Consider the following 120,202-nt stretch of genomic DNA (forward strand, 5'->3'; position numbering starts at 1 on the left):
CCTTTTTCATACAATAAAAGCATGATAAAACATTTGTGTTCCTATAAGTTGTTCCTTTTTCTACCCAAGTTCTACGGGTTCTATGATTATGTTTATTTTTAATTCTAGGAACATACTTATTTTTAACAACCTTATTTTCATTAGTTTTACTACATTCTCCTGAGGTTGTTTCATCTAGTAGTTTCTTATGATTAACATAAGATGCACATTTATCACTATTAGTAAATTTACCTTTTTCATAAATTAAAACTTTATTTTTCAAAATTTTATTTTCTTCAAAAGTATTTTCAAAATTTAATTTTAAATTCTTATTTTCTTCAAGAATATTTTCAAAATCTGATTTCAAATTTTTATTTTCTTCAGAAATATTTTCAAAATTTATTTTTATATTTTTGAAATCCTTTTTCAATTTCTTATGAGCAAGATCTAGTTTTTCAGATTCTACTATTAAAGCAGCATAAATTTCATGCAATTCATCTTCACTAATTTGACTAGAATTATCAGAATCGCTAGATGTACTTAATTGGCTTCCAGCGTCGTCGTTCACCACTAAACAGATGTTTGCTTCTTCATCTGAGTGGCTTGAATCTGAAATGGTCTCATTGTCGTCTTCCCATGCAATGTATGCCTTCTTTTTCTTGAAGAATTTCTTTTCTTCACCCTTCTTTTGATTTAGGCAATCTGCTTTTAAATGTCCCTTTTCTCCGCAACCGTAGCATCGGTAATTTGAGGAAGATACTGGATTATCTTTCTTTTCGTATCTAAATTTTCCTTTACCTTTAGACTTCATGAACCTGTTGAGCCTTTTTATCATGAGTCTCAATTCTTCTTCTTCGTCTGAGTCTTCATCTTCCGATTTACCTTTGCTTCTTTCAACCTCAGATTTCAAGGCTAGACTCTTTTTCTTAGTTTTTGCTTTTGCTTCTTCTTCATCTAGTCTTCCGAGGTCAAGTTCATGTTCCCTCAACTTTCCAAAAAGTGCCGCCATAGTCATGGTGTTCAGATTTTGTGACTCAGAAATTGCAGTCACTTTTGGTTGCCAAGACCTGTCTAAAGATTTCAGAATTTTTATATTAAGCTCATCAGTATCGAAAGATTTACCTAGTCCAATGAGATGATTGACAATGTTGGTGAAGCGTTTTTGAACATCTACTATTGTTTCCCCTTGCTTCATCCTGAACATTTCGTATTCCTGGATTAAGGTATTCTTTCTAGCTCTCTTAACATCATCTGTACCTTCATGGGTTACTTTAAGTACTTCCCACATTTCTTGTGCAGTTTTACAAATAGAAATCCTGTAAAACTCATCAACAGTTAAAGCAGATGAAATAATATTACGAGCTTTTACATCATTACCAAATTTTTTCTTATCTTGAGCAGTCCATTGGTCACGGGGCTTTGGTTCCTGCATATTGTTAATTGGAACAAAAGGACCAGATGCAACAGCATCCCAAATATCTATATCAATAGATTCCATAAAAATTTGCATTCTTACCTTCCAGAATGCGTAATTTTCACCTGTGAATAGTGGTGGTCTATTGATAGAAGCACCCTCTGCAAAGGTTTGATGCGATCCTGCCATTTGAATGACTATCAAAGCAAGCTCTGATACCAATTGTCAGGAGCGGCTGCAGCGGAATGGTTAGCGTGGAATAACAAACCAAGAGGGTTTTTAATTCAAACGTGTTCCTTTTAATTTCTACTCAATTAAACTTACTTAGCAATTAATATTGACAAATAAAGAGAGTAAGGTTGAGAGAAATTTGCACAGATGATTTTATCCTGGTTCGGATCTTACCAATCCTACGTCCAGTCGCTTATCTCAAAACAAGATAAACAGTTTCACTAACACAAAACAATTACAAACTACAATCACAAAGAAACAATTTGTAAGAGTTTAGAAACCACCTCTCTTGATACCACAAGAGATGAAACTACACCTCCTTTGAGTCTTCACAAAGGATGAACACCTCCTCCGAATACTTCACGAAGGATGAACACCTCCTCCGAATACTTCACGAAGGATGAACACCTCCTCCGAATACTTCACGAAGGATGATTCTCTTCCGAACACCTCCTTAGACACACCAAGGATGAACCGGCTATTTCCTCTGTCACCGTAGCAGCACTTCACCAGCTCCACAGACAAGAGTTTCACAAGCCGAACAAGAACACACAAGTCTCAAGAATTTCTGAGTATTTTGAGCACAAGGGAAGAGTTTCTGTGTCTCTAGTTGGTTGCTCCTTTGAGAGAAAATGAGAGTCTATTTATAGACTCATCCAAAGGCTCCTCCATTTTTCGTTTTCAACTTTTCTGACAGTGTTAATCGATTAGCTACAGTGGTTAATCGATTAACAACCCAACGGATACTTCAACGGCTCTAAAAACGGCTAGTTTTTCAAACGGTCACTGTGTTAATCGATTAGTCTGATCTGCTAATCGATTAACGCTAATCGATTAACACCCTCTGTTAATCGATTAGCACTGCACTGCTGAATTTTTCCATTTTTCTCTGGAACAATCATTTAACAGCCCCTGTTAATCGATTAGCTACAGTAATGTGCTACAGTATTTTGCTACAGTAATTTTACAAAACACTTTTCTTTTTCTAATCTAAGTCTTATACATATTTCTAAGAGTATTACAAAAGCTTTCCATCACAATACAGATCTTCAAATCATTTTGATTCTTGATTGGTCTTGACTTGATTTGGACATCATCAAAACTTCATCTTCATCATTTTGCTAACAAGAGCGTTCTATAATGCATGCATGTGTTGCGTTCTAAGCAATCTGTCTAGAAATCATACCTGAGACCTTTATTTATACTGATCGTAATGGGCTTTTACCTTTTGGGGGCCTAGAAACGGCCCAATAATACCTTAATCTTCATTAAGGACTTTAATGTGTCATTTAGCTTTAAACAATGTTATTAACTGAGTGCGGATCATTTAGGAAGGCGTTCAGTCTATGGATGATTGGACGCTCGGTCCTAATTGATGGGCGGACGTCCAATCTTGGGTGGATGTCCGGCTCCCGAATGGGTGGGCGCTCGTTAGACACCTTGGGCGGACGTCCTTGGACGGATGTCCGGTTCCTGAGGACGCTCGGTCTAGATTATTGGGCGGACGTTCTGTCTTGGTTGGCTGGACGCTCGCCATCTTGGACGGACGTCCCTTCTTGAATGGTTGGACGCTCGTCCTAACCTTGGGCGGACGTCCACTTCTTAAATGATTGGCCGCTCGTTCGGTCCAGATTCTTGGGCGGACATGCAACCTTGGGTGGACGTCCAAATGGCTGGACGTTCGTCCTGATTGCCATCTTTGGGCGGACGTCCCATCTTTGGGAGGACGTTCTGTCTTGGTTGGCTGGACGCTCGCCATCTTGGACGGACGTCCCTTCTTGAATGGTTGGACGCTCGTCCTATGCCGGGAGGACCTCGTAGTACACTTTGTATTCTTCATTTTTGTTAAATAATCTATCTTGTGATATTTCTTGTTATATCATCTCTATGAGAGTTATCTCTGTCATCTGAGAATTGACAACAAAAATAATACTAGAGTTCTTAGTCTTAAGGAAAGATTGTGAAGGGATAACTAAAAGTAGTTTGTGCACTTGATTTGTAATCAAATATTTTATTATTGTATTTCTCAAAGGAGATGATGAACTAATATAAATTGTTGTGTTATTGTTGTTAGCTAAATGATCTATTTGTTTAAGTAAAAAGTCTTAAGCTCTATAAAACCTCCCTTTTATAGCCAACAAGTTCCTTCATCTCACACCTTTGTACATAACTTTGGTCATATTTAAAATTTGGAAAATCATTGGAAAATGTGATTCTTCTAATTTGTTGAAGAGTTTTTATCTTGAAATAGAGACTCAAATGATTATATAATTATCAAAATAGTTTTTATCTTGTTGGAGAGTTTTTATCTACAAAATAGTTTTTATCTCACATTTACTTATCAAAATGATAACTGTAACATCCCAAAATTTATACAGTCATCAACTATATAATAGAATATTAACATATATTAATATGACAAAACAGTTTTACAAATAAAAGGAAATCGGGTTCATAATTTGGCCGAACAGCCTTACATAGGTACAGATAAACGTACGCGCGTTCAGTATAATTAAGAACGAACGGTTTACAAAACTAGATACCGAACGTTCAACTACACAACTATAGCAAAAGGGCGCTCGTTCTAAAACGGCCCGCTAATCCAACTAAGCTAACAGCTCACCGAACGTCCTTCTGTTCGGCATTCACTTCAACCTCTACAAGATTCTCCTCAGCAATGAATTCTTCTTCAAGTGTTTCCTCCAAAGAAGCATCTCCCTCTGCTCACATCCACACGGATGATCATTGCAAGGACAAGACGAACGTACAGATACAAACAACACAAAGGAAACGCAAGGGTAAGCTTATTGAATTTAATCCAAGCAATATCAAGCATTTCATACATATCAAGCACGTCAAATAATTACAACACATACATTCAACTCATTCATTAACTCAATCAAATTCCTGATACTAGACTGACAGTCCAGACTGTATGAATTCTGTGTAGCTACGACGTCCGTGCACCCAGGTGGGATAGCTGGAATACTCGTCAGCAGCCACCTGAGGTTAGTCCGTTCTGTCCAAGTTACAGTTATGGACTAAGACCTCCTGCCATTCCCACACATGACATACTCCTCTCTACTTGAGAACGAGCACTCACGGAATATCAGGATGACCCGCCAGCTAAGCTTACCACATTCATACTTTACAAATCTCAATTTCCATTCAAGAGTCGTTCCACCCTGGAACGCTCGTTCAAAATCCAGAATCATAGTTTCATCTCTTATACCGTTCGCACATTATAATCTTTCCTCTAAATCACATTTTCATTCTTTGTTCCACTTCCATAAAAGGACGAGCGTTCAATCCTCTTCATAATGAGGACGAACGTCAAGAGCGAGACCGAAAGATCTTCTTTTCCAAAGGGATAAAGCTGACACTTTTTACTTGACGAACGTTATTACAGTTTGAATCAGTTAAGTGAACTGACTCTAGAACAATTCGACTTATACTTAGAAAAATTCAATGATCAAGATTTAGAGTCAATCTAACTGAATGAAAATACAAAAGACGAGTGCTAAATGTACTAAGTACAATTTAGTTAGAATAAACCGACTGCCAGTAAATGACCGAACGCGGTACGCGAATTCACTGAAGTTTAGGACGAACGCTATTTACTTTTTGGACGAACGCTATGAAAGTTTTAGGACGAACGTTTATTTATACTCATTTAGTAATTATGGAAAGAGCGAGCGTTCGGTATAAGACCGAGCGCTACTTATCACTTATGCTTTGGGACGAGCGTTCGGTATAATACCGAGTGCCACTTAGGACGTACGTTTTGGGTCGATACCCATCGCTGATTCAAAATCTTAGAAATAGGATTTCATATAAGTTGTAATGATGAAGTTACGTTTATAACAATATGACTAAGTGTCTGAAGGTGTATTCTCAAGCTTCTCAATTTCTCACACAACACTCATGATGTCTACGTTTGGCCGAACGCTCAAACGTAAAGTTATGTATAAGGGGGCGTTCGTCCTTAAATAGAATCCTTTCCAAATGAAAGGGTTCGACTATTTCAAAGAATTTACTGAGAATACCGAACGGTCAAAGACCGTTTCGATAACGAACGTTCATTATCATAGATTTCATATTCAAATTCAACTTACAGTAACACATTTTTCAGTATAAACTTTCATAAATTAAATTACTCATATCATAGTACAATCCATACTTCTCATACATTAACTCATCATCAAAATCATATGCTAAAATCTGATACCATAGATAATAATTAACAAAATTCATAGAACATACATCCAACACAGTACAACTTCACAGAACAATCATGCAACACAATATAACTCAAGAATTAAATTTAATAAGCTTCCCTTACCCGGATTCAGTAGTAATCGTTCTAAGAAGATCTTGACTCGTCCAAATGTGGCTTTCTATTCTCAACTTTTCTCTTAAACTCTTCAACTAGAACTAACCAAAAGAAAACGTAGAGACTTAGTTTTCACCCTTGCATGCAGTTGAATTTGGGTTTGCAGGGAAACCAGAAACTAGCGTCTAGGTTGAGAAACTTACTGGTTACAGAGATGGAAGTTGTTCGGTCCAAAATGAAACTCCCGGTGCAGGGAACGTTCCTACGGTGCTGAAACGTGAACGGAGAAAATGGTGGTAAGTTGCAGAAGAGAGAAGGAGGAGAAATGGAGATTCTGAGTTTGGAAAGGGAGAAGGTGCGCGTGAGAGAGAGTGGGAGATTTTTCCAGAAAATTCACTTTTGTTCAAATCCCACTGTCAGACGGACGAGCGTCCCTCTCGTCGACACCTGCACCCCACCACTGACTTCAGAAGTTTCCAATTTGACAAGTGGCGCGCATGCATGGATCGGTGGTGGATTTTTAATGCACTGAACGCGTGGCACGGAGCATTAATGCAAGCAGAGAGGTGATTCCACACAGTAATAAATGAGGCGTGACAATCTCCCTAACTACAAAAATTTTCGTCCTCGAAATTTAAGCCTTACCAGGGAATAGATGAGGGTATAAGTCCTTCATGGCATCTTCCACTTCCCAGGTAGAGTCGCCCGTCTTTTCGTCCCATACAACTTTCACCAACCGAACGTCCTTTCCCTTGTATAACTTGGTGCGAACGTCTTCCACACGAACCAGCTTCATTTCCAACGTTCGGTCTTGGCGAAGACGAACGTCCTCTAGTTCCAATACGTGCGAGGGATCTGCTATGTATTTCCGGAGTTGAGACACGTGAAACACCGGATGAAGGTTGGACAATTGAGGAGGCAAGGCTAGCTCGTATGCTACTGGTCCAATCTTTCTTATGATCTGATACGGCCCCACGAACTTGGGAGATAATTTCTTTGATCGTAACGCTCGGCCTACTCCAGTAGTTGGATTCAGCCGAAGGAAAATGTGATCGCCAGCTTTGAACTCTAATGGCCTTCTTCTTTTATCTGCATATGACTTCTGCCTGCTTCTAGACATCTTCAGCCTCTCCTGAATTAACTTCACCTTTTCAGTCGTTTGTTGAATAAGCTCCGGTCCCGTTAATACGTTCTCTCCTTCTTGAAACCAACAAAGTGGTGTGCGAAATTTACGTCCGTACAGAGCTTCGAAGGGAGCCATTCCAATGCTGGACTGGAAGCTGTTGTTGTAGGTGAACTCCACCAAAGGCAAGACTTCATCCCACACGCCCATGTGATCAAGCACGCACGTCCTTAATAAATCTTCGAGCGTCTGGATTGTTCTCTCAGATTGACCGTCCGTCTGAGGATGGTACGCTGAACTCATTTGAAGTTTGCTGCCCAGTTCACTTTGCAACGACTGCCAAAACCGAGAGGTAAATCTTGTGTCTCGGTCAGAGATGATGCTGGATGGCACTCCATGTAGACGAACGATCTCCTTGATGTAAAGCTTTGCCAAATTAGTCAATGACATCTTCAAGTTAACCGCTAGGAAGTGAGCACTCTTCGTTAGACGATCCACTATCACCCAAATGGAATCGTGATTCTTGACCGTGCGAGGCAAGTGAGTCACGAAGTCCATAGAAATGTTGTCCCACTTCCATTCGGGAATCTCCAGAGGTTGCAGTAGGCCGCCCGGTCTTTGGTACTCCGCCTTCGCACGTTGACATGTTAGACATGATGTCACAAAACGAGCGACATCACTCTTCATTCCCGGCCACCAAAAGGATTTCCGGAGGTCTTGATACATCTTAGTCATGCCAGGGTGCATGCTAAGACGGCTGTGATGACCTTCCTCCAGAATAATTCTCTTCAGCTCGCCATCATTCGGAACGCACGTCCTATCCATGTAGCGTAAAATACTGTCTGTCCCGGTGTTGAAATGCTTAGCTTTATCTGTACCGAGCGCGTTTAAGATCAACATCAAATCTTCTTCCTCCCTTTGCTTCATCCTGATCCGGTCGAACACTTCACTTGCTATTCTGAGGTTGCAGCATTTAATACTGTTCAGCTCCAACTCGAACTGCAACCTTAGGTCTCTAAAATTCTCCACCAAGCTCAATTCTCTAACCATCATGGACGAGACATGCACCACCTTCCTGCTCAACGCATCTGCTACCACGTTCGCTTTGCCAAGATGATAAAGTAGCTTGGAGTCATAGTCCTTCAAAAATTCAAGCCATCTCCGCTGCCTCATATTCAACTCCTTCTGATCAAAGAGGTACTTGAGACTCTTATGATCGCTGAAGACTTGGAAAACTGATCCATACAAATAGTGCCTCCAAATCTTCAGAGCAAAGACGACCGCTGCCAACTCCAGGTCGTGCGTTGGATAATTCCTCTCATGTATTTTTAGCTGACGTGAAGCGTACGCCACCGCTCGTTTGTCTTGCATCAATACACAGCCCAAACCTTGTAGAGACGCATCACAGTAGACTTCAAAAGGTTTGGCCGTGTCCGGAATCACCTAAACTGGGGCGCTCGTCAACTTCTGCTTCAATTCTTGGAAGCTAGATTCACATTGATCGGTCCAAGCGAACGGATGATCTTTCCTGGTCAACTGAGTCAACGGTGCCACTATCTTTGAAAATCCTTCTATGAAACGCCTGTAGTATCCCGCCAATCCCACAAAACTTCTCACTTCCGTGACCGAGCGCGGACTCTCCCAATCCAATACCGCTCGTACCTTAGCCGGATCAACTGAAATCCCACCAGCGGTTACAACGTGACCCAAGAACTGCACTTCTTTCGTCCAAAACTCGCACTTAGACAATTTAGCGTACAGTTCTTTTTCTCTCAAAACTCCAAGTACCAATCTCAAGTGCTCTTCATGCTCTTCACAACTCTTGGAGTAGATGAGAATATCGTCAATGAATACCACCACGAACTTGTCCAAATACGGCCTGAAGATTCTGTTCATGTAGTCCATGAAAACTGCTGGAGCGTTCGTAACACCGAACGGCATCACCACGTACTCATAATGTCCATAACGTGAACGGAAGGCCGTCTTCTGAATATCTCCCTCCTTAACCCGAATTTGGTGATAGCCCGATCTTAAGTCTATCTTAGAGAACACGCTCGCTCCATGCAACTGGTCCAACAAGTCGTCAATCCGAGGCAGTGGGTATTTGTTCTTGATGGTCAGCTTATTCAATTGACGGTAATCAATACAAAGCCGAGAGCTGCCATCCTTCTTTTTCACTAACAGTACGGGCGCTCCCCAAGGTGAGACGCTCGGTCTAATAAATCTTTTGTCCATCAAATCTTCAATTTGTTGCTTAAGTTCAGCCAACTCATCTGGTGCCATTCGGTAAGGTTGAACGGAAATAGGCGTTGCTGTAGTCACCAAATCAATCGTGAATTCCACTTCACGAACGGGAGGCAATCCTGGCACTTCATCCGGAAAGACGTCCGAGAATTCGTCCACAACCGATCGTCCTCCACTGTGCTTGCTGTTGGACGATCGCTCAAAATTTATGTCTTCAACCCCCCTGTCTTCGTGTGTCATTATCAAAAAGCAGCTAGCTCCCTCCATGATATCTTCCTTAAATTGACCGAGTGTCACACCCAAGTCTTCTTCATCTTCTTCCGGAAAAATTAACTCCTTAGCTCCACAATCTATAAGAATGCGATTGGTATTCAACCAATCCATTCCCAGAATTACTTCTAAGTCTTTGAGAGGCAAACATATGAGGTTTACCTTATATCTACGCCCTTCTACCTCAATAGGACATCTAACGCACATAGTAGACGTCCTAACCTCGCCAGCCGCTGGGGTTGAAACCACCAAATCGAACTGCATTTCACTCTCAGATATACCCAGTTTATCAACGCACGCCTTCGAGATGAAGGAGTGTGTCGCCCCCGAATCAAACAACACACAACATTTCATTCCATATAACAAGCACGTACTGGTGATGAGGGTACCTGAACTTGCTGCCTCCGCTCCAGTAATGGCATACACACGCCCAACAGCTTGGGCTCGACCACCTCTCCCTTGCTGGGTCCTTCCAGCGTTTGGCGGCCTCATAACAGCGCGTCCGCCCATGTTGCATTCGCTCCCCAGGTGGCCATTTCTTCTACACCGATTACAATACTTTACTCCTATCAATTGAGGACAAACTGACTTGTAGTGGGGTCCTCCACTTTGAAAACATCTCACGGCCCCCTGTTGTCCCGACTGCCCAGCAACTACCATTGCTTGTGATCCACTCGACTGTACTGGACGAGCGTATGGAGTACTATTCCGAGTCAGATTTGGTCTTGATAAAATCGGTCCCCTGGAGGCCTGTTGCTTCTTACGTTGTTCGACTTCAGCCATGTTCTTCTCCAACACTTTTGCCCTCTCAACCATTGCAGGAAATGAACGGATACACAGGCTGGAGATTAACACCTTTAGATCGCTCCTCAGCCCATTCTCAAATTTTCTACACTGCCACTCCGCATTGGTTGCCATGGTATTAAAACGAACCAAGTGCTTAAACTTGTTCGTATACTCAGAAACGGTCATCCCCCCTTGTGTCAACTGTAGGAACTCCACCTCTTTGGCGAAGCGAACGCTATCTGGAAAATATTCTTCATAGAATTTGCTTCTGAAAACTTCCCAAGTAATAGGACTGTGAGCGTCCGTCAATATGGCCCTCACGCTCGCCCACCAGTGGCTCGCTTCTCCAGTCAGAAGATATTCTGTGAATGCTAAGCGGTTCTCATCTGGGCACATCTTAGCGTTATAAATCCTTTCCATGTCACGCAGCCGTTGGTCTGCCTCATCAGGAAGGCACGTCCCACTGAACTTGGCTGGGCGGTGTTGAAGGAAGCTTTCCAAACTCCACTCAGCATGTGGTGTAGCATTAGAAAAGGACGCCCCCAGCATGCCCCTGGTTGCAGCAAGAATTTCCATTAACTGCCGCTGTGTAGTCTCAGAGTTGGCGCGAGCGGCCTCCAAGGTCTGTAAAGCGTTCTGGTTCTGTTGCATCAAAGTAGCATTCTGCTCCATCAGAGTGACATTCTGTTGTTGCAATCTATCAATTATCGTTTCCAACAACCTAGTGTTATTGGACGCATCAGGCTCGTTAGGCTGTGGGGGAGGAGGAAGTCTAGGAGCCATTTGTTCTCTGGAAACAGAGAAAACGAGCGTTAGTTACGTTCAAAGAGTTTGAAAAAAATAACTCATTAAACACATATCAAGCACACAGCAAAACACAGTGCACTCATAACCTACAGTGTCCTTTAAGAGAACAAAACTGCTCTGATACCAATAATGTAACATCCCAAAATTTATACAGTCATCAACTATATAATAGAATATTAACATATATTAATATGACAAAACAGTTTTACAAATAAAAGGAAATCGGGTTCACAATTTGGCCGAGCGGCCTTACATAGGTACAGATAAACATACGCGCGTTCAGTATAATTAAGAACGAACGGTTTACAAAACTAGATACCGAACATTCAACTACACAACTATAGCAATAGGGCGCTCGTTCTAAAACGGCCCGCTAATCCAACTAAGCTAACAGCTCACCGAACGTCCTTCTGTTCGGCCTTCACTTCAACCTCTACAAGATTCTCCTCAGCAATGAATTCTTCTTCAAGTGTTTCCTCCAAAGAAGCATCTCCCTCTGCTCATATCCACACGGATGATCATTGCAAGGACAAGACGAACGTACAGATACAGACAACACAAAGGAAACGCAAGGGTAAGCTTATTGAATTTAATCCAAGCAATATCAAGCATTTCATACATATCAAGCACGTCAAATAATTACAACACATACATTCAACTCATTCATTAACTCAATCAAATTCCTGATACTAGACTGACTGTCCGGACTGTATGAATTCTGTGTAGCTACGACATCCGTGCACCCAGGTGGGATAGCTGGAATACTCGTCAGCAGCCACCTGAGGTTAGTCCGTTCTGTCCAAGTTACAGTTATGGACTAAGACCTCCTGCCATTCCCACACATGACATACTCCTCTCTACTTGAGAACGAGCACTCACGGAATATCAGGATGACCCGCCAGCTAAGCTTACCACATTCATACTTTACAAATCTCAATTTCCATTCAAGAGTCGTTCCTCCCTGGAACGCTCGTTCAAAATCCACAATCATAGTTTCATCTCTTATACCGTTCGCACATTATAATTTTTCCTCTAAATCACATTTTCATTCTTTGTTCCACTTCCATAAAAGGACGAGCGTTCAATCCTCTTCATAATGAGGACGAACGTCAAGAGCGAGACCGAAAGATCTTCTTTTCCAAAGGGATAAAGCTGACACTTTTTACTTGACGAACGTTATTACAGTTTGAATCAGTTAAGTGAACTGACTCTAGAACAATTCGACTTATACTTAGAAAAATTCAATGATCAAGATTTAGAGTCAATCTAACTGAATGAAAATACAAAAGACGAGTGCTAAATGTACTAAGTACAATTTAGTTAGAATAAACCGACTGCCAGTAAATGACCGAACGCGGTACGCGAATTCACTGAAGTTTAGGACGAACGCTATTTACTTTTTGGACGAACGCTATGAAAGTTTTAGGACGAACGTTTATTTATACTCATTTAGTAATTATGGAAAGAGCGAGCGTTCGGTATAAGACCGAGCGCTACTTATCACTTACGCTTTGGGACGAGCGTTCGGTATAATACCGAGTGCCACTTAGGACGTACGTTTTGGGTCGATACCCATCGCTGATTCAAAATCTTAGAAATAGGATTTCATATAAGTTGTAATGATGAAGTTACGTTTATAACAATATGACTAAGTGTCTGAAGGTGTATTCTCAAGCTTCTCAATTTCTCACACAACACTCATGATGTCTACGTTTGGCCGAACGCTCAAACGTAAAGTTATGTATAAGGGGGCGTTCGTCCTCAAATAGAATCCTTTCCAAATGAAAGGGTTCGACTATTTCAAAGAATTTACTGAGAATACCGAACGGTCAAAGACCGTTTCGATAACGAACGTTCATTATCATAGATTTCATATTCAAATTCAACTTACAGTAACACATTTTTCAGTATAAACTTTCATAAATTAAATTACTCATATCATAGTACAATCCATACTTCTCATACATTAACTCATCATCAAAATCATATGCTAAAATCTGATACCATAGATAATAATTAACAAAATTCATAGAACATACATCCAACACAGTACAACTTCACAGAACAATCATGCAACACAGTATAAATCAAGAATTAAATTTAATAAGCTTCCCTTACCCGGATTCAGTAGTGATCGTTCTAAGAAGATCTTGACTCGTCCAAATGTGGCTTTCTATTCTCAACTTTTCTCTTAAACTCTTCAACTAGAACTAACCAAAAGAAAACGTAGAGACTTAGTTTTCACCCTTGCATGCAGCTGAATTTGGGTTTGCAGGGAAACCAGAAACTAGCGTCTAGGTTGAGAAGCTTACTGGTTACAGAGCTGGAAGTTGTTCGGTCCAAAATGAAACTCCCGGTGCAGGGAACGTTCCTACGGTGCTGAAACGTGAACGGAGAAAAGGGTGGTAAGTTGCAGAAGAGAGAAGGAGAAGGGTTCTAGAGAGAAGGAGGAGAAATGGAGATTCTGAGTTTGGAAGGGGAAAAGGTGCGCGTGAGAGAGAGTGGGAGATTTTTCCAGAAAATTCACTTTTGTTCAAATCCCACTATCAGACGGACGAGCGTCCCTCTCGTCGACACCTGCACCCCACCACTGACTTCAGAAGTTTCCAATTTGACAAGTGGCGCGCATGCATGGATCGGTGGTGGATTTTTAATGCACTGAACGCGTGGCACGGAGCATTAATGCAAGCAGAGAGGTGATTCAGCACAGTAATAAATGAGGCGTGACAATAACTATGAAGGTCTGATACTACTTTGAGATCATATTTCGTGCTTCAGACACATCATCAACACATACATATAGTGAATGAATGAACAACGTTTTGTCGGATAAACTATTTTTAGCCAGACATGACCTTCTTGAATAAGTCAAAGATGACACAATCCATTCTCTAAACATGTGTTTCAAAAGCACTACACATATGTCTATTTTAATTAAAAGAAACAAAAATAAATAAAGAAACAAGAAACAACCAATCTACTTATTTCTTACTTGTGATATAAATGATCGTTGCGTATCCCATTTTAGAAGAAATGAGGAAGCATATACATTCTACAACATGAGAATTACAAAAGAGAGAGAAAAAAAAGAAAGAAGAAAAAAAAATTAGTAAAAGAAACATGTTGTGTTGTGTTGCAATTTTAGAACAAACAAAAAAAGAAAAGAAGAAAGAAAAAGAGAGGAACACTCTAAACAAAATGAGAAGAGACATGTGAAGTCTTTAACAAATATTTTAATTAATTTATTTAAACACTTTTATTAAAACTCAAGGTGATGAATATTTATGTTATTATATTGATAATCTATTATTGCACTGCATTCTCGTTACATTCTATTAGTGCAAACACATGTACTACATGTATTTTTTATTATTATTACAAGTAATTAAATTTAAACAAATATTAATTTAAAAAGAATAAATGATAACATAATTGTTAACACCTAAATTTGTCCGCATAAACTTTTTTTTGAACACCCAAAAATTTGTAATAAATAGAAAAGGGTGAAATAAGAATTTCTTAAAAACTTTAGAAAAATATAACAAAAAAAATTGTTAATTAAAAATTTTAGATTAAAATTTAATTAAAATAGAAAATATGATTTTTTTGCTAAAGAATTATGAATAAAAAAAGAAAGAGAAGAATAAGAGAAAACAAATAAAAATAAGAAGATAAAAAAAATAGAAACAAAAGGACCAGGTCCATTTTGTTTGCCCAACTTTTCTTAAAAAGAAAAAGAAAGTCCAATCTTTTCAATACACCCACCCATTTTTCTTTTTAAGTATTCTTCTAGGCTAGTGGAAAACCAACTATAAGGCAAGCGCCAATCACACGTAACAAGTGATAAATATCGTTTTTTCCCAAGAGATTTATGTAACACTTGACAACTCTTGCACTAAATAACTTCATTAGACCACAAAGTTCACAAACACAAATTAAACTATTTTTGTATTTTTATCAAATAGTTTGTGTGCAACAAGAAATTTAACATAGATCATTTACAAATTATTGAGACTAGAGTTCAACCATTTCATTCTCATGTATTGACAAACATCTCAATTCCATATTAATGTCAAAATCAACTCAAAAGCATACTCAAATAATATCACTAGTGACTTTGAACCTATGATAACTTATTAAGTTTCAATCCCTTGAATCCTCAACAAGCAACTATGCATTAAGTTTAAGAGTCTAAAATTATTAATGAATAAAGTTTAGGTTATTCTATTCGTATAAAAATGAGCAATGCCCAAAATCTTCACGAAAACATGATTAAATACACACTTTCGCATAATAGGTCTTACATACTCGTCCAACAACTTCATTCTCTTCCAAAGAGGCCTAAAAATCATTGCTCTCTAGCTTGTAACTCGTTGGGCGAGCCACTTTTTCATCGAGCGACTCAAAAACTGCAAGTTTAGGCATTTTCGCCCAGTGAGAGACCAGCTCACCCAACGAGTTAGCCTAGCCCCCAATGGTGATATTTTAGTCTTTCAGGAGTGGACTATGGCCATATAACCCTATAGGTGAGTCTTTTCTTCATTTGAGACATATTACATAAATAAAATAATCATAAAATAATAGATTTTTGTATTTTTTAAAAAAAGAAAAGAATAAAAAGTATAAAAAATATATGTGTGCAAAGTATTATTTATCTTTTTATCAACATAAGTGACTTTCCATATTACTACGTCTCATTTTTATTGGCCTAAGATGTAGCGGGATATCAGAAGTTATGTGAGAAATTGTACCATTTTCCAGCAGGCTAAGGTGGATCAAGTGCTACCATAGTTATTCAAATATCATGGTGATAGCACTAGTGCAGAAAGGGCTTTAGACGTATGTTATTTTGGCCTTTTAACGTCGGATCCACATCCGACGTCTTTGTGGGTGTCGTTAATCAGACATCGAAGTGGATATACCAAACGTCTATATAGACGTCGGAGGTGGATATAACTGACGTCTATATAGACATCGAATGTTGGATATAACAGACGTGTATGTAGACGTCGGATGTAGGCATATCCGACGTCTATAGGCCTTGAAACGTTTTGTTCACTGTAACTCATTGGACGTCGGTTTATATATATATATATATATATATATATATATATATATATATATATATATATATATATATATATATATATATATATATATATATATATATATATATATATATACGCGTTTCATATAAAGAAAGTTCTACTTAATGTAAAAAACAATCCAATACCAAAACTATCAAAATATAAACTTAAACTAAACCAAAGTAATGTTCAACAAGAAATATAAGTGATCCTAGCTCCATCTTTGCAGAAGATAAGCTATCCACTCTTGAAGCGCTGCAAAATGAAGAAAGATTCATTATGGTTTCATATATGGTTAAAGATGAATTTGATTTGTAATGTATTCAAGGTATGCATCATTACCTCATTCTAGTCATCTGGAATGACAACTCAAATGATGGTCTTAATCCAACACATGACATAGAAGCCACATTCCCATGAATCTAGCTGCTGGTTACACTAAAATGACAAACTAAATAGTCAAGAATTTAGATCATTCAATAACATAGAAAATGAATTAGAAGTATAAATGACTTACAACCTTTGGATACAAAATTTGAACTAGTTGACCTCGAGATCTACCAATAACTCTATTTAGATTGAAAACACAAAGTAAAATTAATATAACTATATTTATCATAAAAGTTTAAGGTGAACATCAAATTCAAAGTCAATTTTGGAGAAACACTTACCCTTGAAGCATTGTTCTCAAGTCAGTTTTCAACTTCCTGTGCAACGAACAAAACCATATAATTTTACATTGTTTGGGAATGATGACCATCAGCTGCCAGTGCGACCTATCACGAATGACAAATAGTTATTTAACTAATTAAGTAAACTTTAATAATGAACTTTTACATATAACAACACCTACCCATCAATGTATGGCACAAGGTATACGTCTCTTTTTGACTCATCCATCCATGTTTGCAAATAATGTTGTTTTCTTTCAAGTGTGTTACCAGAAGGTTGAATGGTCTGAGGTTCAACAAATCCGTACATGGAAGACCGACCTTAGTCTACAACGATTGTGTCCATGTACCTAAAACAACAAAGTTAAGTTGTTAGAAACTAGGAATCTAAATAAAACTAATATGGAAGACAAAATTAACTATCTTATATGCACCATAGTTGAATGATGGAAATATTCAACATCTTGTCTCCCCCAATCACCTCCAATGCAGCAGTCAATGTGATATATAGTGGCACATGGGGGGGAGACAAAATACTCTCAAATCCCAGTATAGTTCTAATGGTGCTCTCTTCAACCTGGGTAATCTTGTCATTAGCTTTGATAGAGGATCATCCCCCGCTTCAGCCATGTCATAATCTTCTGAGGACGTGAGAACTGAAGATAAGAATTTAAAAGTTATCAACAAATATTTTTAAATTTAACATAGAAATAGTAATAACAAAGACATTATACCTGTGGAGTAGCGATGTGTGACATGATCAATGCTCTAGGCCTGGCTATAAATGATCCTATGGCCTTCCCCTCAAAATGAATTTCTGGAGTGGGTACAGGCACCTGAGCCTGGGGATCCCGAACTTCGTCAATCGTTACACGCACGTGGTGGAGTAATATGGGAACACCATGAATAGTCTACCCTACCTCAAGCACTCGTTCGACAACCACAATGCGTGGGGGATCCCCATCAACCAACAACTCATATTGACCGCTATACTGAGTATGTTCTACAGCAGAGCATGATCCTTTAGTGTTGACACAAGGTGGTGTGGGAGTTTCAACGGGCCCCATGGTGCCCTGCGTCATGGAATGCAACTTCTCTTTAAGCGCTCTTTGTATTTCTTTTTGTTCTTGTAGCTGCTCCATGAATCGTTGCTCCATTGATCTCATGCTTTGGTTGAGTCTTTCCTCCCACTGAAGATCCATCTGCCTCAGTTCCTCCTGACTCATTGATTGAGTGTTTTTCTGTGTAGGGCCAAAGTAGTCACGAAGACCAATCGCCCTAAGAACTCCACATACACGTCCTGGGTGCTCAGGCTTTCCAATGGCCATTGTTAGAATGTTGTCCCTACCTTGGACAACAAATGTTCCCTGAGTCTGCTGCTCAACCAACTCATCCTGCACATAAAAAAAACTAAGTTACTTAGAAGAACATGTTATGATAAATACACAATCAAACAATGTTTAGAATTTGAACTTAAAATTGTTTGTGAGATCAAGGCAGCTGAAGAAGATGTCATGTTCCCATCAGATTTAGTCCGAGCAGCCTTCCACAGCTCGTACCTAGCAGGTGCAGGTGCTAGGTCTGGGGACTCAAGCCCCAAAGCATCCGCTCTACACTTTCTAATTTTTTTTTTCAGTTTTGCATAACCACCTCGTGATAACAAGTGTGGTGCATCGTTTAGCCTTTGCCTTTCTTGGGCGACTAACCTTTTGCCCTGTGAAACCATGTATATTCATAAGTGTAAAATCATAAGAACTCAATGAAAGACTTTGTACATGTTAAGAAACATACCTTCCATTCCTCAGACTCTCTAGATGCACAAAACTATATCCACTCCTCCTTTGTGAAGGTATAATGCTGACATGGATTTTCATGTTGTCTCTCTCCAAAGACATATAGTCGTGTCAGCCTTCTCTTGAAATCCCTCCATCTTATCGCTATATGCAATAATACTTTCTTTCTAATCTGTATTTTGTTTGGAATATCATAATGTTGCTGTTTAAAACAAAAAACATGTTAATGACATAATAAGATGAAAGAAATAAGTATATCAAAATTCTTTTAAGTAAACATACCTGAATATCTTGCCATAAGAGGTTCTTGTCGACCTCTAGGACGTCATCCCTCATGAAGGATAGAGACATGATTTTTTTCTAACTTACCCAGATAACTCCTAAACGTATCAGCATTTGGCTCTGATGCCGAACCTGATCTGGAGTCAATGTCAACATGTCTCCTCTGCCCATCAACGCGTCCAAATGTCACATCTGGCAATCGTGTGACACCTCGACCACGTCTGGTCTGTCCTGATCCTGAGTCTGAGGCCAACATACCTGAAAAATATATACAAGGTTAGTAATAGATCAAATATGATGAAACTACATATAAAGTCAATACAAAAAATATCACAACCTATTAAGATATTGTTTTCTCTCAGATCCCTTCATTGTGATCACTACGAATTGCCTGGATGTCATTAGCAACGTCATCAAATGAGTCTTCAATGGGTCTTGATGCAACAGATGTTGTCTCAAGTATATCAAGAGAATCTTCATCATCAAATCCTTGTATGTTTTTGCCTTCTAAAATCACTAACCATTTTTTATTCGCTAGATCATTTACGTAGAATATTTGTCTTGCTTGACTAGCCATGATAAATGGTTCATCAGTGTAATTCATCTTGTTCAAGTCTACCAATGTGAAACCAAAGTCATCTGTCATGACACCAGAATTTATATCAACATATTGCAAGAACTTCGAAACACCCTTCTCATATTCTTCACTGATGCGACGTTCATTCATTCAGCTTCGATCCATACTATGTTCGTAAAATCATTCATCAGTTTCAGTTTTTTAACTCTCACAAGGTTAGGCCCTACCCATTCAGAAAAATTATTTTTCATAAATTGCTAAGACACATGCAAAGAAGAGTACATCATAAATTTGATAAGATCTCGCATTGGTCTCCGAAATACACGAAATGAGAGTAGTCAAGGATGACCACAATCAAATATGCATTCGGAGAACAACACACATACTGAATCGAAATTTTATCAATCTATCCATAAACTCCAACGTACATGTTATAGCAAATTATGAAAAATAATTTTTCCAAACTGTCCAATCGGACAATTCAAAATTTAATACAAACGATTAAAAGATTAATCGTTTGTGTTAAATTTCAAACAGAAACTAAGTTTCACTCAATGATTTGATACTTATAATCTAACATGCCAATTATAATAACACAACTATCACATGCATATTCAAAACCCAATAACACATGCATACCTAAAAGTAAAAAACATGCATACGCAAAAGCCATTAACATGTATACACAAAAGTCAATAACATGCATACAAAAAAGTTATCAACAAAGAAGCTAACCTTTTTAGCAGATTAAAAAAGTAATGCAGGGAAATGGAGTAATGCAGGCCCAAAAACGTAGGCCAAAAAGAGTTAAAAGCGCCGCCCAACCACAAGCCAGAAACTGCACCACAACATAACGAAAACGAATTTTAATCGGTTCAAATGGAAGATATTTCATCAAAGAGTAATTTAATCGGAGTAAAAGTAAATTTAAACGGTCCAAAAGGGAGGAAACACACCTGGAAATGCAATGTCTAAGAGAGAAAACGCGGGGAAGATGATGAACAGTGAGCGTAACTCCTCGCGGGTTCGCGTTTTCAGTATAAATGGCTATAGACGTCGGGTTCTGCGGGGGGCCGACGTCTATAATAGTATAGACGTCGGGGCCCTAACTAATATGGCGTCTTTCTGATTTAAATATTCATATTCGCGGGACTTATAGGCGTCGGTTTAGAGGAGCCCCGACGTCTAAGTGAACGTTTTACCTACGCTATCAGCCACCTAGACGTCCGTTAGGAGGGGCCCCGACATCTATACTATTATAGACGTCAGTGCCCCTCCTAACGGACGTCTAAAAGGCTAAAAAAATAACTCCTCACCTACCCTGTCAGCCATTTAGACGTCCATTAGGAGGGGCACCGACGTCTATAATAGTATAGACGTCGGGGCCCCTCCTAACGGACGTCTCTATGCCCACTTATTTACGAAAATGCCATTGGTCAATAATTTATGTTGGTTGTTTGGTGGACCGACGTCTATGGGGTAACGTTAAAGGCCAATTCTGCACTAGTGCAGTGGATAAGTTGTCCAAATTTGCTCATTTTATTCTTGTTCGTAGTGAGTTCAATAGCAAAGTGGTAGCAAACACCTTCATCAGGTGAAAATTCATGATTCTCCTAAGACCATCGTTTCATATAGAGATACGACGTTTATGAGTTCTTTTTGGCAATAACTCCACTAGTACAGTAAGAGGAAAAGACACTGGTTGTTTTTGCTTATAGGCACCGGTTCTGCAACCGAAGCATATACAGACGAGGTAAAAAAGGGTAAGCTTTTTGCCTTAGGTATGGACTGAATCAGAAAAGGGTAGGATTATGCCTCGATTTTTTGGTAACCGAGGTAGTAACTTGCTTTTTTTTTCATATTTTAGGCTTTTAGGCCTGTACTGAACCATGCTGTAATTTTGGATTTTTTGTTGTTTAGAAATTTTGAATATATAATGGTAGAAGGAAATTTAACAGTAGAGGAGTTTTTCATAACAATTCAACAGAGGACTTTAAGCAATTCTGCATCATCAACAAATGCTACATAGCCATCAACAGTAATTCCCCAATTCATCCAGAAGACTTAGTCGGAGATCCTGGGTCCTCTTCTCCATAGCACACAAACAAGAAGAACCAAAAATTAAAACCATATACTTATTGAAAGCAAAAAGAAACTTAAGTTCTATACCACCTTTTACCAAGGTGTTCCCAAGATGAGGATTCCCAACACATCCAAAGTAGTGTTCACATGCCTGAGAGTATGAAAAGACATGAATCACAAACCCATATTATTTTTCAACTACTCTGTTAAACCAGCAATGAACATTAGGATTACGTACAACACCCTAAAAGGCCAACAAATTTCAATGACAGGCCATTGCTGTTAAGAGATACAAACGAAATCATGCCACCGTTGTCAGGTACGGATGAAATGCAGTACCACAAGCTATCCACTGTCGTTTTCTCCCACGCGGCAGTACCACACACCCAAAATCAAAACAATAGCACAAAATCCCAACCCAAGATCAAAACAGAGACCCAAGATTTCCCAAATGTGTGTCTCCTCACAACAAAACTTGTTCGAAAAAGAAGATTGCCGGTCTAGGGCGGCGGCGACATTCCATTAAGGGGTGAGATGGTAGCTACGACTCGCGGTGAAGATTTGACGACAAGCACCGCGACGACGACGACGGAGGGCTCGCCGATCTGGTGCGACTTGGCGATTTGGGCTTGGCGATCTGGAGCGGTGGATGAAGATGAAGATACTCTCTTTGATTTTAGGGGGAGGAGGCAAAAACCCTAACAGATTTGGCCATTTGGGCTTGGTAGTGGCGGAGGCAGCAGCGACGGAGGCAGCGGCGGCGGAGGCTACAACAACGACATAAGCAGTGTCGTTAGAGGAAGCATGGCAGGCACCAGCGGCGGGGCACCAATGGCGCGACGACACAGGCAGGAGGCACGACGCCAAGAACGACAACGAGCAGGAGGCAGGCGAGACCACTAGCAGCACAAGGAGAGGAAGAATGGGAGAGCACTGGCAAGGAGTGGCAGTGGTGGACGAAACCGCAGAGGGGAAGAAAGAAGAAGCTGTTAGGTTGTGCAAATGAAGCGTGTGTAGGTTAAGATCGGAGAAGTGGAGTGAATAGCACAATATGGCACCGGTTAAGAGCCAAACCCGATGTATAAAGTGCTGAAATGTCAGGTGCCTAGCAAGTGCAGCAGGTATATAGGCGAAAAGCCTGACTTGCACAGGAGTATACGCAGCGGTTGCCTAGCAACCCGAGGCAATAGGGCCTTTTCAAAAAGTTGTCAGACAAAAAGTAGAGGTATAGGTCTCGGGTCTTCTTCTAATTGAGGCAATATCACCATTCTGCCTCAGGTCAAGATGTAACCGAGGTATATAACCTTTTACGCTTCGGGTTTTGCGTAACCGAAGCCTATATAGCGCGTTAGAATCTACTTTTTTTTACTAGTACTCTTTAAAGCCATGAGTTCTATACTATTTAGGTTTAGAATAAGTTATGGTATAATGCATATATCTATAATAGACCTAAAACTTTAAGTACTCAATTAAATTAGGAAATATAAAATGCAATAATAGTTGTAAATAAATTTTAAGTTTCTTATATACTTTTATTTTTATTTTTAATATTTACTAAATTATTTTGTGAATAAAATACCCAATAAATTATAAACTTTTGTTTGAACTCTTTTAACTTATTCTTTTTAAATTTGTTTTTTAGTCCTTTAACTTAGTTTTATCGTAATAATGGAGATGTTTTCTTTTTCATATCATAACTAAATACGCCTAATAGTGACTTAATGAATCTGATTTCTCTGTCATCTAGATTAAGCAATGGATGTTTCAACTAAACTTATACATGGATAGTAAAATTGATACAGAACACAATAAATTCAAATAAAAATGTTTTAATTATTAAGTAACCAATTTTAAAACAATATTACATATTTTTATATTACTACAAATGTTCTTTTTATACTACTACAAAGACGGATTTATAACCATGTTCTTTTTATACTACTACAAAGACGGATTAAATATTTATGCCAATAGGATAAAGGTCCACCATTCTCCTAAACATAGAGAAACCAGTTGTCACAATTTATGTTGAGATATTGAAGAAAGCCAGTATTTCACATAAAAGCAGATGAAAATGCTAAAACCGGATTTCCCAACACTGGAACCTCTTGGGAGCCTTTCTAAGCAATTTTTTTGCGATCCTCTGCATACTTAATATGAAATGTTAACCTTTGTCCGTTAAGCATCGCTCTGCCATGGATGATTAGTGTTAGTTTTGCCAAGATTATTGCTAGAACTGGTTGAACCACTCCATGATGCTTGGTTTGAGTCGTCTCCGCGATCATGTTCAATTGTTTCATGGGGATAATAAACAGGCTTAGGAGGCATTTCAAGACTTTCAACTCTTTCTTCCAACATATCCACAACTCTCTTCATTGAAGGACGGTCATTTGGATTCAATTGTATACACCAAAGCGCAACTACATACATTCTTTTCACCAAAATCTTATCCTCTTCTGAGGCATCTTCTATTTGAGTATCTTTTTCATCTTTAATTTGATCATAGATCCAAAAGGGGAAGTACTGTTGGTTTGAATGTTCTGCATGAGGATTTGAGTTCCTTCTCCTACTTCCCATTTCCATCAAAAGCATCCCAAAACTATATACATCAGCCTTATTTGATACTCCACCAATATTATTGTAGAATAATTCTGGAGCCATGTAACCTAAAGTTCCTCTAGCTTTAGTTAAAGCAATAGACGTATCTTTGACACGATACAACTTTGCAAGTCCGAAATCTGAAACCTTTGGAATAAAGTTATTATCTAGAAGAATATTATGAGGCTTAATATCAAAATGTAGAATTTGCACATCACAACCTTGATGAAGATAAGCAATCCCACGAGCTATGCCAAGAGATATTTCATATGTTTTCTCATAACTTAAAGGGACACTTTCCTCTTTGGAGAAGATGTGTTTATCCAACGAACCATTTGTCATGTATTCATAAACCAGAGCACGCTTTTCTCCTTCAGCACAATAGCCAATAAGATGTACCACATTTACATGATGTATTCTTCCAATACTAGCCACTTCATTAATGAACTCTTCTCCATCAGCTTTCGATTTTTTCAACATCTTTATGGCTATTTCTGGCCCACTTTGAAGTTTTCCTTTGTATACAGATCCAAAACCTCCTTCACCCAATTTAACTTTGAAATCTCTGCTCATTTTCTTAATTTCTCTATATCCGTACCTAATAGGATTTAGATTATTGTGTAGCAAAAACGTTTCAATGTTTTCATACATTGAGCAATGCCTACGTCGCCACGTATGGATAAATAGTGCAAGCAAAAGTGCGAATCCAAACAGAAACCTGGCTGCCACAAATATTGGAATAGGGGCAATTAAGATGAAATCTCCTTCCTCTTGCCATTCCGAAAAGTAATGTAAACGTGTTATTTTATAGATTAGTCCTGTGCAGACAAATTTCATGGAATGAGTAAGGAAAGAAACCATGGTTAGTCTAATCAGTAAGTTTATTCAAATATGAAATCAGTTGACAAGGCATTACCCTTTATGGCGAATTCAAAATAACCTGCAAAATAACGCAATATAATAGCATCAAAACAAAAGAACACTCAGTATTTTAAGGATACTTTGGATACATATTATAAATAAACATACGTTTTTTCAGAGAACGTTCATTCTAAGGATCCTATGCATTTCTAGCGTCATGAAATGCATTCAAATAACTTCTTGGTTTGTGATTCGTATGATGTTTTGAGGGATCCAGTTCCTGGTCCTTTCCCAAAACACCATTTTCAAACAGATACATCTTGGTTAATGTTGAAATAAATTTGGAGAATATCGTGAACGTATCATGGAAATCCCATTGAGCATCCCTTTAAGGCTTTTTGTTTAGAAACTCCTGTCAACTACTTGTTGAGTTAGAGTACAGAACGATATGCGTTTCAAAATTTATCAACTTTGATGCACAACTTGCAGGTTATCAGAATGAATCGTACAGAAATTGTACAGCTTACTAATGAGTCAAAATATAGATTAACTTTAAGTAGTCAGTACAGTAGTAATTGAAAGGACAAAGATATGGGAGAAAGCTCTTACGTGCTATATAGGCAAGAATTCCAACTAGGTGTCCAAAAATCTGGAGCAGAATGCCTAGAACAGAAAAAGAAAACATTAACATATATTGTAAAGATTAAAGCTATTTGTTTGTACAACACGTTTCAATAAAAGGGACAGAAAAATTGCGGTAGAAGAATTTTTTCTCACCGCACTTTCCTTTTCCAAAGTTAACCCACATAATTTCGCAATAGTTATCATCACATCGGATTTGATTTGTAGTTTCATTGACGAAGCATCCCACACCCTTTCCACATTGATCTATACATTTAAATAGTGCCCAAGACAACCAAAACCCATTATGCAGCCTCTCGTGGATATCAACATACGAAACGTTGGTGCCATTGTTCCAGCCATTGTTCCAGTTTCCAAAGGTAGCAACTATTAAATGGCACCCAACCTTGATGTCCCTCATTCCGAAACTATATATGGAACCAATAACAGCATAGACATGGCCTCTAGAATCACAAAGCATGCCATTCACTTCCACGTATCGAGGATCATCGGTTACTGGATCAGTACAGTTTAGAAACGCTACAAACGGAGGAATATAAGCATACCCAGTCGCATACCCTTTCGCATTCCAGATAGTTAGCGGATCAGTCGCGTAAGCGCTAGGGTTACCAACGGAAGTGAAGTTCTTTGAAAACATGAAATAGCGAGGAATGGAGCAAGCAGTGTCCTCCACAAGACCTGCATCAGTCAATTGGATCTTGAATGTCTCGTAATCGATATTCTGCACATGGTATTTCCCTGAAAACAAGGTGCACACTGTCACATTCTTTACGCAATCTAATTCGTACCTTGGGAGGCCGCAACCAGGTGAATCGCCTTTGAGTCGGAAAGGGTAAGTTATGTTGCGAATTTTTCCACACGAAGAAGGAGCACATAATGGACGATCCTGGGCACCGTGAGTTTGCTGGAATAGCACAATAATGATAGCCACACTGGCCATCACCGATTGTGCAGAACACCAAAAGGAAGATAAGACCACCATTGTTGACCTCTTCTGGTCGTGTAAATGGGACATATCATAGTTAAATAATTCACCAAAATCAACTAATAACGTACGACCACTCGTTGAACTTTCAAAGTGATTATGGGATGCTTCTACTTGTACCTCTCTACTTGCTTCCTGCACCTCCATATTTCAAATAAAAAGACCAACAAACCCTTGGAATTGAGAAGAATATTTATTTACGAGATTTTGAGGAATGAGGTGGCATGATATTGGTATGAACAACCCTCTCTGATTTTCTTCCTATGTTTTAGGTGTGACAGGAAGGACATGATTTGGTCTGGAGATTCCGTTTTTTTTCTTCGGTGCTGGAGAACAATTTTTACAGCTTCAGTTATTTACAGTATAGAATTGCAGACTATGTGTTTGTTGAAAGAACATTGAGTTTATTTGGAGAAAGAATATAACAGATTATATATACACTGTTTCATTGGCGTTTTCATTGACGTCAAACGGCTGAAAATAGCATTCTATAGGACTTGCAAAATCAATTTATGAATCGAGGGGAAGAACTTACGCGATTGATGATTCTGCTAGAACTATGCGATCAAGCAGAACATGACCGCGATATTGCCCAACAACAACTTGTGACTCAGTTGCAGAAGCCCACGACTGACCGTTTGGACTAGATGTAGAAAGCAAGTTATGATGATTTGTTGTGGATATTGCAGCTATTCATTTTGAGAAAGATGTGGTCCCATGGTTTCAAATGTTGCAAAGGCTTAATGCGATTTGCTCTTGGACTGAGCTTACTACAACACTTGAATCTCAGTTGGGTCTGTCTTTATTTGATTGCCCAACATAGGAGTTGTTTAAACTACAACAGTTTGGTAGTGTTTCTGAGTATTATCTCCGATTTATGGCATTGGCTAATAGATCTAAGGGACTTTCGGCTGAGGCTTTGTTACAATGCTTTATAAGTGGCTTGAATAAGGATATTCGTAGAGATGTGATTGTGCAATGTCCTATGACTTTATTATATGAGGAAAAATATACACCAGTGGGGTACCCAAGGAGTTCAAATTATACTCAGAAGTATTCTTCTATAGCTTCGAGTAGCAGTACTGTTGTTCCGGTGAAGAAAAATTCCTCTAACGATTCCTTACCTCCATTGTTGCCTACCCCTCTTGCTAAGCCTCTTCGAGCCCTTCCTATAAAGAAAATATCTCCAGCTAAAATGCAATTGAGAAGGGAAAAAGGCTTCTGCTACTTTTGTGATGGTAAGTTTACTTTTAATCACAAATGCCCCAACAGGCAAATGCTGATGTTGCATGGTGAGGAGAATGAGTTGGACAATGAATTGTTGGTGAATAAGGAGCATACTGAGTCCATTTAGGATTTATATGAAGGTACTGAGATTGATCATCATTTATCCTTGAATGCGTTAAAAGGTGGGTTAGGAGTTGGTACTATCCGTTTTGAGGCACTAGTTAACAATTTACCCATTAGTGGATGGAGGAGTTCTGATAATTTTATCAAACCAAGAATAGCCAAGTTTTAAAAGTTGAATGTTGAACCTGCTCATGCATTTCGAGTCAAGGTGGGTAATGGGAATTATATGGCTGCAGAGGGTTTGATTAAAGATGTACTTATTCACGTGCATGGAAGTACTTTCCACCTGCCAGTTTATGTGCTTCCCATATCTGGTGCTGATTTAATTTTGGGGGCAAGCTGGTTGAAGACTATTGGTCCACACAGCAAATTATGAATCTTTGCAATTAAAGTTTCTCCATCAGGGCCAGTTTATTACTTTTCTGGGTGACGTTAGCCATATTCCTTTACATGCCCATCTTCATCATATTAGAAGAATGTTTCGTATTGATTCTATAGCAGAAATTTTTAGTATGCAACTGATGGAATCTAAGAGTACTAATAGCTTGACACGCCTACGTGTCACTTACACTCATTTGATACAGTCCAAGTCATCTTTTTTAAAAGAAGATTGCATACTGATTGAGAGTAAAAGTGGAAAAATGTAAATTGAGGTTTCTTTCTTGTTTCGGTTGTCAATCGAAATCTCCATTTAGGTTTTGTTTTAAAAAATGTTCTCCATCGTTCTTCATTGGCGTAGTTCCTTCCCATTTTTGTGTTTGAGACGGTTCAGTCGTTGGTTGTGGAGGTTTTTGGTGGCTATGAAGGTGAGGGTTGTGGAGGTTTCCAGTTGGTGTTTGGATTTTTCTCACGTCTATCGTGTGTGGCTTTGAGGTACGGGGTTTTGAATTTTTTTCTCTCTCGTAGTTTTTGTCGTTATGTGTAGACAGCTTGTATGTGATATTTTAGCATTCCAGTTTATTCTCAGGCTCTTATTTTTGTGTTGACAGGAGCTGGGGTGACTTTGCTGATGATGTCTTCTCTCTTAGGGCTTTATGTGTGGTGTGACAGGAAGCACAGGAGAAAAAAGCTTGAGACTTTTCAGTTTGATTTCGACCTTGAGGAAGAAAGGTGTAGGCGTAGATTGAGGCCTAATATAAGGTCGATTTGGTTAAAAATTGGGGAGCTTGAGAAAGTCACTGATAATTTATCATCTAAGAACTTGATTGGTCGTGGTGGGTTTGGGTTGGTTTATGAGGGAACCTTGTCTAATGGGACTGTGGTGGCGGTTAAAAGGATCTTGGAATCTGATTTTTAAGGAGATGTGGAGTTGTGTTTGCATTAAATCATTGTATTTAGCGAACTGTTCTAATCAAGATTGACTAGTGAACTCGGAGTGGTTAACAATATTCGGTGTGTACTAAGAGTGGTTATAATACTAACAACCAAGAGTGAATAAACTTAGACTAATCAAGTTGACTAGGAAAACCAGAAGTGGTTTAGAATACTCAACTAGTCAGGTTGATTAGGGAACAAGAGTGATTTAGAATACTCAACTAGTTAGGTTGGGGAACCAAGAGTGGTTTAGAATACTCAATTAATCAGGTTGACTAAAAAAACCAAGAGTGCTTTGATAATCCTTACAACTAAGAGTGAGTTAAACATAGTTGTAATCTTGAATAAAATTAGTAAAACCCTTTAATAGTTCTTAAAAGAGAGACTAGACATAACTCAAGTTAAACAAATCATAATAAAATGCTTGTGTCACTGTTTATTTTATTTTAAATGTTTTTCTAAATGTTCAATTATATTTGCATTAGTCTAACGGTTGTTATAGATTATCTAACAACAACAATTGTTGATATGCTTTTATTTGCGAAAGTTTTTTAAAACATTATTCAAACTTTTTTTTTCTTGTGCTTCAATAAATAAATATATATATATATATATATATATATATATATATATATATATATATATATATATATATATATATATATTTATGAAAGAGACAAATTTATTTCTTATTCTTTTAAATTTATTCAGGTTAAGATAGGGTAGAAATTATTTAACGATTTCATTTATATTACTTTAACAAAGAATTCAAGAGTAAGCAAAAGACGACGAAAAAATATTAAGAAAAAAGCAAAGAAAGTGACGAAGCTGAAATGAGAGGAAAGTATGGAGGAAGCAAGAAAGAAATAGAGAAGGCTGGGAAATCAAGAGAAAACTGAAATAATTATTTTTAGAAGGCTTTGTTTTCTCATTTTTATTTATAAAATAAGAAAACGCTTAACTTTTCAGGACTTTTAGAATTTAGAAATTTTGTTTAGCTGAACTTCTCTGACTCAAAGCAAAAATAATATAAAAAAAAGAATGGGAGAAACATTACCTAATCATCATGTAACGATATTATTTTCTACTTTAATTATTTAAAATAATATAAAAATATTATTAAAAAGGGAATTATGATAAGTTTTTAAATATATTTTTAGTTTGTGGACATGATTTTTTTGCAGAAATTAGTTAAAAGAAAACGATAACGATCGTTTTCATTCACTTAATAGTATTGAAAAAAAGGCATGCCACTGACTATTAACGCCAAGACAAAATATTTCTCATCAGTATTGAAAAATTAGAAAAATAAGTCTAATTGACATTCAATATATCCAAAAGAAAAGTAACACTATCTTTAAGACTAATTTTAACTTATTTTAGGATTAAAAGTTTCTTTTTTTAATTTAATTTAGGAATGATAATCATACTTGTTGTTGAGACATTATTCGAATTCGTCTTAATTGTAATGAGAAATTATCATATTAACTAAGTGTAGATATAGTATGAATAACATTTGACTTTTTTGTTTTTTAAATTGAGTATAGAATATGAATATATTTACTCCTGTCCTTTTTTGATGTTATATTTGTCTTACTTATTCATTCCATTTTAAATTATTAAAACACTCAAACAACTTTTCTCTTTTTAATCTTTAATTAGTTTTGTTTCATTTCCAAAATCTTTTGCTTCTATATATAACTTTTCATTCTTTTAAGAGTGTATGAGATAGTTGAATGTTTACAAAATTCACTTAAATCCTTAATAAATTTATCTTCTCATTATAATCTTAATTGTATGCTGTTTCTCTTTGTGTGGTTTTATTAATGGTTTACTACATCTTAAAAAAAACCTCAATTTAATTAATCAAATTATTTACAAAGCACATCTTCTATTATTTCTAAGCTTAATGTTATTATTTTTTATTTTTTTAATATTTGATTCTTGATTTTAAATGTTCACATAAACATTTTGTTACTTTGTTTTAATATTTGTTTGTGTAATCATTATTTTTTTCTTGATATATGATATTTAAGAAAAGAAAATGTTTCATTTTGATACTAAATCCTTAATAATAACATGTTTCCGTTAATGTTTTTTTTTGTAATAAATTAGTTAATAATTAACATTTAGAATAATATAGAGTGGGCATGACACAAGTAATAATGATGAATTTGAAACAAATTTTATATTCTTCGGGGGATGTGGATGAATTTTTAATTTAAGGATAAAGATAATCAAACATATGAAGATATATTAATACACAAAAATAGAAGGTCGAATTGTGTTTAAAACTTTTTTAAAATATTTTTGTAAATTTTTTTCATATAGATGCTAACATATAGATATATTAAGTAGTTTTCTTCAAAATAAAATATGATCGAAGATCGTCAAATGTATCTATAAGTTTGATATGCATTCTATGCTTTTCAAAACTTGTTTTTTTTTTTTAAATTGTTCTTAAGCTAGATGAAGATTAATAACATTGAATCTAAAAAAAAGGGAAATAAAGAGATTTACACAAGTTATTTAATCCAAATTTGTGTCTAAATAGTAAGTGACATATAGTTCTCAATTAACTAAATAAGTTTAACTAAGCATGCTATTATTGCAAAGATATAAGTGAATGATGTTTAGACCTCAAGCATTCTTGACTAAATAACCTAAGTATTATTTGGAAACACATTCACTTTTGACTAAAAGCTTGAGTCACTAGTATAAATTTAGCATATTAACTTGTAATATGTTTCGGTTTTGAAAAAACTAAAGCATACAACGATGCAGTGATATTTTTGAAAATTTTACAAACTTATATGTCTCGATTGTAAAAGAACTGAAATCATAAATACCTTTTAGCATCAGTTAGTAAAGAATCAAAGTCGAAGCCAAAATTTTTAAATTTTTTGAAAGATTCCGCTATTTTTAGTTATTTTTTTCTGAACAGGACTTATGACTTTGGTTATTTGAACAACCTTGATCATATCTACTTTCTACAACGGTTCCTTCTACAACTGAAACCAAAAGGTTGATGAAAATTTTAAAATTTCCATAACAAAAAAAAAAGGGTCCATGACAACGATTTTTCTCACAACCATTGTCATATACCCTTAAAATTAAATAATTATATAAAATTAGATAAAGTCTATTGTCTTGGTTGTTTGTGAAACCGAAACAAAAAATGGTCCATGACAATGGTTATTATGGAAGCGGCTATGAGAAAAACGACTGTCATAAATCTCAAAATTACATAATTATATTAAATTAGATAAAATTTATTGCCTCATTTATTTGTGGAACCGAAACAGAAAAGGGTCAATGACAGAAGTTCTTTTCAAAACATTGCCATACACCCAAATTTTTTTATTTTTTATTTTTAATTTAGTGCTTTGGTTTTTTATAACCGAAGCAAAATGTAAATATTTTTGTTTCAGTTTATAATTGAGGCCAAAAACTCTCCTTTTTTATCTCGTCTTAGTATGTCGAAAACAATTGTTGTCATATCACTTGTGAATATTGTTTAAACATCAGTTAAACAATTGAGAGTAAACTCAATCACTTTTAACTAATAACATGGAGTATTGTTTGGAATAAAAACTACTCCTAACTAATATTGAGTATTTTTTGTAATGTAATCCATTCTTAGCTAAACTTCTTGAGTTTAGTTTGGAACCACAACGATTTTAGACTAAGATTGAATATTCTTTAAAACATAATTAGTTAAGGAAGTGGTACGGAATGATCTAAAAGTAATAAAGTTCTTTGCGCACTAAAAAGAGACAATCACTAGTACAACCAAGGGATATTGCCTTGGTTGTTTTGGATTTATGACCGCAGTTACAGAACCGAGGTATATTCAAGCGAGGTAAAAAGTTTGAACTTTTGGCCTCGGTTCAAAAAACCCGAAGTAGTAAAGCAAAAATAAAAATAAAAATAAATAGGTCTATTGCCTCGGTTCTAGTTTGAACCGAGTTCGTAAATTCTTAAAAATAATTGACCAGGCAATAAGATTTTGCCCCTATTTTCTTTTTGAAGGACTTTTCGCCTTGGTTCTCTTTTGAACCGAGACAGTATCTTAAAAAATTTAATAAAAAAAAATTAACCAATAAAATAAATTTAATAATCAAATATCAAATCAAACTATTATTTATTATACCTAATGATTCCCTGATGTAATACTGACAACTTTCCAATTCCAATAAATGCTAATAACTAAGGAGTGAGATAATAAAAGATAAGATTTGACCATTGAAGGGACAAGAAAAAATTACAGGCCCATAATAAATTAAAGGATTCTACTGAAAATAAAATTCAACCTAGTAAATAGAAAAAACATATCACTAATTTGCTAACCAAGACATCAGTAAGAAGTCGTGTTTGTATTCTAATTTTTAAATAAGAAAGAAATTTTCTTTTGATCCTTCAATGATATATATGACTAACACTCTACTATACCAAGAGTAACATGTTTTAAATTAAAGGGTACCTACCAGGCTTCAGATCTCTACGTATGATTCCATTGGCATGTAACCAATCCATGGCCAGAGCAATATCAAGGGGAAACTTTATAGCCCCATAAAGCACTAATTGTTTAGGGCATATAAATATCTTCGCAGTGACAAACCAAGCATAAAGATCAAAAGATACAAAGCATAAAGAAATAGGCATCTATTAGTCCTACAGTAGCATAAAGATCAAAAGACCATAATATACACTTTACACTATCCATAGATAAGTCTTCAGTGAAACAAACGATACAAAGCACATACAGTTATAACATTTAAAGATATATGATATATCATTCTCGAGAAAAACGATTCTCCCATGAAACTCTTTCTTCTAAAGTACTCCCACGATGCAGAATTTTGATAGCAACAATCCGTTCTCTATACCTGGAAAATTATTACCTACACCTACAAAAACCAGCACTCCAGCTGCCAACAAACCACTTGAAGTATACACATAATTGTACAGTTGAATCAACCATACCATAACAACATTATCTTTTTCTAATGCATCCACAATTAATAACATTAGAATAAAAGTCAAATTAAGAGTTGAAATGGGGGTGTAGGTGTGCTTTGAGGAGAAGAACCCATGCGAGACCTTCCATCAACCAATTTGGGTTCTCTATCTTCACCACCACAAGGGTTCCCCTGTGGGTGTCCTTCACCCCCAATTGAACAACGGTGGTGTCATTTTCTTCTCTGATCTCACCAATCGAAATGGGGGTGTAGTAGTGGTAAACTCCTACGAGTTTGATCTCGCGACGCTGTGGACACCGAGGATGCTGAATGTCATACCACACTCCTCTTTGTAGCCGGACTTGGCTTGGAACTATACGCGAAGCTGCTGGCGGAAGCCGATGCGAACCTAGACCACTGCGACCGCAGCGGCGTTCTCGTTACGCTGCACATGGCGGCGAGGTACGTGCGGCCTGGTGTTGCGAAGGTGATGCTGGATCTGGGCGCGAATCGTGAGATGGCGGATGAGCGTGGAAGAACGGCGTTGGATCTAACGCATGAGATTCTGAAGGCGAAGCCGAAGGGAAATCCGTTTTAGTTCGGGCGCAAGATTCAGCTTGAGGGAGTGGTTAGGGTTTTGGAAGGGGTTGTGTTCTAGTACGTGGAGGTGGAGGAGATTCTTGAACGGAGAGAGAAGGAAGAGAATTTGGAGTCACAAAGGTGAAGGAGATTCGTGAACGGAGATGGAAGGGAGAGAATTTGGAGTCGCAGAGGTGGAGGAGATTCATGAACGAAGAGGGAAGGGAGAGAATTTGGAGTAATTGTATAGTGGAAGGACGATGGTGCGAATGAGTGGGTGACTCAGCAGCGTTTTCTTAGAACCGAGGCATATAGCAACGTTTTCTACCTCAGTCTCCTGAGTAACCGAGGTATATAGCAACGTTTTCTACTTCGGTCTCCTGAGTAACCGAGTCATTATACTCCTTGAAAAGCGGTTGTGTTAAAACCAAGGCATACAACAGCGTTTTCTACTACAGTCTCTTGAGTAACTAAGGCAGTATACTTCTTGTATAGCGGTTGTCTTAAAACCGAGGCATATGGTGTCTTAAATATTACAACATTGTCACCGTATTTTAATACGCTTCGGTTTTTCGAAAACCGAAACGTAATGGACAATTTAAAATACCGATTTTGCATTAGTGAATGTCTCACAATTAATGTAAGATTTAAAGAATACTAGTGTGTTATTCAAACACAATGTTTGAGCTACGAATTTGACAGTATTTTTGTTCTTGATCACTTTATTCTGATCTTCAACTGGAAAGATTTTTTAAATATAGAGTTGAGAAAAAGAGCTCTTGCAAACAATTTTGTACTCGTTGAGGGACTTCACTTCAAATTTTTGTCTTTTAAGACTTCATATGTTCACGTATGAATGTAGAAATATATTAAATACACTCCACATGAAATTAAATACTTATCTATTCTTTAAATAACATTATGATAGCTAACAGTAAGCCTCGATTAGAGAACTTTCAACTAAAGTAAAGTAAAACATAGATTATACAAGACAAATAATCTTTCTAAATTACATGAATTATGTCATAATATATATTGGCGTGAAACACCTTATAGAGTGTCTTTAAAAAAAAATATATTGACTTCTATTCATGAGATCTTCTTAGTAAATGTAAAAAAATTCTCTGCAATAAGAAATAAACTCATAAGATTTTAATTACGCAGAACTTTGACTTAAATTATTATGTGCATGTAATGAAGCAAATAGAAATATTTATATTTATATTTATATTTTAAGGACCAAAAATAAAGGTTATCTAGAATAGTGATTCAACTCTCACAATAATATTCAAATGTTGGGTAGCTGTCATCAATCAATATTCAACGGATAACTGAAAATATACAGATCTTATTCAATAGTTTCCGCAAAACAACAGGTCACACATGGCGGCGCGGTTTGTAAAGTGGCGTAACAGACAAAGTAGCAGAGTCAACACCGAACAGTTATTGTAGCACATTATCATTCTATTCTTTACAATTTCGCAGTGTGCAGAGAAATGGCCATTGCTCTTATCTGCAACCTTTTATTACTCTTTTCTCAGATTTGCAGTGCAGCTGTGACCATCACCCAGCTCGAGCCACTCTCCGACAACGGCACCACCTTGGTTTCCAAGGAGGGAACCTTCGAGTTGGGTTTCTTCAGTCCAGGGAGTTCCAATAACCGCTACATCGGAATCTGGTACAAAAACATCGCTGTCAGAACAGTGGTTTGGGTGGCCAACCGCGACAATCCACTCACACACAACAACATCAACAATTCAAGAACAAACAAGTTGGTCGTAAGCCAAGAAGGAAACCTCGTACTTTTCAGCCAGAACGAGACTCTTGTTTGGTCTGCAAATGCAACGAAGAAGGTTCCGAATCCAATTCTGCAGCTTTTGGATTCTGGAAACTTGGTTCTAACAGATGCAAATGAAGAGACTGTTTTTCTGTGGCAGAGCTTTGACTTTCCTTGTGACAAGCTGTTACCAGGTAGGAGGATGAAATGAAATAACAACATACATAATTAATCTGTTATTATTGTATGGGAAAAATTTAAACCAAATTTATTTTAACTTTTTTCACTTAAATGGATTTAAAACAGAGTAATGGAGTAGATTTGAAAATAAATTTTTTTGTTATTTATTTAAATAAAGTTGAAAGTAAGTGAGAATGAATTTGAAAACAAGTTTATGATAATTAGTATAGGATTTGATAAATTTACTTTCAAATTTATTCTCTATTACTTCTAAATTCACTCAAATAAATAACAACAAAATTTATCTTTAAATCTTCTCAAATTGATTCAATCATCCTCTTTCAAATCAATTCAAGTAAACAAAGCCTAGATTTTTCAAAATCTTTATTATTTCTTAATATATCTCCTTAGATTAAATCAATTATACTTTATTAGCATAAACTGAATCATTAACGTGTCCGTATTTTTATCATATTATTTTATTTCATTAATTTAAAACAACTGTTGTAATGATATACACTAATTTTAAATTTAATATATTTTTCAACATATATCCATTTTTTTCATCTCGTTTTATTTTAAGATTGAAATATTATTTAACAAATTTGAATTTAAAGTTAATTAAAATGAGGACAAATGAGATGTCAAAAAAACAGATAAAACATTACAAGTTTGAGAGAATATTAGGTTTTAATAACAGTTATTTAATAGAAAATAAATAAACCATTTTTTTATATAGTGCTAGGAAAACACAATTCTTAAGTTGTAAATAACATAATAAGATGAAAATTATATTTTAAAATGATTCCTGGTGCTACATAAGTTGAAAGAAGTGTAGAAATTGTAGTGTAGTTTCGTTTGTTAAACTCCTTCAAAACAAATTTTATGAATTAAATTCTTTAATGCATCTTTTGAGTCAAGATCATTTACAGAATTTTGTGTGTTATTCCTTTATTGTATTGATAGTATATTTTAAAGACTTTTAGTGTATTGGTAGTATGTTTTGAAAAAATAACAATATCAAAAATTCAAATTTTCAAACTTTAATATCAAAGTTATATAAAAAACCAAAAATTTAATGAAAAAAATCAAATTTCAAAACTTTGATGTAAGTTAAATAAAAGACCAAAAACTTAATAAAGAATTAAATTTCAAACCTTAAATATAAGTATATATGTGACCAAAAATTTAATAGAGAATTCAAATTTCAATCTTTAATATAAGATGTATATAAGATGAAAATTATGCTTTAAAATGATTTGCAAAGATAGTTCAGTTGAAAATTATGATCAGATTAAGTTGAGTTAAACTCTTTTAAATTATTAAAAATCTTAATTGATTAGATATAAAATTAATATATAAATAAATACAAATATCATTTTATCAGGTGAGTTGAGTTAAGTTTAAAATATCTTTCTAAAAAAAATCAAAATTTACAAATGTAATTTAATTTTTCTTATGAATTTTTGATATTGTCTTTCTTTAATATCAGTTTTTCTTATGAAAAAAATATATAAAAATGGATAACATAAAAGAAAACACAATCTAAATTTGGAATTTTGGCAGTACGATGATTTTAGGTTTGTTGTGATAATATGAACAGGGATGAAGCTGGGGTGGGACTTAAAAAGTGGTCTTAACAGGAAACTAACAGCTTGGAAAGCATGGGATGATCCATCTTCTGGGGATTTCACATGGGGAGTGGAGTTAGGAAGCAACCCTGACATCGTGATGAGGAAGGGTGAAACGGAGTACTTTAGGACAGGACCCTACACTGGGAACATGTTCAGTGGGGTATACGGTCCCAGGAACAACCCACTCTACGATTACGTTTTCGTCAACAACAAAGACCAAGTGTATTTCAGATACACCCTCAAAAACGCTTCCGTCATCTCCATAATCGTCATGAACCAAACCCTTTATCTTCGCCACCGTGTTACGTGGATTCCGGAGGCCAAAGCTTGGACCATTTACCAGTCCCTCCCGATAGACAGTTGCGACGTCTACAACACTTGTGGATCCAACGGAAAGTGTGCCATTGCAGGATCACCCATTTGCCAGTGCTTGGATGGCTTCGTCCCGAAATCGTCTCAGCAGTGGAATGCCATGGATTGGAGAGAAGGGTGTGTGCGGAGTGCAGAGTGGAAGTGTGGGGTGAAAGACAGAGATGGGTTTCGCAGATTTGCGACTATGAAATTGCCCAACAGCACAGGTTCTTGGGTGAATGGAAGTATGACGCTTGAGGAATGTAGGAATAGGTGTTTGGCGAATTGTTCTTGCACTGCTTATTCGAATTTGGACACCAGAGGAGGAGGTTCTGGCTGCTCTATTTGGTTTGCGGATCTTTTTGATCTCAGACTTATAGAAAGTGGACAAGATTTGTATGTTCGAATTGCCACTTCCGATACAGGTACATGTACCTCTGTCTTTTCAACTTTATATTCTTCTTAATTTCATTATTTTTAATTAAATTTATAACAGGGTTAAACTTGTTCTTTGTAAAAATTGAAATTAATCTTTTGTTTTTTAAATTTTTACTTAATTTAATTTTTTAAATTTAGAAATATGTGAATTTTTTTTTAACTAAATTTTATTAAATTTATTTAATATAAAGTTTTGAAGAAGAATAAATTCCAAAAGTAAAAATTAAGGGTAAAAATATATTTAATCTTTTTAGTAATTAAAATTTTTATATTATAATAGTTTATCTTTTACTTTTTTTTATCATTATAATAAAAATTCTAAGTAGGAACTAAATCAAGTACTTAATTAAAGATAATTATTTTAAATAGTTAAAATTTTGATAATTAATATTAATAACTAACTTAAGTATCAATTTATAATAAAAATTATTTTAATTATTAATAATTTTTAATTATAAATTAATATTTAAATTTATCATTATAGATTAATTATTATTTGAGAATTTCATTGTAATATATGTTCATTTTTATCCTAAATAGGGTTAATATAAAATTGCATTGACATTAAAATAAAATAATAAATAATTTTTATTAGTTTTATTGAAAATAAGTTGGATGATTAAATTATAATATTTTTCAATTATTTTCACGTTATTGTGAGCTAATTGAAATCACTATTAATATAGGTGATTGTGCCATTCTGGTGTTACTCAACACATTTTCAGTTAAAATAGATTAAAATGATATGTTGTTTTATGTTATCAGTAATAACTTTTTTATTTTTAACAGTAAAATTTCGTATATCTTAACACACAGACACATGCAATTACTAAATAAAACTCAATTGAAAAACTTTAAATACTTAGTAAAGTAACCGATAAAAATTTAATTGAAAATATTTCAATCTAAAATGGATATTAATTTAAATTAATATTGTATTGAATTTATTTTAACTTTGGTTAAACGTATCAATAACCTTTTATGTTTAGTACGATATTAATTTGGTGGGCTTTATATTATTGTGGAATCACATTGTTTTTGCTAACAATTGTTGAATCATTTGGTGCTTAGTTTCTTCGTGAACCTGTTTTATATGCAGACGGTAAACACGGGCGGAGGAAAAAGGTAATCGCGGTGGCTTCAGCCGTCGCATCGTTGGTGTTTCTGATGCTATTAACATTCTGCATTTACATGACCAAACGAAGATATAAAGGTAAATTTCTTGATATTACTCACATATACCTTTCTTTATTATACTTTTCTTATGGATATTGAAACTAATACTAATTGTAGATAAATTAGAATTTATTACATATGGTAAATTGAGCCCCGCGCACATCACAAAATGTTTAAGTAAATAATTAGGATATGGGATGGTGGTAAGTTTTTTGTTTTGAAATGCATGCATTTTCTTTTTCAAAATAATGGAGGTAAATAGTTTTTTTTTTCAACTAAATTTTAATTTTTTATATTAACCCAAAATTAAATAATTAATTGAAAATTTAGCTTTTAGTGTTAAGAAAATCAGTCATCTTTTCCTTTCTCTTCACCATTGTCGTTATAATTATAATTATTATCACCAAATCATTGCTACTATTATTATCACTTGTCACCACAAGATCATTATTATATTACTAGAATCATTACTATTGTCATTACTCCACTCCACCCATCACAAAATACTTACTACACTTACTATTATCAATATCTTTATTGTATTACTATCAATATACATGGACACTACTCATTACAATTATTAATCAACATTAGAAACCTACCTTTAAAATTAATTTTATCATGAAATGAAGTTTTGAACTAATTTATTTGGAAACTAAAACTAGAAAATAGAAATTAGTTTTTAAAACAAAAATTACCTTAAACTAACTAGTAGTTTAAGAACTAAAAACTAGTTGTAAATTTTAAGAATTTTGAGACTTGCATTTAAAAACCAGGAGAGTTGAAGCCTAAATGTTGGTGCATGGATTTAAATGAGTTCTTCATGTGATTATAACTTTTAATAAAAGTTTTGATTTTATTTTGACATAAGGATTGATCTCGTTTAATAAATTCAAGGGAAAATGAAAACAAAAATGGCAACGGTGGATAAAAATGAAGGAAAACAAGAAGATTTGGAGCTTCCTTTCTTTGATCTTGCTACATTGGTTAAAGCCACTAATAACTTTTCAATTGAGAATAAGCTTGGTGAGGGTGGTTTTGGACCTGTATACAAGGTAATTTTTGAAGCTTTCTATTATTAATATATAGTTAAATAAAACTCATGAATCTCATTGTCAAATTTCTTTTAATTATAAAATTTAGGGTACATTAGTAGATGGACAAGAAATTGCAATCAAAAGACTTTCACGAAGTTCAGGACAAGGATTGAAAGAATTTAGAAATGAAGTCATATTGTGTGCCAAACTTCAACATAGAAATCTTGTTAAGGTTATTGGTTATTGTATTGAACAAGAAGAGAAGATGCTTCTTTATGAATACATGCCCAACAAAAGTCTTGACTTAATTATTTTTGGTAAGAATTCTAATTCTTATTATTTTATTTTATTTTATGGCAATAAAGATTTATTTGTTTTAAGGGTTACTTTGAAAAGAAAACACTAACGAATTTCTTGAACAATCTTGACAGATACATATCAAAGTAAGTTTTTAGATTGGCAAATGCGCTTTAGCATTTTGAATGCAATTGCTCGGGGACTTCTTTATCTTCATCAGGATTCTAGATTAAGAATCATACACAGAGATCTCAAATTATCTAATATTTTATTAGATAATGATATGAATCCTAAAATTTCTGATTTTGGTCTTGCGAGAATATGTGGAAGTGATCAAGTTGAAGGAAGTACAAGCATCATAGTTGGAACCCAGTAAGTTTTTTAATATTAATGTTAAATGATTAATTGTATATGAAATTAATTTTGTATTGGTCTTTTTAGTGGTTACATGGCACCTGAGTATGCCATTGATGGCTTGTTCTCTACGAAATCGGATGTGTTCAGCTTTGGAGTATTATTACTAGAAATTCTTAGTGGGAAGAAAAATAGAGCATTTACCTTACAAGACAACAATCATAACCTTATTGACCATGTAAGTATCATAAATATAAAATAAACCTGGTTGAGAATTTAAGTGAGTCTAAATGATAAAGTTGAACACATACAAGGATGAAGACCCATAAATCCATTACTCTAAGATTTTGGGTTGGAAGTGGTGTCAATTTCTTATGTGGGTTTATTCGTTTCTCATTAGTTTTGTATCTCTCCAATTATTCTCTCTCAAAAGATTCATCAACTATGTTATTTAATCTCATTTAATAATTGTATTCATTTATTGTAGGCATGGAGTTTGTGGAAAGAGGGTACTCCAGAGCAATTAATCGATGCTTGTTTGGAAAACTCATATGATGTGTTTGAAGTTGTACGATGTATTCAAATTGGCCTTTTATGTTTACAACATCATCCAAATGATAGGCCAAACATGACATTGGTTGTTGTTATGTTGACCAGCAAGAATGTTTTACCTGAACCTAAGGAGCCTGGTTTCTTAATTAGAAGAATCTCAAAAGAAGAAGATTCTTCTAATAGACAAACATCTTCTTCCGTCAATGAAGCATCTATCTCACTTTTAAATGCTAGATAAAAAATAATAATTTGTTTATAATTATTAGACAAAGTTATGTAACAAATACTTGAATATTCATTGTCATATAAGGTGAAATATGAATATATTTTTTCAGTTTTGAAAAATAAATACAGTGACCAATTTAGTTGAGATTACATACTTATATACAAAGCATATCATATTAATCCAAAAACACTAAGGACAAACAAGTTCTTATAATATCTCAATTGAACATGAGATTAATCAAGTTATTATTCAAGTATTGAAGGTTTGATTCTACAAAGAAACAAAGAAGAAAGAAACTATATTTTATATATTTTTAACAAAGAGATTATAAGAAATATTAAGAGATATAATTTTAGCCAACATCACTAGGAGGTCGGTCAGCATCAAGAACCCCCAAAATGACTCTAAAAGCGTCTAAATTCAAGTTCCAGAACCTCGAAGCCGAGGTCTCAAAAAGCTCGAATAAATAACTCAACCAAACCATAAAAAGCCCAACCAACACCTCAAATAGTTAAGTCAACATCACTAGGAGATCAACCAGCATCAACCCCCCTCCCCATCCCCCCCCCAAATAACCCTCAAACGTCCAAATCTGAGCCTTAGAATCGCAAAACCAAGGTCTGGAACCTCTCAATCCTGAACAACCTGACAAGCTCGGCCAAACACCATAGAAAACTTTGCCACAACTCGTCCAACCTTGAAATATTCACCCTAAACATTGAGGACATTCCGTAAAATATTAAATCATCACAACATGTCATTTGCACGTCAATCCAGTCATAAAATATCATTATAGGAATATAGGATGCATGGGAATCAACTATAGTAAGACATATAATTCAACCATCCCCTAAACACCATAGCCTCATGTAAATCAATCCTAAAGAACTCAACATAATCTATTAACAATATAGTCTAGGCATATATCAACATGACATTACACATACACAACCCGACAACTCCATAGCACATGTTATACTAACCCTTAAACCTTAAAACCTTTCATAATAATTTACTAATACAAGGATGAATATAACTCAACAGAAACACATGCAACATAATGACATTTGGTTAATGTTGTATAAAAGCTGACATAATCACGAACAATATTTCCTGAGGCGTGTAGATTCATTGTCCTTGATGACTTATTTGCGGTGTATTGCGCAAGTCCCCCAGGATACAACAGGAACTTCCCAGAATATTTCTGAGGATCTCAAAACTAGCAAGGATCTCTAAAAAGAGTATAAAATAAACCCAGAATATTTTAGAAGAGGAAAAGAAGATGAAAGTAAGAAGAGAGGAGAATGAGAAAACTGATTTTTGGTGTGTCTTGGAATGGAGGAAGAGCTCTCTATTTATAAAGCTAGGGGAGAATAAAATCATTAAAAAAAATAAAGGCAATAAATATTTTAACGTTGGAACACTTAAAACATTTTGATTGTTGCTCTTAAAAAGTTTGAACGTTGCACCTCTTAAAACAATTAACGTTGCCAACTAATAAAAATTATTAATGTTCTAAAACTTCCAAAGCCAACCTTCATAATTTACTTTTGCAATATAATATTAATATATTACAACAATCCCCCACATATTGCAAAATTTGCAAAGAACAAAATGTCTTTAATTCAAACATTAAAAGAAAGATAATAAACTTTTATCCTGGGTCTCATAGGATGTAATGCATCAGAGCTGGTATAGCAAGCTATATGAACCAGTCTTAGATTGAGATACTTAACACACAGTGTAGTTGGTATAACAAGCTATATTAATCAAAGACACTTGACGTGTGTTAGAGGTTTATCAATCACAATACACCCCCACAATCCTTGCCCGGTATTCATGAGTACTCTAGAGGTCATGCTAAGATCTCATGTAAGCGGCCCCACTCGACACTCATATAGGTGATTTCATCAAGTGTATGCTACAAATCATACACCACCCATAAGGGATATGAAAATCATTAAAAAATTTGTTTAAATTAAAATTCTTTCACCACATAGAATTTTAATAACAAAGTTTAGCATCTCAATAATGTAGTCTCTAGCACTTACACACACACACACACCATAGGAATGGACATAATTGATTAAAATCAATTTAGTGCTATCAGAACTAACAAGTAACTTGTTATTACCTATATGAGCCTTATTCATGGGATCTCCAATCACAAAGGTTGGGTTACCATTACTTGTTTGTTTGCAAGTGGCTTAAGTCTCATTCCCCTCGATGTTTCTAATATCATTTGTCTTCCTAGGGGTTTTGTCAGAGGATCTGCTAGATTCCGTTCTGACTTCACATAGTCAATGGAAATAGTTCTTTAGCAGCTGCTTCACCAAATTGTGTCTCTTTTCTTTCCATTATAATTCTTGTTTTTAGCTATAGCTATTACCGATTGACAATCATAGTGTATTGACACCGATGGGGTTGGTTTCATTTCTAGTGGAATGTTTGCTAAGAAGTTTTTCAACCACTCAGCCTCACTACCAGCCATCTCAAGAGCAACAAACTCAGATTCCATTGTTGATCTTGCAATAATTGTTTGTCTGGCTGATCTCCATGTAATTGCACCACACCAAGTGTGAATACATAATCACTAATGGATTTTGTCTCATCTGAATCAGAGATCCAGTTAGCATCATTGTACCCTTCTTGTATAGCGGGAAATCCACTATATTCAATGGCATAATCCATTGAACCTTTTAAATATCTCATAAGCGTAGCAAGTGCATCCCAATGTTCTTGATTTGGACATTGAGTGTACCTACTCAATCTACCTACTACATAAGCAATATCGGGTCTAGAAAAAACTCATCAAGTGTAGTAAGCTCCCAATTATCTGGGCATACTAAGACTGTGATAATGATTCTCCTATATTTTTTCATTAATTTGGAATTAGCATCATAAGGGGTACTCACTGGTGAGATCATAAAACCTAAACTTCTTAAGAAGTTTCTCAATATATTGTTCTTGGGATAGTAATATACTATCTCCCTTCCTTATGATTCTAATACCTAAAAACACATTGGCTTCACTCATGTCAAAGTTTGACCCTAGAAACAATTTAGTTCTAGTGACAATCTCATTGCGTGTACCAATATAAAAGCTGACATAATCACGAACAATATTTCCTGAGGCGTGTAGATTCATTGTCCTTAAGGACTTATCCGTGGTGTATTGTGCAAGTCACCCAAGATACAACAGGAACTTCCCAGAATATTTCTGAGGATCTCAGAACTAGCAAGGATCTCTAAAAAGAGTATAAAATAAACCCAAAATATTTTAGAAGAGAAAAAGAAGATGAAAGTAAGAAGAGAGGAGAATGAGAAAACTGATTTTTTGTGTGTCTTGGAATGGAGGAAGAGCTCTCTATTTATAGAGCTAGGGGAGAATAAAATCATTAAAGGCAATAAATATTTTAACGTTGGAACACTTAAACATTTTGATTGTTGCTCTTAAAAAGTTTGAACGTTGCACCTCTTTAAAACAATTAACGTTGCTAACTAATAAATATTATTAATGTTCTAAAATTTCCAAAGCCAACGTTAAGAATTTACTTTTGCAATATAATATTAATATATTACAACAGTTAAAACAATTAACATGACTCACATGATGCATACAATCACCTTCATGACACACACACCAAAAAAATGAGACATGCACTCACATATAGTTTCTCAAACATAGGCATTGAAGATTATCTCCCCTTACCTCTACTCAAAGTTGTTAGATATATTATCTTTATTTTATATTTATCTTTTATATTTTATATGAACTCAACTACCCTAGCCCAAGCCATGGACCAAACAAGCCTAGCAACGCAGAAAATGGGAATTAACAGGGTTTGAATAAGGGGTCTTCACGCATGAAGTCTTGGACCAGCGCTCCCACCACTAGGTGTAAGACGCGAGAAAAATGTAGTAATTAGGGAATAAAGCGGTTTTGAGACTTGAGTATTATTGTTTTGTAATTGGTGTTTCATGTCTAGATGTTTCTTAGAATTGTAATTGTTATGTTAATTATTTTTGTGTGTGATATTACCAATATGATGTGTTGGTTTGTTGGTAGGAATGTTGTTTAGGATGAAATGAATGTGAGTTCAATGCCTAAGGAAGAATGTTTAGGAGAAACTTATATGTTAATTGTAATTTTTGGCCTAGGGGAAAAATAGTCTTTTTACCTTCATTAAGTGGTGCAGAAATCAAGTTAGGGGATGTAGAAGTAAAGGTATACAAAATAAAATAAATCTAAAAATGAAAAAGGGGATTTACGTGGAGGGTTATAATATTTAGTAGTTATTGATATTTTAAAAAGTGGTTGAGAGAAAATAAGAGAGGAAATCTTGGTGGTTTTCTAGATTAAGTGAGAGATCTTATTTTAACAAAAAAGATAGAGATAGAGTGGAAGAAGATAAAAAGGAGTAGAGTAAAAAGGGTCTGCACATTTGATGGAAACCCATTTTGGGAATTTCATTCAAAGGAGTACCAACTTAAGTTAAGGCTAAGAAAGGGAAGCTGAAGAATACTTTTAAAAGCTCTTTCTTGATTTTCTTTCTAAGTCATAGAAGGATTGTCTTTAATATGTTTATATGTTATTTTGTAGGATTTAATAAAGGTAAGAAGTCATGGAACAACCAGCAAAGGAGCTTAATTAGCCAAGGAAAGCAAATGAGGCAAAGTTAGGAAGAAATAGGTTGAATTCCGGATTGTGAGCTTACCTTCCGAATTAGAATTTTGAAGAAAAATGGCTTCCAAATTAGAAATTTTCCTAGCTGAAACCCTCTTAAGCCTGTCGAGCCGCACGAGTGGCATTTTACATGTGAAGAAGTGATTGTCCATGTGAGTAGGCCTAGTTCATGTGCAACGACAACTAACCTCTCCAATTGGTTTCTTTTGAATTTTTAGAGGGAAAAATGATAAGAATTTGAGGCTTCCTCCAAGTTATAAATATATGTGCTTGGTCATTGTAATTTCTCACTTTTTGGATGTAATGAATTGCTACAAAATTGTTTGCTTAGCTTCTTATATCCCTAAGTCACCTCTGAATTTCGAATTCAGCTACTACCCTCTAGCTTGCTTCCTTAGTAGGAAGGCTTTCTAAGCTTGAACGCTCCAAACACCACCATTTCCTTCATTCACACTTTCATCAAATACCTTCCATGCACCAACTGCCATTGCTTAAATTTCTATTCCGCTGCACTCTATGGTTGGAGGAAGTTGTTCTCGCATGTTGCCTGAACGTGCTTCCATCAACATTGTTACCCTAATTCTAAACAAGAAAAAGAAAGAGATAAGGGAGAGAAGAGACATGTTCTAGGAGAAAAGAGGAAAAGCTACGAAAAACCTTGGTGCAAGGGAGGATTCGTGGTGTTTTTAGAGTATAGATAAAGCCCTAGTATTGGCCAAGGTATGGAGAAGCGTACCTTTATTTTCTTGTTTTTGCATGTTATATGTTCTTGATTATCTTGATTAATAATCCTTGTTTTGATGCATGTGTACATGATTTTGGTTATAGTCATCTGTAGTTATTGTTGGGTAAGGGTTTGTGTATGCATGGAGATACAGTTTATGTAATATTTGTGTTGGATTTTCCCTATGAAAGTATGTATAGTTTTGTCGGGTTTTCCCATAATAGGTATTGATGCTAAGAGGTAACAAAGCTATAATGCTTGAGAGTTTAATCATACAATTATATATGTTATAAAGATGGTATGATAATCATATGTAGAATATTGGGTTTTTTTGGGTTATAATCTGCATAATGATGGGTTTTGTATGATTCAAGTGATGTAATGAATGTATTAGGGTTTGTTCATAAGGGTATCTGAGGTCTGAATACATGCATGATGTGTTGGGTATGTTTTTTCGTGATCTATGGTTGATGTATGTGTCTTTTGAACACTTGAATTCTATCCATGATTTTTTTTGATTCGGTAATAATCGATTATCATTAGTCATAATCTATTATTTGCGCATTGGTTTTGAGTATGGTTTCGGGAATAATCAATTATCTGGGATGATAATCAATTATCCCTTCATATGTGAGGAATATGAAAATTTGTTGTTAGAACCATTGAGATAATCCATTATCTTAATTGATAATCGATTATCACAGGGTATTTTTGAGTAATTATGAACGTTTCAAGAATAATCGATTATCACTTATGATAATCGATTATCCTAATGTATTTTTACTGGAAAAGTACATTTTGATGAAGAATGGACGTCGATGAAGCTTAAGGAGTTGTAGAACGTGTATAATCAGAGAATGAGATTAGTGGTTATGATTAGGGTCAGTTTGAACCTATGGTTGAGATTGAAGCATGAGTAAGTGTTGGGGTGTACCTAAGTATGTGGTTGATAAACATGAGAGTGGAGGATAAGTCTATTAGCTATACCTAGTAAATCTTAGTTCTATTTATAGATAGGTGTTTCCTTTTGCCTTGTATGCATGGAAAGGGTTGTTCGGGTATTGAACTTCCTTGTGTGGGGGTGATGGTGTTTTCCTTGTCCTTGTGTGACAGGAAGGCATGTTCCTTAGCTGGATTGTGGGACTACTCGAACATATCTATATGAAAGGCTATAGAATGGGTTGCGGGACCGGCTACAGTCGGTGAGGTAGGGTACAAGAGTGGGACTGATTCTTTCCACCAAGCTATTATGGTATTTGAGGAGGCTAATAATAGGGTTAATCATGATGAAGGTACACATGTTGCTGATTATCGTGATGAGGGCATATCAGGGGAGTACTATGATGGTAGTAATGGTATCAAGTGGTATAGTTAGCATAGGTGTTACTAAGAGGATAGACTGTTAGTCTAGGTGTGTGATGTTCATGATGATCGATGATGGAATGGAGGATCCATCGCCCACAAATCCTCCTGTGATGGTGATAATATGTCTACGTAGCAGTCATTCTCCACTTCGACTTCGACTTTGACTTCGACTTCGGCTTCGGCTTCTCCTTCTCTCTTGTCACGGTCGGTCGTCCCCTCCATAGTGAAGGTGTCCCCGATATTCTCTCTTGCCTGGACTCCTCTATCGCAGAATTCCCTCATGTCTTTCGTGTTTGACATATTTCTTGAGTTGTCCCGCCCGGATCAATTCTTTGATTTTATCTCTAAGGGTAACACACTCTTCAGTGGTGTGGCCCATATTTTTGTGATAGAGGCAATGCTTATTAATTACCATTCGCCCCCGAAGGGGTCAACCGCCTCTTTGGCATCGACATCAGCTAGACATTCAAAGCCTCTTGTAGTATCTTCGCCCGGGCGAGCATTTAAGGGAGTATATTGTTGGAAACGCGGCTCCTAGGATAATTCCTTTGGCTGCGATCCTCCCGATTTCTCGACGGGATAGCCAAATTTCTTCCCCTCCTTCTTCTCCCTTATTGTCTCTTGACTCTGCTTTTTCCTGTACTCCTACATCTCCTCCACCTGTATGTCCTCAATCGCCCGCTCCCTTAACTCCTGCATCATCTTCGGTGGCCTACGACACAGACTGCTAGCGAAAGGCCCATGCTTAAGGGCGATCACCACGTGCTGAAGGGAAAACTTAGGGTTGAGACCCTTGATCTGCCATATGATTTTCTAATAATGGTCCATGAAAGTCTTCAAGGACTCTTCCTTCTCTTGTTTTAGGCTCATTAACACCAAGGAAGTTAGGTCATGCGCTCGACTTCCCACAAATTGTTGTTCGAACATACGCCTGTTGCTGGAGAAATTCTCCACCAAGTTAGGTGGAAGGGAGTTAAACTACTCCAAAGTTTCTCCTTCCAAGGACAAGGAGAAGGCACGACACCAAATGACGTCATTAGCGGTGTGAAACGCCATCCAATTGACAAACATCTTCAAGTGTTCCTCTAGGTTGGTCGTGCCGTCATACATTTTGAAATTACAGAGAACGAACCGCTCTCATATATGGGCCTCCATGATAGCGGGGACGAACGACAATATGTCGGTCGTGTGCTCTGTCTTCACTGTGTAATGCTTCTTGCTAGCTGTAGTACTTTCCTCCTGAATGGTTCTCGTTCCACTTTCCCTGACTTTAATGGAGGTAACCTGATTCATCCTTCCCGGTCCAGAATGTTGCACTGTCTACTCTGCCCGAACAGTTATGTCTTCATCAATGGCCTTTGGCAGCCTTGGTTTCATTTTCAGCCCTCAAGGCAGTCAGTTCTCCCTCGTATCGTTGTTTCATTTCCAACATTTGTTGTTGTAGTGTGTTGATCATCTCAGTCAGGTTCTCTAAACTCTTGTTTCTCGTGGTCACCATTGGATCTTCTTTTGAATCACTCGATCTCACGGTGGGTACTAAAATGTTTCGGATGTAGTTTACAATGCAGTCGATTAATAAACCATATTTGTCTTGGTTGGATAGTGCGTAGTGTTGTTGATTGTGATATACTGATACCGATCATAGATGGTCTCATCCGATCATTCTCAAAACCATACAATACAATATATATTTGTGCACTTTTTTCAATTTTTTATTTATTAGCGTTTTTCTTTTTTCGTGTTTTTCCACTTACTTTTAGGGGTGGGCAAATAGAACTGAACTGCACTGTACTACTAAAATCTGTACTGAACTAAAAACTAATTTGTCTAAACTGAACTGAGCTGTAAAACAGTTCAGACAAACTGAACTGAATTGTTTTTTGTTTTATCAAACTGGACTGGACTGAACTGAACTATACTAAATTGTACTAAACTACAATATATACTAAATTGAACTACTAACTATACTAATTTTAAATTGAATTGTACTAGTTTTTAAACTAAATTGTACTAGTTTTTAAACTGAATAGTATAACAATACATGTTCTTTTTAATTGAAATTTATTTTAATATTTATTTTATTTTATTCATAAGTGTCATACAAATTAACTTTTTAATTATTTGATATTATTATTTTCTATTTTATTTATATTTCTTTTATTATTATATGTGTATGGAAATTATTTTATTATTTATTTATTTATTTTATTTTTTATTTTATTTTTTTATTTATATTTATTTTGTCATGAATATTATTTTACTTTTATATTTATTTTTTTAATTTTTTATTTATATTTTTTAGTTTTATATGTGTATATAATTTATTTTATCTTTTTATCTACTTATTTTATTTTAAATTTTTTATTTATATTTATTTTGTTGCCTCATAAAATTGTTTTATTAATCAATTATTTATTATTTATATTTTATTATGTAAAAATTAAACAAATATTTATTAATTATTATAATATAATAAAAGATGATACTAGAGAAAAGTTACGCTTAATAAACGTTTGTTAATTTTTTTGTTGTTTGATATTTCTATAATATTAATTATTTTTGCTATATTACTATTTTTTTATGATATTTCATTATATAGTCATTTAATAAAATTTAACGTTAAAAAATATATTTTAGTTTTAGTATGTAAAATACTGTCATTTAAAAATAGTAATATTGATATTTATTTTAAAGTAAGTTGATTTTTAAAATAAATAGTTATTTTAGTGTGTGAGCTTACACACATTTTAATATCATTAAAAGTTTTTTTAACATATTTTTACATATTTAATAATATGTTAAAGAATATAATATATTTAAAGTATTATTTCTTTTATATAGTCTTTTTTTTCTTTTATAATTTCTATTACTTGATCATTTAATAAAATTAAATTTTAAAAAAAAATTACTTTTATTACTTAAAATAATATTATTTAAAAAGTAATATATGTTTATTGATAAAAAAAAATATAAAAATTTGTGATAAAAAAATTTTTTCTTAAAAAATTCATTATAAAAAATTCATTATTAATTTTTTATGTGAACGGTTTCTTTTATTAATATTTTATTATTAAATAACGTTTTCTTGGCAAGACGAAGCAGTTGAACGGAAACTAGAGAAGAGAAAAGAATAAATAACGTTTTCTTGGCAAGACGAAGCAGTTGAACGAAAACTAGAGAAGAGAAAAGAGTAGATACAGTTCTCACATTTAACTTAACCGAAACTGTTATAAGTTCAGTTTTTAAAAACTAAACCATAAAATAATATACTGAACTTTTAGTGAAAGTGGATTAATTTTTTTTAAGTATAATATAGTATAGTTAACTATAGTACATTATAGATCAGTTATTTTTGTTCAACCCTTTACTTTCACCTTGATCTAAAGAACGTGTCAAAATGTCAGCTAAGGCTTGGCTTGATAGAATGAAATGTCCAAGTTAATTTTTTAATGGTTCTTTTTTTAACTGTTTATGAATTTTTAAATATTTATTGATAGATTTAATTAAAGCACTTACCTAATAATTTTTATTTAATAAATTCATAATAAAAAACCGTTTCAACTTATAATTAAAACATGGTTATAATATTTAATAATTACTTATATATTATTTTAACAATTTCAAAACTATTTAAAAGAGAAAATAATACTTTGATGATAAAATTGGAAATTTATCATCTAATTATTTCTTTCACCAAAAAAATTTCAAAGATAACAAAGATTAGTCCAATACTTTGTGTGGCTAATTTATTTGCAATGATGACTAAAACAAAAACATTATAAAACCTTGACAAGCTTTTGCCATGCATATATATATATATATATATATATATATATATATATATATATATATATATATATATATATATAAAAGCTTTAAAAAGTCAATATTTGTTATTTTGAATCTTATTATTCTCCTCAATGGAAGCTTCTCTCTCCTTAGAGGAACTCCCGTGTATACAAATGGCACACAAACATGGTGCGAAAATGCCAATGACAATTTCAAATGGCATTCTATTTCCGGTTGTGTGCTCTGGTTTTTGCTGTTCTATTGTCAGTGGCATCTCCACTATACCTTGTTCAAGCCAATGCTTGTGATTTTTCTCTCGGAAATTGGGTTGTTGATGACTCCCACTACCCTCTCTATGATGCCTCAAGAGATTGCCCCTTCATCGTTCGGGGATTCAATTGCCTCAGAAATGGTAGACCTGATCAAGATTACCTCAAGTATAGATGGAAACCCTCTGGGTGTGATCTTCCCCGGTAAAGTTTTCACTTTTACATTTCACTTTTTATACATTTGTTGCATGTTTTCGTTCCAAGCTTCACATGTAATTTTTCGGCTCTTCGATATACTTTTCAGAAGTTAATGATTATAACTTTCATATACATACATATGTATGTATATGTCTATGTAAAGGTGTACCTGAAATATATTTTTCCATCTTGAGCATGTCTTCAAACACACTTATAGATTTCATTTTCAATATCTTTGTTCATTCACTAGTGCACGTACAATCTCTGAGATTTTGTTCTTTAATTGACTCAAATGAGTATCCATGTATTATTAACTTGAGGTAATGATTAAGGTTTTGTTATTGTTGACAAGTGGTGTTGTGTTGTTAGCAGATTTGATGGGGTGAATTTCTTGGAGAGATACAAAGGTAAGAAGATAATGTTTGTTGGGGACTCCATAAGCAACAACATGTGGCAATCATTAACTTGTTTGCTTCACAATGCTGTCCCAGAATCAAGTTATGCCTTATCAACACCCACAAAGTATCTCTCTGTATTCACAATTCCGGTAGTTTTCATCATTTCAATTTTGATCAAAGGGAAATTTTGAGCTGTGTGAGATTACTAGTATTAACTTTGTGTACTTGTCTTGGATCATATGATAGGAATTTGATGTTTCAATTGTGTGGTTGAAAAATGGGTTCCTAGTGGATGTGGTTCATGACAAAGAAAAGGGCAGGATTGTGAAACTGGACTCCATTAAATCTGGGTACATGTGGAAAGGAGATGTATTGATTTTCAATACCTATCATTGGTGGACCCACTTGAATGAGTCTGAAACGTAATGAAGTTTTTGAACTATGTTTTCTGCATAATTTGGTTGAAGGATATGTTAATCAGTGATGTTAAATGGCTAATAATGATGCATTCATGTTATGTTTAAACAGGGTTCAATTTCAAGTAGGCAATGAAACAATAAAGAACATGGATCCCATGGAAGCTTACAAGATTGGGTTAACAACTTGGTCTAAATGGATCGATGCTAACATTGATCCCTCGATGACAAAAGTTTTGTTCCAAGGAATTGCTGCATCCCATTTTGAGTAAGTCTAATTGTTCATTCCATTTAAGCTAAAATTCACATAAGAACTCTAGATAACAAATTAAATAACAAGGGCGAGTTGAAAGTATAGGAACATCATTTGTCCAAAGAAGCTAAAATGAAGACATGTTTTGAATAATGAGGACATCATTTGTCCAAAGTTGTAGTGGAAGATTCATGTTTTGTTGTGAATTGTGAAGGGGAAAGGGGTGTCTGAAAGAAAGTGAGCCAGCAGAAGGAGCACAGCCACCTTATCCTGGTGTAGAAATTGTGAGGAATGTTTTGAGCAGTATGTCATATCCTGTGTATTTGCTTGACATTACATTTCTGACACAGCTGAGAATAGATGGCCATCCTTCTATATATACAGGCAAAGGCACCTCTTATGTGGACTGTAGTCACTGGTGTCTAGCTGGTGCACCTGATGCTTGGAATGAAATTTTGTATGCTGTTCTGCTTGGACTTTAACATTTTTCATGACTTTTCTCTCTGCTTTTTCATCTTTTCTTAGCAAATAGGACTGAACTTGGATAAAACTTCCACTTTGCCTTTATATGTGTTTGTTATTTTAGAACAAAAAGTTTAGTCTTGTTTTTGCTTTATTTTGAAGATTAATATAGCATTCATAGTTGCACTATATAATTAGCTTTGTTTTTATTCATTTGTATATATATATTTATATATATATAGAGAGAGAGAGGAGAAAACTTATATTGGATGTTGACTAATTGGACTACAATGAATATCTGGGTTATAATATAATTACAAGATAATTTAGATCTCAACTTTCTGAAAAAAAAAATAGTTTGAAACATGTCTTTCGCAAAGGTAAATTGAAGTTCAACTTGAGAAAGCATACATGTCTTAGCTCTTTAATGATTAGACTTAAAAAAGGATGGATATTAATCATTTAAGGTTTATAAATAAATTTACACTATCAAAACAAGAAGATCGAGTAAATGATATAAGTTTCTTAGACCTTTTTGCCATGGAATTAAGCTATGAACCTTTCAAATAAAGGAAAGATACCTATATGAAACTTTGGCTTCCCAAGTATAATATTGTTAGGATTGATATTGTCCTCCAATCATATTTAGACTCTTACCTTAAATATATACTATACACTTAATAATATATTATAATATCACTTTTTATCTTTATTTTCATCTAATTTGTTTAATGAGGTGTTTTTTGTAATGTTCATTTTTGTGTTAATTTTCGTAATTTATGTTCAATTGAGTCATTTTTCATAATGTCGTCAAAATCGTTAAGCAGATGAACTGTTTGCATCACATGTCAGTGACTTTTTTTAATTTTTAAAATTTTTTATTAGTTTAAAAAAAAAATCTTAGTTTAAAAAAGATGTTCACGTGACAAGTAGTGTCAATGTTAGATGTTAAGTCACTATTACGTGTCAATATCTTATATTTAATTTAGTCTCAATTTTCGTTAATTTTATTCAATTTAGTCTTATTTTTTTGTTAATTTTACTCAATTGAATTTCAATTTTGTCTTTCTCTAAATTGATATTAAATTTAATTTTTATTAAAATTCACATTTTTTAAATTTTTTTTTATTTTTAAACTAACTCTAACTATATTATTATTGGAATATAATTATTAGATTTATGTTTGATTTTTTTCTACATGTAAAAATTAGGGTTAGAATTTCTTTAAATATAATGAAGAATTCTTCTAATTTTAAAAATAATAAAGAACTTTCATTCCAATTTTAAAAATAAATTAGAATTTTTCTTTTAATTTTAGAAATAAATTGGATTTTTTTTAATTTTAAAAATAATGAAGAATTTTCCTTCTAATTTTAAAAATAATGAAGAATTATCCTTCTAATTTTAAAAATAATGAAAACAAATTCTTTTAATTTTAAAAAAAAATGAAAACAAATTCTTTTAATTTTAAAAATAATGAAGAAATTTTTATATAATTTTAAAAATAATGCAAAATTTTCCTTTTTAAAGTTTAAAATTAGGATTGAATTGAACAAAATTAACATAACTTTAAACCAACTTGAAAAAAAAACAATGAAAATTGGGATTAAATTAAATATAAGACACGTGACACTAACCGATTAAACACATGATACTGACATTATCACATGACATACTATTGATTTGACATGTGGATAACTTTTTTTAAAATTAAGAAAATTTTTAAAACAATTAAAAAAAGACATGTGACGTACACGTTTCATCTCCCGTTAATAGTGTAGAAATAGATTGGCCTTGTTTCCCGACCAAGAGGGAGATGAATTGGTTTTGTATTATAAAAATTGATCTTTTAAAAACCTTTTGAAAATCTCTGAGTCTTCCTTGAAATACAAGCAAATAAAGAATGTAATAAATGAAAGAGATAAAGAATAGAAAGAACCACACTAAGGTTTATACTGGTTCCGCTTCAATGCCTACATCTAGTCTCTTTCAATCAACCTGGGATTGAAAGCACATGCACTATATAGATTGAGTTTTACAAGAAGCAATACAAAGACACTCTCTCAATGTATCCTTCTCTCTAAGTCCAAATCTACTGTAGTCAAACACATATATGAAATGCATGACAAAGCAATATCATACAGTACTAGAGCTAGTAGAAAGTGGCATAACCTCCACTTCGATCTTCTTTTCTTCGATTCATTTTTTTCTTTCCATTTTGGGGTCTAAACAATTAAAGAAAAAAATAAAAGGCATGGACGTTTCCTTCAAATAATAAAGCTGACAATAAACTCAAGCATATTAAAAAATATGACATGACTAAGATTCAAATCTACAACAAAAATATTATGAAGATTCAACAAAGGACCTTAAACACAAACAAAATAATACAATAATCAGTTACCTCTACAGACAATATAAACATTAATGGAAGACATCAGCAAGGTGGAAGCCAAAGCAGGAAACTCGATGTTCTGCAAAATGGATAGAGTTACGATTGTCATATATCATTCCATTTTCTCGACGGCAACTGTGACCTATTTCTGGAGTTGTATTCTCTTATCCCTTATTGGCAAGTCAATGGGCTTTTGTGCCGCATGTGGATGATCGGGGCCCTTGTAAACCTTCAGGTGGGTGAATAGTCTCCTGCCAAGCTAAATAAAACAAGCAACCCTTGATTATAGTCGATTCAACGAAAAACTGAGCATTATTTTCACAGAAATAAATAAATCAAAGAGCATATAGCACATGAAGTTAACCATCCTTAGAAGATAAAATTACCAACGCAAGAGTTTTCCAGTCCTGAAATATAGGAACACCAGAAAAATGACTCTTGCGTTGAACAGCGCAAAAAGAAAATCATGTCCCAAAGCATGATCATGAGTATAGTCTGTCCTTCAAAATATCCACGCATTCCTTTCAACACAAAAATCTTCGGCTAATTTACAATCCTGGGATTCACTTCATTCTTCACCACTAAATTCTTCCATCAATTATGGGGCTGAATCTTACATGTGGAATGTCATGAAAACTAATCACCCAATTTAGAATTGTTACTATCTCTACAATTACCATACAACAACAAGTCGGTTTAACATTTCTACTTCCGATATGGGCATGTCTTAGAAAAATATTCAACCACACTTGAACTTACCCTCCCTTTTGGAAGCATGCCCCGAACAGCATGTTCAATAATTCTTTCAGGAATTCTGTTTTGCAGCTGAGCAAATGTCTCCACCGTCATACCACCAGGTCTTCCAGAGTGTCTTCTATAAAGCTTTTGAGTCCTCTTTTTCCCAGATACAGCAATCTTTTCAGCATTTACCTTTCGAGCCCCAAGTTAAATAATAAACAGATTCAGACTTGGTATGGCATCACAAAACTTTATATGTAAGTAGCACATGTCCTTCACTCATCAATAGGAAAAGAAGAAAATATAATCAGATACATTCTTATTACTTAAACCTTCTCCATAAGGTTCAGGCTGCCTAACACAGACAATCGTGTGAAAAGTGAGAAACCAAGCAGTAATGTTATCATTAATATAGAATATTTTCATAAAGGAGATCGTGTTTCCTTAATATACCTTTTCATTTTTCTTCTAGAAAAACTGTTTATCAACGAAATTTGAAAACTGTTCTTGGATCATAAGTTGTCCTCAAGATTATATAATTGAAATCAAACATCAACTGCAATATTGCATAAAAACTGTGTTGAATATAGTGAAAACAAAGTATGAGATTAATCTCTCTTGGGTTCAATATACACATAGAGTTTCCTATTTATAATAAAAGAAATATGGACTAAGTCCAAAATATAGATAAGAAATAATAACCAACTAACTAAGATAAAAGATAAAGATAATATATCTAACAAACTATTTACAATATAGGGATATTGGAAAATTTAAATGCAGAAGAATCCCTATCTTCATATTTACATAATGGAATGATAATTAACTGATTATATAAAAGAATAATGCTTTTGCAGCAATTTAAACAATCCAAAAATCATGTACTCAAACATAAAATGATTAAGTGCAGCTTAATCAAGATTTTTCCAAATATGATGCAAAAAACAATACATTGATTACAGCTAAAGTTGAGAACCAATATACAAAAAATATATAATTTAATTGAAGGTGCTGTCAAATAGAAGATTATTACAGAAATAGAGCTAAAAATGATAACGTTAACTTAATAAAACATGATATCAGTTGCATGTAATTCATTTTTGTTGTTCCCTACTATTGCGAAAAACCCAAGTCTTGTATCAGTTTTATGCCATAATATAGTGTATAAGTGGAAATTAATGTTATCTTACAAGTTAGTTTTGTGTAACTATGCTAGGTTCAAATTTGGAGATAAAAGGATGATTTAGTGATAAAGTTGGAAACAAATACTAACTAACATTGCCGATAAAAAAAAAATGTTAGGTTCAAATTCAAATCATAAGGCCTACCATTTAAAAGAAAGATAAAAATGTAATAAACTCCTGGCAACTATTGGTCAATTCCAAAAACCCCAATGGATGTTTCTCTTTCTCCTTCTGAAATACCAAGTATCCAAGAGACTATACTTACTCCTTCGCAAAATTCCTATTCCAAATCTACAACTTCCCCTCCTAATCTTTCTATACATACCCTGTTCTAGCTAATTAACAAAGGGTTTATACAATTGAAGTAGTACTTCCATTGCCACTCACAAACAGACAGGTAGAATGCATAAATATAATCATAACTACATGAGAAATAACCTATGCAGAGCTACATACCACAATTACAAATGCACCCATGTCCACACTGGGTGTGTAGGTTGCTAAGTTTTTCCCTCGGATGTGAATAGCAATTGTAGAAGCTAATCTTCCAAGAACTTTATCTGTAGCGTCAACAACATACCATGTTTTCTCTGTATTTACATGATCTGCAGCTTTTGGATACCAGCTCTTGTTCCAAATGTCCTGCAATTTATTTTTTGGTTGGGGAGTTCAAATTCACCCAACAAAATAAAAAACATCAATAAAGTTAAAAATCTTTAAAGACAACAACACGTACAAAAATTGCATTCAGACACTTAAATTTAACATCAGTATTCTTTTGAAATTCATAACAAACACTAGAATCCACCTTCAAACTAACTTCAATAGAAAAACTGACGTAAAGATTAAAAACCACTTAAAGAATTAAAAAAGAAAATAAAATGAAAACAAAAAGAATAAATGGTCAATTTAGTTCCTAAAATTGTAATTGACAGTCACATTAATCCTTACTATTAACCAAATCAAAAAATCTCCCCAACTATAACCCACCACTCATTTTAGGTGACTTTAGTGATAATATTAAAATCTGCTCAGGGACCGAAATGACGATGAGTAATTAATTTAGAGACTTAAATAAAAAAAAAGTTACAATTTAATTAAAACTAAGCACTAAATCAACAGAGAAAAATATATAAGAATTTAGTTAAACTTAGCGACTACCTATTAAAGGTATGTTTGGATGAGCTATTCTACCAAAGTTCCTCCAAATAAAATGAAATTGACTTCTTCATAAGTTTAAAAAAAAAAAAACAACGGTTGCATTGTACCGGGCCTTTGAATCGGGGTTCGGGCTCGACGCAGGCGAAACGCGGGTCTTCGACTGGGGCAGGTGTGGTAGATTCCTGTTGACAACGGATACGGGAATTTGAGGGTAAAAGGGTTCGAACAGAAGAAGTTAATGTAAGCTTTGGAAGTGACAATTGGAAGCCTCCAAAGGAAGATTTTGTAGAGGCTGCGACCACGTTCTTGTGGGAAAGTAACGGAGTTACAGAAGTTGAACCACACAGCAGCGCCATTGTCTCGCTTTATCGCTCTATCTCTTTCGCTATATGGCTTCCTTCAGTGTTTCTTTTGTTTGGATAACGTTTAGCGATTGAGCGATATGGGACTAGGAGATATAAGTTATTTCTAGGTTAAAATATGTATAGTCAGTTTTTAGTGTAATATACTTTTGGCTTTCATTATTATTACAATTATTCTAGTTACAAAATTCGGAGTGAATTACCTTAAACTAAAAATATATTTAAACTTCAAAATTTAATAATAAGATCTTAATTTTAAAATTTAAAAATACGTTTATTTTTTTATATTGACTATTTCGAAAGTAAAAATGACTTTGAAAAATTATTTTAATTCATCAAATTTAGAATTTAGGAACTGAAAGATTTTTTTAAAAAATTAAGAGACTGAACCTTCCTTTTTAGTTGGAGAGAAAAAAAACTAATTTAACCTCAAATATTTAAGACAAAGTAACAATTAAACGTATGCTTTTTCATTTGTTTCTTCTTAAAAGTTTGTATTAAGTTTTGTAGTTTGAAATTTGAAATTTTTGTTCTCAATCGAACTTCAACCACTACGAGAATCGTTTATCCTCTTAAATGGGTAAGTTGAATTTGTTTTATGTTTTATAGTGTTACTAAATTGAAGTCCAACTCTTAGTTGGTTTGGGGGAGAAGATTAAAGCACAAAGATTTATTATACTTTTCTATTTATTATAAATAATTGGATGTGATATGATTAATTAAAAAGTCATCCCCTGAATATTTTTTACAAGAAAGTTTGTAAATATTTATTAATTTTGATTAAGTGTTGTTAAACAAGGTAAATACAACTATTTTTCATTTGCAAGATGATAGATTTTAATTATATAAAAAAATGGACAATTAGCACATTGTGATTTCTTTAAATTTGTTTGGAAGTAAAGTTGTGGAGATCATTCTTTGTAAATATTATGTAAAAAGTTATAGTAACTCAAGTGCTCTACTTTATATTAATATACATATTCTTGATTGATAAAAAAAAATTATACGTTGTGTTCTCTTAGGTAATTTGAAAAGTAATGTCTTAGTCAAAGGTACACTTAGTTTTTTAATCTCATGTTGTACTTAATGAAATTCTTTATGAAATTATTTTTGTTTTGTAGGAAATGTTTTTGTCTTCACATCTACCAAAAAGATTTTATAAAACTTATGTCAACATTAAATATCTTTTAAAGATACATGAAAGGTGTTTCATGCCAATGTATATCTTGACACTTTACAATGTTATTTGTCACGTATGATCCTATGCTTTATTCTAGATTAGGGGAAATTTCTCTCAGCTAAGTTTGACAAGTCATGTCAATTACCATAATGTTATTTTTTAAAAAATATATAAACATTTAATGTTATGTGATCTGTATGTAATATGCATCTTTACATGCTACCTAGATAAAGGAATACTTGAAGATAAAGATTTAAAGTGTGAAGCTTCTCAAGGGAAAAAAAAGGATTTACAAGGGCCAATTTTCATAACTTCCTATATAAAGTAGTCTTTCAAAAAGAATAAAAACAAGTGATCAACAGTGTCAAAACGCCATTAATTTTGTTGCTCAAAGCTTCTCTTCCCTTAATTTTTACAAGATCATTATTTGTATTCATTTAACTAATTAGAAGAATGTTTTAACATCGAATGTGTGAAAAGCCTTTTCTCTATCTAATAAGCAAAACCTTCTTGTGATCTATATTATATAGATCACCATTTTTTTCTTTAAAATCATTTATCCAAGAGTGACTTCGTTATAGACAATAATCTAGTCTTAGCTAGAAATGATTGTGATTTAAACAATATTCAGGTTATTTAAAAAAGAGTGACAAATTGTTTGTGATATTAAAAAAAATCATTTATCATCATCCCATAAGACAAAACATTGCAAAAATTTGGAGAATTGCGATACACAATTTAGCCATCACTTTTTGTGGATCCAATTTGTTTTTCACAAAGATCCTTGAAAATATTTTGATGATAAAAGATAATCAATTGTATTTCATGTTATAAATTTATTGTTTGAATGTGTGTTAGTCATACATGGAGGAAAATATTTTATCCAAGTTTAAGCAACATAAGTTTTCACAACTTTAACAAAGTAACAAATGTTTTTTTAACACATATTAGTTGTTTATTTCTTATAGTAACCGATTACATTTCATCATATAGTTATTGTTAGGTAAGAGTTTGTGTAAGAATGGATAGTGTAAGAATGGGTATAGAGTTTATATAATATTTATGATGAATTTTCCATATGAATGTATTGTATATGTTTTGTTGGGTTATCCCAACAAAGAGTTTAATGTTAAGAGAGAAAAAAGTTATGATGCTTAGGGTTTTTCATGCGAATATATGTTGTAAGTGTTGGGTTATTAAGCTCACTTCTTATGTGGAGAATAGGCCAAATAATGTAGACTATTATGTCTCACTTTGTTTTAGTGGAGATGAATCAGATTATTAGGGCACATTAGAGTAATTTAAAGAGAGAGAAAAGCCAAGTGAGAGAGAAAGGAAGAGAAGAAGTCATTCCTGCATAACATAAAATTTGCATTGATATTTTCACTAGTACAAAAATTGCGTACAACGTTGAATATTTTGGGCTTTTAATGGCGAATTCGTGAACAACGTCATATCCGGAAATGTTAAATTTACGTCGAATTTAAAAAATTTGACGTTAAATTAATGTCAAATTTTATTAATATACGACGTTAACTTAACGTCGAATTATGGTAATATTCGACGTTAATCAATTTTTTTTATATTTCTTTTAATTAATTGTGATCCTTTTTTACAACTCTACGAAACCTGAAAAGCAAAAACACAACAAATTTCAACTTTTGGTATTTTATAAAGCATGAACTATAATAACCAGCAACAAACAAGTTCAATCAAACAACAACAACAAACAAGTTCAACTAAACAACAACAACAGACAAGTTCAACAAAAAAAATAACAAACAAGTTCAACAAATAAGTTCTTCAAAACGAAAACAAAAATGAAAACAAACCTTCAAAAGGTGGGTTCGTCGGAATAAAGTTTCATCACAGTGAAAGAGAAAGCAAAATGCGCCTATGAAGGACAAAAGCACGAAAATAATCGATTAAAACAAACAAAAATCATACATAAAGTAATTAATTAACATGCATTTGTATCAAATGAAAGAAAGATTAAATGTGATGCTCGTCAAACTTCGTTCGGGAAAAGTTTGAGAAGAGAAGAGGGAATCACGCGCTAAGATAAAGTGAATGAATTTTCAATCTCGCACTCAAATTTTTATTGAATTCACTAACCTTTTAACGTCGAATTTAAAAGTCATTCGACGTTTTATATCCTTTTACGTAGAATTACAATTCTAAACGACATTTAATAATTGCATTTATTTACAAAAATGTCACCGCTCATTTTTAACGTTCGTTATTTAGTGGTTGGACGTTGAACGCGTGACGTTATACGCTATTTTTGTACTAGTGTTTCATTGTTGTAAAGTGTTCACCATTGGATTGGGCTGATTTTTGGACAATAGGTACCAAACGTACGGGTCTTCATTTTGAATATTCGGATCGTCAATTAGAGGTATAGTTTGAGAGAAAACAGCCTCACATTAGTAGCTCTGTTTTGTAGAATTTCATAAAATCTGCATCGATATTTTCGTCGTTATGAAATCATTCACCGTTAGATTAGACTGATTTTTGGAAAGTGGGTTCCATACATATGGTTCTTCATTCTAACTGTTCAGATCGTTAACCCACTAGTAAAAAAAACACATTTTTGACGCGTCATATACGCTTCAGTTTCGACGAAACCGAAACATTTAAAAAGGCGGTGGTAGTTTTGTAAATAGGATGAAGTTATATGCCTCGGTTCTATTCAGAACCGATGCCTAAGAGCCATACGACATCGGTTGTGTAGGTAACCGAAGTGTAATATCCTGTCCCCCACCCTCCAAGTCATCATACACGCTTTCTAAAACACTGATACTGCTTCGGGTGGTGTAGAATCGAAGTATGAAACCACTACTGCCTCGGTTAATAGCAAAACCGAGGCATAATGTCCTGAACCCTTTTAGACTTTCCATCTGACATAGAGATACTACCTCGGTTTTCACGTGAACCAAGTCTGATTGTTTGAGGCAAAATTTCTAATTTTCCATTTTCGGAAGGGAATAGCCAACGGGTGGGCACTTAACCGATGTGGTCTCGTGCTACTACCTCGGGTTTTGTAGTTAACCGAGGTAATATCATTTTTTTTACTGCCAGAAACATAGTAGGTCTCATTTACGCGAACATTTCACTTCTCTCCCTCTCGCAAAGCTACTGTTCCCCTTCTCCCTCTCGCGGCTGAGGCTCCTCCCTTCTCCATTTCGCTGCCTCCGGCATCGTCGTGCAGTGCCGCCATCGTCTCCGCCTATCGTCGCCATGGCCGCTACCGGTTGTTCTCCCTGCCACCGTTTCTGTTGCCAAGAGCGCCGTCGTCCACCGTTGTTGTCGTCTCCGCCAGTCGCCGACATCGCCAGAAGTGGCTGTTCTCACTGCCACCGGTTTTTCTTTACTTTTTTTTCACCAAAAAGGCAAGAGGAGTTAACCTTAACTTTATGTTTATTTCTGATATACTCTGTGGTGGTTGTTTAGTTCTTTTATGAAAAAAAGTTTTGGAATCCAAATTGCTTTGAATGGTTTAATGTGGAAGTCAATTTAACTGTGAAATTCGAAAGTGTTTTATTGTGTATGGTGTTGGTGATGCATGAGTGAATTTAACTGTGAAATAAATAAAGTGATTATTTATTTTTTTTTTTACAAAAAGGTTAGCAAATAAACACTTTATGTGCTTGAACTCTGAAAATGTTAATGTTATATAAATGGAATGATGAGTATTAATCTAAGTAGTGGAAGTAAAATATAAGTTTGTGTGGTTGAATTTTGAAAATGTTAATGTCATATAAATGGAATAATGGGATTATAATTATATATAATATAAGTTTGAAAGTATTAATCTAAGTGTTGGAAGTAAAATATCCTTTGTACTCAACATGAAGTTTAGGAATTTACTCGCTCCATTCTATAAGGTCTTATATGGTTGAATGCCTCCCTAAGGTCCTTCATGTGCTGGCTAATCAATAGATCTGACCACTGTGTCGTTACTTCTATGCAAACCGAATGATAGTAATTAATGTCTTGTTTATTTTTTTTAGATATTGTATAGTTGACCGACTTTCATTGTTGATCGGCTTTCACGCTCCCAGGTTCCTATTCTTAATTGTTTCCATTTAATATGAACATGTTATTATTTGTTTGAGTGAATATATTGTTTGCTTCAATATATTGTTTGCTTAAATATATTGTATGTTGCGTATGTAATTATTTGTTTGTTTGAATATATATTGTTGGTGTGCATTAGCCTTAGTTTCCCGTTTGAGATTCAATACAAAAATTACTTACTATCTCTACATTTTTTTGAACAAATGTACTTTTAAAAATGAAGGGAGAGGAGATAGTAATAATAATTTACAAGTATTGAATCTTAAATTGTCCGGTTGGACAGTTTAAGAAGAGTAATAAATTTTTCATAATTTATTAATACATATAAATTTTAATATACATGTCTTAAATTTCATGAAAATTTGCAGTTGTGTTTTGTATTGATCTTTAGGTGCATATTTGATTGTGATTTATAATCACTTTCATTTCGTGTAACCTGAAGACCAATGTGAAATGCTGGCAAAATTTCGTGAAATTTTTTATATGTTGTTTAAAATTGATATGTTTAATAAAATAAAATAAAGTTAATCTTCTTGAATGAGATAAGGTCACACATTGAATACAAACACTATCGAAGTGATCATTCAAGATTATTGAAATTGTGTAAACAATTTCAGTAAACATGCGTACGGATCGAGGGTGGATTAATTTACCACGCATCATCACTGAGTATGAGAGAGGGGTAGACGAATTTATAGAGTTTGCGCAACGTAATGCGAGTACAAGTGGTGATGATGAAGTCAAGTTCAGATGTCCTTGTGTGAACTGTTTGAATGGGAGGAAGTTGAACGCAACTGATATTAGGGAACATCTTATCTGTGATGGTTTCATACAAAGTTATACAACATGGATATGGCACGGTGAATTATCAGGCTTTCCAACTGTCTCTCCAACTGAAAATGTATATGATTCCACAATGGATATGTAAGATCGACCAGAAGAAGACAACTTAGAGGACATGATCCGCGATGTTGGCGCAGAAGCTTTTGCCCAAGCACATGTGTATGAAACGATGTCCACTGATGCGGAGACTCCTTTGTATGCTGGTTCAACTAAGTTCACACGGTTGTCAGCGATGTTAAGGCTCATGAATTTAAAGGCGACCAATGGATGGACTGATAAGAGTTTTACAGAATTGTTGTCGTTGTTGAATGAAATGCTGCCAGATGGAAATACGTTACCCACTCGTAATTATGATGCAAAAAAAAATTCTTTGTCCGATGGGTATGGAGTATAAACGAATACATGCATGTCCGAATGATTGCATATTATATAGGAATGAGAATGAAGTTTTGATAAAGTGTCCAAAATATGGGTTATCACGATACAAGTCAAAAAACAACGGTGAAGATAGTGGTCACATAGAAAAGAATGGTTCTGCTTTGAAAGTAGTTTGGTACCTTCCATTCGTGGCCAAACTTAAGCGTTTGTTCGCGAATCTCAAAGACGCTAAAAACCTAAGATGGCATGCAGATGAGAGAACAATTGATGGGCTGCTTCGTCATCCAGCTGATTCAAAGCAATGGAAAAATATTGACCAAGAATTCCCCCAATTTTTTGAAGAATGTAGAAATCTTAGGTTTGGCTTAACTATTGATGGAATGAACCCATTTGGTAATTTAAGTACCAATCACAGTTGTTGGCCCGTTATATTGATAATTTAACACTTATCTCCTAGATTGTGCATGAAAAGAAAGTACAGGATGTTGTCAATGTTGATATCTGGTCTAAAGCAGCATGGAAATGACATTGATGTTTATCTCAGGCCATTAGTTGAAGACTTGAAGTTGTTGTGGGTTGATGGGGTTGAAATATTTGATTCCTTTGCTTCAGAAACTTTCATGATGCATCCATGCTATTTTGCACCATTAATGACTTTCCCAGCTTACGGTAATTTGTCGAGGTACAGTGTGAAGAGTCATAAAGCATGTCTTATATGTGAAGAAAACACTACAACTCATCAATTTAAACACGGAAGGAAGACAATGTATATGCGCATCAACGATTTTTACAATCTAATCATCCATATCGAAGGTTAAAGAATGCATTCAATGGAGAACAAGAGAAAGACAATGCACCATTTCCAATTACTGGACTTGAAGTTCTTGAAAAAGTTAATAGAGTATATCATGTATTTGGGAAAACGTCAAAGAAGTCTTCTGTAACGACCCCTTGGAAGAAGAAATCAATATTTTTTGATCTTCCATATTGGTCAAAGTTAGATGTTAGACATTGCATAGATGTCATGCATGTAGAGAAAAATGTTTGTGATAGCTTGATTGGTACACTACTAAACATCCAAGGAAAAACAAAAGATGGAGTGAATGCGCATTTGGATTTGGTTGACATGAAGATCCGAGAAGAGTTGGCACCAAGAGAGATTGGTAAACGTACTTATTTGCCCCCTGCATGTTACACAATGTCCAGACAAGAGAAAATAAGTTTTTGTCTTTGTTTAAAGAGTATCAAGGTACCACAAGGATATTCTTCAAATATGAAGAGCTTAGTGTCAATGCAGGACTTAAAACTTGTTGGACTGAAGTCTCACGATTGTCACGTCTTAATGCAACAATTGTTACCGGTGGCAATTCGTGGAATTTTGCCCAAAAAAGTTAGGCAGACCATAACTCGATTGTGCTCATTTTGCTCGTCAATTTGTAGTAAACTCGTCGATCCTACAAAGTTAGATGAACTTCAAAGCGAAATTATCACCATCTTGTGTCAACTAGAAATGTTTTTACCTCCATCCTTTTTTGACATCATGGTGCATTTACTTGTTCATTTGGTCAGAAAAATAAAATTGTGTAGACCAGTATACTTAAGATGAATATACCCTATTGAGCGTTATATGAAGATTTTGAAAGGGTACGTAAAAAATCAATATCGTCCAGAAGGTTCAATGATTGAAAGATATATTGCTGAAGAAAGTATTGAGTTTTGATTTGATTATATGACTAAAGCAAATCTGATAGGAGTCCCTTAGACATCATGGTTGAATAGATATTCTACAAGTAAAAGCATCCGAGGTGTGAATGTGGTGACGAAAAGTCATGAAGAATTGATGCAAGCACATCTGTACATATTAAACAACACAGATGAAGTGATCCCATTTTTTGAAGCACACAAAGTCGTTGTAAAGGACAAGTATCCAAGACAATTAGAGAAATGACAGTTGATGGAGCATAACAGAACATTCTTGTCCTAGCTCAAATCTGAAGTTTTGAAAGAATCACAGTCCTCTGAGACTTTGTTGTGACTAGCAAATGGTTTGAAGTTTGATGTTGTATGTTGTACAGGCTACGAAATTAATAATTGCACATTTTATACAAAGACTTTGGATGATAAAAGCACAATACAAAATAGTGGCGTCAGTCTAGAAGCTGAGTCGCTACAATTTTCCACATCCAAAGATCAAAATCCTGTAATTAGATCCATGAGATATTATGGTAGAATTGAAGAGATATGGGAGGTTGATTACACTAAGTTTTGTGTTGCACTCTTCAAATGTAAGTGGGTCGACAATAAGAGTGGTGTCAAAATAGATGAATCTGGTATGACGCTTGTTGATTTTTGAAAGGTTGGTTATGGAGACGAATCGTTTATCATGGCATATCAAGCAAGTCAGGTTTTTTATATCAAAGATCCTGCGTTTGACCATTGGTATGTTGCTCTTCAAGGAAAAAGACAAATTGAAGATAAAGAAGAGAATCTAAGTAATCTTCATATTTCTGACAACCATCCATTTAAAACGTCAATAAATTTGGATGACGACCCTCTAATTGATGATATACAAGCAATTCGAGAATATCACAATGAGGGAATATACATATGACTAATCCATATGATTATGTATGAATTTCATGTTTGTGTAAATATTTATGGCTTTTGTTAAATAATATATGTTATTTTATAAGTGTTTTATTAATCTTTCATCTTACTTATTGTGACAAATATATGGCTGAGTCACCTCATTCGTCAGGGGATGAAGTCCTCACCACTTCTAGACGTATGAGAGGAGCGACGAGGTTACAACAGCTTATACTTAGAAGAAATGCAGGTGAGAGGACACCTGTCATTATTGATGTGGTCACTGGAGTTGCATTTGGCCCAAATGCAGATGTATTTAGGTCTTACCTTGGAGTACTAGCACATGATCGTATCTCTATACTTACTACATCCTTTGACCATGTATCTGAGCACGATCGAAATCTCATTTGGCAAGATCTATTGGTAAGTTAAACAATATTGCTCTAAATTCTAGATTCAGTATATTGATAAATTTGTATTGATATAAGGTTATTACTTTCTTTGTTGTAGATGACATTTGATATGCCAAATGTAGAGAGCTTAAGGAATAAGTGTTTATCTACAATTGTAGAAAGATTTCGAGGGTTTAAGACAAAATTGTCGTCTAGATATATATTTGGACCAAAAAGTAATGAAACTCCATGTTCCAAATATTCAGCAATTGGCGAAGAAACATGGCGTCAGTTTGTAGAGCTTCGTTCATCCGAGACGTGGCAGGTAAGTGTAGGTAAAAACATTCAATTCATCATTCATAATTCTTTTTTATAAAAATTGTTTCATTTTTTCACAGGGAAAAAGGTCAAAAGCACAGGGAATAAGTGCTCAGAATAAAAATCCACACCTACTGTCTCGTGGTGGATATAGGAAGCTCGAGGAAAAAATAATGAAGCAGAAGTCAGATAGTAGACTTCCACTTTCTGAGGGTGGTGACCCTCCTGCTCTGCCTTCACCACCATCTCGGCATGAGAAGTGGAAGTTAGCCCGTATAAGACCATTGGGCTCCTACACTTCTGACTCTGCTAGAGAGATAGTTGAAAGAATTGTAAGATGTCATTTCTCATATTTTTACAACATTTTTGGTATATATATTACATAGATCTTTCAAATGATTTTGAAGTTTTATTATGTGACAGGACTCATTGGTTGAGCAAAGCTCCCAAGGTCAATTCACACAAGAAGGTCATCAGGATATACTTGTCGCAGTTATTGGACGACTTGAGCACCCAGGACGGGTGCGTGGTGTTGGGAGTGGCATAGGCATACGACAGTTCTTTGGGTCTTCCTCGCGTCCATATTCATACGAAAAGATGAAGGGGGACATAAGAAAAGAGATGACGCAGGAGATCACAAAGAAGGTTCGGGCAGAGTTGTATGATGAAGTTGCTGAAATGGTTGCCCGCCAGTTCCAACAACGTTATGAGGATTATGACAATCGTCCTCCGCCATCTCCTATAGTAGAACATATGCCCCTTACAGGTAAACTTAATGTTTTTTGTTTATTAATTTACTTTTTGTATAACCTAACATTTAATTTGACATGTAGAAGCGGTAAAGGAAGTTGCTCAGTTACCGGTGCCCCAGGGGACGACATGGATGACACTCGTCCATGTCAGTTATATATTCTCTTTGATACTGGGACCATGTTAGTGGCTCATGGTACAGTTTATGAGATAGCCACCGTAGTGCATGGTGTACAACTTGCAGAAGATGAGGTCAAAGTCACGATGGATGAAGTTGTCATACCAGATGTCGTTCTTCCTGTGCCTACAGATGAGTTCTTCACTGTGGAAGAGGCATTTAAGTCCTTTGTTGTTTGGCCTAGACATTTGGTTGGTGATGTATCTGATCCCCCGGTAAACACTTGTACTATATACTTCTCAATTTTAATATTTACTTCTAATTGACGTTATAACATAACCATTTTTTCATGTAACAGCAAATAGGTCAACAGGGAAGTCCTACACCGAAGAAGACTCATTTATCTGAGGACGGCCCTCTTGGTGCATTAAACGAGCTTGCTAAAATCATTTCAGATGCGCCGATGAATGTACATTGGGATTCTACTACATTTGGAAGAGAAGCTCAGATCCCATTGTACTTGCATCATCAAAATGTTAGGGAGCTTGTGTCGGGGAGAGAAGAAATTAATATTACACTCATTCAGCTGTGGATGATGTAAGTTTATGAGAACTTTTTTATATAATTATATTTTATCAAGTTATTTATATAAGATTATTTCTTCATTTTAGGTATATGTTTGATGTTAGTAACAAGAAGGGGTTCAACGATGTATATGGGTTCATTGACCCCTCTATGACTCATGAAAGAAATAAATTTGATGATATCCAAACATACATCACCACCTGCTTTGGAATGGGGAAGGAGATATATTTTCTCCCTTATATATGTGGATAAGTGAAGTTTGTTAACTTTAAAGTTTCATTTATTAATTTTGATATATGACAATGAAGTTATTACCAATTCCAGGTGTCATTGGCAGCTACTTGTGATCTCCATATCAGAGAACATTGTTGTCTGGTTTTGTTCATTGCACAAGTCTCCTCCCAACCCTCTTAGACATGTAGTAGATTGGTAAGAACCTCAATGTTTCAACTCCATTTGTTATATAAATGTATGCTAAAATAAATTTTTTTAGTAGTTTCCTTGCAACACATATGATGTTATCTGGGAGATCTACTGCTACAACTAAAAAACTTGCATGGGTTGCCCTTAAGGTTTGATATTTTTGCCCATACTTTGTTACATTTGGTTCCATTCAAATGATGTTACTTAAAATTTTATAATTATGATGATATATTGTAGTGTAATAGACAAACGGGGTCATATGAAGTGGTTACTACATCATGTTTTGGATGATGACCATTATTCGTGCACATTACACCAGTGGATGGGAAACGATAATATTTAGGTTTGAATTTTATTTTCTCTATACTTTAGATTTCATATACACTGATTGAAATCATTGTGTTTTATGCAGAGATTCAATAGGACTGCTCCAATTCCAGAGAAGTCACTTCAACTTGTGAGGAAAGCACTGGCTAAATATGTAATTCATTTATATAATAGTATGTAGTAGATATTAGGATATAGTAAGTTCTAAGTTTATGTTTCTAAGTTGTTTTATGCTTTTCTACATTATTATTAGTTTAACTTTGTACATTACATTGATTTATGCTTCAAACTTCATTTGTGATTACATTGGATTGATTTATGCTTCTAAGAAGTTGATTTATGATTCAATTGAATGTATTTATGTTTTAATATAATTTTCATTCAAAATATACGTTTTTGGATTATTCCGGACTATTCTAGCTGTAAATATATATGCAGGTCTATTTTTGTAGTTGGGAATGTAGTAGAAACAAACCTCATTTTAAAAAAAAACAAGGGAATATGCCTCGGTTGAGGTCATAACCGAGGTAGAATAGCCTCCTATGGCCTCGGTTAAGGTCACACCTGATGCAGAAAGGCTGACAGACTGAAAAAAAAACAAAAGTGGGCTCTACTGCCTCGGTTAGTGTTACAACTGAGGCAATAGAAGGGAACTTTATGCCTCGGTTCAAAAGGAATCGAGGCAGTATGTCCTACGAAAAAAAAAATTAAAAAAAATCAAAAACATCTACTGCTTCTATTATGGAAGAACCGAGACAGTATCTCACCCTTTTATGCCTCGGTTCACACCCGAGGCAAAAAGTAGTTGACTTATTGCCTCGCCTGGATATGCCTCGGTTCGGGAACCGCTGCCCATGGGAAAAAATAACTGTTGTCGTTTGCCCTGACTGCACTAGTGATCGGGGGTCTAGTTTTGGAGCAAACAGCCTCACATCAACAACTCTTTTTGGAGAATTTTTAACTTTTTCGTTCTCTTTGTAAGCATTATGCTTAGTTAATGTGGCTAATTGAAAACCCTATTTGGTGTTTTTATCGGAGACTCTTTTGCACTCTATTGTTGGGGGTATAACATGCCAATGATCGGATCTGGATGATTCAAAATGCATTATATGTGTTTGAGTATGTTTGCATGGGTATATGATGCTTGGATGCATGTATGATGTGTTAACTATGTTTTCACGTGATCTAAGGTTCATGTATGTATGTTTGAATGCTTGAATCATGTCCAGAATGTGTTTTGATTCAACAATAATCGCTTATCATTAGTTATAATTGATAATCTATGCGTTGGTTTTGAGTGTGATTTCGGGAATAATCAATTATCATGATAATCAATTATTTCTTCCTGCGTGATGTTTCTAGGTAAATTTTGCTGAGATAATCGATTATTAGAGTGCATTTTGGTGAAAAATGACGAATTTGATGAAAAATGAACGTGAACCAAGCTTGAGGAGTTATGGAATATGATGATAATTAGAGATTGAGGTTAGTGGTTTTGTTTAGGGTTAGTTTTACTTGTGGTTGAGAGTGAAACATGAGTGAGTGTTGGGATGTACCTAAGTATGTTGATGAGCATGAGAGTGAAGGATAAGTCTACTTGTTGTGCCTCGTAAATCCTAGTTCTATCTACGAATAAGTGCTTCCATTTGCCTTGTGTGCATTGGAAGGAGATGATTTGTAGGGGAGGCTACAAGTGTCTTGTAAGGGAGGCTACATGTGGGCTGTAGGAGCAACTATAGTCGGTGAGGTAGGGTACAGGAGTGAGATGGAATCTTTTTCACTATGTTATTATGGTATGGTGATGCTCATGGTGTTGTTCATGACTGGATAGCCATGATGATGGTGTATTTATGATGATCATCATGGTACTTGAGATGTTTCAGGTTATGTTATGTTGATAGTGGTGTTACTATAATGATTTTAATGATTCTAATGATGATCATTATCAATTCTAATGATTTTAATGGTTTTGTCAAACTAAGTTTTATTTTTTATAATAAAACTCTGAGTACTTTTAGGAAAGGGCAATTTGTGTTGTTTGGCATAATGACATATATCACAAGCATCATTAGAAGCAGTTTGAACATATGGAATATTCTTGCATATTTTTTCAACAATTTTGTGTCCAGGATGGCCTAGCCTATAATTCCACAAGTTTATATTTACATGTTCATAAGAGAAAACAAATTTAGGTGTAAATTCTTGATCAAAAACAGAGAAATATTACAAATAGTAAAGGCCCTTATAGACATTAGCACATCCAATCATCCTCAATGTAGAGTTGTCCTGTATTTGACACATCTTAGAAGAAAAGGTTAGTGTGTAGTGTATGTTTCTAGTTAGACTTTGGACAAATATTAGGTTGAAAATTCAGGGATGTATAAAACATTAAAGATAATAAAATCTCTTGAAAACTGTATGGTTCCAGCATAATCGGCAATGACAATGGAATTATTTGGTAGCCTAATATATATAGGTTTGATCTTATGACAGGTGACAAAGTTATTTTTGTCATGGGTCACATGATCAGTGGCCCCTATATCTACAATCCAGGAAAACATACCTTGTTTGTCCTCTATTGTGTCTCTTTGCATTTGACTGATGTTGTGGGAAGGGTTATCAACCTTTTCTATCATCTGTAACAATTTCTGCATCTGTTCTAGAGTGAAAGGATTGAAAGTAGAATTGGTGTTGGTCTAGGCAGAATTGGAATGTGTTTCTGCAGAGGCAGAGTAAGCATTAACAGAGTTCCATTCATTCTGCCCCTCCTAATCTTGATTGTCGTTGTCACGCTTCTTGTACCATGATGGATAACCATGCTTAGAGTAACATTCATCCACTGTGTGGTTCATCTTATGACAGTAGGAACATTTTTCCCATAATTTGGATTTCTTCCTATCCCTCTTCCTTGACTGTGAGGCCCAGAACCACGTCCACGAGGCTTCCAATTTTGATCATTTCTCCACTAATTTTGTTTATCAGTTGTGTTGGTGATGAATGCATATTTATGTCCACATTTATGGTTTAAAATTCAAATTTTTTATGAGATTCTTGTGCTTAAATGATTGATTTAAAATAAGATTTGTGATGATTGGCTTTATCAGGTTTGGGAATTAAAGATGCTTAAAATGTGATTTTAGTTGCATAAATTATTTTGGATAGTCTAATGTTTGTTGATGCAGCTGAAATTAAAGTTTGAATTGCAATTCTGAAAAGAAGGAAAAGGCTAAAGTGCAATTAGAGTAAATTTCTAGACTTCTGTGCAATTTTGAATAAAATAAAAAGGGTTGAAATATATAAGATAAAAGATCTTATCAACAAAAGATTCAGAGTTCAAGTCCAATCAAGCCTATATAAAGAGACTAGGGGAGGCACAACTCATTCATTCTCAGACTCCTCTACTTGGAAACATTCATCCACCACTCCTCTCACTTTTATTTCATCATGTATTCTACTCCATTCATGGAGGGCCAAGCTCCTAGGGCTATTCCACTATAATTTCATTATGGATTCTAAGGTTAAGTTGAATTAATGCAATTGTTTCTTTTGATTATTGATTTGAGTTATTTTTCTTTCTATGTCTTTCATCTCTCAATCATATTAAAGGTACTGATTTTTGCATCATAAGGTGTTTGAACCTACATGCATATTAATTATATGAGTTCAAGGGTTTCTAGGTTTGATTGAGAATCTACTTTGATTAAATTTAGGAACTTTCATATGATTAAACGAGTTTTTTCTATCAATTGATAATGTACTTTGATTGGTGGTAATAATTTTAAGTATAATTAATTGAGAATTTACTTTAATTAATTAGCTTTTAATTTGGTTAGGAGATTTAAGAATAGACATGATTAAACACAATAGAATTTGATTGAGAATGTATTTTGGTTGAATTCATTATGAATAATCTAGAAAGGTCTTGCATTTGGTTGAAAATCTACTTTGGTTAACTATATGATCGCCCTCAAATTAATTAAGAATGTACTTCAATTAATGTGAAACTTGAACAATGATCTGTGGATAACCGATGATGAATCTATCTTTGGAAAACAGTGAAATTAGCCTATCTCATCATAATTGTTTATAAGTTTCCTCTTTGTTTTTCAAACATTAATTCTATTAGCATAGTTTCTCACTTTTATTCTTGAGCATTGCATTGCATAAGATTCAAATATTTAAAAGCAATTATGTATTCATTGGGAGACTACTCAGGGTTACTTTAACCCTATCTAATTTCTTGAATATTACTTAGCAATACTGAAGTTGCCTTCAAAAGTAGTATTAATTTGATAGCTTCAACGACAATGTATCAAATTTTGGCCAGAACTTTAATTTCTGCATTCTGGTTGTTGAGCCCAGAATCATTTTTTTCTTGCCTTTCTTGCCTTTCTTATTGCGTGATGAGGGAAAAGACATCGTTAATACTAGGGAGGGGTTCCATCAATAAAATTTGTGTTCTCACAGTATTGTAGCAATCATTCAGACCTTTTAAGAAGCAAACAAGGAAAGAACCATCATGTTACACCTCTCCCAAGAATCAAAAAGAGGGTAATCTCTTTGGGGTTTCTTGATCCCTCTTTATCTATGAACTTTATCTTGTTCTTGGAGAGAAGAACTCTTATCATGTTTCTGTTCCAAGAAGCATAGTTGGTTTCAGTAAGAACTTGAGAAACGAGGGTGAGGCCTGGATTCTCTTCAGGATGTTGTAGATAGAAGGGGGTGGAAGGATTGTTGGACTTGTCTATGTGCTCCATGATTCAAGAATCGCAAAAAGGATAGAATAAAACCCAAGATACAAAGAATAAGGCGCAACAGAGGCAAAGCAGACACTAGACCTGCTCTGATACCATATTAAAATTGATATCTTGTGTAAAACCTAAAAGGGTATTCACATGCAGAGGGAGAGAAGACAGCGAAGGCTTCCATGGCGAAGGTAGCAACACCAATGAAGCGGCAGAACGATGGTATAGAAAGAGATTCAGAAGAAGAAAACAGAAAAATGTATGTATTTAATAGTATATATTGTTTCCATGTTACAAGGAAAAGATAAACAACCCTAAATACATAGGATTCCTATAAAACAGCGAGGAAGAAACGGGATTTCACAAAAATCCCTAACCCAAAAACAAACTTATAGAAAAACAAACACTAATAAACATTGTTGCTCTTAGAGAGCAATTCAGTCAAAACAGAGAACGTTAACATAAACTTTTATTTTTATTATAAATATAAAATATCAATTTATTAATGAACAATCACACGACACTCTTTCCTCCTTTATATTTTATTTAATTTCTAGAACATATCTTACATACTTTTCTAGTAAAACTTTTAAAATTTATTTAAAGATTACATCGGACATATTCAAAGTAGAACTCCTTTATATTTTATTTAATTTCTAGAACATATCCGATTTAAGATATATCTTGTTACATACTTTTCTAGTAAAACTTTTAAAATTTATTTAAAGATTACATCGGACATATTCAAAGTAGAAGAATACATACGATAATTTCTCTAGGAATACATGGTTGTATGTACAGGTCCAAAATTGGTCCAAAATTACTATTATTATTTTTATTTATTATTAAGTATAATATTCAATTATCTAAAATATTAATACTTATAAAACCAAGAAAAAAATTGATATTTATGATAATATAAACAAAATTTAAGATATAATAAATTAAATTAAGTTATTATATATTATTATATGTTGAAGCATATTTTAGTTGTATATTAACATATTCATAAAAAAAACCTATAAATATATGTAATATATTTTAATTTTTTATTTTCATATTTACAACTATATTTTATTAATTTGAACGTTGGAGTCTACTAGACTTTCTTATTTTTTGCGACAAATAAAAAATTATACTTCAAATATTATAATAGTCTTTCTCAAAAATCATATCCATTTAAGTTAAAATATCATTAACAAATCAACAAAATTTATCTCATTATAAAAATTATATATATTTATTCATGGTTAAAGTTTAAGATAAAAATTTATCAAAATTTAAAAAATATACAAATTCTGATTTGAATCAACGTTAGAAACTATAATATATATTTAACATTTTTTTTTATTTTGTCCTTTATGTATAAGATTTTTTTTTTACTTTTAGATTATGAAATTTAGAAGTTATTTTTTTCTAAAAATATATTTCCTTATTACACAACATAAAGAGAAAATTAACTTCAAATTATATAATACAAAATTTACAACCTCTCCTATTTTTCTTTTTAGCTTTTATCACTAATTCAATCTTATTATTCTTAAATTTTGAATTGTATAATTTAAAAGTTATTTTTAACTTTTTTATCTTTCAATTTAGAAATCTCTTTAAAAATTTATTTTAGATTATATAAATCTAAAGTTAATTTCTATTTCTAAATTATATAATAACATGAGTTTTGTTTTTTTATAAAAAAATACAAGAGAAAAGGTATGAAAGTACAGCAAGGAACTTGCAGTAGTTTGTCTTGTTCTGTAGCCCATTGTATTAAAGAATTATAGAAACATTTGATCCACGTCAGCACATGAAATTAAGGTTCAAATTAAGACACAAAAGAGTTTTTCTCTCAAGTGTCAGCTATGGACCATTATGACCAGGAACAGGAAGACAACGTGTTAAGCATGCCACCTGTGTCTTTAGAAAAAATGTCATTAGCAGTGATCAACGATTATAATTAGATTTTCGGAGAGATATAGAAGTGCTTTACCAAAAGTGGGTTTTTGACTAGACAAAAGATAGAGAGAACAAGTATATCCAAAAGTTCATATCAATTTATTTCATTCTTGTACATGTATGTACTAAACTGAAGGTTTAGTTTGTTTCTGTCAAAGCTGGTTTTGTGGATTGAACAGTGATGTCTCTCTTAGGTGCTTATTCCATCTGTGAGGTTGGCAAAGAGGCAGCAGGAGTTGCTGGTATTTTACCTCCTTTTCTTTATGGGATGATTTATTCTGGTTGGAAAGATTGAAAACTAGAAGAAAAAACTTTACTTTTTGAGATTAAACTTAGACCCATCTCTGTGTTGATCATGATATACACTACTTGGATTGCAGGTAACGTGTTTGCTTTTGGGTTGTTTTTATCGCCCATGTAAGTTTCTTAAAGTGAACACCTTTGACAATAATTGAGCTGAGAAGAGTTTATTGCTTATCTTTCCATTGGTGATAATAACTTTTGTTCTGTTCTGTTCTGAACTCTAGACCTACATTTAGGAGAATCATCAGAAATGGGTCAACAGAAATGTTCTCAGGGCTGCCATATGTTTATTCTCTTTTGAACTGCTTGATCTGCTTGTGGTATGGCACACCTCTTATATCACCTGATAATCTGTTGGTGACAACTGTTAATACAATTGGGGGAGTCTTTCAGCTTGTGTACATAACCCTCTTCTTGATTTATGCTGAGAAAGCAAGAAAGGTTAATCTTTTGATGAACTATTGGAGTCTTGTGAATGATAAATGCAAGAAAAAAAAGAAAAAAAAAAATTGGTTTATTTTCTTAAGCTGTTGTGTACTATAAATTGTCATTTGATAGGTGAGAATGCTTGGATTACTCTTAGCAGTTTTGGGCATATTTGTGATCATACTAGTTGGGAGCTTGCAAATTGATGACAGTGCAATGCGACGGATGTTTGTGGGACTCTTGAGTTGTGCTTCTCTCATTTCAATGTTTGCCTCTCCATTGTTTATAATTGTATGCTTGTCACTTCCTAGACACCAATCCATTTATCAGTTTCTGCATCTGTTACTTTATTAAAATTGTTTTACATATTTTGTCTATGTAACTTCTCAGAGATTGGTCATTCGGACAAAAAGTGTAGAGTTTATGCCTTTTTATCTTTCACTTTCCACCTTCCTGATGAGCATCTCCTTCTTTCTTTACGGATTGGTCAGTGATGATACCTTCATTTACGTGAGTTTCCTTTCAGCTCGTTTGTTCTTGAGATACTCATTTTAGTTTCAGATCCCTTTTTTCCATTGTTGATTTGATATGAAATAAATCTGTCTGTGTTTGATTTTGTAGGTGCCAAATGGGATAGGAACTGTTTTAGGAATTGTGCAATTGATATTATATTTCTATTACAAGAGTTCATCCACTGAAAACTGCAGGCAGCCCTTGATAGTGTCGAATGAATGATCCATGCTGGTGAGTGTTGACAAAGTGGAGGCATAGGCAAATGCATCATGATTGATTAAGATTTATGGTCTTTTCATCAGTGAGATAGTTCTCTGAAATTAGTAGCAGCAATTCTATGTGTCTGAAATGTTTTCCATTAGTTGAATGAGTGAAATTTATGGTTGTGTGTGAAGTTTTTCCACGCAATTCATGGAGATGAGTGAATTGCATTGAAACTTTCCACAATATTTTAATGTCATTTCTGGCTGTGCCTTATGTCAACTTTCTATTGTTGCTATATGAGAATGAATATAGAAACCAACTTGCATACAAAAATACCAGCTCAAGTCGCAATAATCTCTTCCTAAACCAATGTTCTATTGTGACTCGATCCACTTTTCATCACAAGACAATTGATGTCACTTGTAACAAGTTCCGTTGTGTTGTCGAGGAGGAGGTCTGAGCCAACTATATAATGGATCAATACCACTCTTTATCCAAAACCTTAAGACAATAAGTTAATGGGTCTTTCATCTTTATATACTGCTCTACTTTCTCATTTTTATCCAATGTGGGATTTAGACTCACATTTGGATTCCCAACAAGTTCTCCTTTAACAATTGTCTCCCTAGGAATTACATACTCTCCGATTATGACTCGGTGAATGATTATGACTCGGTGCATTCACAGGACACTTGTGTAACCCTAACAATGCTAATGATCAATTATAGCAAACTTGCATGTGAGGATGAACTATGTAGTTAAAATATTTTAAGTAAGAACAGGGCCATTAGGCGACTGAATGAAGAAACTTAAAAGAATAGTGTGAACATTTGACATTTGCATAAAAATAGGATTTCCCAGTAAACCAAGTATTAATAAAATGTTGTAACTGATCTCCTAGTTGATAATGTGTCGGTTAAACTAGATACCATTTTTGTGTAGTTTCCACAATTTTCAGAGATCCATAAACTTCCTTTACGTTCTTTTTATTCTTTGCTTTTGTTAATGCAGCTTCCTGATGCGTCATTTATGAAATGATCTGAAATGGAAAATGCATAATTGAATTCTCGGAAAAAACTGCAATTTTATGAAAGGATAGTTACATATTTGAACTGATCACACCATGTCATTACTGTGAAACCTCATTGTCTGTCTGCTACAACTTACAAGTGATAGAAAAACCCAGTAAGCGAGTACTAAAGTAAATCTCTTAGAGTAGTCCTCACTGTAACAGTTCCTACTTCCTGCATCAAACAGAATAAAAGTTAGACATAAACAAATGCAGCAAAAATGTTGCCTGAAACTGAAACAGAGACATTCCTGTGATTCAGTATTGTGAAGCAAACACTGTTGCATCCTATTGAGTAACAAGAAGTTATTGTGGAAGAAAATTCAAACTTTTTTGTGTGTCCATCTATGCATTCATTTAAAATGAACACAAACAACTCAATTTTGGCAACAAATGTTGGGGGTGTAGAAGAGGATTTTATTTTGATTCTCATTGAACATATCCATGAGGGACTAAGAGTTTTAGATGTGATTAAGCTCCAGAACGAAGATCACTCCCACAAGACCAAAACTTGTAAGGATATATTCAAAGATCCTAATTGTGCTTAAAAAGAAATGGACATAAATATCATGCATGCACTCATTTTACTTTATAGGTACCAAATAGGTCTAGTATCATCATTGTCCCCATTGCAACTTCTTCCTGCAACTCCATATGCCATGTTAAAATACACTTTTGTTCGGAATACGAATTCTGGTACTCAAAAGGGTGTAAAATTGAAATTTTTAAGTAAATGGAGGTGCTGGAAGAACTATGGAGGAGCACGAAGAAGCTGCCTGTCCCCCATTCATCATCATGTTGGTCTTAAAACTAATGTGTTTGCAAAGAATCATCCTATGTACAGTTAAGAACCTTAGTATCCTATATGATGATAAGAATTACCTGTTGTGATGTTTCCATGAAGTGGTGAATTTGATTCTGCGAATCACGAAGAAGTCTTCCTCTTTCATCATAGAGAATGAGGCCACTAAAACTTGGCAACTCACACTTCTCCCCTCTTAGTATTGGTCTTTGCCACACTGGAGATTCTGAGTTATGGCTTTGCCACCCACTTTGAAGACCCTGCTGCCTTTGTAAGCCAAGTAGTGGGGATCCCCTCTCTCTCTGCCATGCAATGTTCTCCTCCAATTTCCTTGCCTTGCTCCACAGCATTGACCCCATCAGAACCCTCTTCACTGAAATCCATCCTACACAACTTGCCTTTGACCATTCTGTAGGAGTAGTAGTAGTAGTAGTAGTAGTAGTAATAGTAGCATCAAAATTAGTATTAGTGTTTGTAATTGTGGTATTCTTTTCATTCTCTTCATCTAAAGCACCCTCTTGGTGTACAATCTTATTGTTAATGGCCTTCCTTCTAAGTGTAACAACAATGCAAAGGCACACAAGAGCAAGGCTTGCACATGCAAGAAGAAGAACAGCACCTAGTGTGGAAATCTTCAATTTGTCTTCCAAATCCCACAAAGCTTCCATGAGTTTTCTTTTTCCTTTTTCTACTTCGAGTATGTCCAAGTGAACTGAGGAGGAGCCTAGGTTGTTTTAGCGGAGTATGTTTGGTAATTAATGTAGAATAATGAAAGTATGATGAAACATTCATGGTGATGTTGCCATGTTGGGTTGGCAAGTTCCATATGAGGTCCACCGCTAATGGAACTGTTGAAATTTGGGCCCCAATAAACACCTCTGGTATGTACTTAATATTGCTATCCGTTGAATCGAAAGGTGGCTCACCGTTCAATGATTAATAAAGGCTTCTCACGAGAATTCTGTGGTTGTCATCAAGTGATGGAAAACTCAGTTTTAGATCTTTGGGAATGGGAAATAGAAGCTGTGTGCTTCTACTCTGCTAGAGACGTCATGGAAAGTAAAATTTAAAGCTGTGATTATGAGAAATATCATCTAAACAAGTCATTAACTCTTAATGATATTGCATTTGGAAAATAAATAATAATATCACTTTACTTTCAAATAAGTCTAGTTGGGTATCAAATTAAAAAAATAAATAAAAATTGGTTTTCTAAATTCAACTGTTTTTTTAATTAAAATAATTATCTATAATAAACATTCTGTCTGTAATAAAATTATAAAAATGATTTATATTTATTTTTATAATATTAATAATAATAATTGTATGATTTTTTGTAATCAAGAAAAATAAACACGTACATTTTTATAATACGCATGTTTCCATCAGTAATAATACAAAAAATGATATGAAATAACAGTGAATCAAATCATATAAAAGTTTTACTGATCAAATGTCATATTAATATTAATTTTTATGGTATTTAATGTTATAAATTTATTTAATTATTATTTTTGAACCCTTTACTATATGTATTATGTGGTTTTAATATCTTAAGATTGATTTTAAAGTGAATAAGTCTTCAATGCTTCTAATAAAACTCGTGCAATAGTACTTTACGTATCAGAAAATAATAGTTTTGGAAAGAAAAATAAAACAATTAAGAAAAAATAAAACACGAGGATACCGCAACTTTTTTCCACTATATATAACTTTTTTCCTACACCCTATATATTTCAAATTGCCTATTTTACCCTTTATAATTTATATGTGTAGAAACCTTTTATAATTTCAATCTTGTTTTCCGTTATTTTTTACTGTTTTGTTCCAACTTTGTGATTTTCATGCTATTTTAAACATCAAAATTTTGCCAAGAATAAAATGAAAATCAAGGTTTTGTAGAGCTCAAAGATTGGAACACATTTACTAAACATTGATAATTTTTTTTAAGGGTTTTCGAACAATTAATGCCATTTGGTTTTTCATTTCTTTCCAAATATTATATAAGTCTTTTGGATTGATAATATGAAAGGTCTATAAAATTTGACTATCATATTTTTTGAGCATTTTGGTATCATACATTTTATGCATAACAATTCTTGTACTTGGAATTGGAAAAGGAGAGAGAAAAAACTGAAGTTACGATACTTCCTTAATATAGTTTTCATGTCATTGATGTATATGTTTATAGTTATTGCGGTTATTGTTTATAAATTGCTCCAATCTTAGGAATAGGAGAATATTAATGGCTGCTTATGATCATGTCATAAATAAATTAAAAAAATTTAAAAACCTTTATTAGAATCCATGTGCACCTTGCCAAACACCTCAAACCAATTAAGAAATTAACTTTCCATAACAATCCAATTTTACGATTACGGAATTTATTTGCTGGTAACATCTTCCGTAACTGTATTTCCGAATTCTGATTTTCGGTAACCAATTAATCACCGTATGAGTACAAGCCATTAGAAAAAACACACCCCATTTTCCAGGACCTAATCTTTGTCACATGGATCATAATAATTTCTAATATTTCTATTCATATGATTCATCATGCCTAGTTTTTGTTTTGGATCTCTCTCCTCCCTTTTTTTTTAGTTTTTTTTATAGACAAAAATTACTTCGTTATTATGGATTTAAGCAATTTTTTATTTATTATGTAAATAGACAAGTTGCGCAACTCTCACACGAATTCAAATGAAGAAGTCGTGCAGGGGATGCTTGACTTCTCCATTGACACAATAAAAAAGGTGAATTCGTGCACCCCACACGTTTTCAGGCACGGATAATCGATTATGAACACGTGTAATTGATTACACAGTGTTAAAGTCATACAAGAGACCACGACTTCAATAGTAATCGATTACACCACTACTATAATCGATTATCGGTGCTGAAATTAAAATAAAATGGCCATGTAATTGATCACAATGTTGTTGTAATCGATTACCATAATTAAATAGACTTAAAACTAAGTTAAATGGTTGAAAATGTGATATATAATTTGTGATTTAAGAGTATAATGAAGTTATAATTCATTAAGTATGATTTAAATGTTCATTATACTAAGAACAAATTAACACCAGAAAACAAATTCATAAACAAAATAAAAAGTATTTTATTAATTGATAAAGTCATTACAAAAAGATAATAATAAAAATAAAAGATAGCACAATAAAATTAAAACATAAGAAGATCCTAGTGGTCCAAAATAACGACGTAGATAATTTATGTCTTCCTCGATATGTCAAACTTGAGCATCAATACTATCAAATTTGTCACCAACAAATGCCTATAGATCACGAATCTCGTTCATTATTTCAGTAAGCTTTACAAATGAAGTATCTTTTTGAGGGGGAGATGGTTGGTAGTCATCAAGAAATGTCAGAGCATCATTTCTTTTGTGAACCCAATGTCCATCAACATTTTTAACAAAGTCAAAGGAATTGATAACTTCGACACCAATTCTGAATGACCTCTTCACTTGCACAAATGACTATTAATTCAAAAGAAATTCAAAATGATGCATAAAAATGGTGATTAGTTGTGGATAGGGTAAACATGCATTGTTTCTCAAAGTCGTTTTCATCCTATGTCGAATGAGATGAGCCCAATTAATCTCCCTTGATGTTAGAATTGTCCAAATCAAAATAAGATTTTCCTTTATAGCCTGTGCAAGGTTAATTGAACGAGGAACTAAAATGCAACAAATAATGTAATGCAATATTCTAGTGCCAACTTTCATGGACCTTTTCAGTACCTGCAATATTTGCATTCATTTTGTTACAAATAATTTGTCTAGCATGTAGGCCAAAATAATCATTTGTCCACTCATAAGGTATATTACCTTCAAAAGACAATCCTACATATAGTATGTTCATAAGAGAATAAAAAAGTGTGGATGTATGGTCATTCTCAATTTTTTTACTTCACTATGAATGACTTCATCGTCAGAAATACACACATTATTATAAAAAACTCATACTAACTCAGGGTAATAGTGTTTTTTTTGACAACCAAAATAAACTAAACCAACATTTGTCAATATATTGAAACACTTAAAATTTTCTTCCTAAAAAACTCTTGATCTAAGTATTTTGGTTCAATAATGTCACGATGAAAGAACTTGGAGCAATACCTTTCGTATTGAGCAGCGATTGAAAACAACACATCGGAGTTTTAATACTAATTATTGGATCTAACACTTAGCATTAAGTCAAAAATTATAGTTGATAGTTAAGATGTAACTCTTTCTACTTAAGAGTATATAACCTACTTAAGAGTGTATAACCTAAGCGTCATGATTCGATTGTGACTTAAATCACCTTACTTTTGTCATAAGCAATTAACATCAACTGTATCAGGGCCATGATTGTCAAAATCCAAGCCTTAACACTTAAGGTGTTATCATACTTTTTTATAGTATTCTACTTTAGAATAAAATATTTTAGAAATTACTGGCATATGTCTCTTTTTAGTCTATTTTTATCATGTTGTAAATGTTTGTCAATATTTTTTTATATTTTTATATTCTTGTATTTATCTTATTAAGGAATTTTCTCCCAAATCTTCTTTATTTCAAGACACTGTTTTCAGAATCCTATTATCCCTTTCTTGTAGAAAATTCATCCACAAATTTTGTGGGTGTCTATCCCAAAAAGTTTCTTTGTTATGTCGAGGTCAAAAGTTCACTTAATTATCTATCCATACTAAAGTTGATATTTTAAGTATTCTTTAAAAAACTTGTTATTTGTTTTTTAAGAGGAAGAAACATAAGAAGACAAACATAATTTGTTAGCTATTTCTTTATCTAAATTATTTACCTTTGTTAACTCCTTATGGATGCTTAAAAGGTTTTTTTCTTCTTTTTATTATTTTTCTTTTGAAAGATCATGCCTGTGGGATTCCTTTTCTTTCTATATTTTTTTTTTCATATTTTTTTTGTATTCATCTTGGAATTAAATGTAATGAAAGAGTACATATTTTCCTAATGATGAAAAGTAAACATGTTGGTGTAACCATCTTGTTGAACCTTCTTATCATATTGGGTCTTAGAAGAAACATGTTATCTGCCATTAGGATCGCATCACATGTCATATGAGTCTATAAATAAACTTATAAGATATTGTTTATTTACATAAATGTATCAATATTCAGATATCCATTGCAACATATATATTAAGTATGAGTTATGTAGATAAACTTAGTTTTTTCTGCCATCTCTTACTTCCCACATTACTTCAACTAACATTCTCAATTATAATTTACAATAGTTTCGTATTAATTAGATACCTTACTTGATAAATGGTTTCTCTTTCCCTTTGAAACCTTTTTAGCACCTTACTTTTATGTTATTGTTTAGGGTTTATGTGTGATTGTTTTCTTTATTTATTCACTTTAAATTTAGTTATTTGTTATGTATACTGGTTTTAATCTTTTTTTTTTAATTTATTTATTATAGAAACGACAAGAACATAATATGCCTCTACATACCAGTATGAGAGTTCTACATAAAGTAAAGCCAGAAGGAGATCTACAACATTTATTCGTAGAAAGAATTATCTTTGAGAAGTTGTACTGTTATCTCTTTGATAAGTAGTAGGATAAAATGTTATTAAGGAGCAACTGAATGTTGAGCAGTAAAGATGTTGTTCAATAAGAAAATGATGTAGGTGAATTTATTGGAAGTTCACATTATTCATTACTGTTGACAAACTATTGCGATAATATTTCTTAAATTAGATTCTGAAATCTAATACATGTAAAATATAATAAAAATAAATATAAAATTTCAAACGAAACTTAATCAAGAAAAACAAATAATACATATACTTGGAAGATGAATGAAAATGAAAATGAATAAGATGAGTTGAAGGAAAAAAAAAAGTAAGAATAAGGAGATGTGACGCTGGTATTGAAAGAAAAGAGTTGAAGAAAACAAAAAACACTTTAGAAAATGAATTAGGAATGCATGGTAGTTTAATAAATATACACTAAGCCACAATAAATATGTTTGATAAGCAATATTGCTTACCTAATTTATATAGTATATACTTAAAATTTGGAAGTAAAAGAAGAAAACTTGGGGTGCGAAAGAAAAAAAAAATCCCTATTCATGTGCTTCCCAAGTTGGATGTAAGTGTTAAACATTAATGGTTTAAATCCTCGGATGGTCCTCGTATTTGTATGAGAATCTCAAGTGGGTCATCATATTTATAACTATCTCAATTGGGTCTATATATTTGCAAAATATCTCAATTGTGTCTAAATATTTGTAAAATTGAGCCAATTTTGCCATAACCGCTAAGTTATCACAAACAGCGTTAGTTGGTGCTGACGTGTTGTATAATTAATACGCTGATGTCAAAATATTTTATTACGTAGATTTTTTTTTTAATTTAAGAGATTATGACATGGCAACCCTTGGTCATTCTCTTCTTCTCCTTCGTTTTGATCTTCTATCTTGCGCATTTCTAGTGGCTCGCGACAGCGTGTTGAGCGTTATTCTTCTTTGCCCTCTTTTTCTGTTGGTTCTATTCAAAAGTTGCAGGGAGGAGGTAGCTGGGAAATGAGAAAGAGATTATTTTATGGGTACAGTGTGATGGAGAGAGGATAAATTGGATTCCTTAAAATATTCTAGAAGGAAAAAATGAACAATGCGTCAGCACAATGTTCCTACGCCTTAGGGGATCCGAATTTCAGAACCTCGATCAACGATGGTACCATCCCTGACCGCACGATCTTCACTTTGTTACTCTTCTCCAGAGAAAGGTTCACCAATGAAGCCAAAGCGTTCACGTGAACGTTCACGTGTTTCGATAGCACGAGGGAACGTAATGCAGAGAGTATCCGTAGAGTGTAGAGTTGAACCCGGGTTTCTTCTCTCACCCGGGTGAGTTTTCTCAAAGAGAGAAGCGCTTCCTCGATTATGTTCTGTAGTGGGCTTTTGAGCTTCCCCGTGATTTCTTCTTCTTCTTCTGAGGTTGCAACGGGTTCGATTTCTAACGACGAAGGGGAAGAATAGTAGCAACAACTGGGGCGCGTGGCGAGTTGAAACGGCGACGTTGAGGCCGACGATGGCGGATTTAAGGGCGAGGCTAGGGATGAGGGTGGAGAAATGGCGGTAGTGTCGTCGGGAGTTGTGGTGTCACAAAGGTTAAGGTGAAGGAATTTCGTGAGGCAAATGTGAATCTAGGTTTTCTGGTTCTTGTTGTTTCTTTGATTTGAAGGTGGTGATGGTTTCACGTTTTGCAGAGGCAAGGGCTGCTCGCGGTGGTGCTTAATGGTGGAGGCATGGCGCCCTGATAAGGAGAAACGGGATTAGGTTTATGTGCTTCTCTAGTTGTCTTTGCAGGTTGAGGTTGCTAGTGAGGATGATGGAGGTGCAAAGTTTTGTGGTTGTGACTTGGGATTTCTAGGTGACGCAATTTGGCTTTCCGGCGCGGCAATGGTAGCGTCTTCGCGGCAGCTTTCCAAGGCTAGGGTTTTGCAAAGGAGATGACGGCGAGGATGATGAGGCAGTGACGATTTGGGGTTCGAAGGGTTTTCTAAATTGGGTATCTGTAGTTTTTCTGAGTGTAGGCCATTTTCCCCCTTTTTTTCTGTTTGCATAATTTTTCTATTTTTTTTAATTTATTAAATTCCATGTCATCACTGGCAGCATATTTTTTTTAATAAAATATCCACCTCAGCATATCCACCTTAGCACATCTTAACGTCGTTTGTGATAACTTAACGATTATAGCAAAATTGGCTTAATTTGACAAATATTTGGACCCAATTGAGATATTTTGCAAATATATAAACCCAATTGAAACAGTTGAAAATATAAAGAATCACTTGAGATTCTTATACAAATATGAGGATCAACCGAAAGTTTAAATGAAACACTAATATATAATATTTTATCTTATAAATATGACCTAGGTATAGTCGTTAAAATATATAATATATTTACTAAATAATTTAGCATCAGTTAATTATATAAATAACGAAGAAAATATTGATATTGATTGACACAAATAGTAAGAATATTGTCTAATAATTAAATTGTTAAAATTCTGATAATATCATTTTGGAAATGGAATATATTATGTTGGTCCGTATTAAGTATTGTTTTTCATATAAATAATTAGAACAGGTTATAAACATATAGTATTTGATAAATATTATTTTTATTACATATAACATAATTAATATTATAATTATATATCGTATTAACTGCAATATTTATTAAATAATTTAATTAATAATAAATACGACAGACTTTTCTTAACATTAAATATTTTATTATTTAAGATAACTCTAAATTGAAATCTCTATTAACTATATTATATTTAATAAAAAATAATATATTTAATTGTATTCATATTTTGCAAAAAAATAAAATAATTGTTATAAAATTTAACTCATATATATATATATATATATATATATATATATATATATATATATATATATATATATATATATATATATATATATATATATATATATATATATATATATATATTGGGAAAGAGTTAGTTTATAAATATACTTTAAAATAACAAATTTTAACATTGATATAATGGATTTGTATTCACTGTACATAATGATTTATCTAAGTGTTCAAATAATATACTAAGTTTTAAACTAATTAATATTAAGAATATTTATATAAATCTAGTTGGATATAATAGTAACCTTGTTAGATATTTTCGCTCATTTTATCTCGTGTATGAAATAAGTGACGTGCATATATGTAATTAATTTTATTTTATAAGTGATTAAAAAATAAATGAATGTTAATAAATACAATAATCAATACATGATTAATTGTGTAATCAAGTCATTAAAATATATGTAACTCAAAGATGGAGTAAATAATTATTATATTAAAATTTTTTACCGTTGACCATTTTGATGATATAATAAATATAATGAAATTTTAAAGCGTTAATTTTACAATAGAAAATTATCATGTATTACTAAATTGTAAAGAGTTAAGCTGATAAAAACAAAATGATAAATGGAAAGTTATGTAGAAACATTTACCAACCTGTACAAACTCATAAAAAAATCTATCAACTTGTACATAAAAGTTATTTATCATTTAAAAACAATGAAAAACTACTTAAACAAGCGATGATATATATGAAATACTTTAAGATGTTTCTTTACAAGTGACAATCCATTTTTGAATTCTTTAAAAGGTTTAACAAATTTAAAAGTAAATTTACATCTTGTTTAGATATATGACAATAAATTACTTATTTTAAATGAAATAAAGAAACACAAATAAAAAAATTAATTATAAAAAAATAAAACTAAAAGTTAACAAACCTACCATACAAACATTTGAATTTTTTATGGAATGATTCTAAAAAAATTATAAAACTAAACCCTAAGAAATCGTATGCAGACACAGTTCTTCTTTCCTCATTCCCTTCCTAAACAAAAAAAAATAACATGTCTTCTTCCTCCAATGAACTCATCCTCACTAGCTCCCCTGACGGGCCAATCATGGTCTACGAGACTGTTAGCCGCACCGCCGTGACACGGTTCTCCAGCAGCCGATCTCCGTGTCGCGGCCTGACCATGGTGGGCCGGAGATTGTTAGCAGCCTCACACGTATCATCAGACACGGGTGCAGGCTCCATGAACATCTACAATTGGCACGGTTCTTCTGTGTTTCGTAACTTCCCCGTGCCAGAACCCATTGCCCCTCTCATTGCAACACCCGATGGAGCATTTCTCTTCGGTGGTGGCATCTCAGGGAGTGTTATATCTCTTTCAGGTTCTTCTGGGGATGTCATCAGATCAACTGTTGTTCACTCAAGTCCAGTTTCCAGTCTTCATCTGAGCGACGATGGGTCACTTGTTATCTCAGGCAGTGAAGATGGAACAGTTGTTGTTGTCCCTAGCTTCAAGATCGTTGCCGAGGGTTCCTTGGAGGAGAATGTGGAAGACTTGATCTTGCACAAATGGAAGGCGCATTCTGATTCCGTGACTGCTTTCAAGTCTGTGATGGGTACTTTGGTTTCTTGCTCATTAGACCGAACATGCAAGTTTTGGAATCTGGAAAACTGTGGGGTCCTTATGCAGACTGTGACATTACCTTGTTCCGTTTCTGGGGTTGCCGTAGATTCATCGGGGTCAACGTTTTACGCTGGTGGTGCAGATGGGTTTGTTTATAAGGTTGAAAATAGAAAAGTAGTGGGTGATAAGGGTTGTAAGGTGAGAAAATGGGGTCAAAAGCATAGTGGGGGGATTGTGTCATTGGCTTTGGTGAAGGAAGAGAGGAATGTGGTGTCTGCTGCAGAAGATGGGAGTGTGTGGATGTGGGATGTTGAGAAAGGAGAAGTTGTGATGGTTTTTGGGGATGAATTGATAACTATCAGTGACATGATTGTGATAAAGGGAAATGGTGGTGGGTTTGGAGTTGGAAAGGGAAATGATGTTGCAGTTGGTGAAGAGAATGGGTCCTTCACTTCTTCTAGGTTATGTGATGAAGAGATTCTTAGGACAATGAATCAAATGAAAGCCCTTGAAGAGGTCAAGGATGTTGTATTACAAGACAGGAAAAAGGCCATTGAAATGTTGGAATCTGTGATTGAAATGTATGAGAGACTTTTGAAGCTTATCCTTAAGGAAGCTACAAAAGCCATTGAAGAAGAAAAAGAAGAAATGGATGAAGAAGACAAAGATGATAAACATGAAGAAGAACACGAGAAAGATGATAAACATGAAGAAGAACATGAGAAAGATGATAAGAAGGAAGGGAACTAGTACTTTTGGTCGTCAATGTACTGAAGAAAATGATAATTATTTGTAGCATTATTTGGTGTTTGGGAATGATAATGAATTTTAATCTTCTTATTTTATCTACATATTGAATTTTTCGAGCACACAAATAAATTTCAGATATTTGGAAGAGAATTTTATGAAAATATATACTAATAATTTTTGAATAGAAAATCATTTAATTTTATTTTCAACTAGTAGTGAAATAGAGTTTTAACTTTGATATCTTACAAGTTCCTTATTATAAGAAAGTTTATCGAAATTGTAAAGCTACAATAAATTTAAAATTGACAAGTTTTTTTTTCTTTTCTTAAGTATTTTCAAGTTTATTGAGTTAGCTACTTATTTTATTTACGAAAAATGATAAATTATATATATAGAAATTGAAAATAACATGAAATTAATTTAGCTAACTAAATTATTCAAGAAGAACCATTCTAATTACTTTTATATAGACAAAGAGAAGAAATTTTTTTAAATTTAATAAAATTATATAACATCAACATGTTTATAGAACTGCCATGTGTATTCAACTAAATGATATATATATATATATATATATATATATATATATATATATATATATATATATATAAACTAAAATGTTTATTTTAAATATTTCATTTAATAATTAAAAAATATTTAATAAATTATATTTTTTAACATTACTATAAATACTAAATAGAATAATAAACTATTTTATATAATAAATATAATCATTTAACTCCAATAAGTGGATTTTAAATATTATATAGCAACTATAATAAGTACGATATATTAGTTAAATACTTTATGATCAATTAATTACATAAATAATGAATAGAAATATCAAGATTAGTTGGCATAAGTAATACCGGACTTGTGTCTCTTAATTAAATCGTTCAGAAGTGATAACATTTTGAATATGGAATATATTATGTTGGTCGGTGTTAATTAGTTCAATGTGTAATAAATAATTCTAGCAGGTTAAAAAAAATCATGAACAAATATTTGATGCACCTTATTTTTTTAAACATAACATAATTATTTATACAGTAATAACTGAAATATTAATTAAATACTATAATTAAGTAATAAATATAACTGATATTTTCTTAACATTCAATAAATTTATTAAATAATATAACTCTATTGAAAATTTTACTAATTATATTATATTTAATACATATAATGTATTTAACTTTCATAATTATCAAAATAAAAAAAATGTTATAAAATTTGACTTCAAATTTTATATATATATATATATATATATATATATATATATATATATATATATATATATATATATATATATATATATATATATATGGTTTAAACGCTCGATCGTCATCGTATTTGTTGGAGAATTTCAATTGGATCTTCTAGTTTTTAATTGTCTCAATTTGGTCTAAATTTTTGAAAAATTGAGTCAATTAAGCTCTCTCCGTTAAGTTTTCATAGACGACGTCAACCGATACTGACGTGGTGCACGCTGATGTTAAAGTGTTTTATTATGTGGGTTTTATTTTCAAAATTAAGAATTTTTGACGTGACAAAATGTATTCCTAATCGAACCAAGGAATTTGTTCCTAATCGAACCTTACAGAGGCTCATCCAGATTTGGTCAGACTCCCTCCATCACCTACTCCACTTCGCTCACTCTCTCATGGACCTCGTCGCCGGTCGTCGGCCGCTGGTCACGGAGCTTCGCCGACGCCAATCATTAGTAGAGCATACCATTGCTTGGCTAATTAAAAAGATAAAAATTATAAAGAAAATTCAAAACTACATCGACCCTCAACCTACCTTGTGAAATGGAAGAAATGAGGAATGTAATTAAACCAATTTAATCTTAATTGAACCCAGAAAACCTAAATTGAACTCCAAATATTGCTTTCCTCTCTTTAATTCGAAAACCCAATCTGGGTAGTCCCTCTTCCTCTTCTAAATACATTAGGGGTTTTGTCTCAATCTATCATGTGAACTCTGAACAAAGGTTCAGACTTGTGCTCCCAATTCTCGAAAAATAAAACCTAGCTTGAGGGCTCTTTGGTCTCATGCAAGAGGACTTCTAGGGGAGCACCTATCTTCTTCCCCGTATCTCTTTTGGTTTCACGGACAACCCCAACTATGGGGGAAGATTCTTCCTTCTCGTAAGTAACAGTGGAGTTCTCTTCTTCCCCAATCATATTGGCCTTGCTTCGTTTCGCAAGAGAAGGCACTGTTTTCCCTTTCTCTTTCTTGGGTTCTGGTGCGGTGGTCGTAGGGAGGAGGGACTCGAGTCCAATGAACCAGGCGCGGTGTTTCCTTCGTGGAGGTGTATGTTGTAATGGCGGCTCTCAGAGCAACTCGCGATGGTGGATGCGGGTTGAGTGCATATAGTGTCCCAATAGCAGCGAAGGCGCAGCGAAGGTTCCTTCTCTTTGTTTTGATTCGCGATGCAGGCTTCATTTCTCCTCCTCCTCTTCTGGTTGCGATTGGGTTATTAGCGGTTTCTATTTCGATATCTGATTCTTGTGATTTGGAAGATAGGGTTTTGTTTCACTAACCCAAAGAAAAAAGCAATACCCGATGCAACAAAAATCGTTGGTGAGTCCTGTCTCAACCTACTCCAGCGGAACTTTTCCCTCTTATGCGCCAACATACCCCCGCTTGTTCGTCATTCCCCCTACACCACTATCCTAACTCAAAGCAAAATAAAATTCCTAAATTTTAACATAAACCAATTAAATTTTTTCGTGTCATAATCTCTTAATTTGAATAAAAATTCCACGTAACCAAACAATACACATCAACATATTAAGTGTGCATCACGTCAGCATATGTTAACGTTGTCTGTGAAAACTTAACGGGCATGACTTAATGGGCTTAATTTTTCAAAAATTTGGACCCAATTGAGACAGTTGAAAACTAGAGGACCCACTTGAGATTTCCCAAGTACGAGGACGATTTGAAAGTTTAAACATATATATATATATATATATATATATATATATATATATATATAAAAGAGATATCATTTATTTGTGTATTAATAATTTTAAATTTTAATACATAAAAAATTATTTAACGTTATAACCAATTGAATAATTTTTTATTTCAAAATATATAAATAAAACTTATGTTTAAAATTAATCGTCACTTAACTTCTTTAATACTATTTTTACATAATTATATATATTTTTTAAAAAACTTTTATCTTTGTATTTTTTATTTAATTACTTATTAAATAAATAATAAAACTAAAAATTGAAAAAGCGAATAAAATGGAAAAATATTTATGCTATTATATAAATAAATAATTAAATAATGAATTATTGGAGAAAAAAATAGTTCATAAACATCCCTTTAAATAATAAATTTGGACACATTGTAATTCATTTATATTTACAAACATACATGATTTATCTCATATATTTACATCGGTTAATTTTCTAAGAAATGTTTTAGTTCACTTAGAAAATAAAATATTAGAGTAGATAAGTGTTTTAAAATAATGAGACCGAATATTTTAGTTTAAATTAATTCAATAATATAAATATAGTTTCTTAAACTTGTCTCATTATCTAAAACATTCAATATCTCTCTAAAACTCCTTCTCCAAGTTTTATCTCCCTTCTTTATACAAATTCTAACTCATCGATCATTTGTTTGACAATCAAGAAGTGTCTAAAAAATCACAACAAAGTAATCTTCATTCATATCTTATCAGTTTCTGGTATAGAGCAAGTAAGTTTTGACTCTCTTTTTTTCGCTCTTAGATAGAGATCATGTCTAGGAATCTTTTGATCACATGTGAAATCTAACTCTTTTTCCTAGCTCCTGTTGACCAGAGGTTCTCAAAACTCTCTTTGATCACTTTTTGTTAATTTGTAGACGTTCCTATAGTTCCTTGCGTTTGAAGCAACTATGGTGTGTTTTTAGAGTTGTGATAGTTCTCCTTAAGGTAACTAGTGACCTTTCTTGATGTTATTTCAATTGATGGTTTTAGTTAGGTTATGTTAAATTTGGTTAAAAGCTAGAAGTTTATCTGCCTTTGTATGAATTGTGATTTGAATACTTTAAAATAGTTAATTGATGCTTGGTGTTGTGATGGATGTTCTAGAATGTGATGAATCTATTTGGATGTGTTACTGATGTTGAATTTTTATGTTTGTGAAGTTAGTGATGTTAATTGAATTGGAATTATTGGGAAGGAAATGTTAGGCTAAGTTGTATGTTATTTTGGTCTAAAATGGGAGGTTTTAATAAGTGAGTTTGAGAAATAAATATCTAAATAGAGATATGGTAATTTAAGTTCTATTGTATGATTATTTGAGACTTGTTGAGTTGAGAATTGGTAAATTTATGATCTAGAACAAAAAAAATATACAATTGGTTATGTTTTTAAATGGTTTTAAGTATGTTTTGGAAGTTTGGAGTAGTGAAATTTAGAAACAATACGTCTAAAGTATATTTGAGGGTTCAAGGTTTGTGGTTGAGTCATTTTGGACTTATTAAGACCCCTAAGTGGTTTTGTTATGAGCTAAAACTTGTAGAATTTAATTATGGTCTCTAAAGTTGGGTTTTAGTTAATTTGAGTTGGAATCTTGTTGTAAAATAAGTTTAAAAACTAGTTTAGGTTGGTTCATATACATTTGGTTAGGCCCATTCTAGTTTAGAATCCCATATAGAAGTTTTAGAAGTTGATGAAAGTGCATAGGGTAGGTCGTGAGGGGTTGAGGAGTGCAAATTCTAAAAAATTGATGTTGTAGAATTTTGCAGTCTCGCTGAGTGAGTCTAGCCGCTGAACGAGTAGAATTATTTCTAGCTGAGTGAATGTAGCCGTTGAACGAGCAAAATCCACTATTTTTGTATTCGTAGAGCGAGATAAGGGGTTGAGCGAATTAGTTTGGAGAAGAATTTTGTGTTACCAATGAGGAGCATTGGTATTTTGAAGATATAAGATTTTGATGATGCTACAAGTGATAAAACTCGAAGAATCAAGTCATAATTGTTTTAAAAGCACTTTAGTAGTTTACAAATGTATTAAGAAAAAGTTTAAGCATGTGTAACTTAGAAATTTTGTATATCTAGAGATGTTACGTATATAATCGATTATGAGATAGAATAATTGATTATCTTGAGCTATCTTGAAAAACCATTTTTGCTCTAGAATAATCGATTATTACTTCAAATAATCGATTATTACTTTAAATAATCGATTATCACTGGTCCTGATGAGAACTACACAAGTCCCTGGAATAATCGATTGTTCTTGAGAATAATCGATTATCACTTTTTGAAAATACCTATAACGGACTTAAATAATCGATTATCACTAACAATAATCGATTATCACTAGCAGTTGTAATCTGATTTTTCAAAATCAGACCAGTTGTCTATATATAGTTGTTTCAAAACCCTTAGAGGGTTAACTCTGAGCTTTTTGAGAATATAGTGTGATATGAGGAAGTTCCAAAATGCTAGTTCATTGCATTGCCTGGTCTAGTGAATAGGAGAACCTCGCGCTTTGTGGGTGAAAGGTCGGAGCAGTTCTCTTCGAGTTGGCAACGTTGTTGTTCTTCTAGTTCATTGGTCGAAGGAAGACTCTTTCTGCACTGTTTCAGTTCGTTGGTCGAAGGAAAGTGTAGATTGATTGCTTCCGGTTCGTTGGTCGAAGGAAGCACCCTTCCGGTTCATTCGTTGAAGGAAGGTTTTATCTTTCTGTTTCATTCACTCTATTGTAAATATGTGAAACTGATTTTAGTGAAAACATTAATCACCTTTTATAGTGATTAACAATTGGGCGTAGAATCTTTTGATTCGAACCAGGATAAAAATTCTGTGTTGAATTTTTCTACTCCTTACACTCTTTACATTTTTCGCACATCAACTGTTTGATAAATTTTCTCTAAGAAAACTAATTTTATAAAAACGGACCATCTTAACTTAAGTTGTGACCGAACACGCTTTCCGCTTATTTTATTCCACTGCGCGACTCTACGATACCAGTTGTCCTGATATCGACAATTGGTATCAGAGCTTGCTTTGATATTCATTCAAACTTTTGTGAAAATGGCCGGTCATCAAACTCAAGTGTACGCCGATGGTGCTTCCATCAACAGACCACCACTTTTTACTGGTGATAACTATGCATTCTGGAAAGTGAGAATGGAAATATTTATGAGGTCTGTTGACAGAGGCATTTGGGAAGTTGTACTAAATGGTCATTATATTCCAAAAAACACCATTGATGGTGTAGAAGTAGAAAAACCATACTTTAACTGGACTGCTAAGGAAAATAGAAGAGCCCAATTTGATATTAAGGCTCGTAATATTATTTCATTTGTTGTTGTACTTGATGAATTCTATAGAATTTCAGTTTGTAAGACAACACAAGAAATGTGGGAGGTCCTCAGAGTCACACATGAGGGTACATATGATGTGAAACGTGCAAGAAAGAACACGCTCATCCAGGAGTATGAGATGTTCAGAATGCAGCCTGGAGAAACAATTTCAGATGTTCAAAAGCGCTTCACTCACATAGTGAACCACTTGACAGGGTTGGGTAAGACTTTTGACACTGATGAAGCTGAAGCACCTGGTAGTAGTGGTGAGGGTAGTGGGGTTGTAGGTTCCCAACATATTGAGCGTGGTGATGAAGGAAATATGGAGAAGGTTGAAGTGCAGAATGAGGTTGAAGAAAGAGCAGTTGAATCTGGTGAAGTAGGGGAGGTAGATATAGAGGGTGGAGTTCAGGTGGATGTAGATGGTCGAGTGGAGCTGGAAAGTACTGCTGGACAGGAGGTGGATGGTGGAGTTGAGGTGGACAGAGATGGTGGAGTGCAGGAAGAAGATTTTGTGGACAGGGGTGAGGATGGAGTGCACAGTGAGGATGGAGTGGACAGTAAGGTTGAAGTTGAAGTGGACAATGAGGATGAAGGACATATGGATCATCATAGTGGTGATGAGTACGTGGAGGAGGCAGAAGAGGTTGGGATTGCTTTGGAGGACAGTGATGAAGAGTATAGGGCTGAACCCAGTGCTAGGGGTTTGTCAAAGGATGAATGGCATTTTGATGTCCTATTAACACCAGAAAATAGTGGTAGTGAGGACGACACTGAAGATAGACCAGAGCCAAGTTTTTTTTCTACATATGTGAAACAAAAGTCAATGGCAGACTACAAATGGGAAGTTGGGACTTTATTTACAGACAATGATGACTTTAAGGAAGCAATTAGAAGTTATGTTGTGCATACTAGGAGGGCTTTGAAGTTTGTTAAAAATGATAAGCGTAGGGTGAGGGTTAGATGCATGGGTGGGCAAGGGAAGTGTCCATGGAAAGCTTATTGTGGTTATTTGCCAACACGACAACTTTGGCAATTAAGGAAAATAAATGATACACAAAGTTACAGTAGGCAACTCAACATCAAAATTATGAATACAAAGTGGCTGAGTCAAGAAATAGATAGGTCTATACAAGACAATCCGAATTTAAAGATAAACGACATACATAATAAAGCATTACGTAAATGAAATACCAAAGTTTCCATCTCCAAAGCATGAAGGGCAAAATTGATGGCAACAAATCAACTTAGTGGAGATTTTAAAGAATAGTTTAGGAGAATATATGACTATGCCCATGAACTATTAAGGTCTAATCCTGGGTCAACAGTTAAGGTGAAGGTTGACAGTGCTGATGGTGAGACAGTTTTTAAAAGGTTTTATGTTTGCTTGAAAGGTTGTAAGGACAGCTTTATGAGTTGTAGGCCAACTATTTGTTTAGATGGATGTTTTTTGAAAGGGCAGTATAAGGGAGAGTTGCTCACTACAATTGGAAGGGACCCAAATGACCAAATGATTCCCATTGCATATGCGGTAGTTGAAGTAGAGAACAAAGACACATGGGGTTGGTTTTTGCAATTATTGATAGAAGACCTTGGAGGAAAAGAAGTATGTGGTGGGTGCACGTGGATGTCTGACCAACAAAAGGTACTTTTATTCCTTACATTATTATATACATTGAACTCACTATAAATGATGTTTTAAACCTTAATTTATTTATTCATGTGGGAAGGAGTTGATGCCAGCTGTGCAGGAACTTTTGCCTGGGGCAGACCAAAGATTCTGCATGAGGCACCTCTACGCAAATTTTAGAAAGAGGTTTCCTAGTCAGATTTTAAGGAGTCTCATGTGGAGGGTTGCCACTAGCACATACCCCCAGGCATAGGAGAGAGAAATGCTGAAAATAAAAGAGGTTAACCTAGAAGCTTATAAATACCTGATAGCCATTCCCCCCATGTACAATTTGTCAATACTATTCCTAGGTCAATCAGTTTTTGCATGGTTGCTAATTTTGAACATTTGTATTCATAACAGGTATTGGTCAAGGTCTCGATTCACAAATCAAGTTGTATGTGATTCCCTTAACAATACCATTTCTGAATCTTTCAACAGTGTTATTGTGCTTGCGAGAGGAAAACCAATAATTACAATGCTGGAGGAGATAAGACTTTATCTAATGAAACGTTGGGCCACCAATAGAAACAAGGTCGCATCTATGGATTTCACTATCTGCCCAAAGATAAAGAACAGACTTATGAAAGAATCAAATTTGTCTATATATTGGATCCCAAGGTAAAATTGTTCTTTATAATCATATCCAATCTGATTTATGTTGATGTCCATTGTTCATTTATTGGAATGTGCTTTGTTTTTGTCAACTGGTATGGACGAAAGTTGTTTGAGGTTAGACAAACTGCAGCAATGACAAACAAGTTCACAATGGACCTTGAGAGTCAACACTGTAGCTGCAGGAAGTGGATAAGTGGCATCCCATGTTGTCATGCAATTGCAGCAATGAACTACTCCAATGAAGATCCACAAAATTTCATACCTTCTTGGTTCACAAGATCCACATATGAAGAGACGTATGCCTCTATGATTTATCCTGTCAATGAGCAGTTGCTATAGGAAAGAACAAGCTATGATGATGTCCTGCCACCAATTCTTCGAAAGTTTCCTGGGAGGCCAAAGAAAAAAAGGAAGTTGGAGGCGTGGGAGTTAACAAAGGATGCCACCCAAATGAGTGTTGGTGGCCATAGAAAGAAATGTACCGTTTGTCGTCAAGTGGGACACAACAGAAAGAAAATCCCCTTACGTCCAGACATCACACAACCAACATGTCCCTTAGCCTCACAGCAAACATGTCCCCAGTCCCAGGAACCACCACAACCTACTCAAGACTCCATTCCAAATTCAACACCACCAATCTTCAGGAAGAAGTTAGAATTTAGAAGAAAAGTTTAGATATCAATTACAAACATTTTGCATGTATTTTGATGTTATAAAAACATCCTTAACTAAGTACTATGTTGATGCATTTGTCTTTTGATGAAGTAATTTACTTATGTATATTCACACCTGATGTGATAAACTTTTATTACTTACTTTGATTGTCATGTGATGAACTTTTATTATGTACTTTCTAGGTCCACTTTAATTATGTAGTTAAGGAAATTTGACTTGTGTTAGTATATTATGGCAGAGATGTTACATGCGTTGATATCAATTTGGGACCAGAAGTTACAGTTTTAAATTCAAAAGGGGATCACATTGAACATTTTAAAATGAAAGCGAATACTAAATTTAACATTTCACATGAACACCTTCACATTACATTAACCTTCTCTTTCACATTACATGAACATGAACATTCACCTACACTTCAACATTCACCTACACTTCAACCTAAACATTGAGTTTCACCTTCACATTCATATGAACATAAACACTGACCTAGACCTCAACATAAACATTGATCCACCTACGAAGATCAACCTAAACAGACCCACATTGTCACAGTGTTCACCGCAATAACAACACACATAGCTCCAAGTAACAATTTTATCCTTTTCTACAACTTTTGGACTAAAATTTCCAGCTCACATATCCTCCTCCTTTGCCTGACAGTTTCACCATCTCTTTCGTCATTCTTTTCTTCATTACACCATTTAAAAAAGTTACAGTACATCCCTCTTGAAGATCCACCCTGTTATGCACAAAATAAGCCACCAAAGTTGGTTCTAACTCAATAATCTATGAACAAATAAATTCCAAAATAAAATGACAAGGTATTTAAAAAACCTTGTAATGACGACATCCCCAAAATTGTCTCCCAGCATTTTGTGGAGTTCTCGCCACTTTGCTCACAGCATAATCACCACATTTGCAACGAGGGATTATCCCACCTCCCCTCCAACCACCATCATTTGCGGATTGCGAATTTTTTTCCCACCCAGTTTTGGAACAAGAAGAACAACCTTGAGAAGAAGCTATTTCTATCAACCCACAACCACTGTGGTAAAAAAAGGGGACAACTTGCACGAACCCTAATTACCCTTTTATTAGACACAAAAACCTCAACTTAAAATATTTCCACCAACTCACTTCACTTCACAGTGCCACGTAATCATCCAACATAACACCTCACTCAGATTTGGCCATAATGGCATCAGCACCGTTATGTTTTTAACGATGTCCACGAAAAGGACTGAATTGAACATTTTTAAACAAAATATGGGGCCTTATTGAACTTTTTCAAAAGGTAGGACCATTTTGAACCAAAGCCCCAAAAGTAGGAACCAAATGATGCATTAAACCTATAATATATGTATAAATAAGGGGAAGAATATGTCAACGTTCTCGTTAACCTGAAATCACTTTGCTCCTGATAAATCAATCTTGAATTAAATTATGCACTGATAGTAAAATAAATTTAGGATGGTTCTGGATGAAAGTGCACATAGAATAAATCTTGAATAACATAATACTGAATTAATAAAACACCACAACAACAAAAAAAAGAGAGAAGAAAACACCGTTCTCAGGTCGTTGAGGTAGGCCGATCCAAAAGATCTCAGAAGCCTATTCACTTATTCGTTTCGAAGTAGTGATGCGTTTGTCTTGGTTCCTTGCGGTTCAGTGGCATGCCGCTCGACCCCACGGTGGGCGCTAATTGTTTCGGTAAAGTAGACCGAGAACACTATTCCGCTCCTTCTTTCCTCGCTTCGAACTTGTTGCTCCTTTTCTGGTACCGATCAAGGGTTGACCTGCACAAAACACTCCGACGTTCAAGTTAGAATTATGCTATGGCAGACTAACTTTGCTATTGAATCCGATATCTAACCTGGTCATTAATCTTGTATTTATAGGCTTCATAAAATGGTTAGTCCATTAATCATTCATTAATGTTGTATATTATTGTGCCCTATTATCCATAAATGTCGCATTCCTGTTGTTAATGTGATTATTAAACGCATTGATTGGCCATTAATGACATTTACCTCATCTGGACCCACTGTTGATCAGCCAATATCACTTTGGCTAACGACTCGATCGACCTAGAAGGTTTGGTCAGACTCTCCGTCTTCCTCACTGATCGACTATTGGGGAGGTAGTACAAAGCCATTAGATTATATTATATATTTTATTTAATAACATAATAATAAATATGATATAAGAATATTAAAAATTATAACATATTAAAATATTTAATAAAATATATTATTTTATATGTAAAAAATGATATTGTTTCTAAGAATTAATTAGAGTATTGTAGTTATGCCAACTTACCTTAAACTTTTCTGCAACGCATTTGAGAGGGAACTTTGGGATTTTTTTTTGTCCACATTTAAAAGGAGTATCCTAAAAGAGAGTTTTTTCTAAAATGAAATAGAATTAGCCCATGAACCATAAGTGAACTTGATATATCTAGTCTAGTATATGATGAGTATGAGAAAAAATGTGAAAGTGCCATGAGACCTACAATTTTTTACTTTGTATTATGAATTGATGTGTGAATACAATAATATGTATAATCCTTCATTATTATGTATAATCCTTTATTATTAGTATAACTTGAATATCTCTTTGTTTTTTTATGTTTGTTATGGTTTTTGTGATTTTTCTGCTATGATCGTACCATTCACATGAGTAAAGAATGACGCAGGAGTATACGGAAACAACACAAATATATCAAGTGATATCTACTCATCAACCTTACAAGGATAGACAGGAAAAAAATATTTTGTACTAATTTTAAGATTTCCCTTTTGTATTGTGAAATGTTGTTTCTTTGCTATAAAAGTTGGGTTTGTTACCGTTTTCATAACAAAATTTCAAAGTAAATAAAACTATTAAACAAAACAGTACAGTTAGCTCATTTTATTACAACCCTTAATTATGGATTATTATTATTATTATCTAGTGAGTAATAAAATGAATTATAATTTGACAATTTTTAGAAGATAACTAATGATATTTTTCAAAAATTATGATTAGTGGGAATAACATGAGAAATTGATGAAATCATATCCTTCATTTTGAAAAAAAAATACTTAGTTTGTAAATTATGTTTTTTTTTTCTATTGTTTTAAGAAATTATTAATATAACTAGAAACATTGTCCGTGTTTAATGTAAATATTTTTGGGTAAATAATTGGTTCAATACAACAAGTATTAGTATATTTTGTTTTTAGTACAATAAGAAAAAAAATTTCTTGCTTTTTAGCACAAAAACTTTTATTTCCTTGTTTAAATTTAAATAATGGTTAAAGTAATTAAACAAGTGTTTGATCTTTAATAATTGTCACTTTGGAAAAAATCTGTTTTTTCTTTGTTGTTTTGTAGATTTAAAACATTTAGTGGTGGTTCTTTCAATACTAATTGCATTTAATATTGATGAACAAGTGCGGTGCCAATTAGTAAAGGTTATACATGTGTTTAATTATTTAAAAACAAAATTAATAAAACTAAGCTTTTATATTAAGATTTTAAATTTTTTATCTTATTATAATTAAAATGAAATATATCAATATTTATTAGACGCAACTATTTACCCTATTTTTTTAATATACATTTATTATTGATCACCAAGTCTAGTTATAGCAAAACAAGAGTAATATCATAGTCCTCAGTTCTCTTTTTTAAAACATAAAAAACATTATTATCAAATGTTATAATTAAAAAATTATAAAAATAGAAAAAAAATGTTTTAATTGGTCTTCACTATTTATATTGAATTATTAATAGATAAAAGTTTACTGAAACAGTTTAAAAAATTAAAAATTATAAAAAATGGAACTATTGTAAGAAAGTTAGCACTTATATGTCTTATACTTACAAAAAATAGTTATAGGAAAAAAAATTAATGGTAGAGGAACAATTATATATTGTTATAAATGATAGATTGTACATGCTATATATATCACTCTGTACCTTCAGTTTATATACTTCAAAAATGAACTAGAACGTAATTCGAGTAGTCCTCTATAAGCTTTTAACAAATTTTCGCATGGTGTGCTCTTAGATTAGTTTACTGCTTGAAGAATGACCATCTCCAGTTTGAAGATATAGGGAGGAGTCAAGCCATGGTCCATCTTCGGATTTGTTTTCTTGCTTCATACTTTCTTGAGAGTACGCAGATGAAACATGAGTTTGGCTGTCTTGTGATAGCAACTCAAAAGCTTTAAATCTTAAATCTTGGTTGTTCTCACTGCGCTTGATTATAGGTGCTTGGATTGGAATTTTTCCTTCAAGCATTCTCACAACAGAAGACATGGTTGGTCTAAGAGTGGGAGAAGGATTGGTGCACAAGAGTGCCAAGCTCAGCATTCTCATGGCTTCCTCTTGAGAGTAATTTGAACCAAGACTTGGATCCACCAATTCCAGAAGGTTTCCCTGCTCTTGGAGAACATAAGCCTATGTAGCAAATAACATAAGATTAATTGTAAAGGAAAAAAGGAAAGAACAAAGAGTAATTTATCCTTCAATTTAACAAATAATATTCAATCCAAATGGTCTCAGATTGCTTCTGGTTTTTCAACTTACCCAATCTAGAAGGTATACAAACTCTTCCTTTGGTCTGTATTTCGTGTTGCTTTTTCCACTAACAATCTCTAAAGCTACAACTCCAAAGCTATATACATCTGCTTTATCAGTCAAATAGCCCCTCATAGCATATTCTGGAGCCATGTAACCACTGTCAAGACAAGTAGTAACCAGTAGTCAGTAACTTCACAAAATGAAATATAAGCTTGATACTAACTTGACATGCAGGAGAAAAATTGTGGACAGAAGTGCAAGCCAGTTGTTTATGTTAATAAAATTAATAATCAAATATGAACTCATTATGAACCAAGTCTTGGACTCTTGATTGATTATGCTACTAATAAAACATACTCATTATGTATGATCTTAATCATGAATTCAAGCTAATGGATGTGGTGCAGTACTACTAACATTGTTCCAGCTATGCGTGTACTGATATGAGTATTTTCTTCTTCATCAAGCTTAGCTAAACCAAAGTCAGAGATCTTGGCATTCAGTTCCCTGTCAAGTAAGACATTGGTTGCCTTAATGTCCCTGTGTACTATTTTCAACCTTGATTCTTCGTGAAGATAAGCCAATCCCCTTGCTATTCCCACACAGATCTTCATTCTTGTAGGCCAGTCTAAGTGTCGCTTCACTTCTTCTCCACCTACAGAAAATTTGGGGGGAAGGAAAGAAGATTTTGTTCATTAATATATTAATTTTGAAGTAGAAACACATACAAAAACTCACAGTATACGTGTAAGAAATTTACCAAAAAGTGCACGAGCAAGACTGTTGTTCTCCATGTATTCGTATATCAGTAGCAACTGGTTGCCTTCAATGCAACAGCCATATAGCTTCACCAGATTAGGATGTTGCAAAGCAGATATCATTCCAATTTCATTGACAAATTCTCGGTTCCCCTGCTTTGATTTGGAGGAGAGCTGCTTAACAGCAATCACATCACCGTCTGGCAGCACACCCTGTGATTCAACCATTCCATCAGTATCATGTTCCATGTACAATAGTGTTGTGGGATAAGTGCCATGCCCCAAATGTTTTGAAATCATATACTGATTATATCAGATGATTATGTTAGTTACCTTGTATACAGGCCCAAATCCTCCTTCACCTATCTTATTTGCAGGGTCAAAATTATTAGTAGCTGCTTTAATTTGTCTTAAGCTGTAGTAGCCCGTTTTCATATCTAGAAGTTCTGCAACAAGGAATTGATAAATGAAAAGAGAAGCACAGTAGGAGAAAAACCAACTGCAACAATAACGAACCTAAATCTACATTTTCTTTAAAATTTCCCACTAATTTAATGTATTAAATTAAAATATATGGATATATTATGTCCTGTAAATATTCTTTTATTAACAAAAGGCAACTTACAAGAGGTATTTATATTTTGGCTTCGAGTCTTACCTTTATCCGTTGTATCTTTCCTACAAAGAAGACCCATCTTCCAAAGGACAACCAGTATCAATATGACAAGCCCACATGATGCAGCAACAATTCCAACAATGACTCCAGCAGACAGCCCTTTTGAAGGATTCTCAAAGTCTACAACAAAGTACAAATGCTTACAGGACCGAACATGGCATGATACTTGAAAGAATAACTAATAATAAGAAAAAAAAAACTCACTCGGTATCATCTCAATAGCAGATATCAGAGGTCCATATACACCTCTATCAGGAATGGAAGTAGTTCCTTTCCCTGCCCAGTATAAGTGGATTTCCAAGGTACCATCATCAACATCAACATCATATTCCCTAGTGATGCCCTTTCCAACTCCACCAGCCTCTTCCGCAATGTTAAAGTCTTTCAAATATCTAACACCCTGTGAAGATGCATCATCGAAATTGTCTCTACCTTTAGTTCAGCACTGCTATTTTATTCATATACCAGATAGGATAGATGACGAAAGATGTAAGAAACGAGCAAAACAAAGCAACTAAATATATTGCTTCAGCACTCACTTGAACTGAAACATCAAATATGCGCCTTCCTAAACTTCTAAAAGTTTGATCATCAGTATACATTATCTCAGCAAAATGGAGCTTCACTTTATATTGTCCGTTTGGCAAACAAAAGCCATAGTAGTTAAGCGACATAGGAGAAAGGCGAGCGTTTTGGTAATATTCTGGGCCACTAATATTCAAAGAAAATGTATTTTCTGCTACAAAATCTGCATCATTGTTTCCCATAAATACTCCTGTGCTGCTATAGGCCCATTGTTCATCATTTCTAAGATCAAAGTTTGAAATGCCATTTCGGCTGAGGTCACCTACATAGTTATTGCCTTCAAACTCCCCCTCAGCTCCTCCACAGTTTATGAACAATGAATTATCTGCAAAGACGTAGGAAAATCTCAGAAGTTACTCCAAACAGAAACATCAAAAATCTTTTTTCACAGAATTATGGTGGTGTATGGAAACATTTTAGCTTAATTTGCACTTTTAGCTCCCTTATTATCGTCATTTCTTGAATTTGGTCGCCATTATTTTGGCCAATTCAATTTGATCTTACATTTTTTTAATTGTGTAATTTTGGCTCATCCAACATTTTGACATTGAATATTAACAAAAATATTAATGCTGCAGTCTGTTGTAACTTGTACTGCCAAGTTATATTTCTATTAAATATTGAATAATAAGTTAAAAGATGAATTATATTGCAATTCACAAAAAAAAAAATGGGACCAAATTCGAAAAATAACAGTACTAAGCCAAACATTTTTGTTGTCTCAGCAAGACTCACAGTGGGGTTCTCCTGCACAAGGAAGATTCCTCTTCAAACAAAAAGTTCTACAAAATGAATACAGTTAATTTTAACAGGTATGATAGAATGGTGATAAATCAAGTAGAAATGTAAAAAGAAAAACAAAAAAACTTACGAAGCTGTAGTCACCGCTGAAGAAGAATGGCTTGAAGCCAAGTTCCTGTTCGGTAATAGTAAAAGGTTAGCATTCACATAGCTGAAAGAAATACTTATATATTGCTAGACAGAGAAAACCTTACACATCCGAGAGCTGACAGCTAGATGCAGAAGACTTGGTAAAATTGTTGTAAGATAAATCTCTGAAAGTGGACATATGGTAATTTTTGTATCATTGTATCACTGATAGTATAGGGTGTAATTCAGTAAAGCTTTTAAATTATGCAATTCGAGAAACCAAGATAAAGAAATATGCTAACATGTTTTCTTTGAAGCTCAGTATCCAGTCCTGAATTTCTCCACTCAGAGAATTATTAGTCAGAAACCTGCATTAAATCAATAAATAAAAAGCAACCAATTTGTCAGGTATTAAAGTACTATCTGATTATAAGATATATGACACTTTTTTGTCTAATCTTCTGGTAAGGAAATCAAATCTTCACTTACAAGAAATCTAGCTTTTCCATATTTTGTATTGCTTCTGGGACTGGACCAGTTAACATGTTGAAGCTTAGGTCCCTGCAAGACAAATAAGATAGTTACAGCTGATATCAAATCTAAAGAACAAAATTTCTGTCCCATGTGAAAACACATACACACAGGATAACAATATTATGGATTTTATGTTCCAGAAATTACTCCTACCAAAATGATTAGTACCTATCACACCATGGTTATGCAAAAAAAATTGTTCTTAGGATAGATAACCTTTTTTTCCTCAAAGTGACGAATTAGTTCAATAGTGTTAAAAACAAACTTGAAAAGCATTACCACAACCACCCGAAAACAGGATATAAAATTAGTGACAAAGACAGCCGATAGATTTATTTCACAACAAATAATGGGAAATCATTTAACAATTTGTATGTAAGTAATACATGAACAATTTCTAATGAAAGTAACCCTTTGAAACAAATTGGCACCAGAAATAAAAGAGTTTAACAGCACAAAACGCTGTTGTCTCTTCAAATATTTGATGTTGTGGAAATGAAACGAATAGAAAATAATAATATTGTGTTTGGATGGAGAATTTTTAGAAGGCAATTTAAAATGCACAAAAGATATGGTTTGAATAGACAATTTTAGAAGACACTGGAATTTAGAAATTTATGAGTATTGTTATTTTTTAAAATAATATAATACCAAACACAAGCTTTAACTATTCATGATGGTGCCAGAAATAAACTTGAGCTGACCATTGATGGAACTTACAAAGTAGTTAAACTTGTCATTTCACTGAAGTAATCTGGAATACGACCCGTGATTAAGCAATTTCTTAATGCCCTGAGTCACAGAAATGAACACCTTCGTTGAAAGCCCAAATGAATCTTAAAGTTCTTAACATAAGTAGTTGAAAATGTTTGAACTCACACTCGTTCCAAGTTTTTCAACTCCTCCAGATCAGGAAAATTCATAGTTGGTCCTTTCAAATCAGTTATTCTCCTGATACAGAAATGTTCATCAATGAAAAGGGAAATGTTATTATGATCCAAATCATTGCACAATAATTTCCTGAGATAAAATGCCCCAATTCAGGAATATTCCAGAAAGAAGCTAGTACTCACAATTCAGTCAAAAGTTTCAACTGAGATATAGTGGAAGGAATTGGGCCTTCCATATTTGTTCCCTGCAAATCCCTAACAAAAACATATAGGTTAATTAGACCATTTTCTTTGCAAGAATTACTGATTGCAAAAGTTTAACAGAGATTAAATACACGCTGGAAAGAAATCTAACAAGGAACCAAAGGGTATCTATCTCATGATGCATTTATTTCTTAGTAGATTTACGTTTTGTTCTTTATAACCTTTTATATCAAGTTTGATGAGAATATCATGGGATCTTGACTACTTACCTTCTTTTAATTCAATTAACTAACATCATCTATAACTGAATTGTACTAATGGGGCAACATTTAAATCTTACACTAAGCATGATATAGAATATCAAATTTTTTTTCCTACTACCAAACAAGAAAATAGTAATGAATTGTTCTAAATGTGCACTCACAGTCTGTCAAGTTGGGTCCAGTTCCCAATGAAACTGGGTATTGGTCCGGATAAACTGCTTCCATCTATCCTACTGCAGAAAATGCAAAGAATAATTTTAAGATTTAACAGAGATATGAAAGTAAAAAACGAAAAAGAACAACTGTATCAGTTTGTCACTCACAAATCAGTCAGATTTCGAAGTTCGCCAAATGTTTCTGGTATGGTCCCTGTGAAATTATTTGCAGAAAGAAGCCTGCAAAATTTGTATAAACTATTAAAAAACGCTTGAGCAAAATAAAAACAAACAGTTGGTGCACAGAGAAGTGAATGATGAAAATTGATTATATACATAAAACGAAAATGGCTCGAATGAAAGAGTCTTACAGTCTCGTCAAATTGCTCAAATTTCCAAGACTAGGAGGAAGTGGTCCTTCAAGTTGGTTACATTCCAAGACCCTATAAAAACAAATGCCATTATCATCATTCAAGTATTCAACTTCTAATACCACTTTTCAATGTAAAAAATCCAAATTTTCCAGCACTTACAGTTCCTGCAGACCAGCAATATCACCAATTTCTGTGGGAATTTGACCACTTAGTCGGTTTCCCAGAAGGGACCTGAGCCACAGTAACAATTGGACATTGGTCATTGCAGTAAGAAAACATAGAAAATAATGAAAGCCAAATATGCAAAATTAAGTGAACCCTAGACATCAAAAAATGTTTGAGTTAAGAAATTGTTATATATAAAACCATTTTTAGACTGCTTAGACTTTTAGGAGAGAGAGTCATGAATAACAATTAACACAAAATCAAGGGCATGGAAGACTAACAAATTGATCAGCGAAGAGTTGGGAGGAAAACTTTTTGGAAGCGAGCCGTTGAGATAGTTGCGGGAAAGATCACTGCACAAGGCATAGAAATTCTAACAATAATTATTGGCATTCACATAAGCAAATACAACAGTTCATCTAAAATGCATTTTCATGTTAATCAACATATTGTGCTACCAGGATATAATCACGATTGTCAGAAAGTGACAACATTCAAGACCACACATAAGAAACAAACAAAATAATATTTACAAACTTACAGCACTTTCAGATGGGTGAGATTTCCAAATTCACTGGGAAAAACTCCAGATATATTTTGACCCTTGAGAAAGCTAGCATGGCCAAACAACGGTATTAGTATCTCATAAACAAACACGTAATTAATTAAAGAAATAACATTCAATGAATTTATTTATATAAATCATTAAAAAATGTGCATATTAGGCAAAGTTTAGCCAGAATCTGCTATACTGTAAATTAAAACGCACAACTTAACTATACTATTTTATTGGCAAAGTAGCTATAAAAATACGTACATGTTATCAACATGGCAAACTGTGTTATTTTGGAAGTTGCAATCGCATGTGACATTTCTCTGAATGTCACCACCGTTTATATTCATCTTGCCATTAAACCCTTCATTCTCTGTGCAGGAACGCTCTGTAACTGTCCAGTTCATGTTTTCTAGCTTATCAGATATTGTTTGGAGTACTTTCACTGCAACAAAAACACAAGGCAATGCATTAGCCGTAACCATTTTTTCCAACAAATGAATTTTTTACACATTCCAAGAATTAGTAAAACGCTTAAAAACACAAACAGCCATTTTTTCCCCTCAACAAATTGCATAAATTAGAAATCGGTAGTTTTATTTTGATCTCACGCATGTTGATGATAGATTTTGTAATTTATTTATCTACTCTCTTTAAACCGAATTTAAAAACTTTTCGAATTTTTTTTATGAAGAAATTGCATAAAGTGATATTTTTTATATTTCCCAGTACCATGGAAGTATAGAAAGTAAAAGCTCACTTGGAATAGTTAATAAATATGTAATGGGTTTAGTATTTTAAACGACTGAAATTTTTTAGGTTTGATTTAATCTTATTTCAAAACCAATAAGGCATTTTGACGTGTTTTAAACAATAAAAGAATAAACAATTTAAAAAATTAAAAACAATATATTTTTAAAATTTAAATCATATTAATAAAATTAATTTTAAAATTTAGTAAATAAATTTATGTATAATATATATATATATATATATATATATAATATCGATATTTAGTTTCGATTATACTTTTTTTTTTCTAACATAATTTACTTGTAAAAAAAAAATTAGTTGGTCCATCACTTCAGAGGCATTTTCAAAGCTCAATGGTCAACTACGAAAATTGTTTACTAATTGATTCAACTATGAACAATAATATGAAGTCTTACTGATGACAAATCAAACGTTAATCTGAACATAGTTTTTAAGGAAATCTTTAACATATTTCTAAATACTAGCTTGAATCAAGTCATTTTTGGTAAATTCTAGATACTGAGTAAATCATATTTCAACTCTCTGACGTGGAAAACTTGAACTCTTAAAGTCAAAAAGCTTCACAGAACTTTTAATTTCTCAAAAAATTAAATGTTTTGATAATTTTATAATAATTGCATCTGTGTTAACAATTACTTAGATGTCTGATTCAACTATTAATTTGGTCAAAAAATTGAGAGATGTAAAGATCCAGGGCATTAAATTAAACACTTTAGATTCTAGAATTCAACAAAAAAAATTACTTCACCAAATACAGCAATTAACAAACTTCATTTTTTTTATTTCTTAGATTTTGAATCAGGTCAAGTCACATATGGTGGGCAATAGAATATAAGAAAATTTAATTTTCATTCAAAGACTATGTGCATGGCTCTTTCTCATGTCAAAATCAGAATCATAAATATGCATGGTTTTGGTTTTCTTTATCTTGAATGTATGCCAAATTTTGCATACAATGCATCGAATCTTACCATGTCCATTGTTTTCAGAAACAGCATAGTCAAAAAAGTAGTTAAGATTATCCAATAGCAGTGATGCAAACGAATCAATCTTAATTCAGAAATACTATCACACAAGCCTACATGCAAAAATCTAAATTTCTAAAATTAAAAATTATTTTATATGATTTTTACTTTTTCTATCCGTTATTCACAATAATTTTCTAAAGAAAAAATTCCCCATTTAACATCACCTTCTACCTAAATTTTTAAGAATATAGATTTCTGATTTTTTCTTATATATTGTTTTTCTTAAACATTTATACTTAAGTTTTGTATAAATAATAAATTACATTAAATTCTATGCTTTTTAAAACTCTAACTTCACTAATCGGTTTATTTCAAAACTTGTTTCATATTAGAACTTTTATACTGATAAATTAGAAAATGAAGTTTTATAAAAGTAAGTATAAATAATAAAAATTAAAATGATTGCTTCTGGAAACATATAAAAAATATGGAAAGAGACAAACTGTGTTAGACTTTACAAAACGTCAACTCTAAAAAAAGCTTATTTTTAACTTGTAATATGACCTCCATCATAGTTTTTGAAACTCCTTTATAATAAGGCCTTTAATGAGTTATATACTAACAAACTTAATATAGAGAAATATATAAGTTATGCAAAACAAGTAAAATAAGTCTATACTCTTATTTAAATTCTTACACATATTAAGTTTATTAACTTATACAATAATTAACTTTCAAGTATGATGATTTCTAATTATTTGTTAACATAAAAAGTTGACACTAAGAGGAGGCAATTATTAAACTCTTTAATATATAAATTATATGTGCAGAAAAACATTATTTATAGTTACTTAAAAAAGAGTAATCATGTTAGATGACTTAAAGTTTATGATTTTTTAAAATGAGCTTGTGTAATAACTAATTCATTTCTTTTAAATGAACTACATTCCGTTTTATATACAGACACTTCTCTGTTTTAGATTTTTTCTTTTTCTGTTAGTGTTACTTAAAGGTAAAATTGTGTTATATGTATTTTAATTTTTCATAAAAATGAAAAATGTGTTAAGACATTAACAGTTTTTTTATTCAACCAATTTCCAATGATGTGTAAGATGAAAAACAGCAGAAACAAATTATCGGTACCAGAAGGTATGGGCTGTAACATGTAGCATGTGAAAGCAGAGCCATTATTTTTCCTCTGTTTTTGCCATTAATGATGTTGAACTATCTTCACTCCGTAGTTGTTATATTCAATAAATTCTCATTAACCTTTTTTGTCCTAAAGTGTCATATTAATATAGTGATAACAATAGTTAAGATGAAAATTTGGTTCCAAATTCAAAATTTATGACCTGCACATGTCAATGCAAAATGCTTTTCCAAAATGTCTTAAAACATTGCTTTCAAGGGTGTGTATATAATTAGAAAATAGCTTCTGAACATAATTTATTTTGAATTTATTGACTAAATCATAAGCATTGGTCTTATCTAAAACATTAAAAAAAAAACTCATGATCATGAAGACAAGTAGTGGTCCTCCACCCTTATCATTTCATTTTCAAAACGTTGTCATCTCTCACATGGATGTGTCAATCAAAGGGTGTCGTCTAGCAGAGCACCAAAACCTTCCTATTGAGTGATCAAGAAAAACCCAAACTTGATATGATAACATGAAAACAAAAATTGAAATGATTATCATCAGAAGTTTGAAAAAAATTGAATTGAATTTGATGATATAAGATATAAAACCTGAGAAAAATCCATGGACAATCATCAAAAGTACCCAGATAGGAAAAACAGAGTTTTAAAAGTTCTCTAAAGAAGGAAGTTACTGAAAGAAACAGCAGCACAAGCACCTGGTGTTCAATTCTAAGTATAAAGTGAACAATGATGCAGAACACTGAATTCTCATCAGAACCCCAACTTCTTCATTCGGAAATTAAAGTGTTTTTCATAATTTCTTTGTATTTTGGTCTAATGCAAAAGTGAGAACGGTTAGAAGGGTGGTTAATCATGAAAAGTTTCAGAAGAGTTCTTTTTGTTGTTGATATAACTGCACTACAAAGTTCAGAACAAAAGCGTGGAAGCGTACCTTCATCTTGTGGTATGAGTTGAGCATTGGATTCAAAAACTTGAACGCAATTCAAAGCCAAAAGCCCTAACAGAAGAACATGGATTAACCGCATGTTGCTGTCTGAAAGCTTCGAAATTCGTTGGGTTTGAGACAGAACCGTCCACACTGAGAAAACAACAGGAGTTGTTAGTAGGATTTGTATTTCTGATTATTTGTGTCTGTTTGTTTGTTTAAAATAGGCCTTGAAAATTGAGATATTTTTTTTACCAACAGCAGATAGAACATTGGCTAAAGTGAAGGAGAAGAAAAAAAGATGAAAGTAATTAAAAAGGTATAAGTAAGTAACATTATTGGTTTTGAATTTGGGTGAGATGACTTAATCCACAGTCAACACACGGCATTTGGTTGAGACATAAATTTTGATGCTACGGTTCCTGCATGTCGGGCAGAGAGGCGGCTACCCAATCTTTTCCAACTTTTTACTTTTCACGACACTGTCCGTACTTAGAAATTCTCATGAAGCTTTTCTGCTCTGCTTTGGAAAAAGGAAATAAAGAGAAATTAGAAAAGTAAAAAAGAATATAGGTTGATTGAATGAAAACAATCAAATAAAAAATAAAATTAAAACAATCAAATAACTGATAGAAGAAAATTAACAAATAGAATGAAAAGGATAAATTTATTTATTTATTTCTTATTGGTAGAAACACATTTTGTATATTTACATTTTTATTAACCGGAAAATACATATATTGTACGTATGTGTATTTTTTATTTTATGGTAGTAAAGAATAATAAAATTACTATTATTATAATTATATAAATAAATATAAATAATTTTTATTGTAAATAGCTTTTATTTATTTTTTAAATAATTTTTTTATTATAAAAAGTGTAAGGAGTCGTTCTTCTTCTTTTTATTCTCTATCACTTTATTTTCTTTCTTCTTCTCTCATCACTTGTTTCTGTTTGTGGGTGTAATGGCACCTTTACGATGAGTTTTTTTTTACTCAGGTACAATGTTTTGCTCTATCACTTTAGAGTTTGAATTTGAGATTCTTTTCCTCTTTCTATTTTGTGGTGATTTGGGATTTAAGGTTTCGAAGAAAGTTTCCTTTTCACATGTCGCGATCTTGGGAGTTACCGTGAAGGAAGAGAGTTTTAGGTAAGGAAAGCTAGTGTTTGTATTTCTATTATGTTTGTTGTATAAATTTAATGTTCATATGCATGATAATTTGATTGAGTGAAATTGTAGATTTGTATTAATATTTATGATGTTTAAATGATGATTAATGATGGTGTTACGGTTGAATATTTAGATAGTATGTTTGTAATGTCTCTGTTGTCATATTTGTACATGACGAAGTTATATGATAATTTAAAATTGAATTCAAAGTGTTGGAGTAAAGAAGAGTCAATTACTTGAATTTTAAATTAAATATAAAAGTTTTGATGGGTGAATTTGAGAGATAAGTGTAGAAACTAACACTCTTATAATCATTCGAGACTTGTTAGAGATGTCCTCTTATTAAAATTTGTTATGATTAATATTTTCCAACTTTTTACTTTTCACAACACTGTCCAACTTAGAAATTCTCATGAAGCTTTTGTGCTCTGCTTTGGAAAAAGGAAATAAGGAGAAATTAGAAAAGTAAAGAAGAATATAGTTGATTGAATGAAAACAAATATATAAAATATTAAATTAAAAATAGATAACTGATTGAACAAAATTAAAAAATAGAATGAAAAGGATAAATTTATTTATTTATTTATTATTAGTAGAAACACATTTAGTATATTTACATTTTTATTAACGGGAAAATACATATATTATACGTATGTGTATTTTTTATTTTATGATAGTAAAGAATAATAAAATTACTATTATTATAATTATATAAATAAATATAAATAATGTTTATTGTAAATAATTTTCATTTAAGATGTTGTTGCTGTCTTCACGATTTTCAGCTCACAACCGACACTGCACCAAACCAGAAACAGCAAATAGCCAAAAAGAACAACAACAAACATAGATTGAAAATTGTTACATTGAAACACATTAGCAATAGCAATTTAAAATTCTGCACATTGTACCATTCTCTCTCGGATTTACTACACCAATACCAACACTATTTTGCTGCACTTTATTGCTTCTCTCGGTCTTGGTCTTCTTTAGTGCACTTTACTAACTTTGTTCTCAATTAATGGATCAAATGGATACAGTAACAGACGTACACTGCATTCTACAATGTTGCTTTTCTTTCAGCTTTCCAAGGGCAATCTGCACAAGGGAAATCTGCACAAATATATCACACCAAAATCCAGCAGATTACA

General features: G+C 33.6%; 9 protein-coding genes and 1 long non-coding RNA gene across 15 annotated transcripts; 4 read left to right on the top strand and 6 right to left on the bottom strand.

The window, feature by feature from the left end:
- Positions 1–8,523: 8,523 nt before the first annotated feature.
- LOC128196602 (uncharacterized) lies at positions 8,524–12,763 on the bottom strand. The gene is made up of 5 exons (XM_052878084.1): positions 12,745–12,763; positions 11,587–11,683; positions 9,984–11,170; positions 9,268–9,827; positions 8,524–9,147 (listed from the first exon to the last, which is right to left on the bottom strand). Exons 1-5 carry the CDS (start codon positions 12,761–12,763, stop codon positions 8,524–8,526), a joined length of 2,487 nt encoding a protein of 828 aa, XP_052734044.1.
- A 3,916-nt stretch (positions 12,764–16,679) lies between these two features.
- Positions 16,680–19,360, bottom strand: LOC128196579 (uncharacterized). The gene is made up of 7 exons (XR_008249028.1): positions 19,021–19,360; positions 18,737–18,940; positions 17,680–18,659; positions 17,380–17,601; positions 17,128–17,295; positions 16,946–17,050; positions 16,680–16,843 (listed from the first exon to the last, which is right to left on the bottom strand). It is a non-coding gene; the product is annotated as an uncharacterized LOC128196579 (long non-coding RNA).
- A 4,132-nt stretch (positions 19,361–23,492) lies between these two features.
- On the bottom strand, positions 23,493–26,927 carry LOC108340807 (LEAF RUST 10 DISEASE-RESISTANCE LOCUS RECEPTOR-LIKE PROTEIN KINASE-like 2.5). Its single transcript, XM_017578393.2, has 4 exons — positions 25,916–26,927; positions 25,748–25,801; positions 25,194–25,217; positions 23,493–25,095 (listed from the first exon to the last, which is right to left on the bottom strand). The coding sequence occupies exons 1-4, from the start codon at positions 26,910–26,912 to the stop codon at positions 23,858–23,860; spliced, it is 2,313 nt and encodes a 770-aa protein (XP_017433882.2). The 5' UTR covers positions 26,913–26,927; the 3' UTR covers positions 23,493–23,857.
- Positions 26,928–36,403: 9,476 nt separating this feature from the next.
- On the top strand, positions 36,404–43,114 carry LOC108339770 (G-type lectin S-receptor-like serine/threonine-protein kinase At4g27290). 3 transcript variants are annotated; one of them, XM_017576973.2, is made up of 8 exons: positions 36,405–36,940; positions 38,530–39,336; positions 40,449–40,562; positions 41,423–41,580; positions 41,669–41,879; positions 41,994–42,231; positions 42,301–42,451; positions 42,701–43,114. In XM_017576973.2, the coding sequence occupies exons 1-8, from the start codon at positions 36,466–36,468 to the stop codon at positions 43,001–43,003; spliced, it is 2,457 nt and encodes an 818-aa protein (XP_017432462.1). In that variant the 5' UTR covers positions 36,405–36,465; the 3' UTR covers positions 43,004–43,114. The 3 variants fall into 3 exon arrangements, with proteins under 3 accessions (XP_052733748.1, XP_017432462.1, XP_052733749.1); XM_052877789.1 differs by lacking the exon at positions 42,301–42,451 and having other exon boundaries at positions 36,408–36,940; XM_052877788.1 differs by lacking the exons at positions 41,423–41,580; positions 41,669–41,879 and having other exon boundaries at positions 36,404–36,940.
- A 10,550-nt stretch (positions 43,115–53,664) lies between these two features.
- On the top strand, positions 53,665–55,666 carry LOC108340054 (protein trichome birefringence-like 42). 2 transcript variants are annotated; one of them, XM_017577285.2, is made up of 6 exons: positions 53,665–54,028; positions 54,395–54,429; positions 54,514–54,569; positions 54,667–54,842; positions 54,949–55,104; positions 55,304–55,666. In XM_017577285.2, the coding sequence occupies exons 1-6, from the start codon at positions 53,772–53,774 to the stop codon at positions 55,569–55,571; spliced, it is 948 nt and encodes a 315-aa protein (XP_017432774.1). In that variant the 5' UTR covers positions 53,665–53,771; the 3' UTR covers positions 55,572–55,666. The 2 variants fall into 2 exon arrangements, with proteins under 2 accessions (XP_017432774.1, XP_017432773.1); XM_017577284.2 differs by having other exon boundaries at positions 54,395–54,569.
- A 2,186-nt stretch (positions 55,667–57,852) lies between these two features.
- Positions 57,853–61,478, bottom strand: LOC108339021 (50S ribosomal protein L13, chloroplastic). Its single transcript, XM_017576167.2, has 4 exons — positions 61,137–61,478; positions 60,325–60,510; positions 58,706–58,876; positions 57,853–58,205 (listed from the first exon to the last, which is right to left on the bottom strand). The coding sequence occupies exons 1-4, from the start codon at positions 61,383–61,385 to the stop codon at positions 58,089–58,091; spliced, it is 723 nt and encodes a 240-aa protein (XP_017431656.1). The 5' UTR covers positions 61,386–61,478; the 3' UTR covers positions 57,853–58,088.
- Positions 61,479–79,998: 18,520 nt separating this feature from the next.
- Positions 79,999–81,848, top strand: LOC108339732 (bidirectional sugar transporter SWEET2). Of its 2 annotated transcripts, XM_052878275.1 has the most exons (7): positions 80,001–80,187; positions 80,264–80,311; positions 80,450–80,486; positions 80,597–80,813; positions 80,931–81,089; positions 81,189–81,308; positions 81,420–81,848. In XM_052878275.1, the coding sequence occupies exons 4-7, from the start codon at positions 80,637–80,639 to the stop codon at positions 81,531–81,533; spliced, it is 570 nt and encodes a 189-aa protein (XP_052734235.1). In that variant the 5' UTR covers positions 80,001–80,187; positions 80,264–80,311; positions 80,450–80,486; positions 80,597–80,636; the 3' UTR covers positions 81,534–81,848. The 2 variants fall into 2 exon arrangements, with proteins under 2 accessions (XP_017432420.1, XP_052734235.1); XM_017576931.2 differs by having other exon boundaries at positions 79,999–80,311.
- Positions 81,849–82,587: 739 nt separating this feature from the next.
- On the bottom strand, positions 82,588–84,408 carry LOC108339952 (uncharacterized). The gene is made up of 2 exons (XM_017577181.2): positions 83,467–84,408; positions 82,588–82,759 (listed from the first exon to the last, which is right to left on the bottom strand). The coding sequence occupies exons 1-2, from the start codon at positions 84,052–84,054 to the stop codon at positions 82,712–82,714; spliced, it is 636 nt and encodes a 211-aa protein (XP_017432670.1). The 5' UTR covers positions 84,055–84,408; the 3' UTR covers positions 82,588–82,711.
- An 8,431-nt stretch (positions 84,409–92,839) lies between these two features.
- Positions 92,840–94,159, top strand: LOC108339129 (guanine nucleotide-binding protein subunit beta-like protein). The gene has a single exon (XM_017576276.1). The coding sequence runs from the start codon at positions 92,840–92,842 to the stop codon at positions 94,157–94,159; it is 1,320 nt and encodes a 439-aa protein (XP_017431765.1).
- Positions 94,160–107,349: 13,190 nt separating this feature from the next.
- On the bottom strand, positions 107,350–118,164 carry LOC108340208 (probable LRR receptor-like serine/threonine-protein kinase At1g53440). Of its 2 annotated transcripts, none has more exons than XM_052878616.1 (24): positions 117,884–118,164; positions 114,314–114,494; positions 114,038–114,109; positions 113,778–113,849; positions 113,491–113,562; positions 113,329–113,400; positions 113,126–113,197; positions 112,964–113,035; positions 112,519–112,590; positions 112,325–112,396; positions 112,166–112,237; positions 111,401–111,472; positions 111,214–111,279; positions 111,037–111,096; positions 110,913–110,957; positions 110,777–110,823; positions 110,308–110,366; positions 109,661–109,856; positions 109,439–109,576; positions 109,114–109,226; positions 108,783–108,993; positions 108,440–108,677; positions 108,029–108,179; positions 107,350–107,899 (listed from the first exon to the last, which is right to left on the bottom strand). In XM_052878616.1, exons 1-24 carry the CDS (start codon positions 117,975–117,977, stop codon positions 107,504–107,506), a joined length of 2,715 nt encoding a protein of 904 aa, XP_052734576.1. In that variant the 5' UTR covers positions 117,978–118,164; the 3' UTR covers positions 107,350–107,503. The 2 variants fall into 2 exon arrangements, with proteins under 2 accessions (XP_052734576.1, XP_017432911.1); XM_017577422.2 differs by having other exon boundaries at positions 109,996–110,366.
- Positions 118,165–120,202: the final 2,038 nt, after the last annotated feature.

The sequence above is a fragment of the Vigna angularis genome, chromosome 5 (assembly GCF_016808095.1).
Source record: "Vigna angularis cultivar LongXiaoDou No.4 chromosome 5, ASM1680809v1, whole genome shotgun sequence".
Taxonomy (NCBI): domain Eukaryota; kingdom Viridiplantae; phylum Streptophyta; class Magnoliopsida; order Fabales; family Fabaceae; genus Vigna; species Vigna angularis.

Bases quoted from the DNA above. Each gene is read 5' to 3' on its own strand.
- LOC128196602 (XM_052878084.1), bottom strand. The intron at 11,171-11,586 runs GTGAGCTGTTAG...CTCTGTTTCCAG, and splicing joins GCCGAACAGAAGGACGTTCG to AGAACAAATGGCTCCTAGAC. The intron at 9,828-9,983 runs GTACCCTCATCA...TTTCAACCCCAG, and splicing joins AGCGGAGGCAGCAAGTTCAG to CGGCTGGCGAGGTTAGGACG.
- LOC108340807 (XM_017578393.2), bottom strand. From the start codon at position 26,912: ATGGAGGTGCAGGAAGCAAGTAGAGAGGTACAAGTAGAAGCATCCCAT. The intron at 25,802-25,915 runs GTGAGAAAAAAT...TTTCTGTTCTAG, and splicing joins CTTTGGAAAAGGAAAGTGCG to GCATTCTGCTCCAGATTTTT. The intron at 25,218-25,747 runs GTAAGAGCTTTC...GTTATTTTGCAG, and splicing joins AATTCTTGCCTATATAGCAC to GTTATTTTGAATTCGCCATA.
- LOC108339770 (XM_017576973.2), top strand. From the start codon at position 36,466: ATGGCCATTGCTCTTATCTGCAACCTTTTATTACTCTTTTCTCAGATT. The intron at 36,941-38,529 runs GTAGGAGGATGA...TAATATGAACAG, and splicing joins TTGTGACAAGCTGTTACCAG to GGATGAAGCTGGGGTGGGAC. The intron at 41,581-41,668 runs GTAATTTTTGAA...TATAAAATTTAG, and splicing joins GTTTTGGACCTGTATACAAG to GGTACATTAGTAGATGGACA.
- LOC108340054 (XM_017577284.2), top strand. From the start codon at position 53,772: ATGGCATTCTATTTCCGGTTGTGTGCTCTGGTTTTTGCTGTTCTATTG. The intron at 54,843-54,948 runs GTAATGAAGTTT...ATGTTTAAACAG, and splicing joins CACTTGAATGAGTCTGAAAC to GGTTCAATTTCAAGTAGGCA. The intron at 55,105-55,303 runs GTAAGTCTAATT...TGAATTGTGAAG, and splicing joins ATTGCTGCATCCCATTTTGA to GGGAAAGGGGTGTCTGAAAG.
- LOC108339021 (XM_017576167.2), bottom strand. From the start codon at position 61,385: ATGGCGCTGCTGTGTGGTTCAACTTCTGTAACTCCGTTACTTTCCCAC. The intron at 60,511-61,136 runs GTACAATGCAAC...AATAAATTGCAG, and splicing joins AACCCCGATTCAAAGGCCCG to GACATTTGGAACAAGAGCTG. The intron at 58,877-60,324 runs GTATGTAGCTCT...GGGGCTCGAAAG, and splicing joins TGGGTGCATTTGTAATTGTG to GTAAATGCTGAAAAGATTGC.
- LOC108339732 (XM_017576931.2), top strand. From the start codon at position 80,251: ATGTCTCTCTTAGGTGCTTATTCCATCTGTGAGGTTGGCAAAGAGGCA. The intron at 80,487-80,596 runs GTAAGTTTCTTA...TCTGAACTCTAG, and splicing joins GGGTTGTTTTTATCGCCCAT to ACCTACATTTAGGAGAATCA. The intron at 81,090-81,188 runs GTATGCTTGTCA...GTAACTTCTCAG, and splicing joins CCTCTCCATTGTTTATAATT to AGATTGGTCATTCGGACAAA.
- LOC108339952 (XM_017577181.2), bottom strand. From the start codon at position 84,054: ATGGAAGCTTTGTGGGATTTGGAAGACAAATTGAAGATTTCCACACTA. The intron at 82,760-83,466 runs GTAATTCTTATC...TGTTTGATGCAG, and splicing joins TCATGGAAACATCACAACAG to GAAGTAGGAACTGTTACAGT.
- LOC108339129 (XM_017576276.1), top strand. From the start codon at position 92,840: ATGTCTTCTTCCTCCAATGAACTCATCCTCACTAGCTCCCCTGACGGG.
- LOC108340208 (XM_017577422.2), bottom strand. From the start codon at position 117,977: ATGCGGTTAATCCATGTTCTTCTGTTAGGGCTTTTGGCTTTGAATTGC. The intron at 111,097-111,213 runs GTTAGCATATTT...GTCCACTTTCAG, and splicing joins CTGAGCTTCAAAGAAAACAT to AGATTTATCTTACAACAATT. The intron at 108,994-109,113 runs GTAACTAACATA...GTTGAATCACAG, and splicing joins GATTTGGGCCTGTATACAAG to GGTGTGCTGCCAGACGGTGA.